The sequence below is a fragment of the Amblyomma maculatum genome, chromosome 3 (genome assembly GCF_055883805.1).
Source record: "Amblyomma maculatum isolate TAMU_Amacu chromosome 3, ASM5588380v1, whole genome shotgun sequence".
In the NCBI taxonomy this organism is placed as follows: Eukaryota; Metazoa; Arthropoda; class Arachnida; order Ixodida; family Ixodidae; genus Amblyomma; species Amblyomma maculatum.
The window spans coordinates 128,544,081-128,688,259 of NC_139346.1; the positions used below are offsets into that span (position 1 = coordinate 128,544,081).

Genomic DNA, 144,179 nt, shown 5'->3' on the forward strand with positions numbered 1-144,179 from the left:
ATTCCAGCACGTTCACATACCTGGCCTAATATCAGGCGCATATCTTGTTTCTCTTCGTTAGTTCTGTTATCCTCTTACACACTAGTGAACGTGCATTAAGAGGACGATAACTGCAATAAGAGCATTAGGTATTGCACAAATATACAACCACAAGTGCGCGCACGCACACGCACACGCACACGCACGCACGCACACACACACACACACACACACACACACGCACGCACACACACACACACACACACACACACACACAAACGCAAGCACACAATACTGGTTCGCGAGTCGCTTCAATTCCTTTTACAAAACCGCAAGTGTGCGCTATGCTATACTATTGAGAAGAGAAAATAGTGTAGTACTGCAATATACTTGTTCATGTAAGTAACGTACCTACAGAATATTGTGTGAAAACAGCGCAAAAACTATTTAGCATGGGCTAAATATTTTTATGGGGTAGTTCAGCTTGGGATTGCAGAGAGCGGACACGGAAAACAAGGCTTTCAAGAAATAGGCGTTTCCTGCCGGCACCAACCGTCTCTGCTCGAACATCGTCTTCTCCAAAACACACGATTCTTCTTGTTCCTTCCGTACGCGCATATCGGTGCATGCACCGCCTAATGTAACATTACCTCGCCGGCTGAAAAGCACCGTCCCGGTGCGTACTAGTGTCCAAATCGGGGCCCGTGTAGTACGGCTTCAGGAGTGCAACTTGGACCGTCTCGGTGCGTGGTGTAGAAGTATGGCGTGCAGGATTTAGGGACACAATTTCATATGACAAAGGGTCACTTGTCGTAAAATGCGGTAGGGTCCTGTGTAACGGGGCAAAAGGTTTTTCCGAGAGGCCACAGTGGCGAGCTGGGGTCCAAAGCAGCACGGGAGAGAAACAAGAACACTGGGTGTGGCGATGACAGGAATCATAGCGACGTTTCGGAGAGTGCTGGGAGGCTGCGAGTCGGTTGCGAGCAACAGCGCGGGCAGCGCCACCTCGGGCTATGGCGTCACGATCATATGAGCTAGCAGTGGCCACAGAAGGGAGCAGGCTGTGAAAAGGAAGCAGAGGTTCACGGCCGTATAGAAGATAGAAGGAGGAGTAGCTGGTAGTATTGTGACGTGACGAATTGTATGCAGATGTCACAACTGGCAGCGTTGTGTTCCAGTCGCGATGGTCATCAGAAACGTATATAGACAGCATGTCAGTTAGTGTCCAGTTAAGAAGTTTGGTAATCACGTTCGTCTGTGGATGGTAGGCAGTCGTGAAAGAATAACGAAAGTTGCACAACCGTAGGATCTCGTCGACTATACGCGCAAGAAAGAAGGGCCACGGTCGGTGAGCTGTTTGCGGGGAGATCCATGGACGAGTATAACGTCGTTGAGGAGGAAAGCAGCGAAGACAGTTGCCCAACTGGTTGATATTGCTCGTGTGACCGCGTAGCATGTGGTGTAATCAGTGGCCATCGCAATCTATTTGTTCCCCGATACGGACAGTGGAAAATGCCCTAGAAGATCCAGACCTACTCCAGAAAATGGGTCTATGGAGATGTCGATCGGCTGCAGAAGTCCAGCTGGCAAAACTGATGGCTTTTTCTACTTATACCGCAAAGCTTCGGCATCTCTACTTTGTTTTTAACATATCCCGTTTAATATTTGTTTAACAGTTTCGGTCTTCCTTTTTCTGACCTTCTTTTACTATTTCCTATGTTTTCCTTCCCTTCCCGCACCCAGTTTTTTTTACTGCTGCCTTCGGTGAAAATGTGGTGGGCCGCCTGAAGGAGACAAACAAACACTACGCTGCAGGAAACCTGTACTTTCTTTTCGAAGTGCGCACACTCATGCGGAATGAGAGTTTAACCCAGCCATTTGATTCATGTGGATGCTCTCAAGAGAACAGAATTGTGTTAGTCAAGTAGCTGCGCGACTGCAGCCCGTTGAGTAACGATGTTTCTGCGTTTTTGAAGTAGAAGACCAGAGAAGCTCCAGAAGCTCCAGAAGCACCAATACATATGTATCCGCCGCGGTCTGACTGTGCTTGCTTGCGTTGCGCAGTCGTCCATACTAAGGTCGATGACAGTAGAATTTCAAACTTTCATAACACGCAGTTGGTTTCAAACTACCTTCGAGCCTTTATTTATATCTACACATTATATGTGCTACGTTTTTGTTGGGTGCAAAAGGAGTGCAGAAAATTATTGCGAAACTCTATGCCCTAAACGCGTGCAAAAGGTTAAACAGCAAATGTTTTCTGCCTCAACCTGCATTATTAGCTAGGAGCCCCATCAGGGGCCACCATGTATACGAGCCCATTATTCAACGTAATAAATAACGAAGACCTTGTCACCGTTCAGTACTGTCTAGAGAACTCATCCACTTTGACGAAAACATAACCCCCTGGAACAAACCATTAGCAGACATGCTTAGCGCTGGTTAATTTCAATGGACTATAGTGGCTCCATGGCCCCGACCGCCGCCGTTTCCGCAAAGATACTTGAATTCCGTCGCAAAATCGCGAGACACAAGCGCAAAAGAATTAGATTCGAGTCGTCCGGATCGGCTCTGGGCGTCAGTATTTTTTTCAATTTAGCTTATAAGGATAAAAGGAATGCAGAAGCCAACAATTAAAAATCAATTTATGATTGCACGCTATCGAGGGATAGGAAATATATATAGTTTTCATGCGGGGCATGCGTCACGTCTCCAGGTTTCTGACGGTTAGAGTTGGGCAACCCTTCAAAATCAAACTGCAAAATGTGGGGAACAAGAAATCTAAAAAAGAATTGCAACTCGAGTCAGAATTTGATGGCGCATGCCCACCCACTCATGACAGCGTTTGAAATGCCTGAGCTGTGCAGACGACACGTCAAGCGGATCATGGTCAGATTGTTGCACCACTGCCACGTTTTTATTGGTAACCTATAATTGAAGCTGAACTTGAACAATTCTGTGAACAAGGTTTTATACACGAACAAAATCTAAACGAAAAGATTCTGGCAACAACAATTTTTAAGCGCAAAGTTGTTTATAAAAGTAGTTTCACGAAAGTGCAATGAGGGTGGACATATATCCTCACAGCACCCCTCGGGATGCTGTGAAAATGTTCTGTATTTGTTGTAAAAGCATGTCCTCTAGTTTTTTCATGCAATATTTGCTAGTCGACGCCAGCGCTCCATTAAACCTTATAAGAAACAGTTTCTTTCAGCTGGAATATTTGGAAATAACCTCATTTCTTATTGATAGCAATATCTTACAGCATTTCAACGTTGTCTAAAATCTGGAAGGTCGTGGAAAGATATATTACTTAGTGGAGTAGCGGCTTCGTGCAACTGCTCAAAATCAGCGCATAAATTAGACTTGCGAAAATGAGCGTTGAAACACCGTGTAATTAAAAAAGCTTACGGTACCGCCTAAGTGGAAACAACCCCCGTAGACAAAAAGTGGCAGCGCGGCCTTTTCTCTGGATACCAGGAAGGTGTCCATGATGGAAGGGTAGAAGAGGGCTGCGTTGCGCAACAGGGCACTGCTCAAGAAGTTGATGGTGAAGCAGGCCCCCAGAACTATCCACTTGCGGCTGCTGTGCGCCGCGGTTTTCTCGCCATTCTTCGAAATGCTGGCTGGCGTTGGGACTGCCATTGCCTCTCTAGCCGGCAGAGAGGTTCCTAGAAGAGAGCAGTTTGAGAAAACGGTTATGGTAAACAATTGTCCAAATATGGCAACGATTTCTTAGTTACACGCATATTGTGGTTGGTGCAGACCGTAACAGCAACGAAGCAGTAAAAGCTTTCATCGTAGCACTAGAAGAGTGCATGACACACCATGAGCTACGAGGGTCGCCGAATTTCAAGCCATTTATCTTTCTCAGGCTTTGAACAAAAGCGCGTAAACCATTTGTTTTAAAATTGTCAAACATTTATTGTCCGTGCAGTCATAAAGTTATCGTGGGGGCCGTACATGTACGGGGGTTGAAAAGCTCAATTTACTCAATTACTAAAGTTAGCATCCTCGTTATGCCTTTCTATAAAATGAGGCTTTTCTGCCACAATATTACAATACCAATATTTTATCACACTGTTATACATGAGAAGGCATGCTTATAAGAAAGCGTTTTCTACCACACCAATTGTTTTACTAGTTACTCCAGGTGCACACACACTCATTCTAGTGTTATTCGTCGTTACGAAATGCCAAAGGCATTAACTAACGCAATTGCACAAGTACTGATAAGCAGGAACTGCACTTGAAAGTTTCTTTCTGTGATCCAGTCTTTAAGAAGCTGTGCACCTTTGTTTCTAACTACAGAAATGCGGCACTGCAGCAAGCGAGCGCCCGGATGTCTTATGTTGACGATGATACCAAGATGACAACGATCCTTGTTTGGATATCCAGCCAATTTGCATTACTGCCGACAGACTACGACATATTCACTTCCAATTTCCTTCCACCATGCCCCCGTGATTTAGTTATGAATATTCGTCATAGTTCTGAGGAAGTAGCGACAATGATGAAAAATGAATACATTCTAAAAGTAACTTTTTTAATCAATTTACCATATTGCAGTTCGCCTTCATTAGATCACAAACTGACTAAAAAGCTTTATCCAGAGATAAGGGAGGGGTATGCAGGTAGGGTCCCTAGAGTCAGCGGCTTTCGCGGCAATCCGTGCAGGCCTCACAAAGTCCCTTGTGACCTAGATTCCGGAGTTGCATTGGGCAGTCTCGCAGCCCTCAATATTTTACGTTGTGTTTGGGTCATCAGGTGGATTGTTTGGGCAGCTTTATATCATTTGGTGTTGGCCAGCAGGCCTTCGCTCAGCGACATTTGCATTTGGAGTCACAGGACTCAGGGTATATTGTGTTAACGGATGGTGACTTGTGTGCGCAGTACCTGTCTGTAGGCGTCGCTATCTAACTTCCTCCGTTTTGGGCGTATCCTTGTGCGACATAGTCTGCAGCGTTCGAGCCTCTCCGCTACGTCCGTCAGGGGGCCAGGGTAGGGTAGCGGGAGAGAGGAAAGAAATAAATTGTTGCTTAAAATTCCTCTATCGTACTTTAACAAAGAAATACTATGATCTGCCACCAAGTCTTGTTAGTGCTGTACTGATTGTTCTTCATTTTATTATGATCTCACGTTTCTTCCTGAGAACAATGGTGTTCAGGGTTAAAAAGATGTAAGGTACCAAGGATGCTATCCGCTCATATATATATATATATATATATATATATATATATATATATATATATATATATATATATATATATATATATATATATATATAATGCAAAATGAAAGATTAGTATTAGAGAATAAAAACCGTTAATAAGGCTGCACGATGCAGAATTAACGCATTAATTTGAGGGATAGCATAGATTACTGCTCGTCTCAGCAACATATATCAAACGCTTAAAAATTGAGATGGCAGCCAGTAAGAATGAAGGGATGGTAGCATATACTGTAAAAAAGGAGCCATGCAATATGCTAGCAGGGATAATGTAGCAGGGATAAATACCTAAACAAATTATATTACATGTACCCCAGAACATGCCGCGCTTCTTTAAGGCCCACTGGCAAATATCATGTATAATAAACTTTCGAACGTGCCACATAAATATCTGACTTCTGCTTCTAACTTTCACAGACTGCAGATGGTGTATGTTAAAAGGTTGCGTGTCCTCGATTTATCAATAACGACCTGGAATGAACATAAGTCGTCGGTCTGTTCGGTCGTCTCTATTTCTCGGTATTCTAAAGTTCAACCGTTTTTTTCTTTTTTGCGCACAAAATGCGCTTGCAACCTCTTCATTCCCACATCTTCTGTACCAATAAGTTCACTGTTGCAAGTCGGCCCAGGGCTCAACTGCCTCCGCCCTCGCCCCCCCCCCCCCCCATCTTGTTGTTTATTTGCTTTGCTTATTGCTTGCCGAGAATAACGTTTTATTCAAAAATGCTTAGCGGATCATTGTGTTTTCATTTTTGATCAACACATATAGATGTAAAAACGCACGAAATAGACCTTGAAAAGAAAACGGCAACAAGCAAAATACAATGCACATATTCGTCATGCCGAAAAAAATTCTATGCTGTGTCACTTCGCTCTGGCACACAGTCCTGGTCACGCCGCCCATTTGAAAACCGAGCGCTTTATTATTGCGTTGAACTGACACAAAACTTTCTGGCTTCGTTTATAGTCTTTCAAACGTCGTGTAAGGGTTCATTTTCAGGATCTCCGTTCTGGCCGTAGTAAGGAGGTGTCACCTTGAGGATGAAAATTAAATACTGCAGTTTTCCATCTATTTAAAAGCGCCGTTCCGCTGTTAATCTTTCAACCCTCCCATAATGGTTTCAATTTGCTCTGTTTGATCTGCATATAAAACAATTATTATACGTATATACTCTGTTAAAACAATGTACGTATAATGTTTTTGCCCTCTTTTTAAATATCTGCAGTTCATTGCTGTATATATGTTCTGATTCTGCACCACAATTTCATGACTATAGTGAGATAATCATGCTTACAATATGCAAGGATTATCCAAATTACTCATTTTTTGCTGCACTCAATGCGATACCGTAGAACCTCTAGACAAACTAAAATGCGGATAAATCCCTTTATGGGTTATCACCACTCAGACAGGAGAGAAACAAAATGATACGTACGCTTCGAATGAGGTTCGAGAGCATACCGGCCACAACGAATCGTTTTCCACTGCGTGACAGCATTCGGCAATCAACGTACTGTCGTTTTCTTTACTGCATGGAGAATAACACAACTCACTCGATTCATGCCATACTCAACCAGGCTGCATCCGGCTAGCCCGCTATACACACTGTCGCACCTGTATCCTGCCATCGTTCTTCGCTCCCAAAAATTTCGCGAGGCGCATGATTGCGTCAACTGGTGGTAGCCGGTAAGGACGTCCATCTCTCTCAGTATACAGTGTGTCCAAGCTCAGATAAGGCAAATGTTAAATATACAACGTTTGCGGTAGACCGGAGAAACCACTTGTATCAGCTGCGAGCCATCTGGCACACCACGGAATTTTTTTGCTTTGTAATGAACTAATTATTACCTAAGACAATTTTTCTAATTTACTAAAAATTTCCTTCGGACAATAAGGATTTGCAACTTTGGAGAGTACCTTCTAAAGCCCTCATCCTATATATTTCAGGTAAAGAAAACCTCACGCGTAATATTTTTTCAAGCTCTAAAGAAATCCCGCGAGACAAAAAATATCACGTGACTGGCACATCTGTGCACCACGATTATGCTGCTCTCAGTCTAGATTTTAGCGAACATATTCAATTTTGGCCTTGTTTCCATGACCCCGTTGCAGCTGCAGGCCGATATGACTGTGACGGCTTTTTTGTCCACATCAGGAAGTCGGCGCACGTGACGGGGCAAATCAGCAAGCACATGACGCTGGCTGCAACCCTCGCCAAAATATCAACCTGCCACTAGGTCTGGTCTGTCGAGTCATGACCGCTGCTGATGTCGTTCACTCAAGCGACGATTAAGAGCACCGCAAACAAGGCGCATAAATGCGTTAGTTACTTGACATAATTGCATTTTTGTCTAATAGAAATACTTAATAAATTAGAAACATTATTTTATTCAAAAATAAGTTTTTTCAAATTTAAAAATTGCCTGCTGTGCTCCAGATGGCTGGCATCTGTAATACGAGAGGTTTCTCTGGCCTACCTCAAATGTTCTATGTTTTAACCCTTGGCTTAATAAACTTGGACACCCGGTATATCTCCCGCACAAACCACTCCGTCGTCTCAACGGACAGTGTTAAACGGAGGAACTTTGAGTGTCGATTCATCACGCTGCCCATCCACAGTTTATGCAGCGTTACTGACACATCACGATCGCATGGAACGCGAGAGCCCTTGAGGTAGTTTGAAATCTTATTTTTATGAAGTGAGCAAACTATACCTTTTAGCATCCTCTGAAGTATATGCCAAGAAGTAGGCGCCTTTACAAAACACACATCACTGCTGAATAGCAGATTGTTGCTCACCCAAACGGCAGCTCACTAAGCATGGTACTACAAAGGTCCTCTCAGCACAAAGCCGCGTTTAAACACGTAAGTCATGCATGAGGGTAAAACAATAAACAATTTTCTACCTTTTGAACATATGTCAACTCCATCCGCTGTATTCCATTGAAAAAGTTTTCAATGAAGGTATGTCAGATTTACAGGAAGTAAGGTCTCAGTAAATGAACGGAATGACACACATGAAAGATACTGACATGAAAACAATGACCCTGCTCACAGACGGCAACCTCACTAAGCCTGCTCAAAGCGTTAGTGGAGGTTTTCGTCCGTGAGCAAGGCACACGAGCGGAATAGCCAAATGGGCGCCGATTTCTTGGTTAAAGGGGTCCTGTATCATAATTTGAGCACATTGCGTTTCTGCTTTGTTGCCACTGTTGAGTTATGGCGATAGTATTACGACTAGCCGTAACACGCATATTTCAGTCTTTAATATATTAGTTTTGCACGAGAACCAAAATTACGGTAGTGATGGTGTCGGCGCAATGTGGTGGTTCTTTGCAGCGAATATGACGTCAACTGGCGACTCTGGGGCCTTTGTGTAAATAAAAAATGGACATTAATGTGTGTCCCTTGGTAAAAAATGTGGCGTCGAGTTGTATTTTATGTTCAGTCCGCGAATCCAACATGATTGCTTTAAGCAAACGCACTGCAAAGCAATTGACACAAAAAGCACCAATAGAGGCGCTGATTATTGCTGCGTATCAAAGATTTCTCGACCAATACAGAAAAGGTTAAGTAGAAAACAATGACCTCGTCAGTCTCTACTCGCTATTATAGGATGCTACGCGATACAGATAAAAAGGCAGTCAAGGAGCGGACTCACAAGAAAGGCACAAAGGTTTGTTGTATATGGTGACAAAGGGAACGTCGTCTTCGCTTGCCTGCTCCTGGTCTCTTTGTGCCTCTTTCTACGAGACGCAATGAAAGAGATCTTGTCAACTTGAGCAAAACTGTGTTACAGCGATCGGGAAACCATAAGAAGCCATGTTCCGCGACGTTGTAGTGACGTGCTCATGTGGACTCTTTCGACTGGTTCCGAACATGTCGTCGTTAGGTGAGTGAAACAGGAAAGCGAAAGGCCTGGAAAGTTTACTTGAGGACAATTTTCGTGTGCTTCTATTTTGACAATTCTTGCCGTAATAACTCGAATTCTAGTGAACTCATTCCTGTAATAATTCTTCTTGATACGGTATCTGTGTGGCGTTAAAAATAATTATCTAAAGCGTAGAACATTATAATTCAGTGCCCCTTAAGGCACCAATACAAGATGTTGTTCTTTTCATAAAGAAGAGACAACTTTGAAAGGATTTGGCAGAGAAACATCTGCTTAAGATCAGGTACAGCAATATACAAGAACAAGATAAATTATTCAGACTTAATTGCTACCGCTTAGAGCGCCCCATCGAGGCCTGAAACGTTGTTAGCATCATCTTGATTTTGTATCAGCTTATCGCTTCTGTTTCCCAGAACATGCTGCGTTAGCGCTGTAGGAAAAAACTTCTCACCATCCCTCTGGCTAGTGCAGCTTCTCGGGTGAGAAAGCCTGGCACTGGTTGATAGGCGAATTTTGTGAACTGAAGAGATGCTACAACATGGCTGAGATGGAATCTGCTCAGCATCTGCTCAGCAAGGAGATAGCGGTCGAACCCTTTCAGAACCTTTATTTCCAAGTCGGGCATGATGCTTGTAGGAAACGTGCAATATTTCCTACGGTTCATTTAAAGTGAGGCTTCGTAGCTGTATCCTGTTGTCTTTCATTAGCACGACTCTCTGGTTTTCTGTGTGCGTGATATAACAGTGGTAAAACTTACGAGGATTATTCTTGGAACGAGGGGAAAATGTTGAGGTACTTAACCAAGTACGTACGCAAACGTGTATCTACAAGGGGAACCGCAAACGAGAAGTAACTGGCGCTGTCACGGCATGCCTTTAAATGCGGAGCTCATGCGTTTGCATATTTTACCGCAACAAGTTTAATGACCCCAAGAAGAGCCGGTGTCAGTTTCGCCGAAGTTGTCATTGCGAGCCAAACATTACGAGCATCATGACTCTAGCGGACGGTAGCTGAGCTACCTGACGTTGCTTTGCATTCACTCGCTGTCATTGGGAGTAAGGTTTTGCGATGTCGTGAGCCTACGTGAAATAGAACGGTTTTCTCAGAGTATCACTCAGGACTTCTCTATTGAGTTTGGATTGTGAGGGGGAATAAAGCCTTCCAAGACCTTTCTATTTCGATTCACACATCTTGCCTTAGGCCGACAAAATATATACAAGGCTGATAGCTTTTCAGATTATGTATCTATAATGGTATCATAAATAATAGGTGTGACAGAATACGGGCAGGAATTAGGGGATTAGTGATGCGAAACATAATTCCTAAGGGAAGCCGTAGACAGGAGTTGCTAACGACGTCGCGTCGCGCCTTTCACGTGGGACCTTCAGCAAACCATTTAATTTATTTATCTTCGGTCAAAACCAACACATTGCGAACTTTGGCAAACGTAAGCAGATACATCTCAGTACCCATTCTTTGCAAGCCTCATCAGCTATCAGACGAGGCCTGAGAACCACTTCGAAGTTCCCCACAATGATAAAGGTCAGCGCCTGCGAACTTTAGCCATTTGGTGTTCTAACTGATGTCCCCCCAAACACTACGTGTGTACCCCAGTGATCTAGCTAGACCGAATTAAATTGCTCAAGGAATAACTAGCAGCTAAGAGCTCACAAATGTTTCCGTAATATGCGAACCTCCTTCTCCACGGTCACCAAATAAAAAAACCCTTATTCCGCATTTTGAGTAGCATGCGGCTGCCAGTTGCTATCCTGTTATAACTGAGCCATAGGGGCTTTAGATATAAAATTAAGAAAAAAAAATGCGATAGCAAGTAACGCGATAAAACGGATGATTTAAGCGAAATACATTTGGCTACCGTTTGATTGAGAATAAGTTCTTTATTGGGGGCTACGTAAGGCAGTCCAATATCTTCGGACTCTTCATTAGTTATGATCAAAATTAGAACGATAACATAACTCGTCTTATATGAGGCTTCTTCTGCACTTGTGTTGAAAAGAGCAACTTGGCTGGCCTTAATAGATGCTGTGTGAACCCCTAATGCGCGATGTAAAGTCTACGTCACCCTTGTGTAGAACGCTCGATAGGCGCATTTCCCTGCATACAATTGATACCGCGTCGCAGTTTCTACTTTTTACAAGCAATTCTTGTACGAACGTAGATCCACACAAACCTGTGAAGAAGATGAGCATGAGCATTTTGTCCCCAAATCGTGAGCTGATTTTTAATTTCAGTTGTTATTGCGGGATAAGCACTGCCCGAGTGCCCTACACAATGGTGACGCCGACTGTAGGTATGTGTTTGTATGCTACAGCCTCCGGTTTATTGTGCGGTCCTAATATAACGCAACAAGCTGTGGAAGAAAATGTACTTTCAACAAGTATCCCCCAATTCTTGTTGCATAACCATAACGAACGATACCTTTCAAAGTTTTCAATCGATCTGCGTTTATGCCTTTCCGTCCGGAATACAACGTGCGAGTTCAGATGTTCACAGCATAAGCAGCATTCAATACTTCATCAAGGCAGATGCTAGGCTAAGCAAGACAAGCTTATGGAATTTACTATATAATTGATACCGGCGACGACAATTCACACCTCGTAGAGCACAAATACAGATAAAGTATGCGTATCCTCAGTGAGTGCATCCTGCCCCTTATTCAAGTGACAGGCACGCTTGTTTGAAGTGAACGAAATCAAATCCTCAAATAGAGTTACTGCAACCCTAAAGAGAATAATGGAATATCGTAGGAAGCATCAATAGCACTTCACATGTCACTTCATGTATCCCTCAAGGATAGAATCTATAAAATCTCCTTGGCAAGATCTGACTTCTGATCATCGCTAAATGGCGGCGAGGATGACTCTTTGTTAGCGAGCCTAATATTTTCGTTATAACATGCTGGGGCTGTGTTTCACCCTATGACTTAAACACACAAAAGGGAGAGGAAGGGGGGCAAATATTTTTGCCGCTCATGCGAATAATTAGGTGCACTCCTATTCAGAAGTTGGAGCGCGCTTCACAAATGTGATTCGTAATGATGTTCAGTAACTAAATTCTTAGAATCCTGCGGAAATATATCGCATCTTTCAATGGCTTTTAGATATGTACCTGTCCAAGTTAAAAAAACTTCACCTGGAAGGAGAGAATTATTTCATTACCATAACTTCTAACCTTGCTGGAGTAGACACCATGGGTTCCTGCCTATTTAAAAGCCATTCATGTTCCTGTGCAATATCTGCCTCAACAAACATTAATACACATTGAATAATGTGCCAATAGTCATGTCAATTCTGTCATGTCAGTGAAATATGGGTCATTGTAAGTCTGTCGACTATATAAACAAGGTTCGTAGCCGGTCAACGTCCTCCAGGGGGTTTTCTTTAAGCAAATCTGTGAGAGCAGTTGAGCAGGCTTATATGCCGCAGTTTATTGTTCGATCCTCATTTTTATAAACACAAAACGTTGTAACATTGAAATGTCCCAATTTGTTAGAAGGATCTTAACCAATCGAGTAAAGAAAACTTTTTTTATCTCGTTGTATTGAAACTGCATAAACAAAGATACCGCGCCACATCTAATTCTCAATCGTAATGTCAATACATATGATACGCTACTCACGATCAACAAAATTGGAAGGTCTGACAGGCGCAGTAATATTGCAATGTTATCAGGTACCCATTCGATACCAATTCGAATGGCTGACGGAATATTTAAAGTCTGGCGTAGATAGATCAAAAGCAGGTTCCGTTCCTTAAGCATTTGCTTGTTTAGTTTCTTAAACTGCGCCTACATTCAAGCTACATCATTCATATAGGGTCATTCCAAGTGAAACGTCCCAGGCCCTAAAAGCAGTCATCACCGATTCTCTGAAACACAAATGGGGTAATTCTCGATCCTGTGCATACAGTTTAGGTAAAGTAATTTGGAGGAGCAAAATCATTGTTTTCACGTAAGCAACTTTTGAAGTTTCCTAAAACGCGCAGAAGCTACTTGCAGCAAATATTTTTACATCAGATGGAAAAGATAATACAATAGTAAATTCTATTTTATATCATCGCATATGTAGTGTTCTTCAATGTAGCTTAACTGCCACATATAAGGCTTTTCTTCGTTTTCTTGGTTCAATAAAGAAGGAAAAAAGTGTTCATTTTCAGTAATTTTTATCTCGAAATGCACGTTTCAGTCATAATAAATTTTACATCGTTCACCATTTCCTAAAGGTAATCTTAAAAAGAATTTAAGCTTTCTTTAAGAAATACTTTTGCAACATCAGTCCCAAAATTGGTAAAAAGCGATACTTTTCCTAACTAAAAATTAAATTGAACGTAAGGGCCCTCAAGGTATATATACGTGGCATAGTGCATTAAACACACAAGCATCTCAGCTTACAATAACAACGTTTTGCTCGAGCAAATTTTGTCCGACGCGAAAAATTAATTAAGTTCACAATTATGTCACTGCTCCGCAATGCCGAACTGTGTTTCACTCCATAATACCTACGCATCACAGCTCAATTTCGAAGTGCATATGAACTCTCGATCTGATATATGTGGTTGGATGACATTTTCTGAGCGAAAACCTGGCCGTAAAATCACCATCTGCGCTATTGCTGTGTTTTAAACACTGCAATAGCATTTTAACAATATACGTTTGATGTAAGAAAGCAAACCGTGAACAATTTCGGGTCTTCGTCTAGACGGGAGAATTATCAGACACTAGATATATTCTCCACGGCGGTGATTAGTGGTTTCGTGCATGAAACAGCTGACTTGTTACGTACGAGTAACGCAAGAGCCTGATTCTCGCCACTAGACGCCCAACCGTAGCATATTCTTCTAAAAGCGAATTATGCTAAAGTCATGCTTCATCAGTGCGCAGCGTCAGCATTACTCTGTCACGCATATCCTCACTCTAAGCGCTTGCCAGCTTGAAGCAGTTTTCGCAAGTAATAACGAAAGGAAAAATTCGAATGTTGAGCACATGTGGGGCTGTGAAAAAAGACAGAAAAGACGAATCTTGACGAATGTTATTGTTTACCCTCTTTCATACCTGTCCGTGGGCTCGCTCAAGCCATCACTGCACTGTGGTCTAAGATATGATGAAAACAAAATTATCACATAATACTTCTGCCTCAGCAAAGTTGACTAATTGTCACACATTAGGCATCACATCGATGCTTTCTTCGCATGCCTTACTGCGCAGAGGCCAAAAATGAGTTTAAAAGTTTGGAAAGTCCTTCGTTCAAGATGGAGTTTTATTGGAATCAACTGATTGAGAATGTGTTAGCTTGATAAAGAGCTGAAGTAACTATGCGTCCAAAGAAACGATCGGCGCCGCACATATGTTATGCCGCGATAGCACAGTGCTGAAGGTCCAACCAGTGACATCGGTTGTGAAATTCAAAAGTATATTTTTCGACAAAGACAAGATGTGCTCAGGCAAAAAATTATGGATTGCAGGTTAAGAAGTGTATGTGCTTAATGAGCTATCTCACAGATTTTTATTCTGCGGGCGTTTATGTTTGTTTAGGTCTCAATCTAACAAAATCATCACTTTGTGAACTCTGGGATTGATTTTCCTAAAACGTTCTTTTGGCAGAAAGCTTAAATCATTTTTGGCATAATGTTTCCTGACTGGTGAACGGTGAAAATATTTATTGTGATTGAACCGTGGTGACGTTTATGAGAAAGAAAAAGAAACGCCCAGTTTTTTGCTTCTTTACTGAACCGAGAAAATGCAGAAAAAGCTTATACGGGGGCACTAATTAAGGTAAATGAAAGGAAACTCATTTGCGATAATATAAAATAGAATCTTTTATTTTGTCTGCTTTCGAATCAGATTTATAAACATTTCATTGCAATTCCATCTTCATGAAAACATTGAAAGGGGCTTGCGTGAAAACAAATGGGGAAACATTGTTTTGCACAAACATAATTTGGCAAAGCAATATTCAAGCAATCGGCAATTACACCAGTGTTTTTTTTTCCGAGGAAACCAGCGATGGTCGCTTTAAGGCCTGGGACGTTTCGCGTGCACTCTATAAGCACCTATAATGGTACTGTCGCCATTGGTGATGTGACCGTCTAAATTTTGAAGAAAGTGACTTCCAAACCTGCGATCTTCCAATTTTGTTTTTGTACTTTATCTCTCCATTCCCTAAAAGGAAGACCGCCTGGAATTTTTTTTTTTTCAATTGTCGTTGAGTGCTTTTCGGAAGTCATCCTTGTTTTTTAGTCCACACCTGATATCTTTCTCACATCTCCGGTGGTACCTTGCTATGGAGACACTCGTACATTCAGATTATAAGAAGGTCCACATTCATTAGGCCTAGACACTAATATTATTCACAGCTCGAAGTCGGTGAACTACACCTTGCAGACGCTGGTGTTTAAATCTGACGTGACACACTATACCAACGTGACGAATCACCCAAAGGGCTACCTGGACATGCATAAACTGAGGCTTTGGCCTACTATTCCCGCTCATTATACGATATTTCCACGAACGAATAGCTCTGTGGCGCCAACTGTGCTTCTTAATTAGTTAGGCCGGAATATGGATTCTTCGGTTTACCAGATTCACAATGTTGTGTCTTCATATCTTGTATTTAAGAACAATATTCTTTTAGATCTCATCGTCGCCGACCATCAGGTCCCGTGAACCGAAATATGGCAACCAATACCTGGCAGCGATTTGCCTCCATCCAAGCACTGATTTCCCTTCGTCCGGATCTCGAAATAGGAACATACGGTCACCGAACGAGATTTAACAAGACGAATTCTCCTTTCTCTAAAGCTTCTGTGCATTCTCCAAGAGATAGCGCCATGTTGCCACACCCTGGATCACGGAGAACGCCGCCCGACGCTAGCAGTTCAGGGAGGAGCAGTTAGAAACGCTTTCAATCATTTTTTATCAAGGCTCCCACTGTGCTGTAACCTCAACCTATGGCGTTTTCTCATTTGTACGTTGATATATACTCGCTCGAGGAGCACTTTTTTAAGCCATGTCTCTTCGTTGTAGCATACCCTTTCGCACCCTTCTGCATTCCAATTCCCTCAGTGTCACAACTCTTTAAGCTGAGCAATTGAACCTGATGAAAGTTGAGGTAGGAAGAGTGTTGAGAAAAGCGATCGCGAGGCTTCACCGCAGAATATGGTTCACCCCAGTCCGAGAAATTGATTTGCCCGCAATCATTCCATGTTTATGTATACACGTCATCAGAGTCTGTTTTAGTCGATCTTGTATCGTATGAGTTCAACCCCGCTCGGTGGTACTAACCTCGAGGCCAGCATTGCGCAATGTACTAATGTTCGACAGAAATTGAGAAAGAATGAAGAACACGCTACGGCAACGGGCCTTCTGTGCGCAAGATGCATGCTGCCAGATGTCGTGTCCAGCTGGTTTATCTGGCCATCATAAGGTATCCATGTATAGGAGTGGCCTTACATGGCAACAAGGACGGTGTAATGCTTTCTGTAGAATAATGCGTTGCTGACTAACGTGTGCGAGAAAGGACGCCAAACAATCATGGTGGTTGTACCTTCGTATCTCCCCAACAGGTGCATGCAATTAAGTCGCGCTTGCATGACATTCTGCCATCGTTCATATGGTCCCTCTCATTTGCGCACTATTGTGGCGAAGAACGGTTTGATGTGATGACGCATCATCGCTAGCGACAACTAGGAAAAAGTGTCTGACCATGTGAAAAGGTCCAAAACCAGATAAGCGCATAGGCATCCCTCATGACGCCAGAAATGTGGTGACTCATTCTTATTAATGTTAGAGAGCTGGGGTATATTATTGAGGCGCTTCCAAATAATCGCGCACATTTATTTTATATTGCGGGGAACTATTTAATAATTTAATAATGCGCAACCATTATATCTCATATTAACATAAAATACGTGGTGGTAGCACTAAAATACATACCATAGGAATCACAAGCATTCTTCTGGGAGGTGTTAGCATGTTGGTCAAATCACCGGGTTATGATTCATCGCCACTACGTGAGTCGTAGCGACATCACATACCATGGACGAATGTGCAGAAGCTGCACTCTTGGACAATATATTTGATAGTTGAATCAAACCCACCAAGACCAATGGCTTCCGAGTAAGACACTGCAGTTCTATGCATACGCACACAGTCTTGGTCAAAAGTCCTGAAGCCAAAGAAGCTTCGTCTCAGCCGAAAAATGAAGCCGTCACGGCGTCATCAAAGGGTCGTGAAATGTTATGAGACAGTTTCTTTATGTGATAGAAAATCATTTACTAGCATTTTATTTGCCTTTGGAATTTATTAATGGGGGAATGGCTTCATTTTGCGGATTAGTCGAAAATTATTTGGATTCAGGACTTTGGCCAAGACTGTACGTACGGCTCGGTTAAAGTAGGCTTTTGCATTTTTGCCGCTCCTGGCAACATGGGCAACACGTCATTGCTGTCTTCACCTGCCCATCGACGTTTGCGACAACTGTAACTTCACATACTCGATTTTAAATCTCACTTATTTGTTTAGCCACCCCTCATGTAATAACAAAATCAACAAAATTAACAAATTAACAAACAGGTAACAAAATCAAATGACATGAAATTGACAGCATGCACTCTTCTGGACGAGCATACCTGTCGTAGGTAGTACACCTTAAATTACAGCTACGACAGATTCGCCTATACAATCTTGACGTGTAACGTTTCACAGGGGCGCACGAATCCGTGCCCGCCCAAGTCACCTGTCAATGTGGATTGTATAGGTGAGATTCGAATAGAAGTCACTGGAAAGTTTGGGTTTCGAGTCTAACAGTGGGCCCGTAGGTCAAGCAGGCCGCTTCGTAAGGCTCTATTGAAGCACGGCTTTTTGTCTATGTCACTTCTTCAAGCTTGCGCTGCATACATCACGGCTTTCGCTCTAGCACGCGCCTGGCAAAGTGTGATTATTAGGTACGCGGCAATAAATAAGTGTTCGGCTGCGTCATAATTTAACACGCTCGATATTAACGCAGCATAATGTTTAGAATATATTAAATTAATGTATAGTAATGACTCATAGTCCTTGTCCAAAGTATCATAGCTCAGAACTTCATTCATGATGCAACAGGACATAACGCAATACTTCCATATTCAGAAATATAAACGTTCCTCGTTCACATCCAGAATAAATTTGTACTGAGACTACTCAAGTGTGCTGCGATCGTCAGATATGTTTGTCCTAGTCTTCGTCGCGTTTCACGGTATTATTTTAGTCTACCTTTAAGGTGCAGAGTCTGGCCATAATTTTTGTGGTTCATCATTCTCGTAGCAGTTAGCTGCTATGCTGCTGTGCGGCTGCTCTACCTTTAACGGCACCTTCCTCCCCTGCGCGCACACGCACACTAACTGACAAACAGACAGAGGTACACACACTAGCCGTAAAATTTGCCCTTGAAATGGATATATTGGCTTCGCTCGCTGGATTGTATAGTGAGTTTCCAGGGAATCGGCCAGCTTTTCGATCCACAGCACAACCTCATTTTTCATGTTACTGGCAACCAGCAGATATGCCTATATACCCTAAATGATTACGGGGTCATTATTGATAACTGAAAAAAAAATGGAAGCATCTTGAGGTAAGATCCATACATTTATTTTTTTCGAGCATAAATCTTATTTCACGTCCTGTCAGAATATATCGTGCCTTCAAACTCTCTACTTAAAACCTGAGCTTGTCGAGAATTACTGTACAGAGCTATTATCGTCGTTATATACTTCTCGGAAACGTAAAAAATATTCGCAGAAATTTCTCCTTAACTTTTAAATCAAACTGCCTAAATTTATCTGTCAGGATCAAGTAAGTGCCGGTTCACAGATTTTATCAGTGTGGATAATATCAAGAACTACTGAGCTGCAGGGCGCAACCACCGGATGGGTATTATGACGAGGAAACCGTACATGCACAACACAAATATACGGAAAAACTACTGGTTAATTTCTGACAGCGCTTTATTTATTTCAAGTTCTTTCTGCACTACTTTCACTGCAAGTTTCCAGCTGGCAATATCAGGTAACCAATAGAAACCCGAACAAGCATCAGTCCCACTGAACGTGTATGTGCCAGTCACAAGCGGCACCCACCAATGTACGAAGCACCATGTGTATGCTCACCTATATGAATGGCGTCCTCTGGGGAACCTACGGACAGCGCAGCGAAAGTGGACGCCTGTTACACAGACGCCGGAGGCCGTCACGTATGCCTGTTGTGTTGAGTTCAGACGTTTCCAGTTCTGACGCGACATACACGTACGCTGCCCTGCTGAGCTAGCAGCGTCAATGAGTACATCTGCTCCCGCTCCTCTGGGCCCGCGTTTTCAAGATGTCCGATACAAACGTCGGGCAGCACTTTTTAATGTCAAGCGCAGGTGTTCGGGCTAACAGGGCCGCAAGGGAAGGGGCGACGCGCTAGCTCCTCACGCTCCCCTCAATTTAAAGGCATATGTTTTAGAAAAAATTATTCTGGATCGCCACGAGCCACTTAGAGTGAAAGATTTAACACGATCCCACGACAGACTCGTCAGGACAAAACGAATAACACGATGATGCACTAATCACGTGTGCCTGCTATCTTCATTTTTTGTTAACGAGGGCTCCCGGAGGTTAAATTCGCCACAGTGTGCTCTCCTTAGTGTGCGGTTTGCTCATTACACTGATAGTGATTCTCTTGCCGCTAGCGAACTATCAGTAGATACCTCGGAATGACATTCGGCTATTGCTACGCCAAATATCTGGTTTCCCGGGCACGAACGGGCTATTATTGGATTGGTTACCCGCTGCGTATGCCGTGTTGTTCAGCTTATGCATATATTTTTGTTTGCCCGCTACAGCTGTCCTAGTAGTTAGTCTGCCCTAGAAATTTGATTTCACCAAAACAAAGATATCGCACATAACGGAAGAAATCATTGCGCCTCGCAGCGCCGCGCAGGCTGCTCAATGCAGAATATTATTCTTCTCGGATGCTGCAAATAACTTAACGACCATTTACGAAAAACGACCACTATACTTATCTACTGAACAATTAGGCAGAATCTGTTCTTGTGTAAATCCTGAAAGAGCTGTATTTGAGAAGTATGTGTTAATGTTGAATATATATAATGAGTACCAAATAAGGATTTATGTTGGCTCTATAAAATGAGTAATGTGGAAGGAAGTTATGCTTGCCAATATGAAATGAGAAAAAGACAAAAAAATTCAAACACACCAATCCTTCATTTTCTGATTTCTAGATTTATTCATGGGAACCAAATTCCTGTTATTCTATAAACAATGAAACAAGAATACGCAGCGCCCCTTGTAAATTGCGCCCAAAAATTTAATTGGTATCACACGGTTTTCACACAATGTTACAAAAGGAAAACGGCAAATGCTCTAAAAGGCCATCTCCATGCTCGCTAAAGGTGAAGCAAGCACGGTGTACTTCTTGAAGCAATTGTTATTCAGAAAGAAAGAGAAATTAGTTAAGGATATCATTGTACCACATTAAAAAAATAGAGGCTAACATTCTATAAACATCCAATCGTTGGGGCTGAGAAATACAAAGTTTAGATATCAATCTGCTATATATGCACACGCAATGGCTATACTCTCGTCAGTTACTAATTAAAAGCTTTTACAATTCTCCCTGCACTTCAAAGTTGTTCCTGTCTTGCAACTCCAGCAAGAAGATCCGACCTGTGTGCAATAAACATCAGTTACATTAACGCCCACTGCCCTTTGTTTCTTGCGCTGTTTCGTATGATTTGCATCAGTGATTCCTTTGCATATTTTACAAATAATAAAAGCTTCTTGTGTAACGCTAATAGGCGCTCGCTCGTCCTGCACTTTTGTAGCCAGAGCTCTCACTGCTTTGGTTTAAGGAAACGGACAAGCATTTTTCTGTGGAAGCTGCATAACCCGCCGTAGAGCTTTCATGAGTTATAGCAGTTTAAAATTAGGTTACAAGAGCTTTGAATAAAAGAAATGCAACTTTCGAAAAAAATTACAACGTGTTACATTTCGATGACTGAAAATGCCGTTAGTGTGAATAAAATCATCCTTATCCTGCACCAGACTTAATACATGAATCTAAAATGTCAATTAAGTCAATTATTAGGTCAATAAGAATACATACAACTCTACATATGCTAAACACGTAACTCATCTTTAAGCCGTAAGCTACGCGAATAACGTTTCTATGTTCCCAAGAGCAGGTTATGGGACTTTGAAAAACTTTTCGCTCCTAACTTGTCGACGCGGTCCTAGGTTGACTTTATAAGCAAGATTATCTTATGTATTGAAACATTATACCAAATCCGTCGATACGTTCATAACAGTGTCTTACAGTATCCCCCCACAAATTTCGTTTTGTGACAGTTGGAGATTGCCGATATGAGCGAAGGACAAATTTCAAAGAGGAACTGTTTTCTTATGCATGAAAAGGTTGGACTACTCAATAAATTCATAACAGTATTTCACAATAATCTACAGTTCCGCCGTAAATACATGCGTGGTCGAAGAAAGCTAGACTTCAGTACTTGAGTAGCACTTATCGGAATTAAATGCACTATTGTTGTTCTCAGGCCGCTAGGGTGTCGTCTCCTAAGGGTGCTTTCTCTTGTTTCACGCCACCGTCGGCAGCAGCCATGCTACCTGCTTTGGTAACCACCTGTTAGCCCTGCCTGCAGCTGTCGGTTTGGCTGCGCACCTGCCTAGGTTGACAGATGGCAAAGTGAAAAGAAGCAGATTTCCTTCCTAGCTTATGTGGGTGATGAGGAGGAAAAACAAAGTAAAATAAGGCCGAGGTAGAACGGTTGGGAGGCCTTGTGGCTTAAGCTTTGGCCTGGGCTGCAGGAGCTGCTTGATTCGAAGCGAAGCGTCTCACACGAAAAAAGTCAGCTCCGAACCCTACACCCCATCTCCCGCATAAAGAGACGGTACCTGCTATCGTTGTGACGTCGGAGCGCAATTTGAACTTCGTGCGCTCTAATCAGTGTGTCTGAGTACATAGACAATGTCGATCAACTGTCGCAGTTGAGAGTTCTTTCGTAAGTTCGCTTCCGAGTGTCACTGCAGACTTGTGAAATCCTTGATTCACTTTTGCTGTCTGATTCGACGAGAAAAAAAAAGCATACTTCTGAAACTTTTTCAATTTAAAATACAGCTGGGGATCAAATAATAGCCTTACAGTTTCGAAACTGACCTCACAAATAAATGCATTAAATAAGTTTCTGAGCCACTCTCCCGAAGCCCTTCTCGAACACATAAAAGACACTCAGCGCTTTTAAATCTCGCCTAAGATTATTTTCCTACAGTGAAGAATTTGTCACCTTCTTTCACTTTAGCTACTTCTGAAAGGTTTCTTTTGCTATTTTGATTGGATATTTTCTCTCGGCAAAAAATTTGTGCAAACCTAATAGGCCATAAGCTGCCCAAACGGCTATGCCCTGCATTTCTACTTCAGACGCTGTATTATCGAAGCTATAAAAAAATATGAATCAGAATAGATATTTTATCGCATAGTTATCACGCATATCTTCGAGAGAGCTGTAAACTGAGGGTAGATGGATTTTATCTCCTGTTGTCATGCCTTGTCAATGCCCCCACCCATATAATTGTACTTGACGTTTTAAAAGCATCCACATGTTTTCCTTAACATATAAGAGTGAATACATTTTTTTGCATTCGAGTCCCTGAAATGTCCTGGAAAGATCAGTTTGAATTTATTGCATTATATATTATCGTCAAATCTTTCTCGGTGCATGAGGATGAAAGGAAATCTGAAGATATGCGAAACACTTCATTTCAGAATCTTCACTAAAAAATACAGCCCGAAATGATGACAGGTTTGCATCGAGCTATAAACGTCACCAAACACATGTTATCCTCACATATTGTGAACGTTTTTAATAAATGCTGTCTTTACATCTGCACAGCACTCAATCTGTAAATCGTGTTCAAGTGCTATTCGGGTCGTCATCTTTACGAATTATATATGCATGTTCATTAGGGGTCTGCGTTTTGACTAGAATCACATTTCTTGTTATAATAAAAGTATTTGACAGGGCAAACAGCGTACTGCTTGTTCACGTGTTAATCGTTCAAACCTTTGGCATGTATTGAATAAAAGCATCAACTCTTTTTCCACGTCTCGTGAGCAAGAGGCTCATTTGTTGAGCTCTGATGATCCTAACTCGCTCTAACGCCAGTTTATATCCGTGTCCCACAAAGGTCGCTGATTCAACAGTTCGTGCTTTAAATGATAGTTTGCCCTCGCTTGTGTCTTTCATAATTGGTGTACTTGTAGTTAAGTATTATATTATGGCATAGCATTACACTTTTATACTAGTATTGAATTATGACATAACAGTATTATAATATATATAGGTATTATACTAAGACATTACAAATCGGTATGATGTACTGTTTGCACTGAATATAATGACTTTAATAAGTAGATATGTAAAAGTCACTTATAACTGAAGGCAGACAAAAGTGAATTATATATGCAAAACGTAAAATTTTACATTCGCTTGTTTTAGTCAAGTGACCAGCCAAATGCATGGGTAAGTACAAAAGCAAAGACTTCGATAAAAGCATACAATGTGGGCCAGTGTGCACCTGAAGAATCGAATATCCATTTTTAAATTTTCTTATATATCTTATAACCTGTATCAGTCATCACGGGTTCTAGGATATTTATTGCTTATTTAGGCAGTACGGACACGAGTCGGACATGACTGAACGATTAACTGAACTGAGGCAGTACGGAATGCTTAATGCGAAAATATTTACTCACTCGCTTCAGAATTTCAACACCGCATGACAATGTTAAAAACCAAGAGAATAAATCATTACTAGCAGTAAGCGAAAACCTATGACCTGTTATGAAACACACGAGCTCGGTACGTGAGCTTACGCCAGTAGAGGGAAGTGAAGCCATGTATTTGATATCTTCCCTGCCGCATAATTTTGCTACAGTATCCACTGGTACAGAGGCAGTAGGAGTGGTCTCATACTTCTATTTGCCGCCGATAGGTTCCCGGCGCTTTTGCTGCCTCAATTCTAGGAATTATAGTTTTTCTGGTAAGGTTTTTATAGACTGAAATTTACGCAGCTTACACGTATATGCAGTATGTACTATAATACAGCGGCAGACTTTTGACCGAAGGCTGTTGACTGAAGTCGGAAACCCGTGATGCAAGTATTCAAGTTAAGCGGAAATAGGGCTCACAGTACAAAGAAAAAGTGTGATGTCAGTCAAATTCCCTATCAAACAGAGGTTTTCACACCGGGCGTACAGGGTGATGCCTTTAGCAGTTGCTTCGTTCGACAGCCTGTCACTGACACCGGCAGGGCCCCGACGAAGAAGAAATAAACTCCATCCTCACACATTCGGTTTTTCTGAATGTACTTTGCTTCCATACTCAGAACACGCTAGAGTTTATTAGAGTGCAGAAGATTTACTGCGAGATGGTAGAGCCTAGGTCTAAACAGGCGGCCGGCTGCCATCCGGTCTGAGTACTTAGTTTCAAAGGTGAAAGGGCAAGAATGACTGTGCTTCAGATTTAACGCTGAGTGCCGCTGTACATTTAAGCCTGTAATATATACACTGGTGGCATATCAAGGCATGTTTTTAGCCCAACGGCGAGATACTATTTCCTTCTGGTCATATATCAGCCGTCGAAATACCACTGCATGAAATAAATAAATTGGCTTGGTTTGGTTTGATTTGGCTTTTCGAGTTGAATGTCCCAAAACGACTCAGGCTAGACAGACACCGTAGTCGAGAACGCCGGAACTTTCGACCACTTGGGGTTCGTTCACGTGCACTGGCATCGCAAAATAAACAAATTTTATGCAAAGGGAGACTGTTGTGAGGTTGCGCAAAGAACACGATTACTCTTACACGATTACGAGTCAGGTGACCGGATTTTATTAAGTATACTACGACAGTAGGGTTACCTTAGCAGCGTACGATGAATAATAACTTTCAGTATAAGTGGTCTGTGATTTATATTTGACGCCCGTGTACTCATGAAAAAGTGATGACCGCATGTTCCTAAAGTATCTGGAGTCTATCGCATATGATCAGTGGGAATTCCGCGACGTAATGCCGGCCGTTTATTTACCTAGAGGCGTAATACCTTCCCACATCATGCATTAACTTTGCTCAGAAGTCAGGAGCTCCAAACTGTCCATTGGCCTACTGGCTGTTACTCCAGTTGTGCTTAATGATGATGCTCTTCTCGCTAGACATAAATCTACCTCCGGTTTTCACTACGTTTCGCTTCTCTTCCCTGTGGCTCTCTTGGTGACGACGCTGTTCACATAACGACATCCAATAATCTCCTGCACTGGGAAGCTCTTTCGTAGCACAATGCCTTACTCAAAACAGCTGTTTTGTACCGCGACCGAACTCAACTGATTCCTCAGTATTGTTTGTTGCTGCTTGTTTTAAACATAAAGCTTCATTAGCTTTTTTAAGGCGATAGCCTCTAATGGCTCATGCTGTCGTGGACAAAGTGTGTCCCGCTTTGAGGTGTTCTGATTGGCCGAGGTGGGATGCGCCCCTGCTATCTTCAATGCCTCACTTGATGGTGCGCTCTGTGAAAGGTGGCTGTTGCTGGCCCTACGGGGCTGGGAGTAGTAGATCAACGTCGTTTGTGGCGGGCGCTAGCCTGCCATCGAATTTTGCGGCGGCTGTCGCGTAGCGCTCCTTGGCACGCGTTCAAACATGGGTTTGCAGATGGCGCGAACTCTAAGCAGGAAGAGATTTCTGGAGGAAAGGAGCAGTATCTGTCACACTTTCTCCGACAAGTGTGCGTTCTGATGGCACTCCATCGCTCCTGTCGCGTGGCGGTCCTTGGCGCGCGTTCAAGTGAGGGATTGCAGATGGCAGGAACGCTAGGCAGGAAGAGACCTCAGGCTTTCGCCTTTCACTACTTTAGTCGCTAAAGTCCCTCGTAATGTTTTTTTTTTTTTTTTAAAATATCCGTTTGTATTTTTTGTCCCTAAATTAACATTGTGTAGTGACCAAGAGTAGCGTGCTTGCCTAAATATCCTTTTTTCATAGGTTGTTTCATCTCTCCAGTTCCAAATTATTTTCTTTTAGCGTATGGCTCTATCTTCTGGCTACGTCATGACATTCTACTCAAATCGACTTCAAATGAATAGCGTTAAAGGCTCCTTTAGTAAAAAAATCCGGCGTCGGGGTTGTCAGCGTTTTACGCGAAATATCCCAAGTGTGGTGCCAACAGGTGGTCTCTGGCAGCTGACATGGCGCGTATTGATTGGACGTATGGCCACCGGACGTTACCCTTAGCTGGAGTTGCCAACTGAGACCTCTCCTTTCATATAGAAGTGTGATATCAGAATAAGTGTGCCAAAACCTTTGCATTCTGAGACAGACATTTTCCCCTAGGTCACAGAGGTGCGCATGACCTGTGTTCGCATGTCGGGTGGTAGCATACTCTGCCGATTCATAGCCTTAATAAGTTACCTCCATAATGTTCGCAACCAACAACGCTCGCTTTCTTTGCACTGTACTGGCAGCTCTGCGACAATGACCACAAATGAGAGCCGTCTTTAGAGAATGGAGCAAGTTAAATGAAATTGCGGCATGTTTTCACTGCAGGGCAAAATAACAGTTAAATAGTAATTTACACTATTTTCTCCGTCAGCCTATAAACCACTAGAGTAATCGGAGCCCTGCATACTGTTACTTTTATTTCCGCATCATCGCGCTTTTTTTTAATTTATTTTATTGTTCTTCGCCGAGGAACGAAAACCAAACATAGCTTGCACTATATTGACCATTTCTCGAGACGAACCTGCAGACGCCTAAATAGGCAAGATATACCATCGTCGACACCTCCCCACAACCCGCTGTGAATGTTGAAGACAGTGTTTAGCGTTATATTCACTCAACTCCGCCGTCAGTTTTCAAACAGTTAGGACACATTGTGCGTCTTTTATCTTCATTTTAATGCCGCTTGACGAAGATAGCTTGCGAAATTGACCTCGCGCCAAGAATACAGCTCGGCTAAGCATTGGCAAGACATATCTCGAAAGACGACCTCGCTGCAATGATAAGACGAGAGAAAGAAGCTGTGCTCCCGGTCCAATTTTGTAACGAGCGCGGAGCTTGGCGAACGGGGAGTCGCCGGTTTCACTGGTTCTGAAGAGCAATGAGCGGTGGTGCCGAGGTGAGTGGGGCAATTGTCACTTTCTTTTTACTAAGGAAACCTGTTAATGAGGCAAAAATGACATCTACTAGGTCACTGTTGCAACCTGCCACCTCTAAGAAGGGCCACATCAACACTATTAACCCTTCCCAGATCAACGCGCTTGAACTTACCTCCTAATATTTTTCCAGTGATGCTCACCAAAGGGCCGTTATACTATGCAACAGGTTAATTTCGATTAAGTGCTGAAAATTTTTATTTATAAACGAGAACAATTGTCTTCGCTTTAAATGAATTACTCGTTTCTTTTAGGACAAAGTAGAACCTTCGATTATGAATTGAAAAAGTCAGTGAATTGAGTTTTGATCAGAAATTAACACTATCAGCAACTTGGACATAATTTCGATTGAATACCAAGAGAAAAAGAACGCAACCTGTACTTCCGTGGTCCGTAAATGGTGCGTGTTTTTTTATTTCACTGCATGTTTACAGTGAGTTAGCACTAATAATATTATTTGTTCAATTAAATCTTCAAACAAAATGTGCAAGTGATCACTGCTTGGAATGGTGTACATTCGAATAAATTCGTTGGAGCGATATCTAATGGTAATGTTCTCAGAACATTTGTGTAAGTCAAAGTTATCTCTTAGTTTAGCACTTCATAAGTGTATCTGTACTTAGGGACTTGATAACTTTAGACCAACCGAATGCCAAAATTTTCATAGTGATGATTTGCCACGATGCACATTTATTGGTTTGATTCCGGATCTACGAAGGTTGGTTTGGTTTGTTGGGTTTAACATCCCAAATGAACTCCGGCTATGAGAGACGCCCTAGTGGAGGGCTCCGAAACTTTCGGCCACCTGGGGTTCTTTAACGCGCACTGACATCGCACAGCATATGGGCGCCTTGCTTTTCGCCTCCATCGAAAAGCTGCCGTCGAGGGCGGGATTCGATCCCGCGTCCTTGAGAAAAGTAGTCGAGCGCCGTAACCACTGCGCCACCCCGGCAGGGTGGATCCATGAAGGTAGTATGCTATGAAGGTAGCCGGCATTTTATGATACACTATTGCACACTCGTCCTCCCAAAGAGCTTCGTGCGTGGTTGCACAGATGAGCAGGTAAGCGTGCGGGTAGGCAGGCTCGTTCTCCTACTGGGTTTTCCGACGAAAGCTCGCGCATAAGAAACCGCGGCAAAAAGCACGCACGCATTTACCAATCAATGATGAAAATAATTGCATTGTGCTTGCGAGAGCGACAAGGGTCAAATAGAAAAAACACGACACCTTCGCACATACGCCTAAATGTAAGAAAAGGTAATTACTTTAAACGCGAATAATGAGTATTTTGCCAGACATACGCCACCACGAGCCTTAGCTGAGCAGCCTGCGTTTAACCTACGCTTTTTTTAATTGCTAAGCGAAATGATTTAACCAATAAGTAATGCTCAAGCATGGACAAAATAAATGTTAATTACCCTTGAATATATGACAGGCATAAGATTAAGAAGCCGGAAAGACAGATCAAGTCTGAGAATAAATTCCGGCTGAAAAAATAGTATCGGAACCAGGCTGTGGACATAGCCGGACAATTTCATGTAAAAGCAAAAGAGTAGCGGGCTGGTGTCCAAGTAGTGGAAAGATTATTAGAACCCGGCAGAAAACAAGTGCGCGGATGAGATATGGGTGCTTTCAGGGGCCGCCTGTCGGAGCTGGCGCACAAGGAATCATTTGAAGGTCATAGAAGAGTTGTTTTTCCAACAATTTGAACAAGCTGATGGTCATAAAACACATTGCCATGTTTTATATCCATAAAAATATATAACGATAAATTTTACTGTTCACTCTTATTCAAACCCCAGAGTAATATCATTCCATAACCTGAATAAACTGTGGGGTTAGCGCTGCTATTTTTGCAACGAAATTAATTTTAGTGTATGCTCTATCCGAGCTGATTTCCACCTGTCTCCGCTTAATGTAACCACAAGAGTAAAAACAACGAAGGTCCTCGCTATTTGGAACTAGCTAAAAGCTGTTGTGAGTCGCATGCCCTTGGGCCCATCTGGAAGCTTTTTAGTTTGCTCTCCGAAGTTGATAATTAGGCGGAATAAATACTATATCTTCTTCGACTCCAGGATCAAACTTCTACTAGCAAAGCTGTAAGTAAGCTGTCCAGCCATTTTCTATAAACTTAGTTGCCATTGGACTGCGGCACCTAATATAAAAGGCGATTCCTGAGGACATGATAGAAGCTTTTTTTTATAATGAATCAGTACCAGTGCATAGAAGATATTAATTCTTGTCATGGTAAACATATTGTTAGCGAAATGCTAATTATCACTGCAGAAGGTTGAAAACGTGCCCTTTTCGTTGTATTATTTAAGTGTTATGTACATCACCATAGCCTTTTTATTTGCAGGCGTTTATAGAAAGTCCGAAACAGTGTTGTTTTGTACAAAGTTTTAATTACAGTTTATTTTTATTCATGGAGAAAAGTTCCATTGAAGAACGTGTTTAGAACTTCCAACCTAGAGTTAGTCATTAAGCCGTCGGTTGAAAACATTCAATCAAATCTACTATGGTAGTTTCTCAATATGCGTGCAAATGCTAAGGGTTATGAAATTTCAAAACATATTTTTCATGCTTTATTTAAAATAATGTGTCTCTCGCTACCTGCTCTTGGAGGAAAGGCTTACAGTCGAATGCACAGCATATATTTATATGTGACAGTACAAGTGATAATGTAGAGTGGGTGTTAAAACGACGTTAAAGTATTGCGATGAATAGGTTAGCTTGTTTCATATTCAAATAAGAGGCGCTTATATCTCATGTGCCAAATAAAACAATACAGAGGATATCTGCAGGAAAAAGTATCTTTAAAATATGCCAGTGCGTGTGAGGTGGCAAACATTTTCTTGAACAGATAGGCAATATTATAAGCCCACTACTATTTCTCCATGCGTAAGCAAAGTCCAACGTACACAATTTTCTCGAACGTTTCTAAGCTACGCGATTTGATTCAGATGTTTGAAAATTAGGTTCTCTCGAACAATTGAAATAACCAATTTTGTCAACTTTGTACATTGTAGCAGCAATTCCAGTAGACGCTTGCGAGTCACGAAGGGCACGCGACCGGCTTTGGTATCCGACCCGGGAGCCGCTCTGCTCGAGTGATGTTGCAAAGGCGACTCGCAGGACTCCTTCCCGAATTGGTCTAATTCGGAACCATATTTGTCGAAGAGTTCACCAGCCACGAGAAGCTGGTTGTAAAACTAACTGCATTTCACTTCAGCAGTGCCGCTGATTGGCTACAGGTTTGAAACCAGCAGTCGTAAGGCTGCAATATCGATCAGTGGTCGAAGGCCAAGCACTGTCTCTTTTCGGCCAATGCGACCATTTATGACCGATGTTTCTCTACTAAAATGGCCACACAACCTCTGCGAGTAATATTTGGCGCATGGTTGTCTTAGGTTATTGCGTGCTGTTAACAATTAAATAACATGTTTCTGTCTTCTTTATGTGATTGAAATAGACATAGGGCATTTCGACCAAATACAAGAATAAGTAGGAGTGGTGTCATCTGGAAATGTTGACCATTCGGAGTTCCTTAATTGTGCACTGGTATCGCCTAGTATAAACCGGCTCTTTGCATTCTGCTCGATGCAAAAAGGCCCTTCCTGCCAGGATTCCAGCAGCTTCCTTGGGTTCAGCAGTCAAATGCGAAACATAGAACTGACTGCAGAAACTACATTGTAGTATGCGAAAGCATTGGCGCTACCGCGACGTTGTTGGCTCTTAATCGACAATTAGTCCGTTCTTCTTCTACCTTCGATGCTACTACCCGACCATTCATAATATTTTTGCAGTCAAACGTCGATGTCTCGCGGCATTCAGGGTAGTTTGAAGAAACTTTCTGATTACTAGGATGTATAACATCATCAAATCGCTGAACTCTCTCGTGGCGACTTCAAATACCTTATGACTTCGTAGGCTTATGATTTCACATTACTCATAACCTTTGAAAATGAGTGAGTCATCAAACCACTGACGGCATGGCAGCACCTACCTTATGACGTAACTGACCTATGGAGGCACATGACTCATGACATCACTTATGACAATGACTCAGCACTTTTTAACCTCTCATGAATTGCATGACCCGTGGTAATGTATAGGCGATGATATCACGAGATACCAGACACATCCTACGGACACGATGTCGGGAACATAGCCATCTATTTGTTTTTGGGCCAAGCATTACTGAGTCATTTCATCGGGACACAACCCTGAATATGATGTCACGGGATATATAAAACGAGCGTTTCGCCAAAAAAGTTACATGATTTCGTTTTCTAGGTATTAGAGCATGGTATGCACCCTTAATTGCAGAATATCTTCCTTGAAGTTTTCATAGAGTGGGGCCCTAGCAATAATGTGGGACAGTCCTATTAGATTATTGCGTCTATAGTTTGAACCATGTCTGTGCATACTCAGTGCAACGCTGTGCATTGCAAGAGGGACTAATGTCGACATGATAGAGTCACCATAAAGATAATGGTTGTAAAGCCTGCACCATAAAACAGCCCACAGCTGCCAACGAGAAAGTAGGCTTGTAGAACACTTCACTGGCTCACATTCAGTCAACTCAACTTGATCTGCACGAGAGAGTGAGACAGGTGTCGTAATTCACATTTCTAGATCATCCCTTTCAATTGGGAACCAACTGTGAATAATTGTACTCTACACTGCAAGCAACGTTGCACCCTTAAAGGCCCCAAGGTTTTTCGTGAATATGGTGTTCTTATTGGTTGACACACATTTTACCTAGGTATTGAAATTATCGGGATTTGAACGGGTTGATTTTGTAAAACGTAGCATCACCGATATGTTGGAAGAGTGTTCTTGGTTTTTAATCAACAAAAGCAAAACTTCCAGGCGTAATGATCAGCGATGATTTGTTTGCATAAGGCATATGATAATGATGAGCATTCTCGTAGTTGCCGTTAATCTTTCTTCTCTGCCAATAAAGGGCATTTAAAGCAAATTAGTCGAAAAATAGCATACACATATGAGAGATTGGGCGTGTTCGTTGCTGTGTGAATGTGTATGTGAATGTGTGTGTGAATGCCACTTCGAGAACGCCTCAATTTTAAAGTACCAGATAATTTGCTGGAAACATATGTTACATTTTCATCAAATCAACATTGAGTAGATATATACTATTATCGACTATTTTGCGGCTATCTGAACAGCTCCCACCTGTACCCCCTCCTCCTTCTCGTCCTTCCTCTCCCGCTCTGATCGCCCCTCTCGTGTTCGTCCGGCGGGACACCCCACGCTGTCAGAATGGCCGTCGTTGAAGTGTCATGCGTTGGTGTGTGCGTCACGATAACTGTCAGGAAAAGACAATTAGCCGGCCGCGCGACCCTTTCGGATTCTGAAAAGGGTATGGTTGATGGCTATTCGAAGATGTGCCGCGCGCAGATGCGCAGAAAGAGCGGGAATGGGAACCGCGCCTCCTACTTCATGTGCGGTTCCTTCTGCGCGCTGGCATTGTGCATCAAACTACTTTTTCGTGTCAGTCCGAGAAGCTCCGCCTTCCTCTGAACCATTTAACGGCTTCGGGAAATGTGCTCGTTGCTTGAAAGTAAAACCACCCTGTTAATATCGGCGCGCCATTAGACTACTAAATTGCACTAAATTCCTCCAATTGGTTTTAATGGGCTGTATACGACGGGCCTGCAAATTGTGCTCCAGAATCTTTGGAAAAGTGGTTTGAGGGGATATTGTGGTGAGAATGAGGAAGGGCGTGCCGACCCTAGGCCGACCCTGATCTGCCTTTTTTCCAACTGACCTGTGCCCTGCCTTGCCGTTAATAACTCACATTTATCACGAAGTCCGCTTACAACCTGCAAAATGTCTCCGGATGAGCGCGCGAAGGAGCTTAGCGCCCTTCTACTGACGCCTTCTACGATCACCGATGCTCACACCATCCCGCCCTGACCATATACCGTTCCTAATGTACCTGCGGTGGTGATCACTCTTTTTAAACATGCAAGGTATGAATTTGAACTGCTTAATAAGCAAAATAGGCTTAGTTCCTATTATAGACCGTGCAGGGTCAGAGTTACAAGGCCTCTCGTCGGAATCCGGTTACTAAAATTGACCTTCGCTCCACAAAGGCTACCAGCAGCTTTATTGCGTGTATTGCTTTTATGATAATATTCATCAACACTGCAGCCGGGTACAGTAAAACGTTTGTATTTCTGTTTACCATCGACGTCTGCATGAATTAGTCTGCAACATGCATGGAACATGTGGCGAGTCAAATGTCAAGGCAAAAATACTTCTGCCACCAGAAAACGATAGCCATCGTTCTAGGCTAAATGACCATGCGCTCTGCGTTCAAGCTAAACATGTCGCTCAACCCTGGCCTTAGTATGAGCGACGTAAGCATTTGGCATGCGCTCTACGTGAAACAAGCCATCGATGAGATCGGCATGACGTACGCCGACACGTTTGCTGCGTTGGCAAATGTTATTAGGATGTAAACAATGTCCTGGTGTTGTTCAGTATGAACAACTCTTATGTGAGGACCAGCGCTTGCTATTTTGAGTTCTGAGTATTTGGTGGGGCCAGCACCCGGAATGGAAGGGAGGTGGGATAGACGCGAAGTTCCCGCGGTACGAGTAGCGGAATGAAAGTGAATACATGCTTCTAGAAAGAAAGCTCCCTTTACACAATGTAGCATTGAATAAAACAGCCACAAATTTCTGTTGATCATCGGATAGCAACATTAAAGCAAGCAGAGTAGTAGCAAAGCACGTAATGCAGTATCCGAGTCAACAAGAGAGACCAAACGTTTATACGCGGAGCACCAACGGTTGCTTTATACAAACGAGCCAGCATATCTACATGATCTCTTAATCGTGTACATATTATATAGGCGCGATCTCTGGAGCAGCGTCACCTTTATTTTTTTCTAGCGATACAGTTTTTGAGCATTTGTGTGTACTGTATGCTGTCGGCAAAATATGCAGCTGAAACGAAGCCATTAAAACAGAAAATGCAAAATGGGACAGCCAAGGGAAGCTCAAAGCAGAGGAGGTTAATTTTGATGCAAGGCGCGAAGACTTAGAATTGTGAATCACATTTGACTTTATCATCTCGAGGAGCTACATGTTTGTGTTTTCTGTTCCCACTAAAGTTATTTTCATGGCGTTTTGTTTCTTTCTTATAGTACACAGCCGGATCCAAAAGCTCGGCAGCCGTTCAAAAGTGTATCCTTTAAAGCGCTGCCCTTCGCTCTGCTTTTTTTTTCTTCCTAATTGAACTTGCTCTGAACCCCTCTGAAGTATGCAACGAAGCTTGAGGGAACTCGCGCATTTCACCTGGCCACCGCCAATGCGGGGATTTATTTGAATGTTTCCTTTGGCCGGGCATTAACTTCACTCTGAGGCTTCTGTCTCCCCGAAAAAAAAAAAAAAAAAAAAAGAACCCTGAGTTAATGCTGCCTAGCTGCTCCGTTGTTTTTATTATTCGCTGTTCAGTGAAGACAACATTCGAAGGCAGAAGCCTAGATTTTACATCTCCGTCGCTGTTTTCTTTCACAATCGGTTTATTTGTCATTCACATGTAAAATTTTTACACCGCTAATTTTTTCATTCAACAGCAGCGCAAATAAAAACCTGAAAACATTCTGCTTTGCTTTCCTCGGCTTCTATGACTTTTGGCGACTGACAAGCCGCTCGGTATAACCTGAACCACCATGGGAAATGTTTAATTACTGAATTCTTAATTTGCTTGACTGTCGAGGTAATCCTTCGGCTTACCGGCCAATACCACAGGCTCTGCGATGCCGATATCTACACTGATTACGTCGGCGGGAGCGCAGTAGTCCTTATGCACACGAACAAAGGCCATACTGATGAACAGGTAAGCTGAAGGCAACACTAAAACTAATTGGCGATCTGAAATTGCAGCCGCGATGGTGAAGGAAACTACCACGATGATGACATTCGCGTGTTTTATGAAATGTCTTCGTTACAAAGCTTCTTCTCCCCCTACTTAATTTCTCCGCGATATGTGCTTTCATTCTGGTTGCTCTCTGTTCATATTTTAAATAATGTAATAAGGAAAGCGCTAAGGCTTGTTGGTGCGAATTTACACCATTTTGTAGCTCTCCAGCTCCTATCAAAGGACTTCTGCGCACGTTGTGCAGAGTAATCAAAAACATTAACTGTAAAATACGCCACCTGCAAACTCTGCCTTACGTTAAAGATGCAGGGCAATAAGGTATGATTTATCTGCTCTTATATATTACTCTGCAACACTGGGATTTCTTCTTTTTTTTTCGAAACATTTTAACGTACCTTATACATAAACGGAATGAGGAAAGCTATTGGGTAGAAATGACAGACGCACCACTACAATATTATACATTTGGCTCAGAGCGGTGATAAAAGACGTTCGATGAGGCGAAACACAACTTTATTGAAATACAGTTATTGGACCAGACAATCAGTTAAAATAGCAGTGAATGACGGCCTTAGCTCTAAAAGGTTATGTTTTGCTGCAGAGCAGTGATGGAACGCTTTTTACTAGTCGCGCGCTATATTTACATACAATGATTGTAAAGAAAAATTATTTAAATTCCACTGTATGACCACCTTATCACTTCCACCTCGGTTGAAACAGAACTTGAGCTAGTTGCGATCCAAAAACGTCGGATCGGGTTAGCCCCAGCAACGACGCAACCATTTTAAACCGAAATGCGAGGACGCACTCCTCTTGGTTGCCGTCCGCCTGCTTCCGGCAGAGCAAGTTTTAGGATTTCGATGCTCTTATTCGCGGATTCTGCGTGGTTGCTTGGTGACAGTAGGCAAGAGGGTTGCTATACGGAGTCAATGGGGTGACTGACTACGAGGGCGCTTTAAGAAAATCTTCCAATATTGGGGGATGCTACCACATCCGCTGGACTAGAGAAACAATTATGCCAAACGAATGGTGCCAGAAAACTGTTTTATCATAAATTTTTCCACTGAAAACGTTTAGTCATTTACACGTTAGAGTCGATAAGCTTATATTCCATGCAATGAGCTTGAGCAGTTGCTTTATTTACATCAGTACCTTACATATTAAAAGCCATTGATGAGCATTTTTGCTATTGTAGTTCGAGCTGGTATATTATGAGTGTACATTTCTCTAAACATTAATACAAATATGTGTTTAGCTTTAACGGTACATATATACCTAGAGTACTCGTCACAAAAAATGCGGTGCACTTGACGCAAGCTAGTCTGTAAACGATTGAGGCAACTTTGAATTTTTAATCGTAAGGGGAGGAGAAACAAACAAATCCTTACAGCGAGGCACCACTCCCTTACAAAGACCGCTCCCTCCAGTAAATCCCCGACTCTGCAAAATCAACGCCATCTTGATGAGCAAAAAACTACGAGCATGCTCCCTGAAGGTGCCACTTGGTTGATGACAGTAGCTGACGCTGATTGGTTGGCGCGTTGCTTGATATATCACTATACATTATATGATGGAGTTGAAAGGAGCTATCAATAGGGGTGTCTGCTTTTGGATGGGAAGATTACATGAGAACTTGAAATATTCAGGTCCGTTTCCGCTTCACGGTTTGAGGGGGACCCTAAATCAATGTCAATTGGTCTTACACATATTGTGCTCACTGAGGACATTGCCTCAATAACTGTATGCGAGCAAAAATTTGGGCATTAGTGATAACCATGCAGCTAAGTAGACCAACGGTAAGGAACATCTACAAAAGGAGGAAGCCTCAGGTGTAACCCATGAAGAGTGTCGCGTAAATTCCTCAAATGCAAAGCTTAAGTAGCCCCCAATTTTTCACTGGACAAAATAGAGTAGAAAAGGTAAAAATTCTATTTCTGTTATTATTTTTGTATGTCATAGAAGTATGGGTATGTGCGCAGGAACCTGGCATCAGCGTGAAGCACCATAGAAGAGCATCAACTCTATTAACCTTGAGAATATTGCAGCATGCGAATGCCAAAATCCCTACTGACTTCTACACCTTGTTTAGGTGTCTTGACAAAGGCAAATTCGGACGTCATGCTCGTAAGTACAGAATTTGTGGGCCTAATTATTTTCATTCTTATGCACGTAACGAAGACTTGAGGTCTGTGCGAATTATCGTTCTGCTTTCATACCTGCCTCTGTAAGAAACGAACCTTGTTATTCCATCTACTTCGGACGATATTTCCTGTCCTGATACCAGGCGCCCTCACAATGCCTCGAGACTCCTGAAATGGGGGCGGCATGCTCGGATGGACGATAACAGCCCCCGTCTACGTTCTGGAGGCTTCTCAAACTGAAGCGATTCCTACTACCTAGAGGAGTTCCCAGTTTTAAAACTCGAGCAATCTGTCCGCTTTACGAATGTATGTGAATGGCTGTATAAAGGTCGTAACTTATACGCCGTCTGGAACAAGTCATCATTTTGCGCGTGAGACTTGCAGAGAGCTTTGCGCTGTTATCTGCAGCTATGACGAGGCAAGGCCGTGACCCATTTTAGTGACTGGGAGATCAGGTGTCTCGTTAAGGTTGCATTTGCAATCCCTTCACTTTTGTTTTAAAGAACATTCCTGTCACTGATCCGGTATGCTTTCCGAATATGTGAAGCAGCTAGTTATTTCGGATGTGTATGAACCATTCCATCGCAGTTCAATCAGTATTCACAGTTTGAATAAAATCTTCCATTGCAGAAATTATTGGCTTTTCTAAAGCTACAAGAGCTGCTCCGATTGCAATTCAGCCCTTACTTCTTTCACAACGTCCTTGCGATTACAGTTTTTTTCGCTGCTCAAATGCACGGGATATTTTCAGTCATGTGAACAATCGGCCCCATTTAAAGGATAGGACTTACATAAAATGCATCGAACTGTTCTTCTTGTACATAAATATTTGTACAAGAAGCCAAATTGTGACGTGCATTTGGAGGTCACAGACATATCTAGGTTCGCAGATACGCGTGTCGATCAGCTACGTGCATTTACAGGCTGTATTCTCGAATACCGATAGCTAATATAATTAGCGCAACCTTCAGACATGCGTCCCTTTGTGCTGTTGCAAAAAATAACGGGAAAAAACATTACGTAAAAGAATAAGCAGGTCGCCGTATCATGTGAAATCGTAGAATATGCAGATAGTTTAAAGGAATCCGGCTTTTGCACCCACCGGCAACCAGCTGATGACGGCAGAAGTATACCGCAAGTTATTACCGAAAACAATAATTTGTCCCAAACGGTGTTCACCGTCCCTTACGCGACATAATTGCCTGTCGCCTCCTTGCCCAGCTACAGTTCGGGACCCTGGTGTTTAACAATTGTGACCTGCGCAGCGCTATACTAGGTTGACTACGGAACGAAGAATGTCCGTTAGGGAGGCCGGATCAGTGTAGACAGTGGCTGCATTCAACCGGCATTCTCCGCCTCAAAGCGGTCTCCAGGCTGTCGCTCCAAATCACATTGTGGAAACAAGTATGCATAAACTGACCTTGTAGCTTGTCGAGGTGCGCTTGGCGGCCAAATAACTGTACTTGTGAAGTATTATTAGTTTTATTGCGGTTTTTTTTTTTTGCCCGGTCTTTGGACTGGCCGGATGCGCCGGATGCGCGGATTTTTCACTTGCACGGTGAGTTCACGTGCTTCTTGACTTCTTACAGCTTACTCCTCCGACCACAGGTTTAACGGCTTAATGTTAAACGTCCCGTTACTCAGAAAATGTTGCCTAGATGTTAGTGTCAGCGTTGTGAGAGAAGAATCCCAGACGTGACCCAAGCAGGTCGTAGCTGACATATTCGGGCACTGGAAATGAGGTGGTTTATGTGACTTAACACGACGACATTATATCATTATATGATAATGCTAGCGACGAGCTACCAACTCGGGAAGCTCATTTGACTTATAGAGTTAGAACAAGAATCAACCATTCAGTGCCCCTCAGTGCAAAGGCAGGCATACTACTTCTAGGATGCGTAGGTATACTCACATTGATTGATTAAAGCGATTCTTTACATTTCGGATGGTCGCCAACGCTAGCGCATTACCCCCGAAAAAACACTGTTTAAATGTACCTCGTAATTTCGCCTTATCCTTCAGTACAGACCGATGCCCTAGTACCTATTTGGACATCATCTACACTGTGGCCTAAAATTTAGTAGCTTTGCTCAGTAAATGCATGCGGTTACGATTAACGCATGCATTCGGGAGCAGATGATTTACAGGCTGTAATCCCTATCGATCACAAAGCATGTCTCCAACGTCACTAACAAAGGGATGAAAAATAGAAAGGGAAGCATGCGAGACCACCATGAACGGGCAAGAATCAACGGTTACATAATTGTTCATATTAATTAACGCTCTTTACCGGTTATGCTCTCTGAATTCAGTGCTAAAGCAACTTTGACGCCGTTTCAGTCAAACTAGCCGTATACAAAAAACGCTTCCTTTTTATCACATACAACTTATTCTCCTACATTACAAATTATTTTGACAACAGATATCAAGCAGCTTGTTTGTTTTTCTGAGGATTAAATTGTCTCCTTACATGAACCGGAAAAACATATTTCAGTATCTGAGAAAACGCCTCCCTTACTATTGCACTTAGAGAAGAAATGACAAAATCAAAAAGTGAAAAAAAAAAAAAAAACATTCTTTATTTCTCTTTAAGCAAACCAGCTTGAAAATTCTAAAGCTGCTGAGTGCGAATCCATATTTTCTCGAAAGTTATCGGCGTGCTTTAATGAGCGCCGACATTCATCTGCATCGAAGGCAATGTGCATGCCACAGCCTACGGAGACGATTGTACACTTTCGTTAGCTTCTTCAGGCCAATATTCAAAGGCTGAAGTTTATCGGTTCTTTCGTGGTTTATTTGTTCCTTCCTCCGACCTGAGGCTTACAAGGGCTGAAACATTGCCCAGGCAGTGGACTTGTTGCGCGAAAGATGCTCCTCCGTTAGTGATGGATATCCTGAAGGAGACAGAAGTGTCTATACATATGAACTTATGATTGTTAAAAAAAAAATAACGATGCATATTTACTCACGATTCCAAAAGCAATTGTAAACATTTAAATTGCTGGACAATATTTCCGAGAAAGATTCCCATCGGTTGGCAGCACTCTTTCGCGCTGAAAACAAAACACAGATAAACAAGCTACATGGAACAGATCAAGGCAATACTGTAAACATTGGTGACGCACTCGTCCTTTTCTACAGATGGCAAGATCAGCGGAATACGCTTCTTAAAACACCTCAGTACACAGTGGAGGCCATAAATGCTATAAATGTCCGCAAAGTAAGCCGCGTGCGCACGCGGCCCGGCAGATGCTTTCCTACGCTGGAAAAGCAGCCCCTCCGCCGGCTAACCGACAGTCGGTCTAAAATCGTCCCAATGAAGGTGTATTTTCTCGTGCTCCCTGTGTCTGGCGAACTGCAGCCAGAGCATTTACGGGGCCCGATAAGACTAAGACCGCATATTCCACTTTCGGACGGCTGGTGTGCACCTAGGTTCCTGCCAGGAAAAACAAGAAAAACTGCTTTTCGCAATAGCGACACGCCTGTGTCACGCGGAGCGGTAGCCGCCCGCACCGACCCGATTCTGATATCATTAGCGGCTTCACAGCAAAGTGGAGGTAGAGGAGGGAATGAGAGACGCGCAAGGAGGCGTAATTCCGTCTCCTCAACGGTAGGGTCCCGCAACTTCTTTCTCCTCACTGGTTGCCTCTGAGCGGGTTAAACGGCGATTGTTACCGAGAAGTGCCTCTGAACGCAACCTAAAGGTAACACTGACTCACTGAAGGCAGGAAATGATAACGGTGCAGCTAATTCAATATTGTTAACATTGTCATGCCGTGACCTCGTGGTTTTGTTCACGGATGGTTTTGCGGCTATTAAGAATTAAAAGTAGGAACAGCCGCCCTGAAAGGTCTTGGTAGGGGATTTTGAAGTTGAGCTTTAAAAAACATTCCGGAAAACGTTACTCTTACAGAACTCGAACAGATGTTTTATTCGCTGAGTGCTCCGTTAAATAGTGTCAATAGATTACGCCATTGAAGCAACGAGTACGGCAGGCTTTGAATGCGCTCTTATTTATTTTTACAATATTTCCGCTATCTGTCGTCAGATGACGCTGCTCAGAGGACCCTATCATTGAGAGAACGGAACCTCGCCGCAAGGGGCGATCTCTCTAGTGCGAACAAAATTAGCCGCGGGAGCCAAAGCCTCCTCCATCTATCGCGCTACAACCACCGATACCACAGGGCCAAACAAATGTGTGAAATTACACGTATATTTAAGCAAAAATTTTGTTCCCGCACAAAGAATATTTTCATATACCATTGACCAAATATGTCCACAAAAAAGTAATTTTCTATTTTCTACCCGAGACCTTGATTGGAAGGCAAAACATTGGAGGCACACATATCATCTGCTACGTTTCCTATCACAAAATGAGTTCTGCTGCGATAGTAGGTGCATACGAAAAATATAACTAGTGGCGCCGCATTGATGCCTGTTATTAGTAGCTATGATCATACAGTGAACCGAAGAAGAAGAAATATTGATTCCCTGCTGAAGTGGCATCTGTTATGCATGCCATTGTTCCACTCCCTGTTTCGATGGCTAGACAATGGCTGTGGCTAGACTAACGTAACTGATCTTATTGGGTACTGCCGGCGCTGACACAGATATTCTTGTCATGGGGTTAGCAAGGTTTTCGTCCTAAAAATACTGTTTGTCAAAGCAACAGGAGCTTTGCGCAATTTTCCTTTTACAGCAAGAAAAAGATGAGAATTAGGGGAATAATGAAAAAAATATACATGCATCATTCTGTTACCTGCAGAAAGAAACCTGTGAAGTGACAGAAAAGTAAAAAAGAAAATGTAGCACTATAGATAATTTCTGTCAATTTGAAGAAAATATCTGTCCTAAATAAACAAAAAACACAAAATCACAGAAACGTTGGAACAGACAACATAGCAGAAGAGAAAATATCTGGCAGTACACCTGCCTGGAAATTTATGTATCAAAAGAGGCCTCACTTTGACTTGGTTAAAAGAAATATTAGGCGCCTTGGCCTCCCTCCTTGTCAACAGGCGACTGATGCTCGGTATTTCGGCTAGCGAGTTGTGGTTCGCATTTACAAAATGTCATCGGGTTTTAAGAGCTTTTCTAAGCCCATTGTTGTTGTGCGCATGTGCAATGCTAGATGGATGATGCGATTAGGTCTTATGGCACTATGCCTATGCCTACAGTGATCACTGTAGGCATACGATTCTTTTTCTCAGAATGACTTGGAGCGGATTGAACACTATAACCTGCCCAAATCGCCGTGATTTACTAGGAAAGAGAAGCGCAGACTCCCTTACGTTCCTGTTAACAAAAGTGTCTGTTTTTATGACAGTCTGAAAAGGTCAATAGATGAAATTTCACTTCATATATTCTAGCCGGCCCCCGTGTTCTAACGAGAGGGAGAAGCATGGCGCTACCACCGCCACAAATGTGACATAGTTATGGAATTTTAAATGTATAATTATGCCCAAATTACGAATCATGCCTTCGGAACTGCCTTTAGTAGATGACATCTAGGCCCACAGTTTCATATTCAACTTTAATAGAAGCTTGTCCCTTTAATATACGAGGAGTCAGCAAGATAGTTGCGGAGATTGTTTCCCTTGGGAACTCCATTTATAGATTAGCATTATAGTGGTGGTATGCTATAACCCAGATTCAGCAAATTCCATGGTCTCTGTCATGAAGCTTAGCGGGAAGGCGCCACCAACTTGGAGGCGACTTTTACGTGGAAGCCTGATATGGCTCATCCGCAGCATCCGTGTGTTTCCTTCATTACTTTGTTTTTTGAGTGTTTTCATCACTTTGTTCGTCGCGCAGTTGCCCCCTTTAGATGCATGTTTTTCATTCCGCATTATCACTTGTGTCCTGTTATTTTCTTTTATGTATTTTTATCACTGGCGTTCCCAGCAAGATTACTTGTCATCTCTCCCCCTGCAATAATGCCTTCGGGCGCTGCAGGAACTTGTAATAAATAAATAAATAAATAAATATCAGGTTTTGTGTGACGGAACTGGTCCAAAAAGCTCAGACCGCCCTATTGCAAACCCAGCGTCTCCCAGCGCCTTCCAGTCCGAAACAAGTAGAATTTTGCACTGAGTCTTCTGGGCACGCTGGAGGTCTGCGATATTCACTAGAGCAGTAACGGGAAGACACTGGTTGCACTGGCACGACAGGAGAAAAACGCTGGGATTAGATTTTTGACGCTGGCTGTTTTGCTAGCACTCGCGATGCACTGGGACAAGAGCTATATGTGCGCTGGGGCCACACTTGTCCTAGTATAGTTAGTGCGGCCCGTGGCGTTGACCGGTTACAATCCCTCAGGGGCCAACATGGCAACAGCGCACTCGCAATGGATCGTCAGGGCGCGTATGAAAAATATGGTTCAAGTAAGCGCTTTTTACTTCGTAGTAGTGGCGCACATGTAAGAAAACAAAGACGGTATTTTTTAGAATTTGTATGTTTCGATAGGTCGTTTCTAGCGTTTCGAGGAGCTACCACAATCACCGCGCGTCTGATATCTCATGACACACTATTTCGTACAACTAAAACTGGAATAGAATAATGGGGAATACCATGCATATCAAACTTCACAGCTGATCTTCAGGGCACTCTAACACAATGATTATTGCCAAAATGTTCAATGCGGGCTCAGTCGCAGGCTCTAAACAGGGCCTACGCATTAGCGAGCGTAGACTGCACCGTGTCCCAGTATAAACAGCAGAAAAAAAGTAAAACAAGGAAGAGAGTACTATAACGAGCGATGTGCCCATGAGAGAAAAAACAACATTCAGAGCTTGTAATGCATAATATAATACGTGTTTCTCATGATTTTTAGCTCCTTCTTTATTTGTGTATAAAGGTCTATTCACACATGCGACTCGCGAAAGACGCGAGACCGGCAGTCGCATGCAACCAGAGAGCAACCGATGTTCACACTTGCGAATGCCACTTGCGGGTTGCTTTCCACATCGCGTATACCTTGCCTGTTCACCACATAGGGTGAAACTAAAATTAATTTACGTTCACGTCAGCTGAGCCGCTGATTGGCTTATTGGTTTGCGACCAGCGGTCGCGCGGCTGGAAATCGAGCAGCGCCCAAACGTCCCGCGGCAGTCGCTTTTCGGTCGATGCGACCATTTGCGACTGTCGCTTTTCGACCAAAACGGTCGCGCGACCGCTGCGAGTCGCAAGTGTGAACGGGCCTTAAGCAGCCAAGCCCTCGGTCATCGCAATGCTTCCAGAAATGTTTACATCCAAATAAAGTTTAGTTACACGAAATATAGTGTCGTCGCTGATACGCTTGCCGGTATTGAAGCTTGGTCGCACTTTTGACCTTGAAGGTTTGTAATAAAATTCCGTGTTCAGCGAAAAATACGCACACGGTAGAAGAGCACCACCGGAGAGTCGGCGTTGGTAAATTTGCCAGCGATGTCAAACTCCACATGTTAAAATGATTCCAGTGCGCAAAATAGTGCGCATAGGCATCCAGAACATTAGATGCAATTCGTGAGAGCAGGCAGGAAGCTCCCATGATCAAGAAGTTTTAATTGTTAGAGTTGCAGCAATGGCCTGTAGACTGCGAAACATGAAGTCCCAATGTTATAAATGCGGTAATGACATAAAATGGAAAAATGTTTCAATGGTTTCCTGAATAATTGTGTATGTTACCTGAATGATCGTGCTGGGCCTAGTGTACACAGAGACAGAAGTGGTGAAGTGTTGTCGCGTGTTATAGATGACTCAGGACTCATTGATACAGGGGCCTCATGTCACTACACTATTCACGCATATCCAGAGGAGGTCCCACGAACGCCTAGACAGGATTTATGTTTCTTCCACCTGATTTCCTGTGATTTATTGTGTGAAACTGTACCGGTTTCCCTTTCAGATCATTGTATGGTGGTTGCTCGGCTCGGGAGCACTTACTGTTCAAACTTTAGGCCGCATTGGGAGCTTTGGAAGTTAAATTCTTCACTTGCAAATGATCAGGAGTTTGCCTTTCGGATACGCTCCCAGCTACAAGTGTGTTTAACAGGTGCCATGTGAATATTTGCTACATGGGAGCTGTTTAAACAGGAGGTGCGAGCGATAGCTATTGAAATTGGGTCTGTTAGGTCATTTTACAGGAAATTTCAAGAGAGGACATTGCATAAGAGTTTGTATAACCTCTATGAGTTAGAATGTGAGGCACCTGCGGTATATTTAGACGAAATTGCTAGGGTAAAGTGTGACCTACAAATACAGGACGCTGAAAGATACAGGGGTGCCCGAGTTCGATCTCGTACAAATTGTGCTTTGCACTCTGAAACCCCTACGCGACAAGCTCTACTTGATGAGCACCGTAATGCTACGTCCAAATTGATACCGGGAATGATCTTCAATGGCACCCTAGTAACGAAAACGTGTGACATCATCTCTGTGTTAGTGAGCTATTACACGACACTAATCAGTGACGCTTCTGCTGCTTCTAATTAGGATCTACTAGCTAACTCTAAAGCTATTATAACGCCTTTATCAGATGAAGACTGTGTTGTTAGCAATGGTCATTTCCCGTTGGAAGAAATAGAACACACAATTGACCAGTTACCCCTCTCTAAAACACCTAGCCCTGATGGCATATCGTGCAAGTTTTACAAAACTTTTGAACCTTTGCTGAGCCCTGTCTTGCTGCAGATCTTCGCTTTAAGTTTTGATGTGGTGGTTCTTCCTCAGTCTTTTACTAGGAATCACACAGTCCTAATTCCAAAGAGTACGGATAACGAAAAATTGCTCTCAGTGAATGGCTACAGGCCAATTACGTTGGCAAATGTAGACTACAAATTTTTGCGAAAGTACTATCAAATCGTTTACAGTATGCCATGACTGTTCTTATTGGCCCTCATCAGATATGTGGCTTGAGGGGACGCTCCATACAAAATAACATACATATTACACGTCCAATTCTCGAATCTTTCTCTGGCTCTTATGAGCAGCTTGCTCTACTCCAGATTGACCTTGCGAAGGCATTTGATCACGTCCGGAATACGTTTCTATTTTCTCTTCTCGAGCGTGCAAATGCTGGATCAACTGTACTGAAAGGGGTGCAACTTTCTTACAACTGTTCCATTCGCTTGATTGTTAACGGTCACCTATCAGAGCCTGTGGCAATTCGATCATCCTTGAAGCAGGGCTGTCCTATGTCACCGCTACTCTTTGCCCTCTACCTGGAGCCACTTTGTTTGAGTGTACTGCAAAACCACAGTATCCGTGGTTATGTTGCCTTCAGTAATGACGTCAAAGTGCTTGCGTACGCCGACGACTTGGCGTTTTTCTGCACAAACAAACCCAGCATTGACAACATTATAACCACCATTGAGCAGTTTGGATTGTATCTGGCGCTCAAATGAACAAGTCTAAAAGTTCGGGTCTGTGGTTCGGTTCATGGCGAGCAATGCCGACTCATTATGCTGGAATTGAATGGTCTCGTGTTCCAAATACCTTAGAGTTTCCCTTCATGCATTCAAGTTTAGGGGGCGTTACTGGAAAGAGCGGGTCACGGAACTCAAAAGCTATGCTCAGACTTTTGTTCCGCACCGCCTATCAATTTTTGGCCAAGCACAGGCTTGTAACATGTTTCTGGCTACAAAACTTTATTATGTTTACAGGTACTCCATTGCGCGAGGAGTTACATCCACAGTTTTCACGGAACGTTTGCGACGTTCATATGGTCGTCCAGTTTTGAGCCTATGCGGCGCGATAACTTATTCAGGCCTGTTTCAGCTGGCGGACGGGGTTTGACACATCTCTATGTCAGACAGTTAGTTGCTCGTTTCTTTTTTTCCGTAATAGCCCCCATCCAATTACCAGAGCATCCCTGCAAACTAACCTAGTGAACCTTCTGCAAAACTTAGTGGTCTCTTCCAATTTTACCGATTGGCCCTTATTATTCGGTTTTATGAAAGAAGTTTACGATTCAGTGTGTTTTCTGACAGTTCGCTTCTCTTATGAGTACTTATTCTCTTTTTCACGGAAACATTTATACCAAGATTTGATATCTATGTTGTTCCCGCCTCCCTTATATCATTCACTCTATTCCAATTATTTGGGGCACCATGTGTTAAAAAGGGTGCGCAAAAATGCCGATCTCGCCTTCTACTAAAACGTTTTTCTTTAAACTTCATGCTGATGTTTTACCTGTTAAAGTTTGGCTTCAGAAAAAAAAATATTTTCGTTTCTTCTGTTAATTGCCCGTTATGTGATACACCTGAAACTATCGAACACTGTTTTATTGCCTGCAAAATGCAATATTATTTTGGGACGTTCTGCAAAGGACATTGAAGAAAGACTTTATTTTAAATTCCTACAGTGTGCGTTACTTGATAACCACCGAACATGACCACGAACCCTATGACGTGATTTTCCTCCTTGGACTGCACAGCCTGTGGAAAACGCGTATGTTGGACCGGAATGCTGAACCTCTAGTCTCCCCCGCTACTCATTTCAGCCAGATGGTACACCAGCTCAGAGCCGCTTATGAAGATAATGACTATCAACCGGACTGGCTGCCATTGTTGATGTGTTGTCTTTCCTTTCCACCGTTTTAGTGAAGTTGTGCTAAGTCGTATTCTAGTTGTGTGGTGTTGTGTTGTATGTACCAATTGGACTTTTCGTCTACAGGCTGATTACTTTGTAAATAATGTTTATAACTCTATGCTGAATTTAAAAGCATGTAACAAATATCATGCTGAAAAAGCAATTATCGGCGTGGCCAAGTGAAGACCGGGAAAGCGTTTCGGAAGCTTTGAAAGTGACACAAAGGTATTGCAGGCAAACTGGTAGTGCTGTTAATTTAAAGAAAAGTCTCGGAGTCTGGCACGGGGAATGGGAAGAGGAACCGGAGACTTTCTGTGGAGTAAGATGGGCTACAAAGCCCGGAGTTTATTTGGGAGTCCCATTGGACAAATACGGAGAAAATACGAATTACTGGAATGAAAAAGCGGAAGAAATACGGGAAAGGACGAAAGGATGGATGGGACGTAACCTCTCTATTTTCGCCCGTGCGACTGTATGCAATACCTTTTTGGTAGCAAGAATAATGTATTTACTTCAACTATTGTATTGTGCTCGAAGCAATATACAACGGTTCCATCGTGTACTTGCGGTCTTCATTTGGTCGTCCAACTGGGAACGAATTAGCAGAGATAATATCTTTCGGCGAGTTAAAGACGGAGGGTTGTCTCTAATGCATCTATATATGTGCGGCAGATGATTTTAAGGTTTTGTTTCCTACGTGACCAAAAAGATGCAATCCTGAGAACCTTTATGCAAATCATGCTATCCAGTGCAATTCCAGAGTTTATAGTCTCTTCATGTTCTGCTCGGGGATACACTGTGTACGCTTCCTGCGAGAAGTAGTGTGGTTCAAGCTTTTGTCGTTCACGTTTTGGCGCGTGAGGTACTCTGTAGAGTATTTAGCGACGGTACCACCTAAGCGACTGTACAAGTATCTTATTTCACAATTGTTTCCAGCTTCATTGTACAGAACCTTATACTGTGAAAGCCCAGGGAAATATGTGCTCAAACGAGTTAAAAACATGACTGTTGCACCGGGCGTAAAAACATTCTTTCTTAAATTGCATACAGGAACCCTCCCAGTCAAAACATGGATGGAAGAAAAGGGCCTTTTTGTACCTTGGGGCTCAAACTGTCTCCTATGTAGGAAGCCTGAAACAGTTGAGCATGTGTTCCTGGATTGTTGGGATGCGGTGTTTTACTGGTATGTGTTACAAAGGGCACTTAAAAAAGACCTGCCATTGACGCCACGTGGAATTCGGTACTTTACAACTGTTAATGATGATTTTCAGTATGACCTCATCATGCTATTAGGCCTTCACAGTATATGGAGGAGTAGGATGGCTTATAGACACTGTGATGTCGATTTACGATCTGTATGTGATTATTTTGTTGAACAAGTGTATAAATTAAAAGAAATTTTGAAGCAGCAAGACACTGCGGAGGAGGTCTTGAGTCTGATGGGCGAACTTGCGGTAATGAAAGTCCATTAGACACGGTTGTCAGCCAAGGGGCATGGCAACCACGATCTTTAACTGATGTATATGTATATGTACTAATTCATGCAATAAAGAAAAAAAAAGTCGGCGTGGCCAAGTGGTTAGCATAGAGAGCTACAGATTAAGAGGTAGAGAGTTCGAAGAGTGGTAAGCGCCGCTCCTTTTAAAGATCTTTATCTACTTGATGCCCTTCGTTACTTTTTAGCTTTTAAGTTTTATCCTAGGCCGTTTTCTTTTTCTCCGGGCGACCAGTGTCGCCTGCGCGAAGCGTGCCAGTATTCCGCGCCCCAGTACGCCCTCTGTCCAGCCTCATACTGATCCCATAGTAAAATATGGCGCTGGGGCGCTTGGACCCAGTGGCACTAATTTTTGCAATAGGGCGGCCCAGCAAATTTGTGACGTCATCACCCTAGCTACTGGACCGCAACCAATGTCAAATTAGAAAGCACCGCTTCGCTTTATTGGGAGCAACGTCATAATAGCGAACAATTAGAATCACGATACTTTGCAGTATATTCTTGAACATTAATTTGAACTACAAAAGGCACCCCGCCGGGGTGGCGCAGTGGTTACGGCGCTCGCCTGCTGTTCCCAAGAACGCGGGACCGAATCCCGGCCTCGGCGGCAGCTTTTCGATGAAGGCGATAAGCAAGGCGCCCGTGTGCTGTGCGATGTCAATGCACACTAATTAGCTCCAGGTGGTCGAAATTTCTGAAGTCCTCCGCTACGGCATCTCTCATAGTCTGAGTTGCTTCGGCACGGTAACCCCACAAAGCAAACCAAACCAAACTATGAAAGGCAAAGGGATGTATTTGGTGAATTGCGGTTTTGTTACGGTAGAACACATTAGATTACGTGTAGCAAGGTGGAGCGATTTGTATTGGTGTAGCAGTTCCTGTATTGATGTACCGTTTACCAGTTGCTCTGAACGTTTTGCAGCAACTAGCACGAAGACGTCCTGAAAATCTTCCGTTTCATGAGCGCTTCCTTAAACGAGAACATTTTATGCCTTGTTCGGCACATCATTTGAAAACTCGGAATAAGGCTATTCAGTTCGAGCACACCGCAGCGGCTGATGAGCGAACACATGAGCTTTTACCTTGCAAGAGTTTGGCACAAAGTTTTGCGTAGCGCACCTCCGCCCCTATGTTTGAGGTTCGGTGTAGTCCTGGCACAATAAAGACGGCAATAATCACAGCCTGCACTAACTGTTTTCATAGTGTAAGCATGTGTCGCTTATGGGAACAAGGAAAGATGTCCACGTAGGTTGCAGGCTAGCAGAATTCGAAAAGATGAACTTGCTTTGACACAGCACGTACAGGAAGTTCAGTCACAATCCTTTAAATGTCGCTAAGTTCTGTTTCGTCCGCTTCATTTTCGTAGCGTTAATTTCTCGACGTTAAAATTATACCTGCACCAAAGGGGATTCACAAGTAGTGCCTCCCCGAGCGGAGAAAAGGACTCTTTTTTCCGATTTAAAGAACCCGCGGACTTCAAAAATTTTCATCTAGAAGATCATTGTTGCAGCGCACGACCCCTAACGCGGCAGCCCAGAAGAACCTAGCTGCCCTAGCTTCCGGTGATGATGGTGCGAAACAATGTTCTACTTTTTGCAGAAAGGTGAGCTGGAAGGTATTCAAGAAGCTTCCTCGCAAGAAGATGCCAGCCAAAAGCTGACGCCACAGTTTCATGGGACCACCATGAAACCCGTGGCAAGTGTCCCGGCTCCTGACGGGCCGAAGAGTTGGTTCATGGCAGCGGTCTGCTTCTTGGTGAACCTGCTCTTTTCGTCATTCTTCCGGTGCGGCGGACTGTTCTTCACAAAAATGATGTCCGTGTTCGGCGTAACAAGGGCCCAGGCATCGTTACCACTGAGCGTCTACTGTGGCTTCGTCAACCTCTCCGGTGATAATAGCAGCCAAGATTTTTGGATACGTACGCGTTAAGGAATTCGCAGCGGTAGCTTGTTAGCTGGGGAAGTTTGCTACTCAGCCAGAGGACGTGAGAAGGAATTCTGCCTATGGTGGCGCAATAAGCTGGAATCAAAATTTTTGAAACGCGCGAGCGCTGTGCGGTGTAAGCGGAAGGTAAAAGACTTAAGTATTCAATTTTAATCCCAAGACATTCACTATGGTATCTGTAATATCCGTTTAAGGCTTGCAAAGCTCCAATAACGCCCTTCGAAAATTTTTTGCTTGGCTGTTTTAGTATCTTGCGACCGTTGAAAAGTGGTCGCCTTGGTCAGAAATGACAGAGGATCGTACAATCGATAGTTTATTGCTTGGGGTGCGAATATTGTCGTTACCTACATTTGGTGAAGTAATTTAAATAAGCTTGGTCGTTTAAAGACCAAGATTCTTCGAGTCAACTGCTGATATTTTTTTAAACTTCGGTGTACGTCTGTTGACAAATTTACACGGAAGTGGCACATGTTCTCTCAAAAAACGTCTGCTCTTCGAATACATGTTAAGGAGGCGAGAATCACTGCACCTCTCCGCAAGCTGTGAGAGGTATAGTTCATGCATAAAATCCTAAAGCAAAAGACAGTTATGTAGATGTCCGCTGAGTTGACATCCAAACCAACTTCTGCATGGGAGAAAAATCCAACTTTTGCTTGAAGAAACCACTCCTAGTGCAGAGGTTATACTCCCCAATCAAAGCGACAGCCACGCCGTTGATGGCGCAGTTGACAGCAAACGGGAAAGCGGAGCCGGCCGCTTCGTCTACTAGCCGTGTGTTCTTATACAGTACTCGCGTCATGAATTCGTCCTTCTTCGGCTGTTTGAGACCGGTCTCTAATTTTCGGCGTTCTTTAGAAGTTTTGGAGTATTCAGTGTTTCTGTGGTTTGTGTCCTCAACGTGTGATTATCTGGGGGTCTCTGGCCACCGGCGGAACCCCATCAAGCGACCTGCCAGGCGCTCAGTGCCATGTGCACTCAAACAAGAAACACCACCATCAGCCGCAATCCATGCAGCACTGATGGCAGCAGAGCCATCGGCTAGTGAAGCGGCCCCTGTAGTGGTGGCAACAGATCAAGGCCCTACGTACAAGAGACTACACGAAGAACAAGCCAACGATGTGCCTTTGGGTGACCACGCAGAGGACATGAACCAGGTATTCTTCACGGTTGTGTCCTAGAGTTGCTGTGTTCCGGTTGCCTTCAAGCCCTCTGAGGTAGCAGGCAATCTATGGAAAGCCAACCCTTACATCGTGGCTTCGGCAGTTGTACCATCGGCTCAAGAAAAAGTTATCAGCCATCGTCTTAATAGGGATGAGAGCGTAATGGATACAGTATCGACGTTGCGAGCTGCCAACCGTTCGGTCACAGTAACTAAGCTGTCTGGACTGGTTGTAGATGTCCGGGTACCATATTCTCACACAGCCAGCTACTGAAAATTTCAAGGAGTGCCTGTCACCTACTCAAATGAAGATCTGCAGGAGTATCTATGTGACCAAGGCATCCTATCAGCAAGGAGATAAACAACATACATTCCTGAGGACGGTGGCAAGTTCAATGAAGTATGCCGTCATTCCGTATATTAGAATTCTCAAAAGATGCACCACTGCCTAAGAGTCACGCTTGGGTTCTGTAGATACCCTGCAATGTGTATGTCGGAGCAGCGACACATTGCTGCGGATTCCGGAGCCATGGCCACATATCAAGACATTTTACCAGCCCTATGCGATGCAAAGTGTGTGCTGGCCTCCATTCGCGCAAAGAGTGCACCTCCAGAGCGCAACTTAAATGCGCAAACTGCGATGGCCCACACCCTGCTTCATACGGAGGGTGTGTTAAAAGGAATGCCGCTACACTTGCACGCTCAGTGGAGCAAGCACAAGAGAAACCGCCCAAGCGTCATGATCCACCACCTAACATTAACGTGGTTTTTACAAATACGTTAGATCTGTCCCAAAATCAGTAACCACAACGTGACAAATCACATGATAGAAAAACGTGCGATGAGGCACACATGGATGCAGCCAAAAAGAAGCGTGGGAAGTCCGCTGGTTTTTCTCCACCATCAAAGCAGCACGACACTCCGCACAAGACCCGGCAAACAACCTCTCTAAGTCCTAGTCTATAGGCAATGCAATGTAGCAAGAAGATCAGCGAAAGGCAGCAAAGCGGAAGCACCGAACTAGAAATCACATGCCTACTTATTCCGATGCTGGTCGCCGCTATCAATGGCACTTGTCCGCGCTAACCCTTCGTCACGAGGTCTCCCAGAAGTAGAAGCTGTTCTAGCAATGAAGCCGTTGCTGTCGGTTTCTTACGCTCCACAGGGCAGTAATATCACACATCTGAAATCATGGATTCGACAGGAGAAGCTTCGCCACAGCTGACCATCCATAACGTCTTCGCCACTTGCACCATTTTTATAGTGAAGCGCTCGTGGTTTACGCTCGAAAATTTTTTATCTTCGGCAGCTTGTGCGAGCGTACCACTTCCCTTTCATAGCCATCTCTGAATCGCGCGTGCAGGAAACTTTCAGACTGCTAATATACACTTTTCATCATTCACAATGACTAGATGACGTTAGCTGATAGGCTTACGCAAAGATATCCCGGCCTCCTTGGTTGACGTTCCGCCTCACACTGACAATGAATATGTGTGAGCCGTACCAGTAATTGGGAGACAAGGATACTCTTTTATTAGTGTATATCTTGAGCCCGGCAGGCCATTCGATGCTTCGAGGCTTGAAAATTTGATAACAAGTACGCCTACTCCACATATTATTTCTGAAGGGAAGCTCACACACATGTGCCCGAGGTACCAAGCTTGTAGAACGTTTTGCAAAGCATCCAATTGAACTGCTAAATGATGCAGCATAACCTATATCCGAGGACGGACGACTGCCAGCAGCATTGGCATGACCTTTGTGACAGGTTTACACGGAAAACTAAGATAAAATAAAAACTTAAAATTTCAACTTCAAGTTCAGCTGCCCACAACTTTGGCTAGCGTACCGATCTGGAAAGACGTGGAAGTGACCATTACCTACTCCTCATATGACCTGTCCGTGCGCAGATGGCACCAAATAAATATCTTATGAAATCTATTGACTGGCATATATACAAAGGCGCTGCAAGCAGACGAATTTCTGCAGCAACCCGAGATGAGGAACTAATATCGTCAATGGCTTTTTGCCGAGAGTAAGCACGCGAATCACAGATAAAAGCGATAGCTTACCCTCAAATGATGAGACATTTGAAAGGCTGTGCGCTATTCGCAGACGAGCTGAAAGGAAAGCTTTGCTCACAAAAAACATTGAAGGCCTTCGTGCCTGCTGACGCACACAACGTCACATTCGACGCTACCTTGTTAAGCTTAGTCGGCAAAGATGGCGTGACTTTTGTTCTACGTTGAATATGCGATAATCAGTGGCCAAAATTTGGCGCATATTTCGCGGTATGCGCACGCCCCTCCATGAGCTTCACCCTTTCACAGCACTATCTCTGCATCAACAATAATTCATTAAAGACGTCTTAGAAGAATGCTGCAGACTACTGTCCGCGAGGTCAGGGACTTCCGCACACTCCACAGATGGGCTATCAACCATCCCCCAAGTGGCAGTGGCAGCGATGCGCCTACCTTTCAGTATTCAAGTGTTATCCACAGATATCGCGCAATTAAACAGACGGACGTCTTCTGGTCAGGATGAGGTGATTTATGACGCAATCGCAAAGCTGCCTCACTATTGCCGCCTTCGATTCCTGGAATACTACAATTTTTCCCTGATGTCTTGTTATGTCCCAACGAAATGGAAGTTTGCAAAAATTGTGCCTTTTTTAGGACCTTTTAAACAGACAACAAATTAGGCATCTTTCCGACCCATCGCTTTACTGAGCTGCGTAGGCAAGCTTATGGAGCGAATGATCTCCAAACGCGTCACCTGGTTCCTCAAGAAATAAACTGGTTTCGCCAAAATAGTTCGGTGACTAATAATGTTATTATCCCTGTCTCCTCACTTGAAAAGCACCTTCACGCTGGTTACATCCCGACAGCCGTTTTCCTTGCAATCAAGGCTGGTTTTAACTGTGTGGTTCATCATGTAATTCTCGCAGCCTTGGCCAGCCTTGGCCTCGGAGGAAAGCTTACACAATTGGATTGGACACTATATACAAAAGCGGCAAATTTTTATGAGCACTCCACATGGTCCAGCTCTCTTTCATGCAGTGAAGAGGGGCGTACCTCAGGAAGCTGTACTCAACCCTCTGCTGGTAAATATTGCCATTATACATATAACAATAAACCTTCTACGAAGAGTAAGCATAACAATTTTTGCAAATGGTATCTGCTTCTGGAGTGCATCACGTTCGCGGTATACAACGCAGCAACGAATTCAGAGAGCGCAAATGCCCAGGTTAATGCACCTGGCTCCCCTAGGGCATTCGCCTCTCACCAGAAAAAAGTGTTGCTATGGCTTTTACAAGGAAAAGAATGACTCGATACCCGCTACTTCTGTGTGGACGTTACCGTCCTATGTACGATCACACCGATTCCTACGTGTTATAATTGGCAGTAACCTCTCTTGGGCCCCTACGTATAAAAAACTCCACAAGAAAGAGAGAGGAATAACAGAATCACTGCAGGATCGCAGGTTTTCAGATTGATGGCGGTAACACGATGGGGCAGCAACTGCCGGTCGATAGTTCTGCTTAAAAAAGCCTACGTTGAAGGAGCGTTACGCTACCATTTACCGGTGCTTCAAAGATTATCTTCAATAAGCAAGACGATTATTGAAGCTGCACGTAACAACTGTGTGCGGATGTGCCTTGGACTCCCAAAGGGATCCTCTGCATCAGGAAAACTTGCAGAAGCCGGATGTCTCCCGCTAGATGTGATTGCCGTTCAAGAAACTATGCGCGCCCATTTCCGACATGTCCTCCAAGGAAAGGAGCATTTCTTGCACTGTGTCCACCAAACTCACTGCGACTCTGGCTTTGGTCAAGCTGTACAGTTTCTGCCCTTCGCTACTATTATTCAGCTACGTAGTCTACTACAACTTAACTTTCCTCCATGGACACAATCCTCTGTAAAGGTGATTATATCTGTTACTTGCGTGGATGTGAAGAGCCGCATGCCACAAGAAGCACTTCTGCAGGCCGCTCTTGCCAACTTAGTCAAGGAATATACGCAATACACCCACATATTCACCGACGGTTTAACTGCTCAAGACACTTCATCTTGTTGCCTTTATGTACACTCAAAAAACATGTCCTGTCTTACCGGCTGCAGCGGAAGTCATCATCTACGACAGCTGAGCTCCATGTCATTAAAGAAGCTCTTTCCTACATCCTGTGCCAAATTCCCGGACGATGGGTTATCTTCTCTGATTCCAAAGCATCTATGCAAATCGTGAATAACCTTCTGAAGAAAAGCAATCATCATCCTGTTTCCCTTGACATCGGATATCTACATCATTTTATTACATCATTGGCCGGCCTCTGCATAACATTTCAATGGATACCACCTTACCGTGGCAATAAAGCCAATGAAAAAGCAGATGAAGCGGCTCCTAAAGGCCATCAACATGAATGATACATTCGGACCTTCTTCACGAAATCTGATGCATCCCAACTGGCTAACAAAATTGCTTCCGAAACAAAGTATCAACAGCGGAGCTTTCCGACTGATCACTACCAATTGCTTGAATCAATTGACCCACATCTAAGACCAAGACTCCCTCTGAAGTTTCCTCGCCAACAAGAAACTGTTGTTTGAAGCCATTCATAAGTATTGATTGCAAAATAGAGAAAAATCACGATGGACTTAGCGGCTAAAGTAGTGAAAGGCGAAAAGCCTGAGTGCCACATTCTGCTACGGAACTGTCACTGATTAGTAATTATTTCTTATTCAAGTATTTACTAATTAGGTAGGTAAATAATTTATTAGTAAATATGGATTTACTTATTTAGCCATCAATTGTTATCTAAACAATTTATTCGTTAATTAGTAAATGATCATTGCTTGACATATGGCCACATTAGGCACGCACTCGCACATACTGTGGTGGTGCTTTTGGATTTGTCGGGACCTGTATAACATCATCACGCCTCGGCAAGTCAGAACACTGCAAGAGGGGACATATTTTGTCCACGACATCATGAGCCCTTAAAGACTTTCGCCGTTATATAATGAGCGTCAGGTACGAAATTTAGTGAATGAAACATGGTGCTCCAAGGGCATGGCACATGCATATCAGGCCTATAAGCCGTGCTTGTCCTTTTACCTTAGCGCACATGCTCTACGAAGCGTAGAAGTTATCGAAGGTTGCAAGAACTAGCTTTTTCATGTTTCGCCCATTTCTAATTCTACATGCTTTATGAAACGTGTTATCGCCGCAATTCAATCCATCTTCACGGCTGTTCCCGTGGGGAAAGGTTTAAACATGGGTCGCTTACTTAGGCATCGCCTGTAAAGATCAGAATGCGACTGCTCAATTGTCGGAACCCTTTCGCATGGCGCATTCTGTACGCCCATCTTTATTCAACATGAGTCAGATAGCCGTCACGACCTATGAGCGTTGACTGCGTTTTCATTTCCGCTATTTCTGTTCCTTTCGTGTCGGAGCTTCATTGTGAAATTTAGTGAATTTTAAGAACTGCTCCTGAATTTTCCATCAGCTTTTATGTTCAAAAGCAACGGTAACGACGACGACGCCGAATTGTCTGCCACACGGGCCCCTTAGCGACATTGCAATAGTGTGTTGTGATTTTGTCCGAAGCAGCGATATACCTATAAAAGAGCGGTGCTGGTACGATGCAACGGCGGGGGGCGCAGAATGTCTTATACATTGGGTCGGGGCGTACTATGAGCACATATGAAAAGAGTTTACAAAGCAAAGCAAGGCAAAGCAATTGACAACGCCCTCGGTTATTTACAAGGTGTCCAATTTTGCTCCAGCCTTGACTTAAGGTCCGGCTACTGGCAGATTTCTATGCATCAAAATTATAAAGAGAAGACCGCGTTTGGAACACCGGACGGTTCATAGGAATTCAATGTAATGCTATTTGGACTCTGCAACGCTCCTGCTACATTCGAGCGCATGATTGACACAGTTCTCCGCGGCCTCAAAGGAGAAACATGTCGGTGCTACTTAGATGATATCGTGATTTTTTTTCACCAATTTTTGATCCCCCTACTCGTCTCGATAAGGTTTTGACAGTACTTTCCAGTGCTGGCCTTCAGCTAAACACGACGGAATGCCATTCTTCATAAAAATCTATTAAAATCCTTGGCTATCTCGTAAGCAGCGAAGGAATTAAGCTTGACCAGTAAAACATCACCTCTACGCACACTTTCCCCGTGCGACTCTGGTCAAAGATCTCCGTGCATCATACTTCCGCAGATTCATCTGCAATTTCGCCTCTATTGCCTCACCTTTACATGCGCTTCTTCACACCGAGACGCCTTTCGTCTGGTATCCTGCTTGCAAAAAAGCATTTGAAACTCTGAAGTGTGCTCTCACTTCGGGTCCCGTCCTCTGCCGTTTTAGTGAGAAAGCTCCAACTATTTTGCACACCGACGCCAGTAGCCGTGGCATTGGAGCTATTCTTCTGCTATGCCAAAACACCTCTACAGAAAATGGTGTTGCCTAGGCAAGCCGAACTCTGAATCCTGCAGAACAAAACTACACTATTACTAAGCAAGAATGTCTCGCCGTCATCTGGGCTGTTCAGAAGTTTCATCCTTACCTGTACGGCCGTCACTCCACAGTCGTCACTGACCACGATGCCCTCTGCTGGTTATCCTATTTGAAAAATTTGCCCGATCGTACCGGGCGGTAGACTCTCCGCATTCAAGAGTACGACTTCACTGTCACTTACAAATCGAGCAAGAGGCACAAGGACGCCGATGCTGTCTCTTGTTACCCCATTGCTTCGCCGTCGCAACACATGTCCTCGCATTCCTCTCCTGTCTCAACGGAGTCACGCCATTTAAACCCTACAGTTATCTAGTATTTGTGCGCCGCTTCTATTGCTCCCACGCCAGATATAGACTGCAATCTTGCTCACCACCAGAGTGCTGACCCTTACTGTCGAAACCTGATTGATAGTCTCACAGGTGTTATTAGACCTCCAAATGCTCGTCTCCGTCGTCGGCTCAACAATTTCAAGTTACAGGATGGCACATTATTTTGGCACAGCTACAGCTCACTGCGCCACACCTGGGTTGCCGTAATTCCTTCTTCCCTGCGTCCTCAGATTCTACGAGGCTTTCACGACGGCCCCACCGCAGGTCACCTTGGATACCACAAAAGCTACGATAGCATCAAACGTTGTTCCTTCTGGCCTGGCCTTTCAACCTCAGTATTGAAATATGTAGCGTCTTGCATTCCTTCTCAATGACGCATGCGCTCTAGTTGGCCTCCTGCCGGTATCTTGCAACCTCTCCTATGTCCTTTCACGCCTTTCGAAGTCATCGGAATCGACTTGTATGGACCCCTGCCCTTGACTCCCGCTGGCAATCGCTGTCGTTACTGCTGTTGACCTCCTCACTCGGTACGTTGGAAGCGCAGCACTTCCTTCCGGCTCAGCTTCCGAAATCACCAACCTATTCCTCCACACCATACTTCTTCGCCACGGCGCCCCTCGCCTCCTCTTTAGCGATCGTGCCAAGTTGTTCCTCTCCACAGTCGTCGTCGCAGTGCTTCATCATTCAGGCACGGTGCACAAAACTACATATCGTTACCACCCTTAGATGAATGGCCCCACAGAACGCTTTCATCGCTACCCTTCCTGATATGCTATCCACCTGCATTCACCCTCAGCTCAACAACTGGGACTCTTTACTCCCCTTTGTTACGTTCGCCTACAACACTGCCGTTCAGCAAACCAACACCTACTCTCGGTTTTTTCTTGTTTATGGGCACCAGCCTACGTTCTCCCTCGAAGCATCTTTCTTCTCAGCTTCCACTCCTTCTGTGCTCCTTCCTACGAACAGCTCGGTTCTCGTATCGCCCACTGCTGTGATCGTGCGCTCCTTCAAACTGAAGCAACTCAAGCTTCCAGGAAAAACACGTATGATACAACCCATCGCTTTCTCTTTCCGCCCTGGAGATGAAGTGCTACTCTGGACACCTGCTCGCGTCTCCTGTTTGCGTGAAAAGTTTCTGAGCCGTTTTAAAACCGTGTACATGGTTCGAAAACAAACTTCTCCTGTGAACTATCGCATCGCACCTGCATCACCTGTTCGCGATCGTCGGTGTCGCGGCACCGAGATTGTGCACGTGTCGCCTTTGAAACACTTTAACAGCCGACCTTGAGATATAATTGGTCCCTTTCGTTCGGGAGGGGAAAGATTGTAAGCACTGTTAGCGAACGTCTTCAAATGATCGTAATCATCATCGGTCATCGTGTCGTGGGAAGAAGACGAAGTGTAATGAGCTGTAGCTAGTCAGCAGCTGCTGGTTCTGCCGATATGAAATAGAAAAGGTGAATTTATTGGTGCGTCCTTTTGCCTTCGCCACATCTGATCTGTGCCCTGCCAATGCGATATCTGACGTTTTCACAAGTTTAGCACTCTTTCATGTGCTTAGCACCACATGTTCAATCACTGAGCTACATACCCATAGAAAATCATTTTACAGCAGTGCGGTGAACTTGCGTTCCACTTTGCAATAGGTCAGGAAATGGTTTTTCTATAATATTCAGCTTGAAAGGCATACTGTCATTACTTCCAAAATGACAGCAGTGATACACTTTTATAGTAACTAATTTTTTTAATAAATAGGTATAATGGTAAGAACACCGTGCATGCTTGCATTGCTATAAATCACGCACCAAACCTCATGCAAAATTTGACATTGAAGCAAGCTTTCAGAGATTTAACTAATACCAACTTTTACAGCGTAGCAGAGTTTGTAAATACTTCATAATTTTATATCATAATGTGCACTTTTGTTATATGTACCAAAAACCTTGACAAAAGGTAATTCTTTTTCTCATTGCAGGTTTCGTTGCTGGACCTCTCATACATATATTAGGACTGCGGGTATGCGTTTTTCTTGGTGGACTTCTTATGTCTGCTGGGTGCATGGCCTCAGGATTTGCTGATGGAATTTCTTTCCTCGTCGTTTCCATTGGTGTCGTAACAGGTTTGCTCAAATTGCTTGTTGACGGTATCGCTTGAATATCATATTAAAAAGGCGCATCACCACCCAAATGAATGGCATTATCACGACAATGAACTTGCGAATTTTCTGCGCGAGCGTAACGACAGGCCGAGTCATCAGTAGTGTCATAAGCAAAACTTTATTATATCAGGGTGAACGTTATCAGTGGGGGATGTTCCTCAAGGTCAGTGCCCAATTACTGAAAAAGTTCCTTCTTGGCCCTTTATAATTGATGTGTTAGAAAGTCATGCCAGGCATCAAAACTAACATATCAAGTGAATCCGCGGGTAGCGCATTTGAACGTCAGATTTTAAACCCTTATTGTGATTTCTGCACTGAAGAAATTCATAAATCCGCGTGCCAGGGCCCGGAAAATAAGAGAAAAAAAAGGCTCATTTGTAGTGACCATTTCTATTTACTCGAGTCAAGTGTGCACAGCTTGGAATATTTAAATAAAAGAATTATAATTCGCCGTGAGCACCGGTTTAATTTAGTTGCTCAATTAACCCTTCGAATCAAGCATCCTGCTGGCTTCACGTTTGACAATACCTAGCAGCGACAGGTGTAGTAACATCTCTGATTAAGTCTCTTGCGAAGATTCATTTTAAGGGCATTAGCTCATACTACATACACTGGCCTGTTTCTCGTTCATTTCTCTGCCGCTCTCAGATGCGAAATGGCGGCCAAGTCATATGATCACAGCTATAGAATTGCAGATAAGGAAGACCCAGGACCCATTATAATGGCGCCCGCTACAAATTTTTGTTGATTGATAGCACGCTTGAAGACCGGCAGCAGCAGATAAAAGGGGGTGTATAAACGGCATGTAAACAGAATAAAACAGAAATAGAATCTACAGTGCCAGCTGGACGATATGTCTGTGAGGATATCCCAGAGAACTGTGTCCTAGAGAACTGTGTCGTAAATGCGACCAAATAATCGGCAGTTCTGTCGTAAACATAATTTTCTGTAGTTTTATATTACTTTCCTGTAGTTCTGCTGTTCATTTTGTACTTTTATGTAGTCTGTAGTTTTGTAGTATTGTTCTTTTGTAATTACAAAAAATTGTGGCGTTACCACAAACATTTCTCTTGTCACAACTTTCATGTGGGCTGGCCAGAACTTTTGTTGTGTCAGCGAAAATTCTGCACTTTTTTCCGACTACAACGTCGTATATCAAATCATTAAGTACTATGTATAGCCAGAAATATCAGAAGAGTGTCTACGGAATAGCTTAGCGCGAAAGCTGTCTCTTTTGTAGGTTCTGGACACGGAATCCTTCTGGCCTGTGTCATCGTGGCCATCAACGAGTACTTTGACGCGAGACGCGGTACAGCGCTCGGCATCAACATGACCGGTGCGACGGCAGCATCGTTCTTTTTCCCAAAAGTCTTTGAGCTCTGCCTGGAAAAGTACGGTTTGCAAGCGACATACGCTCTTGTTGGAGCGTTTTTGCTCAACATCGTGCCCATAAGCTTGCTATTTCATAGACCGCCGTGGATGTACGTCAACAATTCAAAGATTGCCGAAGCAAGAGACATACCTACAAAAAAGCAGCAGCGAAAAGAACATGTACCAAATGCTTTCTCATGCATTGAAGAACAGTACGCTATGCCATCTAGCAACAGTCACACTCCTCAGATCTTCCCTGTACCACACATTGTCCAATATTTCTGTAACCCGCTCTCTTTAAGCTACAGCTTAACAAAAGAGCTAATTTCAAAAAATATCCAAACTGAAAAGCGTTATGGCTACGTATATACTCTTGGCAAATCAATTTCTTGCGATATTATTAACAAAAACGATGAAGACAGTGCAGTGCGGTTCACAGGGTTGAGCGCAATAGACGCGCCTTCAAGTGCGCCTGTGTGGGCATTTGGCGTACAATACGAGCGGTACTATTGCTTGCCAGCCTGTCGACGCTGTGAAGAAGGCCCAGCATCTCGAGAGCCTTGCCACATCTCTGTGGACTTCACACAAAAGCGTCGTGCGTCAAGTCTTGAAGATCTTTCTGGGAGAATTCACGGTGGTGTTAGCATTGCGCCCCAAAGCAAAGCCGGTGGCGCCATAGAAGCGAACATAAAAAGAAGCACAATAGGTATTTTGAACGGTCTTCTTCTCCCTAAAAACCACCATTACGAAAGTGTAAACGAAAGAATGCTTGTCACAGAGGCTTCTGTCGGCGGTAACGAAACTCGGGCAAAGGATCCACTGAAAGCTCCACATTTAGTAGAAAAGGATCTTCCAACAACCGTGGCTGGTAGTACCAAAATAGTGCTCGCTATGCCGCGATTCTACGCCCAAATGTTGAGCTATTTCTCCTTCTGTTTTTATTTGGACACGTTTCTAGCTGTCGCGGTGGACTGCGCCTCTGACGCTGGGATCAGCCAAGCCGAGGCTGCGCATGTTCTCACATTTTTCTCCATCACCGACACAGCTGGAAGGCTCGCGATTCCTCTCAAAACCGATTATGACCTTGCCTCTCCCCTCAGTGCCATGACGGCTTCCTATTTCATCATGGCAGTCATTGGAACATCACTCCCGCACTCCCAAAGCAGCACCTCATTCTGGGCACTTGTTGTTACGCTTGGGCTTCCAGTGGGCTACGTCATGGTTGCCACGTCGCAAACTATCGCAGCTGAAGTAGGAGTCCGGAACCTCCCTGTGGCGTACGGCCTTGTAGCAGGTCTCACCGCAGTTGGAGCCTTCTTGAGACCTCTTATTATAGGTGAGCATTTAAAGTGACACTATTTTATCATTTCTACATATGCGTGTAAAGATTGGAAGCACTATCAGGCAGTAACATATTCAACTTTTAACCAACCACGCTACGCACCCCTATGAGGGGCGTTTTGGATAGTAAGTGCCCTGTGCATTGTTATGGTGGATACAGATCAGCACTGTTCCTATTCAGCGCACTTGTTCTTGCTGCAAGGCATGTGATCACTTATGTTATCCAGATCTACGTGTCATAGCGGCCAATGTATTGCTATCAAGCATACAGATCAGTACACATTGTGTTCACTGCACTTGTCCTTATTGCTGCCATGAAGTGCTGGGTAAGGGGTCAGTCATGTACTACCCGCATTTGGCACTATTTAAATTTACATGTCGCGGTCTATGCAAGTTTCGTGTTCGAAATACCCCAAATTAAAGACCTGTCCTTTAATTTAGGCGGCTTCCCACTCTTCTGCATTAATTCAGTGCTAAAGGTCTGACCGTAAACTCCTTTATGTTTTGCAATGGTGCAAATGTTCCGCATAATAATCTTCATCTCAACTACAATTGTCTTTTTATGTACGATATTCTACGGGCATCAGAAAGTTACGTAAAAAAGGACTGATGAAGTGAATACATTAATGGGCCATAATCCTGTGTCATCTAAGTAACATATACATCGTTTTTTTTTTAGTAAACTGCTATGCACTATTTGTTCTGCTGTGCCCTTGGATAATGTCTTATGCACGCGAGAGCGATTGCCCCCCCCCCCCCCCCATTCAAGCTTAATTGAAAAATAGGTATAAAATTTTAAAAAAAACTTTCTGGCACATTCTTCATTATTATTGCAGCGCATTTCTTCCTGTCTTAGAATGCATCCTGCCTTCCTCTCCTCAATTTCATTTTTTATCACTCCGTCCTACCTATATACTTGAAGCAACCCTTTTGTTCTGCTCTTTGACAGAAGCGATGATTTTTGTGGTAGAGCATCTTCCTCGAATAAGGGAGGTACCAGTTTTGATCCCTGGTGCCGCCGGGTGCCAACCGGTTTTCAAAGCGTATAAGCTTTCCCGGCCTGGTGCTCAGCCTTTTGGGTCATAGGTCCCGAATAGCTGCAACGATGGGACAGTGATCGGTTCCGCCATCGGACAACAGCATGGCCGCCTCGTGCGGCAAGAGCCCATTGTGTGAATCCTATTTATTGATGTTTTCAAGCCGTGGCAAAGCAGTTTAACCATTTAAGGGATGATGGGACATTAAATACCACTTCACGGCAGAGTGGGATGTAGCTCGCTCATCAAGGATTTTAATAGAGCATTCTATGGAGGTATCCCAACTTATCAAAATTTGGGGCCGAAATCACATCGGTTACGCTTTATCCAATTTTTCTCCCAATTCTCTTTTTTTCTTTTTGTGTGCTTTAGAACCGGCGGGAACGGCAATGAGATGCCTCGTAGATAAGTTAACCAATTTCTTGCGCTAAGATGACGTTCACAAAAAAAGAAGGAGGTATAAGTTATCACTTTCTAAATAACGTGTCATGTAAGCATCCTGCTGCAGTGGTGCGTGAAGTCGATTATAGGCTTATCGTTAGCAGTCAAAAAGCGAGCATGTACCTGACATTTATGCCGAATGCACAATTAATTTTTCTACAAAAGAATGAAACACCTAGTCCTCCAACAAGCCTGATGATTTTATTTTAGTTCATTGTTTCGCCATACGACAGCACTAATGAATACTGTAGTAGTCGTGAGGAGAGGGACTTTGTGCGATGGTGCAGCTTACGAGGAGGTGGTCTTATCCCCACTACTATTCTCATTGTAAGCAAGCCCTAAAGAATTGCATGCAAGTCGTGCACAGGAAAAGGGAAAAACTAGCTTGGGCTTAGCTTTAGTTAAGCCCCGCAGGTTGCGAAAGCAATAATCGCATGGCTAATACTCGACAAAAGGTCTTCACTTTTCGAAGAATCCATTACATTCCTTTCGGAGTCCTCATCGGTTGAGGACGTTAAAAGAGGAGCGCAACGCGCTCTTCTAGCTGCATCGTGAGCGCGGCGTCGAGCGAGACGCTGTTCCCGTTCTTCATCTGTCTCTGTAGCCCACTGTGGTTTCCTGTCTTCGTCGTGACGGCGCAACTTTTCATTCTGTTTATCAGGGTGCATAGGGAGTGCCTCAGCTGAACAAACGCGAGCATTTATATACCCATTGTTTTCCGCCTCCTCCTCTCAACTGCGAGAGGGGAGGTGACAGCAGCGCCTCCACTCGGCAGCAGCGTGGCTCCAGCTTCAGCGCGCCGTGCCTACCGACCGCCGGCACCCGATGACTCGACTTAGTAGCCCATCTCTCGCAGCGGGTATGACGTCAAAGGGACGTCATCATCTCATCCGCGGCTCGTCATGTATACCGACCGCCGCTTCCCGACAACTCGACTTAGTAGCTCATCTGGATCACTAAAGGTCAAACGTGCCTACCGACCGTGGCTACGCAAATGGCTGAAAATGGGAGTAGTATGCTTTCGCAATAAAAACATGAAAGGGGCAAATCAACCACCGACATCTCTAGATAATATTACAGTCATTCAGCAGGCATATATAGAAATTCATTGACACAATGTTGACACATCATAACGCATTCGGTTGGTAAGCTATCTTGAAATGAAGCACTGCGGCTGGATACACCTGGATACACTGCAGCTGGATACTCAGGATACACCGCTAGAAAGACGATGGTTACACAGTAAGAAATAACACTGAAGACGAATGGGGAGCCTCAGTCCGCAAGCCGAGCCAACGTTTAGACAAGGGGATTTATCTTTGTCTGGGCAGCGTGATTACGGCTGTCCGAGTTGAAATACAATTTTGCTTCCGAAGACGAAACGCCAGGAACGGGGGAAAAGGGTGGTGTAGAAAGAAGAATGGCAAGGACTGAAAACTTTTTCTTTCGGTATGAATTTCTGAATATTGAACAGGCGATCTCGTGGCCTGAAAAAGAAAATGAAGGACTACAAAAAACTACGAAAAAATGAAGAAAAAAAAACTACAAAGCAGGGTGGATGACGAATCAGCACCTAAAAGAAATTCGATGCTGATCACCTTTCTTAAAAGGAGAAATGCGTCTTAGAAGGTCCTGATAAAGAATACCTCTGCAGAGAATAGTTATTATACGCTTTCCGCAAGAAAAACAGGACAAACAAACCGAATAATACGACATGAAGTGAACCATGCCAACCTGCTTTAGGTTATCTGACTACAATGATTGAAGGAAGACCTGTTCGAGGCTCAGAATTGCATACCGAATGAAGTATTCTTTCAATTCTTTTCCTGAAGGACGAACACGTGCTTTGTCATTCTTCTAAAAGAACCATGACCTTAAATCAAGAATACTATTAGACCAACCCAGCATTATCATCATCATCATCATCACCATCATCATCAGCTGGACTGTACCCACTACAGCGCGAAAGCTTCTTCCATTTTCTTCCAATTAATGCGGTCCTATGTTAGCTGCATCCACTTGACCTCTACAAATTTCCTAATCTCATCCACCTACCTAATTTTCTGCCGCCCCCTCCTACTTTTACCTTTCCTTGCAATCCAATTGGTTACTCTTGGAGACAACCGGTTATCTTCTCTTCGAAACGCATGTCCATTGTTTCTTCCTAATTTCGACTAGAATATCAGTAACTTGAGTTATTTCTCACACCCACTCTAAACGGATCTATCTCTTAAAGTTACACCTACCATGTTCCGTTCCATAGCCATCTGCGTTGTGCTCAACTTCAGCAGAAACGTTTTCGTTAACCTCTACGTTTCAGCCCCATAGGTAAGTACAGGTAATGGTACTGCTACACACGCTTTCCGCGTTAGCGATACCGACAACCTGCTAGTCATAACGTTTAAATACTTTCCAAATGCGCTCCCTCCTCAATCTTATTCTAGTTATTTCCCTTGCGTGGTCCGGATCTCCGGTCACTGCCTGTCCTAAGCAGACATATTCGACTACCAATTCCAATCCTTCCTGTTTTAAACTGCTGTTTCTTTCCTAGGCTGTTGAACATTATCTGAGTCTTCTGCAAATTAATATTTAGGCCTACCAGTCTGCTTCTCCTGTCTAGATCATTTATAATTAAATGCACTTGGTCCCCTGACTTACTTCACATGGCAATGTCATCAGCTAATCGCAGATTACTTAGATATTCTCCGTCACACCTGATTCCTAACTGGTCTAATTTCATGCCTTTGAATACACTGCCTTTGAATACACTGCCTTTGAACACACTCTCTAAGCTGTAAATAGCACTGGGGAGATCCTGTTTTCTTGTCTCACACCTTTTCCTTAAATGGAATTTTAACACTTTATTTATGCATAACTATGGTTGCTGTTCAGCCACTCTAGATATATTGCAGTACTTTCACATATGGCTCACTTACACAATTCTCTCACACTGCCTGCATGACCGCGGAAGTTTCGGCCGAATGAAATGCTTTCTCGTAGAGAATGAATGCTATGTGTAGGGGCTGGTTGTATTTTGGGCATTTTTCTATCTTTTGTTTTGAAGTGGGGATATAACCGATGGTAGAGCACCCTTTCCAAATTCCTGCTTGATCCTTTGATTAATTACAGTCTAAGGTTGTCCTGATCCTATTAGCGACTACCTTGGTAAATACCTGATATTTTTTGCCTTGAGGCAATAACTATTGATAAAAAAAAGAAAAAAAATTGATAGTAAGCTGATTGGTCTGTCATATTCAAGTCCTTAGTATCCCCTGTGTTATGAATTAAGGCAATGTTAGCGTTATTCCATGATTCCTGTACTTTCGATGTCGTCAGGCACTGCGTATACTGGGTAGCCAGTATTTCTAGCACAAAACCTTCTCCGCCCTTCAATAATACTCTGGTTACCTGATCCTCCTCAGCTGCTTCCCCCTCTTCATAGCTTTTAAGGCTTTTATAACCTCATCCTTCGTTAGTGGCGGAATGTCTGATTGTTCTTCATTACAGCCAATTTCATTATTGTCCTGAATAAAATGGCTGCTGTAGAGGTCAGTACAGAACTCCTCGGCTGCCTTCATTATTTTCTCAGTGTTAGTAATGGCACTGCCCGCCTTGCCCCTTAGTCCATACATCTGATTTTTGCATATATTTAATTTCCTCTTTACCGCTTTCAGGCTACGACCATTCTTGAGAGCAACCTCAATTTTCACCATGGTATACTCTCATATGTCGTCCACCTTTTACCCATTGATCTGCTTTGATACCTCTGCCAGTTTCATCCGGTCTATTGAGTTAGAGGCTTTCACAGCTTGGCGTTTTCTAATCAAGTCTTTCGTCTCCTTAGACAGTTTACCGATATCATGCCTAAAAATTATACCGCCTACTTCTACTGTGCACTCAGAAGGATATCTCTGAAATTTTTATTTATTGCTTCTCTCCCAAGGTTGGCTTCCTCGGTTAGCACCGAGTTCTATACTGCAGTGAGAGCCTGAATTCTTCTTCCTTTCCCCTTACCGTTTATTCGTTAATGGACATAATCCTCACTGATCTGTTCCGCTCCCTCTTCAAATCCAGCTTAAATCGGGAACTTACCATCCTGTAGTCACTGCATCGCATATTTCCGATTACCTCTACATCCTGCTTAAAGCCGGGGTTAGAACACAGTATGAAATGAATTTCATTTTCAGACTCCTTCTTAGGGCTTTTCCATGTCCACTTCAGGTTATTCTGTTTGGTGAAGAAGGTATTCATGCTTCGTATGTTAATGCGCCTAGCAAACTCTACTAGCAACTCCCCCTGGTATTTCGTAATCCAATGCCATAGTTGCCTACGGCGTGGTCTCCAAGTTTCTTATACCTACCCTGGCAATGAAATCGCCCATCTTTACAGTATAACGTATTTTTACTTTCCCCATTGCCAATTCTACATCTTTTGCAAGTTTTCTACTGCCTGGTCATCATACCTACAAGTAGGTGCATATGCTTGTACGACCTTCAGCTTATGCTCCTTATTTAGCTTAATTACGATGCCGGCTACCCTCTCAATAATGCTACAGAACTCATCTATTTTACCAGCTTAACAACTAAGCCTATAAAACTGTGTTTCAACCCCCCCCCCCCCTCGCCATTGCTGATCGCGTTGCCAGTCTCTATTGCCAGCCTAACTAAGTCTATAAAAATGCGTTTCAACGCCCCCCATTGATGATCGTTCTGCCCAAACGAAGACAACAACTCTTCATTTGTCGAAACTTTTGGCTCGGATTGCGAACTGAGGCTCGTCCTGAACCCTTGTTTAGTGTCTCGTGCCAATAATTAGAACCTCATGAACGCCCCTCTAAAGGACAGGTACCAAAACAATGTATCCACATCTAATTCACAGTTCCTTAGATACCTTCACTTATTCCAGTTCGACACCTTTTTGTATCCTAGTTAAAAAGGTTGTTTTTATTGCTAGAAATACGATGACGACGACGCTAGTCGGGGCTCCAGACGGGTCTCTCGCACCAGAGCCGCTGGTCATTAAAACATATCTCATCATGTCATCCTATTTCTTTCACGTCCCCGTGTTCTGTTGCGAGCCACAATATAAAAATGTTTGTCAAGGGGTGTCAAACTAGTGAGCGTGCATGAGGCAATCACCAAAATTACTGTTTTAATGATTAAGTAGTAGTAGTAGCAGCAGCAGCATTTATTTGGCCATATTTTACAATATGCCACCGAAGTGCCGATAAAGGAGGAAGGCAAAGCAAGCCTTCTAACGCGGCCTACGCCCCGCATTGCACGCCGTGGCAGCAGGTGGCAAACAGACAAGACCAATTTACCACAAATGTGGTTACAAAAATAGGTGAGCGCGTGTATACGAACGAGAATCCACTAGAGCGTGTACATAGTCGGGAGCCATTGAAGATATTTTGCCGTACTCTTGAAGATGCAGCTCCAGCGTACTCTGCTCCTGTTGTGACCAGATTTGTTTGGCCAAATGTCTTCTTCGTTCCTTCAACGGCTCTCCGGCGACAATCCGCAGGAATCGTTTCGGATTGCGCACCATTTTTGGTCCTTATTTTCTCTTAGAGTCAGACATTTTCTGTCAGTCTCCTAGAGACTGGTATCGGCGAGCAGGGTGCTTAACGCATTAGACAGGAGACAGACTTATAGTTTTTATTTGAACCCATATCCGTTCCAACCGAAACACCGCAGCAATTCCAGGCGTGCCAATATGAAGCACAGCAATGCGTTTGCAGTTACGTGATGCCTGGAAATGTTTGCCTATCGGCCTCTCGTCTACACGATTAGTTTATGCTGATTGGGTTCTTCCTACTTATAGATTTTAACCAAGACCGCTAAGCCTAAGCATGAGAAACCTCTCTTTTAAAGGTGCGATGGTTCCATAACGGGAAGCCACATTTTAATCTCGTGTATGAGGCTTGAAGAAATAAAAAAAGTGTTTTCAGGGCGTTTTTGTCACACCCTATTACATCATACGTTGCTTTTAGTGAAACGCACTTCCTGATTGATCCCCAAATCTTTACGTTTCTGAAAGAAGTTGGGATTTTAATTACACTCTAGGCTTAAATACGGTTATTTTTACGGCTAGTCACTGATTTGTGATGTTACTGTTCCTTCAAACTATCCTTGTTGACCGAATGCACTGTTGCTCCTCTTGTACTTTTTTAAATTCATTATTCCTTTGTCTACCCCCCCCCTCCCCTTTTTTTGTTCTTTCTCTCGTGTGATTTTCTTTTGCTTATTTGCTCGACACTTTAATGTTGTACCCACTCCCCTGATATAATGTTTCGGCGCTGCTGGGTGTACTGAAAATAAATAAAATAGGAAATCCGTCCGCGACGTCACGTTAAAACCGTTTTTTTGGCGCACCGCAGCCATTGTCGCATTTGCGCCATAAACTTCATTATAATTAATAATTCAAGGGCGCACTAATATAGGTATTTGTGGCTTAGAAGAAACACACAGCAGTGTGTTGTGTCTACAAATATATTTTGCCAGGCCCGCTTAACCAGGTGAAACGAATCTTTGTACAGCTGGAGTTCCACCTTTGAAAACACCCAATATGGCCACCACGCGTGAGCTGGCGCTTGTCGCTTTCTTCGCCCGGACCATCGTCGCACGTGACAAAACGCTACAGAGGGAATAGAACGCTCGCCTGAAAATTTGTTTTATCTCGTTAATGAGGGCGATAACAATTTTTGCTGACTTAATTTTGTTCACATTTCCATGCTTGTCGATACAAATGCGGCATGCCTCAAGACAAATTTTCGCTCCCAGCTTCAAGCACAATCTTACAAGCAATCGTTCTCCTTGCTCACCGTTTATATGTTGCTGAATAAATGTAGCGTTCGAAAGTAATGTGCAATTGAGGTTTCATAAAACGGAAAGGGGCGGGTATTATGACATACAATTTGTATTCTTTTTTTTTTTCCCCAGGGGTGTTCCGAGACACAAGCGGATCATACAGTGGACTCTTCCATCTCATGGGTGGCATGGTTTTCTTGTCCTTTCTCTTGACTGGATGGCTCTGGTGGACTCATACACCAAAACCCTAGCAACAGTGTAGCTACACAATTCCAGTCAAGGGCCTAAATCTCTAAATTTATACAAAAGTTTTAACACATGTAATAAGTTTGAGAATAACGCCTTTTTTGCTGCTAAAGGATGAAATATTTTCAATTTTATGAAAAACGAACAGCCACGCAGACGGCACATATATCATCTCAAATAAACAAAGTGGGACTTCACGCTTTCCTAAATTGATGTATAAACCTGCAGTGGCTCCTAAACACGTTTCAGTCGAATGTAGATATTACTTTCGTTTTTTTAAAGAAAAAATTCCAGGCAAATACTCTACGTTCACTACAATTTATTAAAGACGAAATTAGCGCTAACACTCCGACGAAGACAGAAGCGAACACACACGACTATTGAAACGCGTTTGTCAGTCGTTCTGTGTGTTCTCTTCTGTATTCGTGCAAGTATTAGCGCTAATTTCTTCTTTAACATGCAAAAACAACTAGACCGACAATAAGCGTTGCTGAACAATTTGTCTATCACACATGTTTCATATGAGCAACTATCACCCGCTTCGACGCAGTGAATTATGCATTGCAGGTAGTAGGTTTGTGTTGCTTATGCTATGGTCGAAGAAGTCCTGACAAGGCAGGTCAAAACGTGTAGATAAATGGGCGCAGTAAGGAGCTAACCCAATGAGGTGACAATTTTTCTCACTACTCATATACGAGTCGGCACCGCAAGGCGTAACATTTAGGCGTTTAGGAGAGGTCCCATTATCGGGCATTGTACAGCTTGAACAGAAGCACAGCTCATCCTACATAGGATAGACGCAGGAGGGAAGGTGTGGGGGTGTGCAGGGATCTTCGTCCGAGAGTGTCTTGTGATTTCGCGCCATATAGAGTCGTCATGTATATCTTGGATGACGTCGAGGCTAGCCTCAGTCATGGTTAATGTTCTGGACGTTTCAGAGTGGAGAGTCTTAGGCTGTCTATTGCAACCTAATAAAGTGGGACATTAATAAACCTATACTATTAATTGAACACTTTAAATGAGTTTGCGAGCCCAGGGCATGTGCTTTATTTGGCCCAGCAAAGATGCGTACAGTATCTATAAACTCATGCATAAAAAAAAAGTCATGGATGCCGAAGATAAACATTACTGAAATGAAAGAGTATACGCATATAAGATGAAGGGAAGCCATGGGGTTTCATTAGTTGTAGGATGGGTGTAGTATACCAAATACCATTGTCCTGTGGCCGTACGTATATTGGGCAGACAGGCCGTTGCATCAACATTAGGCTGATGGAGCATGCGCAGTCCTTAAAAAAGAATGAAACAAACTTAGCAAAACATTGTAACGCGTGTGAGTGTGTACCTTTCTTTGTTGATACTAATATATTGTTTCTTCATAAAGACCAGACTACTCGAGAAATCGCCGAGGCGTTCCATATTAACCGAAAGCAAAATGTTTGTGTTAGTAAAACGTCCGTCGCATTGACAGAAAAAGAGATGACCATGCTGCACAATCGATAGTGCGTCGGCAGTTTTCACCACGTGCGTGTGATGGGGGGAGTTTTACTGTGTTGATATACATTTTTATGCATTTTTTGACTATGCGCATGTGGGTACAACAAGTGTGTGTACTTATATACTCTTTCGCTCTTCGAATAAATTCAGTTGTCAGTAAAACCATCATGGTTCACCAACTCGCCCAATCAGCCGTTCTTCTACAGTCCATGGGGTCAGTCGCACTGTTGCCACTTTGCGATCTATGTACCTGTCTGCGGACAGTCTGACCTAGGCTAAACGGGCACGCAGAGAAACCACATTTCTGTCGCATATACCCAAGTAAAGTACAAGGAACTGATCGCACCTTCAGTGAATTTTGCATGGGCATCCCCATTTAGTCTTAACAACTTTTTTACCGCATATACCGCACATTCCATGTCGCGCTTCCCCTCAAATACTCTACAAGGAAACCGTGGGGAAAACATGAGAGGACGCCAGTTTCCAAGCCCTAACGTGGTCAATATGGGGCCTCAAGCAGTCTCATATGAGTTAACAGTGCTGTCTTTAGCATAGATCCCTCCTTTGCGATCCGTAACTCTCATGTAGCCAAAAAAGGAGCCGAGAAGGGCTGTATGTGGATGCGTCTGCTTTCCAGCACCATTAGGCTTCAGGTGGTTTTCAGGCAGAGACCCCATATTGTCTTGCACCTGCCCTTACATATCATGCAAAGCACCAATAGCGGCAATACGTGAGCACGCCCGTCTTCCAACCCCACTAATGTATTTGTAGTACATGCATAGAAATTTCTTGGACAGCTTCAAATTAGTTTTGTTTGTTTTTAAAGTTCTTTTATTGCTCCACACAGCTCCTCCGTGCAGGGCCAGAGGTGCAGGCAAAATGCCTGAGAGAACCAGGGTTGCCACAAAGTTTAAGGCAACATATATCTTTCAATTGAGATACAAAACTGAAGTCAAAAATAAAAACTCTAGCCGCTTAAAAACGCGCATACATTCGTGAGACATAGCTAATTTTATGCAATGATTTTATTTTTCGAGATATATTTCCAAAAAAAGTAAATACACATAAACATATGGGTAATAAGAAACACTGGCACAGGTTAAATATGAACACGAAATGGACAGAGTAATTCGATTGAAGTTTAAGAAACATTTTGTAGCATGATAATTAAGCACTGGAAGTAGCAGGCGCATATGTCTACTTAGAACAGGTAGTAACCGCAGATCCAGGCCATGAAAGGGAAATAACAAGGAATACAACCTTGGTATGAAGCGCATTTCGCAAGCACTCGCAGTATATGACTGGCAGTTTAAAGGTATCGCTCAAGAGGAAAGTATGTACAGCAGTTGCATCTTACCTGTACTCACCTATGGGGCTGAAACGTGGAGGCCGACCAAGAGGGTTCTACTTAAGTTGTGCACAACGCAGAGGGCTATGGAACAAAAAATAGTTGGGGTAACGTAAAGAGATAGGTATAGCGTGCAGAGTGGATCAGAGAAATAATTCATGTTCCTGACATTCTAGTCGAAATGAAGAAAAAGAAATGAGCATAATGGGCATGGGCGAAGTGAAAATAACCGATGGTCGCTTAGCGTAACAAACTGTATTCCAAGGCAAGGAAGCCTAGCAAGTCAGGTGGGCGGATGAGGGTGAGAAGTACGCTGGGGTCAAGAGGATACAGCTAGCACAGGACCAGGTTAATAGGAGGAATAGGGGAGAGGCCTTCGCCCTGCAGTGGGTATAGTCAGGCTGATGATGATTAACTAAGAGCCTATCAGAAAGATAAACTAAGCGGCTCAGTGACTTAGAATGAAAACGCGAAAAAAAAAGAAAAAGCCAAAATGATGTTATAGGCTGAAATAGTATGGTTCCTTCAGGAGGGAAGAGTTTTTCGACCTATTCGGGAAATAAGAAAGAAGGTTTGAGAACAACACCAAGCCTAACCGCGATCGTGAAGAAAAAGCATTTTAAGTCTACGATAAATTCTCAATTCTGGCCGCCTTTTCGCCTAGGACGACTCCAGCGGTATCATAGAATATGAAAAAAAAACCAAGACCACATCAGCATGCCGAAGCGCAGCACACAAGACCGCAGTCAGCAACAATCCGCATATAAACGCGCACACCTCGCTAACAAATGTTACAAACTGATAGCCGTTCTACTCGCGTATCAGTTTGACATCGCTGTCATAAAGAGCCATGCCTGCACTCCGATGTTTTAAAATCAGAAAAGTGGGCCTCCAGAAAATGCGATTGTGCGCAAGGATAGGGGAACGAGTGATGGGGGCTTTGCTGTGAAGTTTAAACGAGGAATATATTTCAATTTAATGCCCGAGGCTGCAGAGATTGAAGCCATTTGGTGTGCCGTCCGTCTAAGAAATGATTTCTTCCATACCGATGCCGATTATCGGCCACCAGACAAGCAGCAAATATTTTTATGATTGCCCTCAGAATATAAAAAAAACACATATCATGTGAGAGCAAACTTTTAGTGGCGCGAGACTATAATGTTCCGGATAAAAAATGGAACTTACTGAACCGAAGAACTGTTACGCACAACATATTAGATATCATGCTCTCATACAACCTGACGAAGATTGTCAATTTCCTGACCAGGATAGTCGTTTACTCAAGTTCTGTATTGAACGCCATATTCCTTAGCAACCCCTTCCTTGAAAACACAGCTCAGATAGAACTTCTCGAAGGCTTATCGGATTACAAAATAATCTTCCTTTCGTTACAACTAAGAAATCCAGTTCAAACAATAGGTCTTGCAAGGTGTGTGCTATCGTTGAACAGCGCAGATAATGCTGCTAGTAGGACGTACCTAGTTTTCAAATTTGACAGTATTTTAGAACTCGCTTTCAAGGAACCTTTATCTGTAGACGCAGTGTGGAACGGCTTCAAATTTACTGATGTGTACGCGCCGAGATGGCGCAGTGATCAGGGCGCTCGGCCGCTTTTCGATGGAAGCGAAAAGATAGACGCTCGCGAGCTATGCGCTGTCAGTGCACTCTAAAGAACCCCAGGAGGTCGAAATCTTCGGAGCCCTCCACCACGGTGTCCCTCATAGCCTGAGTCGCTTTGAGACATTAAACCCCACAAACCAAACCAAATTCATTCTGATGCACTCTACAAGCACCTTCGTTTCCCAACTACAGAGAAGTAGAAAGCAGTCTTAAATACCATGAGACATAATCTGGGCAAAGTTCAAAATTTAGAGACTATCGAAGACAAAAATTCTGCCCAGTGTAGAAACGTAGACTGAGCATTAACCCTGCTAACAAGATGACTAAAAAGCAAAGTACACATTGCCAAACAATAATTTTCTCAGTTATTCACAGCACAGTTTTATCGAGAACTCACAAACAATTCTGGCGCTTCTTCAGCGCCAAATGCCACAATGTGTCTTCATTGATTTCTCAGGAAAGTAATGAGAAAGCTAGCGTTTCATTAGGCATTTCCAATTCATTTTCACCGCTGATAACGGTTTTCTGAACTAATTACTAAATTTCCACCACCAGAACTGTGTTTTAGGCACACGTTAAATATCGCAAAATGGAATGTAATTTTTTTTCTATAGACGAAATGAAAAACAGTGGCCCAATCGAATTCAGAACATTTTTTTGAGAACGTATGCAGAACCAGTAAGCAAGTTTATTCCTAAAATTGATCCACGAAAGTCGCCTTCCTGTTGAATTGAAGACACCCAAAATAAGCCCAGTGCCGTACTCTGGTGACTCTTGTCTGTAAAATCACCGCCCAATTTCTCTAGCATGCCCGAAGTTTCAAAATACCAAAACACATAAATTTAAAACATATTTGAAAGAATTTACAGAATCAAATTGTCCAGTTCATCGAAATAATGTTTCGACACTGTCTATCAACAGTGACCGAACTCGTAAAAACCGTTCCTGACTCAATTAAAAATATTCATAACCAGCTATCAGTACACAATACATATATTAAGTTTTCGAAAGTGTTCAATCGGGTCGCCCATGTTAAACTGCTGCACGAGCTAATCAGCCTACTCAGGGGCGGCCCCTTGTTCGCAGGATCAAAGATCTTATTTTAGCCACTTCAAGTACGTGGTATTCATTGATCAATTCTTTTATAGTGTTTCTCTTTTGTCCGGAGTTCGACAGGGCTCTGCTCTGGCCCCACTTTTATTTTTTATTGTTAATATGTAGTTTAAATAACCAATTCAATGTCTCTATTCCCCTTTTCGTATATGACTTCATGCTTTATCATACCATAAGAAACAACAAGGACCAAGTAACGCCTAATATTTTTCTAAATAAAGTAGTCCAGTGGTGCGCATATTGGCCAATGGCGATACTTTTTGTTAACTGTTTATACGTCGGTATAGAAACAATCAAGTCTGCAGTTTACGTACGGTTGTAATGGCACTGCTCTTCAAAATGTTACTCGGTATAAATACTTGGACGCGATCATCTGATTCGATCCTACTTGAAATGCACACAGACAGGACATAGCAAAATAAGTCCGAAATAAATTTTTCATATCAAACGCACCCTGTCGCATTCGACAAGCCAAACGAGACAACCCGTTTATGTCAGCCTCATGGGGCCGCCGTTCAAATATACCAACATAGTATCGTTTCCACACAACAAACACCATGGTCACATGTTTGAAACATTGTAAAAAAGAGGTCCATTTTGTCCGTAACAGTTATAAGTGCACAGATTCCCCTACCAAACTCCTTCACGCGCGGGCCTCGCAACCCTCTGGGTTTGAGAAAAACATGGTCCAAAATTCTTGTACGGAGTATTACATAACGCGCTACAGCTGAATCCCACCGTTTACGTGAGATGCAAAAACACAAAGCTGACACGACACCACCACGCCATTACACCGGAAATCTTTTCTAACCATGATACTTTTCACCTTTCTCATTTTCAAAGAGTTGTCCGTAAATGGAGTTCGTCAAACTCTGCTTTTACTGCCCAGCATACGATAAAAAAGTTTTACAATGCTTTTGAAAGAAGCAGCGTGGCGAAAACATGCTTTTCTTACAAATAACATCCGAGAAGGACTGCTGTGAAAACCAGTGTATTCTACCATGTAGTGTAACCACCTGTGTTTAATACACGTTTGGTTCTTTTATGCTCTCTGCCCTGTATTGTATTTGTTTGTGATTAACCTGTTCCCACTCCTGTAATAATCATCAGGATTGAGTTTGTTCTGAAAAAAAATAATTAAAATAAATAAACTATGTTAAAAAGCGTAAATACTGACAAAATATCCGACAAACATGAAAACTTTGAATAAGTCCTGGAATACAACATGTCATACAAACGAAAATGTGATGCCAGTGCCGTCCAACAAAACTTGGCATTTTACAATATTTTATTCACTTGAAAATCTATTTTTCCCGCCCATAATTAGTCCCGATAACAAAACTCTGGGATGTGGTTTACCCATTGCGTACAAAGTGCAGCTGTTGACAGGTGTCGTGCGCAACCTAATAACGCAAATCGAGTGGAGCAATTAGAAGTTATAAACTTAATCGTCTCTAAGCATGTTGTATATGTGAAAAGCTTTTTTATTCAAAGCGGTCGTTATCACCGACATGGTTTTCACGCATTCTCAATATCCCCTACCCAGAACACACATTCATGTTGTATCTGCCTTGAAATACTCTACAAAGGACCCTTGCGGAACAACGTGACGACGACCGATTTTCATCCCAACCACAGCAGACGCAAAACCTCGCGCGATTTCATTTGTGTGGGCCCACTTGGCTACCGTGTTTTCTATGCACGGAGCCTACTTTTTAAATCAGTCGTTGAGAAGGCAGTGAAGGGGACAGAAGGTGGGCGCGGCCGCCCTCCAGACCCGCCGTACACAATGTGAAACCTCCTCATTTAGGCTTGAGGTGGTGTTTTCTACAAAGGACCCACATTTATATGTTACACCTGACCTGAAGTAACCTACAAGCACCGGTGCGGGCAGCATGCGGGCATGCCATTTTTCTAGCCTAGCCAAGCATTACGTCTGACCTACAACGGTATTTGTAGAAATCATAGGTTGGGTTTGATGAAGTATTTCCCTCGTAGAGCTCACATTCATGTAGGATCTGCACTCAAATATTCTACAAGTGTCCACTGCGGAAAGCTGTGTGCGCGACAAATTTACAGCCCGCCACAGCCGACATGGGACCACAAGCGGCTTTGTGTGGACAGCCCCGGTTGGACGGAAAAAGCTTTTTAACAATGGCCACATTTTAACGCTTCATCTGCCCTTAAGTATCTGACGAGCAACCTATTTTGGCTAGATTTAGAAATATTGTCAACCCTAGCCCAAGCGAAGCCTATATACGGGACCCTGGTAAGGTCAACAGGGGAAGACTCAACTTTATTCCGCTGCTAATGGCCCACGGCGGGCCTACATAGCAATCATAAGGTTTGTACAATCTTGGACCAGCAGGGGACCAGATTTTGCGCTACTTGGGACTGAGCTGTTACATTGCTTCCTCTTGAGCCTATAAATCACGATAATAGAATACTATTGAAAAGTGCTTCAATTCATTTTTTCTTCTAGTTATTTCACTTATAGAATCCGGACCTGCGGTCACTATTTTATACGCAATTATCCACTTCTCGTACTTAAAAGGTTAACGTGGACCCATTTGCCAAGTCCTGCATTACTGCGCCCCGATAACCAAACCATATAAACAAACAAACCTTTACGATTCCTTGCGTCTCGACTTTTTTTGCGAATGGCGGTTGCCATCGAAGGCTATAATAGCATTGGGTAGGTTTACAATTTTAGACCTACCATTCTGTTTTCACAGTCTAGGTCAATAAGCACCATTTTCCGTTCGTCCCTTGAGTTTATTAGCAAGAGAATGCCATCAGCGCATAACGCAGGTATTCGCCATTAACCATTATCCCTATCTATGCTCAAACCAGGTCTTAGAAAATTTTCCCTAAATAATGATTCCTAACGGCGATATCGAGTCCCTCTGCCCAGCAACCCTTCTTGTAATGCTTGAATTGCTCTCTTTATGGATAATAGGCCTCTAAATCTATAGCCACACTCTCACATGTGGTGATCTACACTCTGGTTCCAAATGGTGTCATTACTGGAGGCGCTTACACGAAATGAAATTATTTCTTGTATTATAATTATCTTTTACTTTTGTTGACTGATGTCTAAGGTTTTCTTAAATCAGTTAGTGATTAACTTCGTAAATACCTAGTAGGCAATGGCTAATATGCTTAACATTCTTTACCTTTCAGGTCTTTATATCCTCATCCTTATGGCTTACTACTAGCCTTTTTTGCCGAATGAAGTAGTCGCCAGGTTAAGAATCAATGCGCGTATTGGGCGCCCTATATTTCAACACCCCTCCTAACCGTTCATCAACAAAACTGCCTTTATCATACCCGCCTCATCTGCTTCCCCATTTTCGCCGTTTATAAATATTTTATTCATTCTTCTTTACCGGAAGAACATCTGGTTTCTCTACTCTGCTGCTACTTTCTCTACCATTCAGATTGTTGCAACTGCTCTGAATTCTAGTCTAGTGCATGAAATACTTTGCCTGCCTTAACACTATTAATAATGAGATTGCCTGCAGTTTCTCTTACCGCATATATCTGATATACTATAGTTATTTTTCTCTGCATCAATTTAGGCTACAACCAGTCTGTTTTTTGAGCATGCTCCCGTTTTCATACAATCATGATTATGTGGCCTCTTTACGTTCATTGATTAGCTTTGATAGCTCTGAAAGTTTTATCTAATTGGGCTGTTTGGAGGCTTTAGGGCTTTACAGGTCATACGTATCGTTACAAACTTGACCGGCAAACTTTATATCCTATCATTACTTCCACTGCCTCTTTAGGAGCGATACCTGCTCGCTTCTTCTACACTAAGGTTGGATTCCTCATTTAAACATCGGATGTTCAGTCTTGGCACTAATACTTTGATGGGCTTCTTGTCTAATACTTTCATCTTTTCTTTGTTCAAATGTAGGCTAACAGGACACCTTTAATGCTATGGTCACTGCATCACAGCCTTCCGACGACCTCCACACCCTGCACATGGCTAGACATAGGGGAGTATATGAAATCTATGTCAGTTTTGCTGTACTTATTCGTGCTTTATAAGTCCACTCAAGGTTCGTCCACTTGTGGAAGGAGGTATTTATGACACCAAAAATATTTCGTCCTCCGAATTCTAATGACACCTTCCTCTACTATATCCAATGGCATCATTTCCCAATGCTTGGTCTCCAGCCTGCTTCTTGGCTACTTTAGGACTGCGTTCGTGCATGAGTGGCGAACTTATTTTTCTTCTCAGCGTATGAATAGTATTTAGTGGCCGAAGTTGCCGTTGGAGCTGATTGAGGATCAGATTTATGGCCCAGGGCTTTAGCGTAGTCTCCTGATTTCTTTGCGCTAGCGAGTATTGCCTCCATGTGTTCTATGGAGATGCTGGTAAGCTTAATGTCCCACTGCTAGAAGGTCCGCTAGGAAGGCTTAAAGTATTTGATTTTTGGGATCATGTGCACATGATAAGTAGGGAAGGAGGTGTACCTTGGCACAAATGACGTGCATATGCGTTTAGTTTTGGCTGGAGGCGCCTTCTACTTGCCGTAGAAGGCCGGAATCTTCGGAAGATTTGGGTTATTGGATTTCAGGGCTATAGGCGCATTGTGACATATTGGGCGGATAGGGAATAGATCACGGGGTGAGGAGGTCCAGCTTGAGCAATATTTTTGCAACCTTGGGTTTTAACCTCGTTTTTTAGAGGCTTAAGTGATATATTCAGGCGTGGACCTGATCTTGTTGGAAGATATGAGAACTGATATATAAAGCTTGCCTTAGGAGGCCAACGCTTATATAAGAATCGCAGGTGGCCCGTGAGTCAATGACGGTGTTGGCGCTAGAAGAATCGGACTATATAATCGGAATATCTAATTTAGTGTTGAGGGCGATATTTATCGCTTCGGTATCGATGGGTTGTGGTGCCTTGAAGGAAGTGGCGAGATATGAAATAATATTTGTGGTGGACATAGAAAGCCATGTCCAAATAAAATCATCTGGTATGCAGCCCATAGCGGTTGCAAATATGTAAATATGTCAAGGGCGACCCTGTATACTCGTCATCTAAAGTTAGAATTGCGTGTGGTTGGGAATAGAATTGCTCTGGAGGTACTGCTGACAAAGCATGTCCCGCAGGGAAAAGGGCTTGCATAGCAAGGGGCTGCCTGTGTAGTTTGGAGAAGGAGTTTGGAAGTCAAGACTGCAAACCGGGTCTTTTCAAAGGGTTGCGAATGCCCAGTGTTATCATGTGGGTTATGAATGTTCACTCAGTATGCCCGAGGGTAGCCTTGTAGAGAGTGAATACAAGGAGCCCCGTGCTGATTCAGGGTAGTGCACGTGAGGGTATGATGTTTTAGGGGATATTGACTGCAGTTGGTGGCGACGGCCATCACCAAATGAAGTAGCATGTTACGCAAGCTCTTAAAGTGAAGTTCAAAAATAGCATGCATTGCGATATTTGTCTAGTGTTTGGGTCGGTTCTGACAAACTAATCATATTGTTAAAGAAATGTTGTGAGTCGACATCAATAAGTATACGGCTGTCAGCCCTAAAACTAATTTTACCTGCTTTGATGCTGCCTATTGCGAAAACATAAATATTGTGGAAGAAGGGCATGTGGAGAGGGCAAGGACAAATGACAATTGGCAAAGGTTGCTGTGTCTGGCGTTTATTTCATCTTATAAATAAACCGCAAACTTCAACGCGCCCACTGGGCGGTCCATATTCATCTGACTTGCCATGGTGGTTAGGTCCCGGCAACCCTCGTTGGGATGTTCAACCAGATACTTAGGGCAGCGACCACAGCCCTGTCTTAATCTTCATTACACTTTCTCGTCTGCGGAAAATACGCTGCTCTCTCTATACTTTTGGCTGTTTTCACAGCTCATACAATCTCCACTAATGGAAATGAGAATGATCACAACCAGGACATGCACCTTTTAAATCTCTTATCTCTTAGTCGCCAGGTAGATCGTTACGCTTCTCGTAACACCGATGACCCTTCAGCTATTGCTGCTCTTCATCGGGCTACTGCACGCGCGCAGCGGTACTCAAAGTTAGTTAGCATGGAGCACTAGGCTCCATGGTGTGAACACCTCTCTTGTACACAGGGCAATCGGCATCTTTGGCGGGAATTTCACGCCAGAACACCCTTCTCAGGTAGCTGATTACAAAGAAAGCATTCGCCTGGCCCTGAATGTGGATGAACCTTCATTTGCAGAACAAGCAGCCCGCGAGTTGTCCCCAATCAATGCTTGTATTCCTATATACTCCTCCTTCGGTGTTATCAATGATTGAGCCCACTGATGACATTAATACAGACTTCACTATGGCAGAATTGCTGGCCTTCATAGGCCGCCTCAAGACAAACACTGCTCCCGGACACGATGGCATACTTAATTCTTTGCTTTGCAAATTGGAAGGCTCGGCTTTACAGTCTCTGCTTGGTACATTCCATAAAGTGTGGCATTCTGGAGAAATTTCGGGTGAGTGGAAACATTCTATTGTTGTATCAATACCATAATCAGGTCAATCGCCAGTTTCTCTAACGGCCGTCCGCCCTATTTCTCTTACACCTACTATATAGAAGCTTTACGAACACATGCTAGCAGCTCGCTTGTCATGGTGGTTGGAATCAAATTCTTGTTTTCAAGAATCTCAAATTGGGCTCCGTTCTCAGGTTGTAAAGAAAGACGGCCTTTCAGTTTTCGCTGCTGACGTATTTAACCATTCTCCCCAGAGTCATTTGGTTAGTACTGCTATTGCTACAGACTTCGCAAAAGCATATGATAACATCCTTTACTCCACACGTCTTGGCATCCTAAAGGACCTCGGTCTTCGCAATCGCTTCCTTCTCTCAATTCACTCCTTTTTAACAACCAGAACCTTTAGTATGCGCGTGCGTGGGAAGCCTTTTGGTCACTTTACCTCCAACCGTGGGGTGCCCCAATGCTCCGTCCTCGCCTCCACATTATTTTGATGCAGATTTTATTACTTTTCTCCGAGCCCTAGATAACAATACGTTCTGTACGCTTTCTTGCGTATGTCGACGACGTGATCTTGTTGTCCTGGCATCCAGATGCGTCCGTACAACAGTCGGCGCTTCAGCACGCGCTTGATGTTATAACATCTGAAATCCGCGCTTTCCGGTTGTCCCTATCGTGTAATAAATCCTGTTTCATCCACATAAAGAAATCTGCCTTACTGAAAGCAGCCCCTTTCACTTTTACAGTAGATACCTCTCCAATTCATCAAGTGGAGACTGTTCGTGTGCTAGGTCGTCTTCTTCATACCTCTGGGAGGGGAATACCTTGGCTAAACGCTACCCGTAAATCGGCTCATGCTACACTTGGTCTGATTCATAGCATAGCTATGCGCTCAGGCGGAGCGTGTTCTGATACCGACCGGCAGCTCGCGTGCTACATCCTTCAACCGCGGATAGTGTACCAGACACAATTTCAGCGCCTCACTCGTTGTCAATGGGACTCCACTGAAGCCATCAATCGTGAGGCTATGCGAGCCTTAACCTATCTCCCTCGTCGTTACTCCCATACCCGTTGTCCAAGAGTAGGTTCATTTTAATACACTAGCTGAACTCATCGACCAGCGTGAGACAAACAGAGAACGGAAAATCGTCGCTTACACTATCTCCCTTCATTGCTTCGCCTCCGATATCAGCGGCGCATTTCCCTCCAGGGTGCCAAATGTACATCGATGCATCACTCATAACTCTGCAGGGCGATAGCGCTGTGTACAATCCCTCCCATCCTCATCCTGACTCTGCGCAACGTATGGCTTGGATCTTCAGGCGATACACAACGCAATTATTTCCCTCCCACCTGACCCCACATTGATATTGTTTATGTTTACACTGACTCCCTAGCCGCCCTTCAGCAGCTCAACGCTGCTTGGCGCACATTCAAAATTACGCAACCCATTCACCAGCTGTGCAGAAAAGTACCCCTGTCCTTTGCGTATACGCTGGATGCGCGGCCATGCTCATGATCTACATATTATCCATGTGAATAAAAAGACACACCTTGAGACATGAGACCTCCCGTCACCTTCTCCGCTTCCCCTATATCGGTTCCTGTCCCATGTTTCCGAGAAAGAATCTTTGCGCCAGCCCACACGCGCTCTAATTCCTCCGTCTTGGTATCCTCTCCCCCGTAATCTAATTCGGGAGCAGGAGGTATCTGTGCGCCTGATTCGGGCAGCAGAGGCTTTGACCCCGTCTGTGCGTCATCGGTGGTGTTACGAACGCTGTCAAGTGACCGAAAAGTGCCCGCATTGTGGTACTTCACTGTGCAATATGAGGCATCTATTGTGTACTTGCCCAGCTACGACATACGTGAGACAGTGCTACCTACGGAAAGTAGGCCTGCGGTGGGACCTTGACTGTGACTACCGCAAGTGGACGCTAACCAGTAAGTTTATCGGCAACGTATACGATTATTTAAGGGAGACATGTTTACACTCCTTCTTCTAGCTTCATCCTACTCACCGCTTCCTTTTCACTGTGCCTGATGGCAAACTTCTCGAATAAAAAAACAATTCGACGACACTTTGGCGAATAAACTGATGAAAGGCGATAGCCTGAGTGCTTCATTCTGCTACGCGATTGTTGCGCATGTAGCGATGAGTGCTGCTACGAGTAAGGCGGGCGACTACTCTCACATTCTGCGAGTGAATTTATTTAGTGAATTTTGTTTGGCAGCGACCAGATCGAGCTCCTTGTAGCTTCGCAGTTGTTCTACGTTTACTGTTGTGTGGTTGGCTTTACCGGGTGCGCGGCGTTAATTAGTAAGTAATTATAATTATAATTTGTAATTTCCTTTTTAAACCAGTTAAGTAGGAATTCGTTATTAATAAATATTTAGCCCTTAGTTTGTAATTGATTATTGGTTGACATATGGCAATATAAGGCACGCATTTGCGCTTAATGTGGTGTTGCTCTGTGATTGGTCGAGACCTCCATGATGTCATCCCGTGTCATTCAGTCAGAGCCGTCAGAAAAGCGCGACACTTTTGCTGACGACAGGGATGAGGAAAAAGGCTTTCACCTTAAAACTTCCGATGGTCAACCGAGGCGCGTGCCACAGAGCGCGCCGCGGGATGATGACGATGGTATACAAGAAGAAGATCCATGGGCGGCTGACAACAACAACTTCAATGCGTCATCCCACTCACCTAAATTCTCTCGAAGATGTGCTTGTAACCTGCATGCACGTAACGTACCTTTGACAATAACTAGTCACCCAAAGGAATCTATTCTTCCTAAGTTCTATCCATAAAAATTGTATCATCTCCAGTCTCGTACGATATGATGTAACGAAAATCGCGCACATTACCAGGCAGTCTGGAACATAATCATGCGGCACAGTTACGCTTGCAAACTGTCTGCTCATTTTCATAGTTTAGGCGAGAGCGAGTATAGAAAACACGCAATATTTACAATTCTGTAAAAGTGCTTAGAATACTCTGTGAACCATCAGTAGCAGGAACTTAGGAAGTGGAAATTGACCATTTTCTTAAATGAAGCACGTATATCTCGTATTTCCAGCATACCACTTCGCTTCAGCTCTGCGCATTCACTTTATGAGATCCAGCGGCTCGACTGAGGAGCGCCGGGAGCAGCCAGTCGCACGCAATATCGCCTTGACTTCGTGCATGTTGTGTATCGAAGCACAGCAAGCACAACGCTCGTACATCGTTGTGAGATGGCTTTCTCTTAACGCCGTTAATATTCCCTATTGAATTATGTGCTACGTATAGTTTGTGAAACAAAGTACTGGCCACAAAATATCGGCCACTGCTGCGCGCTGAACTGGCGCAAAAGTTATGAGAGCCTGTTGGAGCACAAGAGGGACCCAGGTTTAGGGAGAAGGGCTGTATGTTTTCGAACTGTCAACTTTACATCGCTAGAAAGTTTCATCGCCGCTTTATTAAACAAAGCAATGTAGTGTTCTGTACCACTTAGTCGCAAAGGTATCCTGATTCACTTATACGTCACTTGATTTTTTTTGCCTTGATTGTTTGTTTCTCTTGATAGTTGTCAGTGGTTGCCGTCACTATATATATTTTTTCTTTTTGCTGCATGTTCAACCATACGACCTACTCCTCCTTGTTTAGCGTTTTAATAATGAATACACAGTGTATATGTATCGCTTTGGTTGATTTTGTGTACCTTGTCCGCGCCGATTTGAACTTTGCTGGTTTCAATGTATATTGTACACCTTTCCTGCAATGGCCTCAAATAAGAGGCTAGCAGTATGTTTCTGTCGAGCTGATCGTAAAGGCGCAGGTGTTTCTAGTTCGCGGAAGCGATACTTAGCTAATTCGTACTTATGCACGGTGCAACTTAAACAGCCAAGTACTGATTTCTGTTTTTTCTCGTTAAGAGCCAGTCGACGTTATAAAAGAAGTGTACCTATTTTCTAGAACGGCTTTGACTGAGTCCAGCCCCTTGAAACCCACTGACGCATTGCGCCGAGAGCCATGTTTACTAGATTTCGCGCTGAATCAGTCGCCGAGAACTCCACAATGAACACATTTTGATGGATGCAGTAATGTGGGCTCAGTCAGCCTTTACATTGTGAATATGAAACAAATACGGGTCGCGCCGCCGGGTACTGTAATTAGACGCGCGGCTGCTGTGCCGAAGGATGCGCGATCGAATCTCGCCTATGTCACTAAACCCTAAGAACCACAGGTAGTCGAAAGTTCCGCAGCCCTCCGATAATGCGTCTCTTTATTGCGTAGGAAAATTCATATCTGCTCAGAGAAGGAAAGATCACAAGCATACGCCCTGGATGGCACGCGACGTATTTCATGCTAAACGAAAGTTAGAAAGGTTAAACAAACCTCATACAAATCCAAATAAAATAAAAGAATCCCAAGACACGTTTGAACAGAAGGTTAACGCCAAAGATTATTATAATATTTCACTGCCTGACTTCGTATAAAATGATTCGGATAAATATTTGGAGCATATGAAAGAAAACAGTAGATGGCACGCCGGTAACTGATGACAGAGACAAAGCAAAGAGCTGTAATGAATTTTTTCAGTGTGTTTTCAGCATCGAATGTTATTATTGGTGGTCCCAAAAACGTGTATTTGATGCTAATTTTGTTTGCCATGCATGCATTGTCATTATGCTAGTAGATCTCAAAGCCAATAATTCATATGGTCCTGACGAAATCCCTAACATCTTCCCAAAGCGGTATCTCGAACATGATCAAATTTTTTTTTTCTATTTCGCTTTCGTCAGGAGAGCTGCCGGATGGTCTGAGTTGTTGCGGTATTCAAAAGGGTAGGTCGAAAAACACTAAAATTATCGCCGCATTTTGTTAACATAATGAAACTGCAAGCTCTTATAGCACATAGTGGCAAACTGCACCAAATCATTCTTGGCTGCAAATATGTGCTCACAGTCTTTTAGCATGGTTTCAAAAAGGGTTTCCACTGTTACACAACGTTTATCAGTAACTGTTTGCTGATGAGTGTATTTTATATAGGAGATGTGACTACTCCTTATGATCATATAGGTATTCAGATTTAAACAGCATATTGAAGTGGTGCAGTGAATGGGGCATGCTGATAAACGCTGAGAGACTTCTATACAGGACTTCTGTGCGAGTAATAAGGAGGAATACTGAACTCCCGGTTGTTTTTTCTTAGTCTCTAGGCACTTCAAAGCTGCGCGGTACTAAGAGCTACGAATATACTTCTGTGTTACCTTAACTTTTACTTTTTCCTCGAACTTGCATATTGACACAATCGGCTCCGCTGCCTTACGCAAACTCTCGTTTCTTAGACACACACTCAAAAACACTCCTTCTTCGGTAGAATATATTTTTCTTATTTGTTAGACCAAAGTTAGAGTATGCATACATGGTATGGGATCCTAGCACTAAGTCAAAAGTCAACTGCCTTGAAGAAATACAAAGAAAGGCAGTTTTGTTTATATTTAATAAATTCACTACGTATGAGTTGCCCTCTCCACCAATGTTTAAAATTCTGTTGCAACATTTATTTCCACAAAAAGCAGCTGAAGCTTTAATTCATTTCTCTCCAGAATATCCAGAATAGTAACAGGCTTGCAATAAACATAAAAGCATGAAGTATATCTCCTGAATCACACGCCACACAAGACATCATCCTGACTGACTGACACCCGATTATGCTCGAACTGACATGTTTAAGGTTTCCTTTTTGCCTCGGACAATGTCAGACTGGAACGATATTTTATAGATGGCTACACAGTGTAGCTAAACGTGTATAAAATTTCATCACTTTGGTGTTTGCTCTTGTTTGCATGCACCTATGCCTCCCTGCTTGGACCAAAGGTTCTGCAGTATGTAATAAATATAGGTTTGACTGTTTTGGGATGTTAAGCTGCATAAACAGTCAAGCCAAACTTAGGATGAAACGTGGCAGCCGCGATTTAAAGTGGCAGGTATTTTTTTGACACAGTTCTCAATCAGGTAATTAGCACTTAAAACACCGTAGTTCTCATGAAAGCCCACGAGTCACAACATTAACACAAGAGACCTCGATGTGTTTACATAAAACTACCACAACACTTGTCTGCTCCAAAATTATGCCTTTGATATACTCCACAAGAATGACGCACTCTTGCAAGGCCAAACTTCCTCTCATTACGTCGACATCATTCATTTTGGCATTGGTCTCATATTAAACTGGCTGATTGCCACTTTATATCCGAAAACGTCCCCCCTAAAGATAAATGAGAAATTTTTTAACTACCCATCCCACAGCGAAACTTCCATTTGAATGGTAGAGTTGTTGCATTCACTAGTTTACTAGCAGTTATTCTTTAAAAGGCAAAACAAGTGACAGCTTCTTAACTGAGCTAAGCCAGCTAGTATATCTAAAGCGAAAGCAGTATCAGCCGCACTTTCTCCGCCGCCTTGTGTCATCGCTTTGCAGGTCTCTTCTTGCCCTTAGCGAGAATCCAACATTATATCTCAGCTCTATTTTTCCCCGTGCCGATTTTCAAGTCGAGCAATGTTGGCAGGATAAGCACATTTGGCTTTTAGGCGAGCGTAACAATAGTTCGCACTAAGCCTTGTTGCCACATACATAAACACTAGACTCCCCTAAATTCTTATCGTATACATATAAGCCTTCGAAAACTGGGGCGCAGCAGCTAGAGCTCCGCGCCTACTATTGAGGCGCATAGTTAAGTGATGACGTCAAGCGCGGCGCTCCTCGGTGACCGGTGATGTGTACAGGCACGAAAGAAGTTGTATGTAGAGCCAGTAGGTGTGCGATGTTCAAACATAATGGATCTCCGTCCGGTCCGTGTACCACACGTGCAAAGAAAAACGGGCGGTGCGCAGGCCGCGCACTGCTAGGCACATGACTGAAGGTCAAACTCCGTCGTACGCAAAACGTGTCAGAGCTTGTGAAATGAAGCTTTCAGTTCAAAATACCGGATGGAACATGTTATTCTCTTCTTGCTAGAGCACTGCACCTAGTGATCTGCTGTATGCATCGGAGGAAGAAACAAATGATTTGTCCGAGTTCTGAGCAAGCAAAACCGGTGACTGCTGTATGCTCTTTGAAGTAATTACGAGTTTTCGTTATTATGATGCAAAATTCAGCTTATTTCTGGCAGCCTTCATAGTGACTTCGACAAGTGGACAGACTATGCAGCGTATTCAGGATTAAATATTAAGTGATTAAGCGATTGTACCGCTCTCTTGGTCCATGGAAGTGTGCGTTTGTATTTGGACAAATGTATCGTCTTTCGTCGCAATGCGAACCATCCCTAATCTAGCGTAATTACGTGCTCTTCAAAACTATTTTTCGCTACAAGGATGTAATCAGTCTAGTGCGTCACATTGTAAGCCCCATCCAAAAACCTTCATCAGCTTTATAAAAATTGTAAGCACTGTCCTGAAACCAAAATGCGTAAACGTATACTGAAATAAAGCCGCTGCACAGGAAAGAGCAGCAGTTTCTTTGGAAGATTCCGCCATCGCAATTTTCTAATGCCCCTTAGCTAAATATTGTTCGAAAAATACTTTTTATGGGCCCGTCACAAACACCACTTCCGCCCTTTAAATAGGTTAACAGCGGGCACCAAGATATCATTGAGCAGAAGGAAATCCAAGTACAATCTCTTCCTGCCATCTGACTTTTTGGCCACCACGGGAGGAACGTTGAATGCTGCCCATGACCTCTCAATTATAGCAAGCTCTACCATCACCAGCAGGCCGATTCCTGCACCACTGATGGTAGTTTGTATTGCTTGACATTGATTGGTCTCTCTGAACAGGCATCTAATGTGCAGCATTTTCCATCAGTCATTCCTGGCATATCACAAAAACCTCACTTTGTAGTAAAGCCTTTTTCTTGGATGTTATGTCTTCACTCAAACTTTGCTTTATTATAACCTTTTCCCATCCCGTACTCTTCTTGTAACTAATTGGAAACCTTGGCAACACTATTTCTTCTGTGACTGAAGAGCATGCCACCTCGAGACCGTCCTGTACTGGAATTCTTCAAACTTAACTTTTCAATATATTTCCAAGAAATACTTTCTTGGTGTTATAATTCCTAATCTATAACATTTTTTCTTCTACATCACAAGGAAAAGTCGTTGACAACTATTTTTTCAATGTGAGTGGCAGCGGATCAAAATAACCATTGGCATAAGTCTGCCTTTTCCTAAATATGCTTTTAATACAGCCACACATACGTCAGGCTATAGGCCTTCCTTCCGTTTGTACACCTGTCCACCACACTACACCCTAGACACCATCTTGAATTTCAGTAGGTGACGATCTCTACATCACCGATACTCTATCTCGCAGAAAAAGCGCTGTCAATGGCGCACCTGTGGACTATTGCTTCGCTCCGATGCGTCCCGTCGGCACTTTATCTTCACTCCCGGCGATGTCTGGCTTTGACGACCGCTGCGACTGTTGGGTCACAACGATGGCCCTTACGTAATTATTACAAGTATTAGTAAAGTGACCTACGAGATTGCAGGCCTCACTGCGAGCGATCATCTGCTGTTGCCTTTCGGCAACAGCAGATCCCACGTTGCGCGCATAAAACCCTGAAGCTCTCGTGAGACATCATCACTCGCCCAGCGGTCTGTGGCTACGCGGGGGAAAATGTAACAGGGCTAAATACGAGAAGGCGCAATTGCACTACGGAAGAAGTAAAAGTATGTGGTGTGGGCACGTAGAGCCGGAGACGACCGACTGCTGACACGGTTCCTCTGCCATCCCATTTTTCGCGACGTCCGTCAGTGCAGCAATTTTTATTAGTCAAAATGCACTACACGGCTGATATCTCGCAGTTTTTTAATTGCCTTGCGTCCGCTTCTCATTTCAAGACGAACACATATGCTAATAAAACGTTGTGCTTATCTGTGCTCTTCAGTGAACTAAAATTCCGAAATGCAGAAAGAAGCACTGTAAAACGGGGACATGACAGCTCTTGTATTGGCACTCTAAGTGGCAACTCTTGTATTGAGCACAGCTTCGTAAATCTGTTCTACTGATTTTCCAACAGCGCTTGAAAGAGAAGAGACAGTCTTCACTCTTTCGTGAATAGCGTTCATGAGCTCGTAGCAGTGCCTTCCATATCAATAGGCAGAATTTAAAGGCGAAAGCCCATTTTCCGCTTTTTTATGAATGCGTCTTTCCAGCACCCAGTGAGGTCATACTTTATTGAAGGATGACCCTCTTGGCATTGCGCCAGCTCTCGACGGTCCATAGTGCTTCATCTTGCTGGACCATCTCCGGAAAGAGGAAAGTAGGACAGTCGGGCTGATGCAGGGGTCGCTTACGGTTGCATAGCATGCTGTCCCCTAACAGCTTGCTGTGTAGAAGCAATTTCACCCTGCAAGAAATTCAGAATAAGTCTCATCATTCCTGGAATAAATTGCATGCGGAAGGACACACTGCTCGATATGTCACGAAACACGGCTGTCAGGTGACAACATCAGGGAACAACATAATAACTCGCCTAATAAATACCCTTTTGGCACCGTATTAGCTGTGTCAACAGAGGACTATGCAGTAGTGTGTTTCAATGCGATGGGGTATAATTTGCAATTTTACTCTGTCTCCTTCACTCTAAAAATGAAGGTGTAAAAGAAGGTAACCGCAAGGTTTATACTAAGTAATGTAGCATAGGATAACTGCACACTTGATCATCTCGTCCATGGAAGCGCTTAGTCTAGCTCGCAAACGTACTTTTATTCTTTGTATTGCTTCAGCGTGGAGCAAAAAGATAGAAGAGAAGCACATTTTTTTGTTTGTTTTTTGTTATTTACGCTTTTCTTATGGTGGGGATCGTTTCGGACTAGGGTAAGGCTCTCCGTTTCTTCTTTCCGTCTTTGCGCACTCGCTGCCCCCACTAAAGACAAACCAAAAGTGGCATCCATTTGTTCTGCGGCGGCGAGGGCCAGTTATCCCCGTCGCCATTCGACAAGCGCTCCAAGCGCCCGACGAGTGGTGTCTTTTGTTGAAAGCGTTTGTACATTGCCTCCACCTGACTCGAGACTTTCCTGCTAGCTTAACCTTGGAGATACTTAGGCAGCGCCCACGCACGCGCAGTCCCGAAAAGCGATGGAGGTGGCGCGAATGGAGGGTATGAATGGCTGTTCGTATTTTTCAGCATGTATCTTCTCTCTAGACACAATTTTCGCGTCACAGCAGTCTGCTTTTCGCGAGCGACCAGTCGAAGTCAATGTCATGCGTTCTTCTCGCGCCCAATGGGTGAGGTAGTACTCAATATTTTGATACACATTTCATCGATGTGCACAACAAGCATAAAGATTTTCCAGAAGAAAAATCACAACTGCGGGCAGCAAAAAAAGGGCGTGGAGACCAAAGGCACTGCTGCGAATCGCTCAGTCAAACTGTACACTGTTCTAGAATCGGACAACTGCGATAATAGGAACAAAAGGAGAAATCAAATGCGTACGTAGCGGAATGAAAACCATCACACACGGAGACAGGGGAAGGTGTGAAAACAAAACAAAGATAGCAGCTGAAGCAAATGAGTGGAGAAACAAAAAACTAGGGGTATGAAACACTGATTGAGGTGGTGGTTCGTTCAATCGTACTATATCTCACCGTCTTGGCCTTGTTGGTAAGTTCCTATCCTATCAACATGTTTTGCTTTCATTTCTCGATATGACCGCGCTGGTAGTCTTGCATCTGTGGTCCACATGGTATAGCCCTACTTCTGACTAGGATATCTCTCATGATTTATCATTGACTCTAGTGTGAAGATTTCCTAAGATGGCAGCCCGCTTCTTAACATTTTACATATGTGAGTGACATAAGCAGCTGTGACTTGGAGTGCTTTTGTTCCTTTATTTTAAAGACTGCAGACTGCACATTGAACGCGTTGAAGACAGCAATCGCGTGTTATTTCTTACGTGATTGCTGTTCCCTATATACATGTGACTTAATGCCCTGTAAGCATTTTATACAGAGCCTTTCTGTTTGGAAATGAATAGTGTGTTTCTGACTGATTGCATGAACAGATTGTCGATTTTATTAACATAGGCATAGTATGAGGCAAAACAAATAGCACGGTATTTTTTCATAAACGAGTCATGGCAAATAATATTGGAGCTTATTATTCTACTTCCGGAATTAGTGCGCCCTAGTTGTATTACTTATATTGATATGAGTGGCTGAAGGCGGCAGCGCGAATCTCGCCGACAGCGATCGCCATGTTGAAATGCTTGGTGACGTCACAGAGCGACACCGGCCACCGCTTTGTCTGCTGCTATGCCGGCGCCGATAAGCTGCCGATAAACTACTATTCTCTTTTCTAACATGCTCCCAATACATGTGCTCAACCTGTTTCTGAAAGCAGAACACAGGATAGTGAAGTGCGATTTAGTTCTTGAATAAGCATCCACCTTCAACGCGACCATAGCTCCCCCGCCCCCCCCCCCCCCCCCCTTAGCCGTAAACACCACCGCGCCGGCCGTGCCATCACGAAAGCCCTCCACGCTAGCGATAAGGCGGATCCTTTGAGCCAGTGTCAGAAAAGCATGCTCAAATTTGTTTTTCTCGTAATAGCAGGCCATCGATAAATGAATTTAGGAAATCAGCGTTTCTTTCACAGTGTCGACCCCGGCTATATGGTGAAAGTATTTGCTCACAGCCGATGCGTTGCCCTTGTTCTTGTAAACTAGCTCCGCTACTAAGGCGTCACCGAAAATAATCGTTTCCTCTTCTACGAAATAGTGGGGTTAAGAGTGTAAGTAGTTTCATGATCCAGTTGTCAATTTATAAAACGCCCCGCTGATCTACTGCGAATTGCCGTCCACTGTGACTTCGATGCGAAGTAATTTAGACCTAGCGACGATTACGGAGAAGCCGACAGCCAGAGCGCTGTAATACTTCGTGTCCTTCGCGCTCGCGGACGCCGTTTCTGTAAGCTTGCGGCATCCGGTGCTGTAAACCTCATGAGCTTATTGTCTATTTTCATGATGTAGCTGGGACTAGACTTGGGCCTTACAATGAGCAGCGTAAACGATGGTGCTAAGACGGGAAAGCCGGGGTATTGGGTGTCTCGAGGTAGTACGCCACGGCCTATGCACTACGCTGCTGCGATGTCCGGCGGTACCCGAAGATTGTGAAAACGCGCCGTCGGATGCCACTATATACATTGCGAATTTTATGTGTTGCTTTTAATACGTGTTTCAGTGTACAATAAGTAGGCTGTTCGAGCGGGTCAGCTCGTGCACCTTTCGTCCTTGAGTGCCGACGTCCACCAAATCCCTCCCACAAATACCGCTATTCCATAGGTTGAAAGTGCTAACGGAGGATACTGCATTAATACCGTCTCTTGGGCTAGTTGGTTCATATTCGTACTGTGAAAAACTGCGCCGAACTAAACACACCACAAGAAAGAAGACGGGACAAAGGCGCTCTTCTTTTTTTTTTTTACTTCGAGAAGAAGGCGAAACACAAAAGAAATGGCCCACTGTGGAAGAAAGATACTGCATTAATACCGTTTCTTGGGCTAGTTGGTTCATATTTGTACTGTGAAAAATTGCGCCGAACTAAACACACCACAAGAAAGAAGACGGGACAAAGGCGCTTCTTCTCTAACTAAAAAGCGCAAGCTTTGTCCCGTCTTCTTTCTTGTGGTGTGTTTAGTTCGGCGCAGTTTTTCACAGTGCTAACGGAGATCGACGGAACGCTCAGTTTGCGGTAACCTCGATAAGCTGAATGACTGCTGTTTGGCTGTTTTGCAGAGATGACCGCTGCTTCGTGTAACCGCTGTTGGCGCTGCTCTTGAACAGAACATCCAGCAAACGACGCGGTGGTAGCATATGTTGCCACCGGCTGCGCTGCTTGCCAGATAAGCAAGCTGTTCACGAAGAAACTAAATAGTGTTTTTAAAAATATCTGCGGCTACGATGCAGCTCACATTTTGAGGTTTTGTTGCTTGGCACATCAGGAATAAAATGAAATAAGCAGCTTATATTCCAAAATTGCTGTCATAACCCCTTTAACTCATTGTTCGATGAATCTGTCGCACGAAGGAGAATTCCACAGTAGGCATGGTGGAACATCTTCATCGTCAACTGTAGGCTTCCCTTACCACCTAAGCAGCTGAGGGAACGAACGCTGGTCTTATCACCTTCCTCTCGTACTTACGGGAAATCCCTCAGCACTGACGGGTGACCTAGGCAGCTCCTCTGCTGAACTAGTATATGCTGTTTCCCTGGCCTACCTGTCGACTTTCTTCCTTCGTCCTCAACGCTCCTACACGATGCTTCTCCTACCTATGGGACCTGCGCAACACAATTCGAAATGTTACTCGATCATCATTGCTTCTCGTCACCCTCAGTTTGTATTTCAGCCAGGAAATGGACGCCTGCAGCCATATTTTCGTTTGCCGTGACCACGTCCGTCACCCCATAACTTCAGCTTATGATAGGCAATTCCGTGTGCTCCATCTTGACCAAAAAACCTTCCCGATCGAGAAGGTGTTCGATAGTTGTGAAGACGTTGTCTCTGTGGAGAGTCTCAAACCTGCCTATAATAACGCTCCTTCTTCCACTGTGCCTAGAGGCACTCTGGTTCCGACTGAGCCACGTTTCAGTGCGGTGTCATCCAAACATGTCGGCTGGAATTATCCTGTGGGTTTTCTCTACGGTGAGTAGCCCTGTAGTGCCCATCGCGCCGTGCTCGGTCACAAGTGATGTCATAGCGGTCGCCAAATACGAAGTGCAGCAGCGCGAGTACCTCAAATAAAACGTGTCAGCTGTAACCTTAACGCTGGCGGAGCTGGTCTCTGCTCGCTGTAGCTCCGAGAAATTATTTGTGTTCATTCTGCAGCACAGCGTACTGCTCGAACGCAAGTTGACAACGCTTATCTCACTGAAATATCGTTCACTGTCACATATCAGAGGGCACAGAAAAATGTCTGCAATTCACCGTTACCCACCCTCCCAAAAAGTATACGACTTGCATATTATTGGTTATCTATAGTTCTGCATTCAGTTGGCCTCGTTATGGCGCAGAGGAATAAAATAATCTCGAACGGACAACATATGTATAGCACTAGGTGGTGCACAGATCTCATATGCAGCAGGGTGTTAGTACAGACCACTAGGAGGGCAATAATATTCTTCTGATGATTTAAGCTTGCACCACGAGTGCGCAAACTTTGCTATGGCAAACCAAAGTTTAGTACCTGTCATGGCAGCTACACCTTTACTTATAAGATACCTTTAGTGGCTTGAAGTGCAACCTTTGCACCTTTCATAGAAAAATGAATGTATACTGTCTAAAGGGTAAATCTTAGCTCTCCTAGAAAGGTGTAAAATATACCTAGGTGACTTAGAGTTACACTTTTTGTGATAGTGTAAAGTTAAGTCTCACAGAGCATGATATTACACTACACGTAAGGGCATATCTGTTAACCCAAAAAAGGTGTCTGGTCAGTTACGTGTCCTTTAACCCCCCGAAAAGACAAAATCACACATATTTTAGAGCGCTTCGCACACCTCATGCCTACCGCGATATTTTTCATGCGATGTGCTCAAGGAAGAAGCTATGTCGCCTTACAAGCATGTTCGTTGACACTGCTGAGCGTGTATTTTATTGTGCTAATAGTTGCGTCCATGAGGATGGCGAAGCGAAAGCCGTGGATAGAAGACTAAAGAAAGCAGATAACATGTATTAGGTGAGGAATGGTAGATTAAAGCACCATAGCTGGTGCATACCGCGCCGTGACGGAGTGAATGATCTCTATCTTAGGGACACAATTACTCATGCAAAATCCTCGGTCTACAGCAGTATTTTCAAAATCCTGTAATTTATATTGAAATCAAAAAATCAAGCTGCAACTACTGACAAAAATTCCTCATTCGGCGAAGTTGTTCCATATGGCGTTTTTGTTTTACAGTATAAAAATAAGTCGCCGCACCGCGCTGGTTATGTGGTTATGGCGCTCTATTGATGATTAATCCTGGCCTCGGCGGCCCTTTCGGCCACGGTGGTATTGGGACGTTAACCCCTATAATTCAAAGAGAATCGACGTAGAACATACATAACAGAACTGTTTTGAGCTCACCGCAAACTGGAAGCATGTCTGCGAGGATCGCCATCGCATTCAGTATGTGATCACTTGGATTGTATTGAGTGTATCTGTAGCATTAAGAGCAGGACTGCAATGGCACTAAATATATTTCCTGGTTGCGAGCAGAAAGCACTTCTGGGATTGGAAATGGCGGCGCGTACTAAAGACATAGCTTCTAGACTGTCAAAACACGTTTTCTGTGACTAGGTCTGTCCCAGTGATCTTGAAGGCAAGAAAATAAGGCAGTGACTGGTGCTTCGATCCCGCGGCAGCTCGAACAGATGCGTTTCGCTGGAGACTGCACGACAACACCATGCTTTGCTGCAATCAGTTGCAGCAAAGCATGGTGTTGTCTTTAGCTTTATTTGTCACTCTTTCTCGGGGCCCTTTTGATGTTGCCGCCCAATTTATCTGTGTGCAGGAGATACAGAGCTCACCGCTTTCGCCTTGCCTTGCAATGATGCGTTAAGCTGTTGCAGAATTTTACAGAACGCACCAACTACGTTAAACAGTCATCTACTTCACCCATCTTTCCTTGCAGCCTTACATAAAAATGCTCGCGCTCGCCTCGGAGCGACAGTAAAATGAACTGCGATATCCTAGTGCACATAGGTCGTATCTGACCAACTAAGCTTAATGGGCAGTGTATTTGCGTTACAACCTTTTTTTCTTCATTTCAGGTGCAAACATACAACACATCAATCACTACACACTCTGCAATGCTTATTGAAATAAAAAGAAAGTTACCTTTTAGGAGCCTGTTCTAAGTCTTTCTTGGAAGCTCTCTTGGGGTTCGCTGTCTGGCAGAAAGCCTGGAATACAAACTTTGTACAGTCAAATCATTCGAAAATAGAGAGAGCCGAATGAAAAGAACAAACATGTTATACGGTGATACGAGAATAAAGTTTCGGCTGAATACCGCAGTTTTGCTAAACACACAAGCATATCTATGGAATAGATCAATTGACTATCAATAGCCATTAACGACTATTTATATATCGACATTTCCATGCAAGGTAACATGCGCTAAAATTACGTAATGTTTTACGACAATAACAAAATCTTTCGTCTCGAGTGAACCGGATAGAGCCCCGTACAGAGTAAGGCGATTTCGGTCAATACTTACTCGCATGGGTATGTCTGACACACGTATGCGTTAATTTAATATTTTTTTTTAAGCAGTAAAACTACAAATGAAAAATATTAAGTCAGGTGTCTTTCCGCCATTCTGTGCACTAAAATTTCATTCTTGCACTTTTGTCCGCGAAAACCGTATATCAAGTGTCTTTGCGCCATTTTGACGAAGCTATTGCTTCCAAAGAAAAACTTCAAACAGTGCACTTATAGAAGTAAGGGCTTGTTTACGAATTAGTTTTTCCGTGACTAGAAACCGCCCCTTTTTCGAATTTGCCGACGAAATATGCAGTGGTGCGTTAATCGAGCTCACCAACTTTAATTCTTATATATCAAGAGGAAGCATGTGAAATCTTATACCAGATATTGCATTTTTTGACTCTATGAGTTTATTCATAAATAAATTATATAAACCCTAAGTCCTATTTTGCTCAAACTTCTTCAAACAATCCTCAAGACGTAGGCAAGAAAGGATATGAAAAGGCTTGTTGCATTATTTTGTTGCTTATCGAGTTACGAGAGATCAAACCTGTCACTTCTCCAGCAATAGCCAAAAACCTCAGTGGCAGTCGTGAAGCAACGGATACTCCATCCCTTGTTTTAGATTTCCCGCAATTGCCATGACCAACATTTTTCCTCAGTGCGCGGCATAAATTTTATAAGGACCCTCTGTATGGCTGTGTGTTGCTCCGAATCGGATTAGTCTCTCGTGTATTCATACATGCTGCTTCCTGCTCTGGCTTTGGTCGTACGTATATTCACATAAACTCGACAGCCTAGACAACTTCAGTCGAAGGCAGTTCCTAACCGGCTTCATTGGCTAACGTCACATCCTAGCGGACCACGTCACCAGTGCTTCCGGCTAATTCCGGTGATCGCGAACTCCACCTGTAGATATTTTAACCGGTGACTAACGCACATAGCCACTCTCCAGATCAAAACATTTTATCTGCTGTGATTTCAGCGTTATAAGACCATAGATGCCAAATATTTGCCTCAAAAGCACTCGTTGTGTCTGACTCATGACGCGGCACATGCCTGCTTCGCACTAGGCAAAACTAACGATAGTGCCAAAATAAAGATGTGACATGCATGAGCTAAATGGCTGTAAGGCATTTCAAATGAAAAATCGATTGCACGAAGAGTGGCAAAACAGCTAGGCGTCCATAAAGTGCTGCTCTATGCAACAGGAGATGGGAAAAACTGCAATAGCATTTGCCCATAAGCAAAAACTAGGATTACCTCAACAACCAGGGAACATTCAGCCCGAATGTGATAAAATCAGCACCTGAAACGGTCTTTTGTCAGTAAGTCTGAAGAACATGTAAGTACACCTTGAGCTTGGGAGAAAATTCGACAATTACTTGACCAGAAAAAAAATGTGAATGTAAAGACTTGCAACCGGTTGCATGGATACGTTCATGCTTATGAAGTTATGAACACAAGGCACCATAGATGCCAAGAAGGATCTATCTTTGACCCAAAAAGGAAATAAAGTAATTTTGAAATAGTTTTGAGCTTCCGCCTTCGTTTGTGCAATCCCAATAATCTTTACACATCTCAGCTCACATTTTTTTAACAGTTACTTTATTTTCCAGAAAAGCATGTTCCATTTCAGACCTGCTCAAGGAATAACAGCTGCTACGAGCAGATTGACAGGGACCCAAGAACACCGGAAACTGACAGTCATTGACAGAACGCATATCGACTGGTTTACAAAAGTAAACAAAAAGAGCCTACACAAATTATCAACGGATGTCTGGAGTACAAATACAGATCCAAAGCAAAGGTGATACATTCAATTACAAGAATAAAAAACAGGAAGAATCACCATCACATATCGTGGTGAGCCTCTAACGTCAAAAGGAGATGAAACCCTACATTTAGAAAGCATTGACTAATACATATCCTCGAACATTTATGATATCAGTTAAAATTAATAGCAAAATTCAATCACGAGAATGTCTGCATTCTCTTATTTGAAACGTTTTGTGCTTAAGCTTTCATATCATGTAATTTCTTTTTAGACGTCAAAATTATGAGTACGCACAGCGCAAATAAAAACACATTTCGGTTATCTACGCAGAGGCTCGACTATTTCTCTAGCATATCATTCCGCGAATTCATTAAATCTGCGGACGGAACAGCAGCTTCTTCACGACCTCCATTGAGGTGCTTTAGCCAATGCTAGAGAAGTGACAACTTGGAATTCCGGTAAATTGATAAGAAACAAAATAATACATGTATTTTCTCATCCCTACTTGCCATTAAAGAATGGCGAGCAAAATTAGGAAGGGGTTTTTTTTATTCTTGATTTTCGAAAACAAAGTATATAGTCAAAAATTGCATAATTGACGTATGATTTCATATGCTTCCTCTTAGTTTATAAGAATTAAAGTTAGTGCGATTGATTACTACACCAGTGCCTATTATTTCGGAAAAGTTGAAGAGTATGTGTACTGTGTGATTTTTTCCTCGGCAGCAAAAACTTCCTCAAAATTGCGAAAAGACACCTGACTTACTCTTTTCCACCTGTACCTTTAGTGTATATTAACCATAAGTTGAATGACTCAACTTGTTTACATAAGTGCAAAATCCCGACACAGCGATGTGTACGAAAAGTATGCCTGTAGCGTGAAATCGTTCGTACGTTTTTCTCCCTTAATTTTAACGGTAAAAAAACAATAATTGCGCTGTTGACATATTGAATTACTACGAGCACCCCCAACATATTCAAAAACAAAATAAATTAAGAACATCAAATAACTAGGCAGTTCGATCTCTAACGATATCACCCAGCTTAGCTTCGTCTCTACTTTTTTTGTTGAGTCCTGTTGAAACCGTCGGAACGAACTTTTTAGGCAATCTTGCGTAGACAAAACATAACAGTGCGCTGATGTTTTTTCGATATTTTTTCACGAATTATGTAGTATTGCCATCTAACAAAAGCTTGAAACCCATTTCTGCTCGCACGCATTGAACTGCTAGGCTATACAAGCTAAACCAAGAAGCAGCTGACCACTTGAAGCTAGCATGAATACATGCTTTTTATGCGAGTGGTATACTTTGAATGCTAGTGTTTGCATGACAGGCAGATACGAATTCATTGACTAAAATTACACGTTATATCTAAGCAAATTGAATGTAATAACAATCAAAGCACTCTATTCATATGTGTTGTATCTTTGGCGAAAAGCATAGGATGCTTACGTTTCCAGAATAAGCGCTCAAAAACGTTTTTTGACAAGAGCAGATTAACTGCGATACGGATGAGAAAGTGTGAGAAACGTTTCATTGTTTTCACCTTTATAGTTTTAAAAAAACAATTCCTCTTTCTTTCGGGCAGAGGGTTCTTTTGTGATTATAATTCAATACCCTTTCAATTAAGGCAACTACATGCGCAACCTTCGGCGTTCCTTAGTATCGTACAAACTCTTTCATTCTGGTTTAAGCTGCCCTTTGAGTCTCTACCAAAGGTAGCAACAAGCTTAGTGTATTCACATAAGGAAATAATTAGAAAGCAGTACTGACAACGGTCATCCTTCCGCCATGTAATATCTATTTGTTATCATCATTTCTTATCATTTGTTTAGGTAAATGATATTCCTTCAAACATCATTTACCCAAACAAAGCAAGTATTGTGAAGCGTTGCATTGGCTTCGAAAGTAAATTGTCATCGGCCTTCAAACGCCCGTGCTAATTGTTGATCCAGAAACGTTCAACTGTATCTCATCTTCATTTGTTGGAGTTTTTGGTGTCAGACTGCCGCCAACAACGCTGGCGAAACGAGACCTATGCACTAAACTTACGTTGGCGGCCGTGATGAAGAAGATCATCTCCTCGCTGATGAACTTGATGTATCCAAGCCTGAGCTGCGTGTCCTTGTTTACGCTTGCGTGGTTGTAAGCTACTCTGTAAACCTATGATCGCGCGCAGAGAAATCCCAGTTATTTACAATAGGCGCGCAACAAGTGCAGATGAAGCATTACTTGAGGCAGTTTTGTACAGCTCACTGCACTTGCAGGTAACCTGTTCCAGCAGTAGCTTTCGTGTACTCACCTGGTAGGAAAGCTGCACTGCAGCCTTTTCGAAATAGAGATCCCACATTAACTCAGGTCCGTACTGGAACGCAAGAAAAACCAAATTTACGGACTAAGCATTTCAACAACTTTGGAGACAAGAAATGTTCAAGCTGCTTTTCTAGGTTGCACAGAATAAAATAAAAAAACTCCAGATCTTTTTAGCGTGTCTACCAATATTAAATTGCCGAGAAGGATGAAGCAAATCTGCGCATTTGTTTTTATATGACTGGTACCACGTGGCTGCTGGTGCGGGAGTGAAGGGTCAAGTATGAATCCGAAGTAAAGTTTAAAGGAATCGCTAGCAGCATTACTTTTTTGCCACTTTTTCGCCTTGTGTTCTTCCTTATGGTACTGCGTTTGCTTCAAATAATAAGTAACCAAGTACTTCAATTTCTAAATTATTTAGCTCCGCATTAAATAAGCATATCACTTTGATTATTAACGAACAATGCAGCTTTATGCGTAACCAACATGTGCTTGTGCCCCTGCTGCTCGAGGTAATAGCTCGGGGAAGCACTCACCACAAATGGATGTGTGTAAATACTGTCGCTGTTGTTGTCGGCCTTGTTTCACAGTATACGTATGAGATACTCGCTGCGTTAACAAGCCCTGTGCACAATAGATCATGTAGTGCCTCCCTCAGCCGATGCCGAAATGGCCTGCCATCAAAATGAGGAACTGTAGAGTGCCACTGCAAAGCCGACTTATTTTAAAAACATTATTTATCAGCCGACCTAATCCCCTTTCCCATCAGTGACCGATGCATGGGATTAGAATGCAACCTAATATTTCATTTGTAAAATTAGCTTCAAACTATTATTCCGCTTTGGCTCTGCATTGCTATTAGGTTACTAACAAGGGACCAATTCGTTTCAGAAAATTTCGTAAACGTATGCAACGTCATTAAGGCGCTGGTTCCTAGCGAGAGAACGTTAATATCAAGTACCGAAATAAAATTGTCCCGTGGCGTAATATTATCATAATAAATAAACCTATGTTTTGATGGCTAAAAAACCCTCCAGCGTCACTTACTACTCAACGGATACTTCTTTCAGTCGCACATGCTTCTTGTGTAGTGTAGTGCAAAGGATTTTACTCAGTGTAGTATAGCACAGGGAAGCGACATGGTGAGTAATGCGCACGCGCTCTTTATAATACGTCAAGATAGAAGACTTCTTAACGCGACGAGACAGGAAACGCGCCCAATAGCAGGCAAAGAGGTAGACAATACCTCTGACCTTGCCCTGTGTCCGCATAGGCGCGGTCATGGCTTTGATTGCTTACAGAAGTAATGGACGTCATTTTCATATACATTGGACCTCTGACCTGACTGACTTATGGAAGTGACTGTGACTCATGACTAAACTACAGTGACATGACATGACTAAGCATGACAATAACATTATACATCGCTTGATATCACATACATTCATGCCTACCAGGCTGAAGTTATTATGACGTCCTATCGCAACTACATTTTGCTTGCAAGTTTTATTCCCGCATTCGCACACATGTTTCCTCCAACTAGCCATGTAAGGCTTTTACCTCAACAATATGGTTTACAAAGAAAGGAGCAGTATCTGTCAAACTCATTCTCTAGATACCTTAACTTATTCTCTCGACACCTTAACCTTGACATAAGTGAAGGGAGAAGGGAGAAATGTTGGACGGAAATCGAAAAAAGAAAGATGTGCTACAGTGGTAGGCTACAAGTAATAGTGGCCATCAGGGGATCTTTACCATGCACTGACATCGCACAGCACACGAAAGCCTTGACGTTTCCCCACCGTCGACAAGCGGTGGCTGTCGGTCGGGATCGAACCCTGGTATTCTGCACAGTACTCGGGCGGCTTAGCCACTGCTCCACCACGGCGAGGCAATCTGACCCTCGCTATCACTCTGGGTCCGAAAAGTTACCCAGTTATTCGGCCCCACTAGGTACGACATATCGTTCACAAACATCACGAGCACTTGACACCTCGAAATCCTGAACACCACTCTCTACGACCACCCTTTAGGTCACACGCAATCTATTGTCACCACTTCCCCAACGCCCCGCACCAAGTGTCCTATGGCGGCAGTGCTCTGTGCTGCTACATCTTCAACAACAAGATCGAAGCCTGTCTTAACTGTCGCAAAACCAGACACCAAGAGGATGTTTGCCCGACTCACAAGTTCTCGACGTGTCCTATCTGCGCGGTCCCAACACTAACCAGGACCACGAAGGCACCCGCAGTTGTGTAGTTTGTTGTGATTCTCGTCAGACTGATTCCCTCAAAATGCAATCAACACTACAAAACAGCTCCTGCTGAACTGCAGCGCAAGCTCCAGGTGGCGAATTCAAACAGTTCGTCTACCACCCATCGCCTTCGATCTCGGACTCGCTACCAAAAGGCTGACAACACCATGACCAAATTAACTGCTCCCGCTTCTCCTCCGATCAGTGGTCCAGACGGCACTGCTCCGATTCCTTCCCACCCCTGGCCTCCTACTCACAACTGCCTCCTCACTAGTCAGGATTCAGAGCTGCAAGCCTTCCGCGGTCACATTACAGCTCATAAAGCTAGTACCCACTCACTTCGACAAGAAAAGGATTCCTTAAACCGTCCACCTCCTCCATCCGCTCGGCCACTCACAAAACTCCTACCCCAGACTTCGAATATCCCGCCACCTCGTCTAAGGCACAGACATCCACTCCCTGCAATTCCAATATCCTACCTCCAGACATTATGCAAAGCGCAAAGCTGGCTCCCGCTTCGGTCGCTATAATACTTTGGCTTCTAGGAGTTTGAGGCTCCACTGGACGAAACATTACAGGCAGAAATTGATGCTAAGCCAGAAGCAAAACTTGCTCCTTTCAACAAATACCCGAGAAACTGCATAGGCTGTTCCAACAAATGGGCCAACAATTAAAAGAACAGTGGAACATCCTCATGCAACAAATTCAAACACGCGTCACAGGCCTAGACGTTAGAGGCGATGCTACGGCAGCCCTCCCCTTCACCATAGTTAAAGCATATCATCGCTTGTCTCCGTAACCTCCAAACCAATCATAGCTCAACCCATACTTCGCCATGGGGCCCTACTTAGTTGTATGGCAATGAAACCACAGGCGGTTGCGCCGTAAGCAAAGCCACCTGCAGCAGTATGTCCGCGATTTGGACATCCCCCGATATATATCACCCTCCAGTAAAGAAGTTATACAGTTATACCACCCGGCTGTAAGCCATACTGCCTCCTGTTTGTTTCCTCCCTCGACACCGCTATCAACGCAATCTGCTCGACGTCCAACATTCCCTTATCAAGTTCTGCGTACTGTATCTTGCTAGCGCTCATCCCTTGTTAACCAAAGCCTTCTTCATATTAAAGATTACAAACTTTTTCTTGACTGCTCTTTTTCCTTCTATGTGTCAAGAACCTGGCGCCCCATTTGGGTCTCCTCATTCCGGGAGATTTCCATACCCACCACCCCGCTTGGGTCTACCGAATCGCCAACCCAAAGTGTAACAATCTGTAGCTGGAGCAAAGGAACTGGGTGGGCCCACCCTTATTCCCGACTCTCGCACTCCAACCCGTGTAGGAAACAGCGTGTCTGTTCACACCTCGTCTGATATAGCATTCTGGAAAAATGTGCCTGTCGATCAGAGGCTGAACACTGGGAATATTCTCGGCACCTCCATGTACCGTTGAGAAGGGCACCCGATACTAATCGTGGATTGAGACTAATATTGTGAGCCATGTTCTCACAATGCAACTACCTGGACTAATAACAAGGACGAGTGGGTTTCCACACTCCAGGCAGACATCTATGCTGCTTCTACGAAGTCCCCGACAATGCCTGTTCACCCTAATACAGACAGCTATCTGCCCCATATATGGCAGGCATAAGTGCTGCAGGGAGCAACGCCACAATAAAACACTTCGGTTTGGAATAGCGCATATAGGTAAACAGACCGAAGCTCACACGCTTGCCTTGGCTGCACAATACCGGGGAGAATTTTCTGATACCATGCATGGCTAGCTCAGAGTAACACACCTGGCAAGTTCTGTACTATCTTTCAGACGCGAACGGTTGCAAAACACCCCAACAGAACAGCATTTCTCGCATAGTTCATTAACACCCCAACTCCTACCAAGACCTCCTCGGTGAACTTCGTGTCCTGTATTTCTGTGCAGCTAACAGCAGCCCTCTAACCCCCTATATGAGTGATGCCATCACCCTCATCCATGCGGAGATTTCGAAGGATGTGGGGAGATTTGCTTTCAATCAACATCTCCCTGCTCTGCTCTGGGACTGGACGTCCTTTTCCAACAAAACTAATTTGTATGACCCATCTATTGAGGCCTCACTACCTTCATGAACGACTGCTGGACTGAAGGTGAAATCCACGCAGCATGGCACATGCACGGGGGACTTTCATACCGAAGCACGCCAAACGACTAGTTCTCGAGCATCTCCTGTCCCCCTCACTTCCTGCGCTGTTAGAACACGTCATTCTTAGCCGGCTTATCTATTATTGTAGTCAATCGTCTACTACCTCCAACTATAATTGGCGTTCGCTAAACTCTCTCCACTCAAGACATGCTCCAGATCTTAGAGATATTAGAGATCTTATAGAGCGGGTACAAGCGATATCCTCGGACTTGACATAACCAGGCATTTTTTAATATCGCCAGCACAGCACTCCCTACTAAATCCCGGCTACCGTACCTACCAGTATAAATGCTCGTTTCTCTTCGGCCGTACAGCTGAAGTGAGCTTTGGCACTTTAGTGAGGCCAAATTACTCCCGGTATCAATGACACGCTTTAAGGCTCTGTCCTTTTCCCCTTCCTTTTCAATCTCGCCTTGCTCACTACCCTAAAACTTTGATGCTATCTGCGCTTAACGCACACCTTGTACGCTTACGATATCACCTTCTGGGTTTCGACCAGCAAAGATGCCGAAATTAAATCCACAATTACAAGTGGTGGCTGTCACTGAACGCCACGTCACACAAGCAAATCTCTCATGCTCCCTGCAGATGTCCAGGCGCCTCCTCATTCGAAGTCCACTTGGTTTTTGTTATTATCCTTCCATCACCATTACTGTTAACGGTCAGCCTCTACGAGAAGCATCCATCCAGGGCAATCAAAAACCCCTCAAACTCTAGCTAAACTCACAGCCTGTCTTGCATATCATTCGGAACATTCGGAACATTTCTTACAATAAGGCATGCGCGAAGCTGCCTTGGAAGCTGCCTTACGATGTCTGGTCAACGCATTTGGTTATCAATCGCCTACCCTATACCCTCCATTACCTCTACTTTAGTACCTTAGCTGCTAGGAACGAGATGTGTTGACTGCCTTACCAGGCCGGCATACCAGGTGGTCCTTCGCCTCCCTAACCGGACCCTTATATACAAACACTCGGCATAAGGGATCTATAACACTGTAACAGAGCTCGTGGCAGCTCGTGGCAGCTCGTTTCACTTCTCAGCATAAGCGCCATACCCACACCTCCACAGGATGTCATACAGTCGGCAAGGAAGGAATGGGCATCAAGGTGACCAGCACTCACAAGGCCGAGCTTCCACTTAGCCTCCACAGTAACCTCATCATAACAACTCTTCCTAAAAACACTCACCCAATGTACCGTATCGGTCGCTGTAAAGGCATTGCTATGTTCCTTTACAAAAAATATTTGACAGATCGGACAGCACCCTGTCGACACTGCCGGATACTCCGTTCACGATGCTTTTTCGCTGGCGGTAGTAAGCCAGTATGGAAGGCCCTTGGTTGCATGCTCCATCAACATGAGACCAACTGAAGAGGCATAGGAGACGTCCATAGTATTGGCGATGGCCTCAGCCTCTGAAAAACCCATCTCCAGTGACTAATTCTGCAATTCGTGAATTAGCAGTAGACCAAGTTTCCTACGCCATCCTATCCTTCCTCCATTGCACCTATCTCCAACTCCGACGGATCCACTTGATCAGGGTCCCTGCGAACTCATCCTGTTCAGGGAACGAGGCGGCCCAAAAACGGCTGATGATTAGCCAACAAGTGTGTGGTGCAACCCATGCTGCGGACGTTTCATGATGGTTACGTTTTATGATATCATCTTGCACTATCGCTTAGCTGGACTTCTCTATGGTATACCCTGCACATATTTCCTCTATGAAACTCAAAGGGATTGTGTAGAGGAAATGTCAAACGAACACGTTCCCAAACTCCATGATATATCACTCATATATATCCAGGGGTATATTCACGTAAACTATGTGATCTAAATACAATCCTCTCACCCATACTCATGTACCATTGTTTCTTTTGATACACTGTAACCCCTCCCCTTCACACAATGTTCTATGTTTGAAACCTCTGAGGTATTTGTATAAATAAATATAAATTTCCATCGGGGCCCCCCTCATGCTGGTTTGAAGCTCTCGAATCAAGACCTGTGGACGGCCGCTTTGACGGCTCCTGCAGATGCACGAGGCCACGGACGCCTGTCAGGGACTCACGGACATTGCTGATCGCGCCTTACTGGCGTCGATTGGAGAGACTCTAGGCATGTCCCCATTTGGTATCACGGGACGAAAATCGACAAACATGGACAGCTACCGACTACTCCTGACCTCCTGACCTGTAAAATCGCGAAAGGGCAATATATGTGGGAAAGCTAAAAAAAGGCAGCCGGCGTCCGCTGAAACCCGTCAACCTGTCAAAAGGAAGCACTACAATAGAGCGAAATGTCTTTAAAACAGGAGGTGAACGGGAGAGCGGGGACAGGATTGCAGGCAGCGGACGACACTGTCGAACAGAAGACGAGCAGGGCAGAAGACTGGGACTGCGACACGACCTGCGAACCCGGGGTATAGCCGCCGTTCAAGTTCGGTCCCTGTCATCCTGCCTCAATGCCTGGAAGCCCATGCCCCCGCCAGCTGGAAACCAGTAAGCAGCGGCAGCCCTCGGCATTCCACCACCTGGCCGTGACAAACACCCATCCCTTCTTGAGGGCTCGCGCAGCAGCAAGCAACGACACAGCCCAGTGACGGCGTGCTGCAGCATTCGGCATTCCAGCCCTTCTTTGTAACCTGTACAGCACCACGCCAACGCAGCCACGCAACACAGTTGCGGCAAGCCGTAACTGAGCCAGCTGTTTTATTTAAATGTGTTTAAAATTATATCCAGAGTCTGTGCCTCTATCGCCTCATTCATGCCCAGTGTTGGCGATAATCATTTTAAGTAACTCGAGTCCTCACACCGCGTTGCTCAGCTCCGACTCGACACAGATCCGTGTCATGTCAAGAAAAGTCGCCAAGTGCCACGAGCTCATGGCCACTTGAAGGGGGCTGTACCCATCACTATTTTACTACTTCCTGTCAAGGAAAACCATGTTTATCCTCCTCTTTCTATGAACGAGAAGAAATGAAGAGGCGTACGTATGTGTGCAATGTCAGCGCACATTGAAGATCCGAAATGACCAAAATTGCTCTGAATTCCACCCTTATGGCTCCTCATTGTCTCTCTTACCTTTTACTCCCACTAACGTTCCTTCTCTTAAGGCGCAGGTCAGGAGTCCGTATAAAAGTGTGACAGATACTGCACCTTTACTTTTCTGCAAACAAATTTATTTTTAAAGCAAACCCTGAAAAAATGCCAATTGAAAAGGCGGTGTTACAGAGGCTATAGCTGCAGCACTCACAGCTTCCACTCTATCCCTGAATTCCATTCCTGTTAAGCATTCCCCCTCCCAATTTTTGTATTTTGTTTGTTTTCTCACTTTAGGGCTCGAGAACTGAGAGATGCAACATGCTCATCACTGCTGAAGAAGCCTGCTACACCTGCTGTGTTTTCTTTGTGGTGTCCTTTGCGAATAGCGTGTGATTAATGGATACATTCCTTTTTTCTTTTTTATTGCTCGGCATGCTAGAACGAGAATTGCTAGTATCGCTCGATCGTGTTTTGTTTCTTCCATAAGTCCAGTTCCGTGCGCAATTTTAGCGTTTATGAACAAAACCAACCAGGCCAACTTCATGTCATGTCACCAGCGTTAATTGATCCTATGGTTACCTGGATGTCTGTTAGAATTTCTCATTGGTTGAGGTGCCTGAAAATTGAACGTCATGGACTCAATTTCTGTCGAATATTTAAGGCTGCTAAGAGCAATATGAAAATGTTTTTTGAAATTTAGAGGGACAGCGAATGCTACATTTGGAAAGTTGTACAACCAAGTTTGGTTTCTCTGACTGCTGAGTGCTGCTTCCAAAAACACGATGAGCCATTTGCTGGACATTAATAAATGACGTAAACATACCGCATAAAAGCTAAGGTGCGGCGGGGAAATAGGCAGCGTGTTGAGAAAATGTGAATTGCGTGGAAAAGTTTGAGGAGGAGCGGCGGAATTGTAAAGTGATTAAAGCGTTACATAAAGTGATTAAAACAGCACGATGCTATGCACTCATTGTAATAGATAACTGTATGAAGTAAGGAAAATGCGCTTAAAATGAAATTAGAGTAACTAGATCCGACATAGTAACGAGGGGTTAAGATGCTCAAGAATTCACCCTAAGCACCTGGGTTCAAACCCCACCGTGGCGATGCGTTTCGATGGAGGCGAAACAGAGTGGCATCCGTGTGCTGTGCGACTTTAATGCACGTTCGAGATCACTAGGTGGCCGAAATTGTTCCGTAGCCGTCAACATTGACACGTCTTTCTGCATTCCTTCTTTCCCTCACATTTTCTCCGGTTACGGCTTGGTTAAAGTACCCACGGAGAACAATGGCAATTCATATGCCCTACCATCCCTGTGAATCAATCTACGTTTATTTATACAGGATCGAATGCCGAACCATTGGGATGCGAGTCAGGCATCCTCGTCCGGTGAGCTCTAAGCCAGGTTTTCTATGTATCGCTTGGAAACTTTCACGTATAGCCATGCTGATGAGCATCATAAGAATAAACAAGTCATACTTGAAGGACTATCATTATTATTTCTGACGCTAAATATTCCGCAAGGCATAAAAAGGGTGACATTACAAAAAAAGAGCACAGGCCAGTCATCTGCAAAAAAATCACAAAATGTGAGCTTAAATGTTTTTCACTAATTATAAGTACCAATAGGACTCAGTAGGTCACATTTCCTGCCTTTTTAAGAATAGCATTGCGCAAAAGCGAAGTTGTGGGAGAAGGATAAATGAGAGCACGAGTAGGCTGAAGACGTCGAGTGCGTCACAAGTAGATCTAGTAGCAAAGACGCATGGCGAGCTTGTGACATCTGTTGCATGAGAAAGCACCTCATTTGCGACGTTCATTACATTTGTGATGGCCTGGACGCAGTGAATGAATGTAGGGACTGAGTGTAGGTACTCTGCTAATTTATGAGTGACAAGTAGCATGCATGGCCGGTGCAACACAAAACGTACCGCGGAGTTTCTATAGATGCTTCAGGGCTTCTTGAGAGAAAGCCATTATGTGAGCCTGTTTATAAAGAGGTGTCGGACCGTCTGTGACATATGACCGTTTGCACTTCGGCAGCAAGATATGATTTCGTCTCAGTTAATTAAGTGAGTTCAAATGTGCATTCTGTGCATGTTGGCGCCGGTATGGATGGCAGCCATTAAGGCTCTCCTTTAACGGCGCTCTTCAAGGTGTCTTAAAGTACACTGTGCAAATCTCCAATACCCTAATGGTGAATTCAGACAGGCTATTCGGCATCCGCAAAGAAACATAATTGCTCGATTAGCTTAGAATTTTTATCGTAATGAAGGCGGAAAGAACGAGGTTGAAGGAAAAATGTGCAATGTTTTTTCATTGTGCAGTAGGCACGCCTTGGTTTTGCAGCGTGAGTTCCGCGAGTACAACGGGCGGAATGGCTACATTATTTTGTGCTAGATTAACTGCACTTTGAATGTCGGGTCTCCAAATGAGAACTCACTATAACCTATACAATAAGAAAGTTTGCCGCAGCAGCTCCCAAAGCAGCTGTGCGCCATTGGACATGCAACAGTGAGTTTCACTTACATTCTTCTTAAAGCATTGAACAGCCTTTAAGGCGCTGGCTACGATGGAATCATAGTTCTTGGAACCCAGATTCTGCACGGCTTGCTCTGGATCTCGCGTTCCTTTAACATTTTTGAACAGCTTGCTGCCGCCCAAAACTGCGCACAGAATGAGGTAACAGACAACACAATGAAAAGAGTTAAATTTATGTGCCTATAACGAAATCAAACTGTACCGCAACACATCGTTACCATTGTAATTCTTGGCTACTATGGCACCACCGCGACACTGGTACATCCAGGGTCTTTATTCCGAATTTATTGAAAGTGTCACTACAGCCCTGACATCGAATCGTCTGATCGGTTTGAAACGCCCAAACATGATATCGCCACCACTTCCGACTTTGTAGTGGCAACAACCGGTTCCGGCGTTTCGACCAATCAGAAGACTGGAGGTCGCGTGAGATAACGATATTTCGATAACCGTTTTTGGTGATCGTTTCTATTGGTTTCTGGTTCGAGTCATATCAGTGCAACGGCACTTCTTTATGGATAAACCAAGCGCAATATATCAGAGAAAGGTCCTTCTTTGATGTTCCCAGAAAACAAAAATCCATGGGAGGAGATTTAAATCGAGGAGTTTTATGTGGGGAGCGAGTACGGCAGCAAGCATTGTCGCAGCCAGTAACCTTTGTGTTTAACTGCCACTCTCTCGGGTTATGAATTGCCTGTCGTATTCATAAACTGCAATTCAAGCAAAACGGTTTGGTTTCGTTTCTGGTGTTTAACGCATGCAAACACACGGCTATATCATCGCCTCTTAAGTTGCACTAAGCGGTATCCAAATAGTATAGAGCGTTACAAGTAAGGTGTCTAGTCTCCTATTTCGCCGATCTTTGCCTGATACCTGACCTTGACACCCTGCCCTCGAATCGAAAGTGAAGTGAAAGCTGTCGAGCTTTTGCACATACTTGGCCGTGTCGCCAGATCGGCTATATCGACTGCAAGTTTCTTCACCGCTACGTCGCAGAGGATTTTTGCAGCTACAAGCGTATAACAAGCAGATATACTGTATGCGCACACGAGAAAGAAGTGAGTGGTTCCCTAACAAGCTATTCAGCGCTACAAGCAATATGATTATGTAGCATTTATGTATATGTATGTTTATGCAGCGCTGAATAGATTGTTATAAAACCATGCTTCACAAAGTAGCTGCGCAACCTGTTTTGCCGTTCCAAACAGAGTATTTCTGCAACTGCATGCAATTAAGTTGCACACATGCGCACAGGAGAAAGTACGGAATATATCTCACAGCCTTTGATGAAGCGTTCCAATAAACCCTTGAGGATCTTCGGCAAGTAACCAGGGACGGCGTGTTTTCTGCAAAAATGGAAAATACACACTCACGAAACTTATATAATTAGGGTCGGGCTTTCCGGATCAGGTTTATTGCAGACCTGAAACCCTGGTCGCACACTGAAGCGAACCACAGTCAGATATGACGATGGGTATCTACAAGAGAGAGGGGATGAAGATGAAGCACCACGTTCACCCATGTGAAAGATGAAGCGCCGTACAGTGCTCACACTATATGCACTAGAAAACATCACGAGCATCAACTTCTGTTTTCAAATTTCTAGTCGCACGTTCTTTTCACTGAATGTGGAGAGAAAGTGGTTGGCGAACCTGAGTAATCGGCTTCGAAGCCGACTGCTGGCCGCTCCGTTTAGATGGAGGCGTAATGGCAAGTCGTCCGTGTGCTGTGCGATGCCAGTGCACCCTTAAAAAAGTGGTCGAAATTGCTCCCTTATAGGTATAACACACTTTTATTCCCTAAGCACGGCCGCTTGATGTAAGCCCGCTAGGTAGGACCAGCCGCCGGGATCGTGGGCTCTATGCGCGCGGCTTGCCTCCTCTCTGGACGCGTTCGCCTCGTATCTGCGTGGTCAACTCACGGTGAATAGAAGGGCGTAGTGTGACGTACAGGAACCAGCGGAGCACACAGGGGACGATGAAAGCTGTAGATGGCGCTACTTGCAACTGGTGTGCAGCAGTCACGGTTGTTGAAGGCGGTGACGCAAGGCACCAAGCATGCCGTCGCGTGAAGTTTGCGCCGCGTCGGGAAGGTGTATTGCCAAACCATATCCAGTAGGAGCACTCGAGCAGACGTTCGCAGCGAGTTAAACGGCCATTGTTGCTGAAAGCTGTCTCTGAACGCAACCTAAAGGTAGCAGACACTCACTGTACACGGCTATTGTTGCGGAAAGATTTCTCTGAATGCAACCTACGGGTAATATGCACTCACTGAAGGCAGGAAAATGATTACTGTTAAAGTAATTGCTTAGTGTAACCGTTGTCATACCGATTGTTACTGAAAGGTGTCTGTGAATGCACCCTAAAGGTAACATACATTCACTGAAGGCAGGAAATAACTACGGTGAAGGCAACTGCAAAAAAAAGTTATTCAGAAAAAATATTACAACACAGGATTCGAACACGTTTAAGTGGCATCAGTGCTGAGATGAGTAGTGGTAATCAATTGTGAACACCTGAACCGCGCCGTAAGGGAAGGGAGGAAGGTGGAAGTGAAAGTGGATAGAGAGAAAGGGGAGCCGTAGTGGAGGGCTACGGAGTAATTTCGACCCGCTGAGGATCTTCAACGTGCGCTGACATCGCACAGCACACGAACGCCACTTCGTTTCGTCTCCATCGAAACGCAGCCGCCGTGGTCATGTTCGAACCCGGGAACTCCGGAACAGTAGTTGGGCGTCTTACCACTGCACCTCCCCGGCGGGGCGGCGACGCTCCTTCGAGAGATGTCTGGGTGCAGTCAAGTGATTGAGACGATTGGCGCCGAAGCGGCCTAGTGACTATGAGGCAAGCGATGCGGAGGAGCGGCGACGGACGCCTGATTCCCCCAATATGAAACGCGAAAATACGTATCAATTTGGTTACCACTATTTGCGGCTCCAGCGTTTCCCCCAGTCTGAAGACTCGAGGCCAGGGAGACTGCGACACTTTTAATAACGACGCAAACTCCGAATACGGACCCAGAGGCAGACGCTGTACAGCAGGAATCAGAGGCGCTTCAAGCAAACGCTTTCACCTCATTGCCCTTTAGTTCTCCAGTGTGCCGCACACATTTTTTTATTGTGATACGCGATGCAAACAACGCCAAGTCTGCAGATCGCAGATGAAAAGATACATTATTTGCTTCATCGAAGCGCGCTATAGGAGCTTAGCGATGTGATTTAAGAAAAGAAAGATCTCAATTTATATTTGAACGCACTTCAGAATATTCACTCTGTACGGATGTAGTTTTTGCTGAAGGCTTGGTGTAGGTTGACAAGTGTACGTTCATAGCTAATACCGACAATTAAGAACAATGACGTTTTAAACTCTCTCGTTCCTCTGCAGCCGCCAGAAATCACAGAAAAAAACGTACTACCAAAGCCTCGTGCGGCAACTTGGGGCAACGACACCGCGTTTTCATAGCTCGGCTTCCTGCCCACGTCTGCATGCGCCGGCGATATGTTGTTTATGGCAACGTCATTTGGAAGTCATAGGTTAAAAAAAAGAAAAGTGCATGTGTTTATGTTCTGGCTAACCTCATCATGCACCAAATATTTTCCATCGCTGCTTTTGTTGTGTAAGTCCATAAGACCAACGGGCACACTTCATTCCACAGAAAAGCAGTCATATGCACAATCTGTCCCCAGAAAATAAATCATTTGTTTTATTAGAACAGTAATTCAGATGCAGCATTCATTGATTACAATAAAGCATTTGACTCAGTAGAAACCACGGTAGTACTACAGACATTGTAAAATCGGGGTGTAGACGAGCCGTATGTGGCATTACTGGAAGATATCTATAGTGGCCGCACTGCAACAATAGCTCTGCTTAAAGTAAACAAAATTGCCATAAAGAAAGGCGTTATTTAAAGAGATATGATCTTCCCAGTGTAATTCACAGCTTGCTTAGAAGACGTGTTTAGAGGCTTGGAATGGAAGCAGTTAGGGAGGAGGTCCGAAGGAGGATGCCTCAGTAATCTGCTATTCGCTAATGACATTGCCTTGCTCAGGCGATGAACTGCGAAGAATGATTGATGACCGAGAGGGGAAGAGCAGGAAGGTAGACTTGAAAATTCATATGCTGATGACTAAGGTATGTTCAACAGCCTCGGGAAAGAACAGCTGTCCACAATAGGAACCGAAGCGCTGGAAGTTGTAGGCGAACATGTCTACTTAAGACAGGTAGTTAGCCCAGATAGAGACTATGAAGGGGAATAACTATGAGAATAAAATGGGGTGGAGCGGATTTGGCAAGCACTCACAGATTAAATTATAACTAGCAGCTTACCGGTATCGTTCAAGAGGAAATTGTAGCCCACTTTTGCCATCTGCTCTGAGATCAATCTAGCTGGAATCGATTGTACTCTCCCCTTGAGAGGCACTGGCTGCATCATAACTTTACTGACCTATGGTGCTGAAACGTAAAGGCTAACAAACAGTGTTCTACTTAAGTTGACGACAGCGCACAGGGCTATGGAACAACAAATGGTGCTTTTAATTTAAGAGATCGGAGGCCCGCGAGGAGGTTCAGATAAATAACTCGCGTTAGTGACATTCTGCTAGGAAATGAGAAGAAATTGGCATGGGCAAGGCATGTAGTGCGTAGAGAGGACAATAGCGTGTCGCGTAGGGTAACAAATCGGATTCCAAGGGGAGGTAAACATCACAGGAGGCGGCAGAACTTTAGGTGGGCAGATAAAGTTAAGACGTTCACGGATGTCAGGTGGATGGGGCTAGCACAGGACCGGGTTAAGTTGAGGAGTATGGGGGAGGCATACTCCCTGCAGTGGGTATAGTCCGGCTGATGATGAGGATAAATTCACATGCACACAAAAGATCAAGGAATCGAAACAACACCTCGACTCTACTTCTAATTCCCTGTTTTCGTAAAAGCGTGAAGCTAGCTATAGTTAGCAACATAAGTTGTACATTTTTTGCAGTAAGCTCTTTTAGAGGCAGCGCGTGTACTCCCATTTGGTGTAGTGTTAGACTGCTGAGAAACACATTTCATTCTCCTTATAATTTCCCGACTGCACAAGAGATTCCGCGAACTAGCGTCCCGCAAACGTTTGTACCTTAAATGAAGTCCTCCCCTGTCAAATTGTGTAGTAAATACGGATCTGAACTGCATTTCGCTGATGCTCGGGTGACTGAAACGAGAAGCAGATTTCTGCTATCGTCTTGTCGCACATCCTACCACGTAAATGATAAGGCGGCTATCACTCGCCTCTGCCACATTATTGCGACCTGAACGGAGGTAGAGCTGGATCAAAGAGCCAACATACCACTGTGTTCTCAACAGGTTGTCAAATATAAATATGTCCTGTGTATTAAAATTAATTTGCAGCATTTGACTAGCAAAGATATAGATAACAGCTTAGTTGGGCTTACATTTTTCCCTGTTTGGGCGGACAGGCGAGGTTACACAAACTAGGGCAGTAGACAGTTGCGAGAAACTGTGCAGGGCGTCGAACAAGTTCTCCTATACTTAGCCTGCTTTCACAAACGACACACTCGCCCTACTTTCGCAAACGACATAGTAGGTCGTCAGCTCCTTATCAAAAAATTTCATATTTCGCAACCACTGTTCGCGTTGAGCTGGATCTTCAGGCGGTCGGGGCTTTGGCTTTCCAGATTCTGTACCCGATTCTGCACCTGGGTACAAACATGTTCTCGCTTTCGACGCCACGAGTGCATGCAGCGTTATCTACTACGTAACTCTTGCAGGAACATCACAACATCCACTTAACACCTCAAAAGCCTCACTGTGGAACATTTTAAAGCTTCCCAGCTTCGAAGTATTTGTGATCCACTTGCAAACAAGCGCAATTCCCCAGATACACAAAGTGGGATATGAAGAGGGGCCCCTGGTGGGTCGGATGTAGGCAATGCAGGACAGCCCCAGAGGGCTCAATGTGCAAAAGGGGTCGATGTAGGCCTGAAGGTGGCTGTCGACAAAGCCCCGATGGGCCCCACTAGGGACCGATGCAGGCAGCCCTTGCGGTTGTGCCCACATTTTTCCCACATCGCCAAAAGGTCAGATCCCTCCAACTCCCCCGATGGTCCTCCTTTGGACAGATTCGGGCAGCCGCTCTGAATGAACATTTATTTTTTTTTTATTTCGGTTAGCCCCTCAGATAATGACATAGAACCGATGCGGGGTTCTATAGCCCAAGCCGCAATTGGGCTTGCCCACATTATTCTCATAGGGGTCCGACGCATGAAATTGAAGGGAGGCCTCTGTCCAAGTTTTCAAAATCATTATTATGCACATAATTAATTAATTATTGTACGCATGTCTGCCCTTTCTAAACAGCCACAATGTTAGATTTTACAATAATTATTAACATTAATGTAGCCTTAATGACTTCGTGTGCATATTGTTCAGGCTAGGGAGATGTGTGTTGTGAATAGTAATATTGTGCCGAGTGTTGCAAGCTATCCACAGCAACCACAATAGGAGCAACAGTTAGCAGTGAGTATGTTTTAATATTTTTAGCGCAATTTATATGAGCGCGAGAACTAAAACCACGTAATATTTCTAACCGACTAAACATAGCAACAACTGTTATACAAATCATCTATAATAGTAATTAGGGCAACATCTAATACAAATCAAGGTTGCAAAGAATCATTACACAATTGCACGCACGCCTTCTAGCCCCATTTCGGCCGATGTGGGACCTAAAGCGGTTTTGTGTGGGCAGCGCCAAATGGGCTGGGTGTTGTTTTTTAACCTAAAGCCCACTTGCTGTTGCACCTGTCTTCAAGTTCCCCACAAGCGACCGATTTTCATATCATGCGGGCCGGCCCGCCTTCCAGCCCCATTACGGTCCATGTGGGATATAAAGCAGTTTTGTGCAAACAGCCCCTGTTGGGCTGGGAGTTCTTTTGAACATGGAGCCCACCTGTGGTTGCACGTGCCTTCAAATTTCCCACAAGAGACCAATTTTGGTACCTTGCGGGCGCGCCCGCCTTCCAGCCCCATTACAACCTAGGTGGGACCTACAGCTGTTTAACTAAGGTTGCCTCATTTGGGCTTTACGAGGGCTTGCACAAATTCAGCGCTGATTCATATTTCACCTGCCCTGAAGTAACCTACAAGGGGCCGATTGGGGCAGCATGTAGGCATGTCCGTTTTCTTTTGCCCCACTATGGCCGATGTAGGTTCCATATAGATTTTATGAGGGCGGTCTCATTTCGGATCTATGAGGGCTTTCCCATAAAGATAGGATTGAAATCGTAATAAACAGAAGTGGATTGTGACAAGTTACCTTCAGCGACTTGTTAAAGATGTCCGAGGACGTATTGTTCTCAAGTTTAGGAGCGGGGGGGGGGGGGGATTGTATATATTTACGATGTGTACGTGTCAACAAGAACAAGGCACTGGAGGCCTGCCATCATCATGTACGAATAGAATACATTAAGCCCCAGATTGACCTCCTGCGCAGTAAAGCCAATGTACGCAAGAGGACAGGTGGACGGATCCCGTTGGAATATATTTTAACCCGGCAGCGTCGCCGCAGCTCCCGGTTACCGGAGTGCAACTAATGACAGGTGCACAAGTGTCGAAGTATAACCATAAGTTAGCTCTTTTTTACGGTGTTTAAAATCGGAGCAGTTCCACTGCGTGAGGGAAAACGCATGATATTTTGAGGGAAGGGGGGGGAGGATGATGGCTCAGCACCCACCACCATGTTGAATGTGGGGTTATGCGGGGCTAGACTGAACAGCTACCGCTTCCAGGCCGTGAACTGGGAGGGGCTCCGCAGAATCTTCGTCGATTTCATTCAGGTAAAATTGCGCATAAATGTTGACGGACGCTTAACTTGCTTCGGTGACCTAAGCTTGCGGCCAAGGCGCGGCCGCAGGCCCTCGCCGCAGCATCTTGACAGGAAGTAAGCGCCTCCCTCCGGTTTCGGGCGGCGCAGCGGCCGCACCTACTACAGCCAAAGCTACAGTACAAATGAGGCATGCCTTAGGCACGCAGTTCGCATTAAGGTGCAGTTCTGTGATACAATGTTTCGAGATTTCTCGCAGCAAGTTATGAAATCTAGGTGCAGTGTTCTGATCAGGATCAGCACAGTTCACAGTGGAAGAGAAAGTAACTTCCTTCAATCTTATTCCTTTATTGCTTGATATGGTGCTTCTTTATAACAAAGCACTGTCATCAAATCACAAAGCTGATTACATAATGAAAGCTTCAGTTCTCGTTTTAATAGACAAGACAGCGTTTATAAAAGCTGCATGCTAGCGAAAAGGGCTCCACAAGCAACGAGTATTGCGTTTAACCATGCAAACTCAAGCCGACATCATTAACATCCTGACCACAGTTGTGCTGCCCCTGTCAGCTAATGGTGTCAGGTGATACGTGTAATGTGTGAGAATGAGGTGTCGTCACTTCATTAACATACTTCCAATACGAAGGACAGAAAGGTGCCCTCAGGCTTCTCCAATTTCCTCAAGCACACGCCGAAAGGCTAGCTACTTAAATGTCTTACCTTTGCGCAAGTCTGACACCTTTTTCTTCAAACCTCATAATCAATTTAAAGATTATGTTTTACAAATCATAAAAAGAACTGGGAATGCAAAACATGAAGATATGAATTATTAGGTCCATACCACGGCACATCAAACCGAACGTCATGGAATGCCATAGCCGTAGTGGTAACAACGCAACCTCCTTTCATTGAAACTGCATGGCTTACGAATTCAGACGCCGCTAAACTTAGAGGAGCATTACGAAGCTTGTTTAGACATATTTGTCGTCTATAGGAATGAATAATTATGTAATAAGAACCATTTACCAAAATATTATTCATTGAAGCTATTGTTTACAGCGGTAGAATAGGCATAACTAAATAAAAATAACCTATAGAAGGGCCTACCTTTCCGAACACGACTTTTTTAAGTGAGAAATTACTCTTTTCCACACACTATTAGAAGATCTATTCAGCGCTAAGTAATTTCCAAACAATAAAAGTCAACAGTCGTTCCTTTATGCATGGCCCGTCATCAAGGCCCATATTCCAGCGCTGTGTTTAAGTTTATTTCTACTATAACCAAGCTTTTACAATCTACTAAAGTGTAATAAAGTAGCCATGACGGCGTCTCTTTTGAAGACGCTTTCGCTCGCAATGCCACTTACATTTTAGCAGTGTCATTGTGAAAATAAGGAGGCATCGCCAAGCCAAGGGGAATATCTGAAAAGTAAAGATACCCATTTTTCTTTTTATCCATTTGTTGTAGACCGTAATGGCTTTTACAATACAGCTCACGCTGCTACTTTCTGCTTTCGAACCTCCAGCTAGTAAGGAAAGCACAGCAGTTAGAACAGTACCAAAACGTAGTGTATTTTTCCCTTTAATATCTAAACGGAAAACCATTAAGAACACTGCAGAGAAAGCTTGTTTTAAAAAAAAAACTGATAGTTTGGATGTCTTCCAAGGGCAATAAACTTGATTCGCATGATATTACAATGAACATACTATAGTTGGTTTATAAAATCACCTTACAACAATCACAAACGTTTTTATGCCTACTTACAGATACGGTCCTTCAGAGCATCGTAAGTGACGTCAGCACGAAACGTAGGTCCCAGCCAACTGCAAACAGAAGAAAGATGATGACCGCTTTCTGAACCTGGTTCCTTACTGACGGCTGTTTTAAACGATTTATTGCCCCAACTCTCCTTGAACAACGCGAAAAACTTTGTACGGGAAAAAAGGCGCGTATATTTAGGTTTGTGGCCACTGAACACTAGCTGTGATTCGTTGATAACTTTTGAGAAGAAGTCGTTATGTGCAGGCACTGGCAATTTTATTTCCTCTCAGTTTCCTTCTGTTCTCTCATCCGCTGCTGCCTATGTGTTGGCCCCTAAAGAAAACAGGACGATCCGCTTTGCTTAAGAAGGTAGCATTTAGTGGCATGAATGAAGCCCTGGAAACATTGCTGGTCATCTTTGAAGTTTTGCTTCAAACTGTCTTCTGTACATGTCCGAGTATCACCTCCACCACTTGCTTTTTAGTGTTAGACCAAAGCTAATGGCTTAAAGAGGCGATGACAGGGTCGGCCGATGTATTGCCGTTTCTGACTTGTGTGAATAAAACACAGGTCGGCGATTCTATACGCACAGATTTAGTGCCTACCAAACCGCGCATATTACAAAAAAAGAACGCGTTAGAAATTGGAATCACGAAGCTCCTCCCACCGAGAGCAACCGCCATTTTGAGATGCACGTGTGACGTCACAGAGGATACGCGGTGGAGCGGCATCTGCAATGAAGGCCGCGATATTAAAGGTATAGTTATCTAGAAGATTGGGCAGTGTGATGACCAGCACCGGAGAGCGGGCCTCTTTTACGATGACAGACACCGACTTCAACGAGACGAGCGAGGTGCAACAGGGGTGCTATGTTCCACGCTCGACGCGTCGCGGCTGCGGGGAGAGCAGGGCTACAGATGACAGGCGCGGTTCTCTTTGGAGCTATTTTCGCACGCTACACAATTGGTGCAATATTTAATAAAGAGGCTTCTTATTCCAGGCGATTAAACTGATCCCTGCAATGTATTTACGTCTCTCCGGAGACGTCGTGCGCTATTCCTTCGGAGCACCGCGCGATGTTTGAATCGCTATTTGAAACTCTTTCAACGTTCCTTATTCCTGCGGACAGCCCGAAATCATCCAGATGAGATATTTGTACGCATTGTTTCTAGCGAAGCGTAGTGTTTTATATTGCTTCTCATAAGGAGCGCTATTAACATGCGGGTAAAAAAGTATACATGCGAACCAAAGCTTGTGCTTTGTGAAGGCTCCTTACGGATCTTATTTACGAACACCTGATTATATTTTGCAGCTAGCGCTTCCCAATACGCGACTGAACGTTTATCTCAAATCATCAGTAATCTGTAATTTATCGCCTTAATCGGTGTTCTTTCTGTGTTCTAATCACAGCCTATACAAATGACAAATACAGTGTTCGAGCAAAACATATTTATTCATAACTGCATAACTTGAAGCACTACGCTGGTTACCGAAATCAAAATGGGCTTGTACGCCACCCCCGGATTTATTCTTTGTTAGTGAATAACAAATATCTATGTCACGGACATTTCTTTACGTGCCGCTCACCGAAGGATGAATCAGCTGTACACATACAAAGAAAAAAAAGTCAAGTTCAGCTAAGGCAATGCTTCAGATAAAATACTAAAAATTAAGCAATCAAATACGAGGAAATACGTTCATAGTAGACACTTGAGTGCGGACGCTCTACTAGTATATAAAGTGATAGTTGTGCAGAGCAAAAAAAGTGCACTTATAATTCTGCGCCGTTTTTGCAAGTATGATGCTGTACTTCGTGCACACCAAAAGAAAACGGAAATAAGCGAAAAGGGTGACGAGCACATAAAACGCGAGGAATTAATATAAGGCCGAATTCAAATGCGGACACTAACGCGTGCTTATTCTTCGAGTGTGCAGTACGCAATAGGAGTAATCAAGTAGATATATACTTGCCGACTACTGCTTACGGGACAATAATCGGGTTACTTGCCGCAAAAGGCGAAGCCGTAAAAGTGCATTAAATTTCATTAATTAAGGTGTGACCTTTCTAGCGCTCCAAGCAGATAACATTTTGGAACCTCAACACTTTACAGGAATGTTGCAAAATCTGAAGTGCAAAGGCGTCCAGAAGGACCACCCAAGCCAAATCATTGGGTTATTTGTCACCTAGCTTCGAGCCTATTGCGCAGTCTCCTTTCGTGGTGAGAAACCGAGCGCTGGCCTCACAGCCTCTCTCTTGTAGCCCGTTAAGAGCTGATCGAATACCCCGCCATAAAGTATACTAAGCATTTGGCGTTATAATGATGTTCTAGCTGAAGCGAATTATGCGCATGCTATAGCGTCCGTGCTCTCGGTCTTTCCGCCAATCTTTTTTTTCAAAACTATTCTGTTGGTTTGTTTTTTCCATTTTATGTGCACCAAAACAGGACTAGAACGATTTTCTGGGGGCAAGAATGACTTACATATCACCGGTCGCTTGATCATGCAGAATGAAAAAATTGCTTAGAATGAAAATCTACTCAGGAACCATCAAGTTACCGTCAAGCTATAATTCATTAGGCACGCATCTCTGGGTAATTAAAGTTATCCATTACAGGAACTTCTAGCATACTGAAAGAAAAAAAAAATGCTTGTCCATAGATTAATGTATAGTTTTACTATGATGTTGGCTATTAAATTTCGACAGTTATATCTCTATGCGCGTTCGATTGCATGCCCGCTTGTAGCCTGCTTGTGTACAGCTTTCCTCCTTCCCAGGCCTTCATTTGGTTCTTAAGCTCGGCTGGTTCCGTTTTTTTATTGCCTTTCATATATATCCCTTTTTTTTCGTTTTTAATTACCCGCTTTCTTCGTACATCTGCCGAGCCGCCCAAAAATTTCAACCCTCATGCTCACCTTCGTGGTCGCTTTTTTCATGGTGCCACGTGCCTCCCACAAACCCGTTTCTCCCTCCCTGTTAGACGAAACTTTCCTTGTTTTGCAGTCTTTACCTCCTACTTTTCCCACGTTTCCAGAACCACTATGTTTTGTTATTCAATAGCCACTTTATCTGGGGTGTCGTTCGTTTTTCATGTCTTTGCTATCTCTACATCTAGAGGGGTAGTCTACATTTAATTAAATTGAACTTGACTGCCGACTTTTCTCGTGGCTTCAGGCGACGCACTGTAGTAGGCATGGTTTGCGTGTGAAACAACGGAATATACCATTCTGAACTGTTTTAATAATGGGTTACTGATGACCAGCTTTATTCAGCGCTCGAACGTACGTGTTGCACGTTTGGACTTCATACATCCTGTCTCCCCACTGCCCTCTTTTCAAAACGAGTACATTACCCAAAGAGAATTAGATGTTTTACGAATGCTAACGCTGTACGGCAATGGAAGCGTGCTGTGCGAGCCTAAATTCGTACGCCCCTCTCCAAGCTGTTTTCTTCGGAGCCCAACTCCTGGCAGGTTGCTTCCCCGAGGTGTTGCCGACGGCCAAAATGTAAAATAAATTAGATGATTGCTAACTTAACTGGCCCCCTTAACCGGCATATTTGTAAAATGTTGACGCTAGCAGATCGAGACCAGGCACAAGCGAAAAAGAACGCTCAGTGCGCGCGGTACAGTGCGGTGCAGTGCGCGCAGGGCCGTGACCTCAACAACCTTTTTGTCCTATAGTGCGGTTGTCCGCAGCACAATTGTGTATAGCGCGAAAGCGCTAAAAGTTTAGCAAGACGAATTTATTCTAGTCTAAGTTATGCCGAGGTGAGAATACTTTCCAGAAAAAACTTTGGAATTAATTCAAATTCAGTAGTTTGTCGTACGTAGGAGGTCCTCAAACAACTGCTCATGCAACTGGTGCTCCTGCGCCTGCTCACCAATACAATGTTGTGCCCGGCTATTCTAAAACATTTTGATCCGCAATTCGACGGGCTGTGCTCGCACTGTGGGGAGGTGTCTGACATCTACCACATGGTGTGGGCCTGCCAAAAAACCCCATCTTTGCCCCCTATCCCCAACCCCACCCGAGAGAACTGGGAGGCGACCCTGTCCGGCTGCTGCACCCTAGAGGCCCAAAAGGTCTTAACGCAGCGCGCCCGGGCTGCGGCAAACGCCAATGGAGTGCCTGTCTAGGCATCCCACCTAGTGTACATACCTATATGTATTATAATAATAAATGTTTTCACCACCACCACCACCACCTGCCGTTTAGCCCTCACTATTCCGAGCTGTGCTTAAGTGTCGTCGTCTTCATCGACGTACACCCGTTGGCAATACATACAAACACACCACGGTCGCTTTGCCATCCTACGTTGCGCTATGCGGTCAAACATATTTACAGCACGCTACCGTTAAGTTCCAGTTTCGCAGAAAATTCCCTGAAGCCTTACCTTTCGCACATGCCTCGCATTTTGCCAACTTCACTGCATCAGCTACCATTTTCGTTTTCAAAGAATTTCAAGGTTTTCGGTTTGCAGTCATGCCAAGAAAGTGAACTTGCATCACCCAGCACCTCGATTTGATGAACCAGTTGCAGGATGCTTAGATACATTGAAGCTTCGGCGCCGCGGATAATTGCCACAGCAATGAAGACTGCAGTAATACAGTACGTAAGCACAAATATCGTCTTCGTTAAAAGTAACCACCTTGCACGGTTTGCTCCTTACAAGTACAGCGGAACCCTTTTGCCTTCCTCAAAGGTCAAAATATGTGGAAAGGTGATGAGTGTCCCCAGAGGCAGCCAGGCGGCGACCTCTGCCGCAGGGAGCATCATATTTTCGGCGATCGGAACAGCCAACAACAAGTAACGCGCCGAGCCGCAGAGCGCATGGGCCCTGCCGCCTTCCTCGAAGGTCTCACATAAACACGAAACAGATGATTCAAGTTAGATGCCGTCTCATCACGGGATGCTACGCAGGAAAGCCATTTCTTTGTTCCTCAAAACCGCATCTAAGCAACCTAGATTGCAATAAAATCCCATACATTCCCACATATAGGGGTCATATGACATCAATTTTGGATTATAAAGTGTTTATTTATTCCCGATGTGTCAAGCAACTGAACATCGAAGTTCGAGCACCATCGTAGCTGCAGATATTTTACAATATAGTATTTCCATTTCTTATAAAACAGCTTGCTGATCTGGCCACCGGCGTAGGAGGTAACGACATAAAACGACGCCACGTCGTCTGCTACATGTTCTGTGCACGAGCCGCGCGAACCGCGGTTACGCTATTCTAGGCACTGCAGTTGCGGGATGCCTATGTGGGGAACAAAACAGCAGTCATGGTACCAACCGCGGTTACTGTAAGTTGCATTTCGATCGCTGTTAGCGCAGACAGTAGCGACGCCTGTGGGCGGGATTCAGGACAACGTCGCCCCCGAGTACGAAAGCCGTATGAGCTGGCCGGTTCGAATAACGCACACACTGTACACTGAAACACCTCTTGAAAGCAACACACAAAACGCACACAGAATGCCGTCCGGTAGCGTTTTTGTACAATCGGAGTACTACGCGACAGCGAAGCAGCGTAGCGTATAGGCGCGGCGCGCTACATCGAGGCTCCCAATACCCCGCCTAGTCCGTACGTCGCATCGTTTACGCTATTCATTTTCAGGTCCACGTCTGCTTCCCGCCGCATCATGAAAGGAAAGTATAGACTATCAGCTCATGATGCTTATAGTGGAGGATGCCGCAAGCTTACAGCAATGGTGCCACCCGCGAGCGCGGCTAATGACCTAAGGATATGTCGCCTGGCCATCTGCTTCTCCCTAATCATCGCTAGGCCTACATGGCTTAGCATCGAAGCCACAGCGGACGGCGCTTTGTAAGTTTCCAGTGAGGCGTTTTAGTAAAAGGGCTAATTGATCATAAGATTCCCTTTAAATCCCACTGTTCTTTAGTGAAGGAAATAATTTTCGCAGACGCCTCTGCAGCGGGGCTCACCTACGTGAACACGGGCACCGCACCGGCGGAAACTGCTATGTGGCTGTAAGCAAAAAGTACATTGTATGCGTCAAAATTTCTCAAAAAGCTATTAATTTTTATATTCCCTTTTCCGGGGCCAAAAATTATTACGAGAAAAATAAATTTTAGGGCGCCTTTCTGACACAGGCGCAAGGGCTCTGCCGTATCGCTGACGTGGACGCTTGGGCAAGGCTCGAAAGGCAGGGGCGGTGCGGCGGCGGTGTTTACGGCGGTGGGGGCAGTGCTGCCACGGACGATGGCGGCAGTCGCACTACAGTCTTTGTTCTGATTTCAGAAACACTCTTAGCATACTCATTCTTAGTCATGCTACTCTATCAGCAAGCGCGAACAAAGTAGTAATATCGGCAGCTTATCGGCGCCGGCACAGCAGCAGATGACGCGGTGTAAGTCAGTGACATCACCAATTGTCTCAACATGGCGATCGCTGTCGGTAGGAGGGAGGAGCTTCGCGGTCTCAACTTCAGTCACTTATTTGGAAATAAAGCATGCGTCTAGGGCACTCTAATTTCGGAAATAAAATAAGGTCCAGCATTATCTGCCAGACTCCAAAACTTCCATATATTGGATGACCTTAACATGACCTCTCTAAGAGTAGCCCTCAGCCCTAAAGGGAAGCTGGAACGGATTCCGCAAAAACATGAGTTATTTGCAGCATTTTATACCCAGTCGGAAAAACTACAGAAAAATTTCTGTTGTTACGACAGAATTTCTGTGCAGTTTTTTGGCGGGAAACCAGTTGTGACAACAGAATTTTCTGGGGTAACATCAGAAATTTCTGTAAGTACAACAGAAAAGTGCTACAAAACTACAGACAACAAAATTATACTACAGAAAAACTACACAACTACAGAAACATTTGACGTTTCAGACAGAACTACAGAATATTTTGTCGTATTTTTGACAGGGTTCTGTTGTTTTTTTCGACTGGGTAGTTTTTTTGTCCGCTGAACAAGACTATCGTACTTAAAAAAGAAAGGCACAAAGGAGCGCAAACGGCTGTTTTTACAAGAAAACGAGCCCCAGCGGGACTGCCTCAAAGAAAACGCCGCTGTTGTCTGTAATTGACCGACCCATAATTGACGTCAAATTTGGGTATGCGAGGCCGGCGTCGGCGGTGTTGCTGCGTGCGCGTCGCTTCAGGGGACTTGAGAGCTTGATCTAAAATGTTATTGATTATTCGAACAATGTACAAAATCTCTAACATTTACCGTACGCGTTCGAGCAGCCAGCAGTTCAAGGAAAAAAACGGCGCTACGAAAGACGCAAAGTCTAAGCAAAGTCAGCACATTTGCGCGAGTCGAGAAGTGCGAGAGCTGGCCCGCTTTAACAACTGTCCTTTACACATTAAAGCTCGTCTTAGTAGCTACAAAGGAAACGAAAAATTAATACAGAAATACGTCTACCGGGAACCTAACCACTATCCCTCCGATACACTGTCCAGCGCAGCGACCACTATGTCACGCCGAGCTCGCGACTTTGTAATTCTTGTCTAGGGTGCGATTGATTGTAGTTTGACAATGAGGATGCAGTTAGTGATAATAACAACGATGGTATTAGCGATGATAATAATGACGCTGCATGACGGTATATAGTATCAATGATAATGAAATGCATTTAGTTTATAGACCAACACCGTATTTAGAAACAAAGGGGGCGCTCGCGGCGCCACAGCCGACTGGGGGTGAAAAATAGGGTCAGCGTCCATAGGAATACATGGAATCGAAATATTCCAAAGCAGTTTGCTCATTTCACGGGGCACCTGTGATATTGTTATTCGGTACGAAGCAACTATGAACATCCTAGAACAAATCATCAAAATATGAAATCTCATTACCGGGGCGAAATATTTTTAAAATACTGCGAAACATGTTGGGGTGCGAGTTGGGGGGGCGGCCCGTAGAAATACATGTAAACACAACTTACCGGAACATTTTCCTCATTTCGCAGAGCATCAGAAGTGCTGGCCGTTCGTAAAACGTTGACCAGCGCTTTGAAGAAGTGTGTGATAAAGTATGGTGCGTCATTGCGGAGGCAGTCTACTTTTAAAACTCCCGAAATACCCTGTGTTATGAATCCAGACACCGCCAGCGAATCGCGCAGTTTTACTTACAGTCTGATATCCTGCCGCATAGGGTAAAAAAGCTTGATAATACTGTCGCTCCAGTGATACGTCCTAGCCAGAATTACATTTAAAAAGCACTTGTCAAACGCCATACGACAATATGGACCGAACGAGGTTCGCGCATTGCAGCAGACGACAGCGCAGCTGGCGATATCCACCACGGCCGTCTCCAACGCCGGAGCGTCTGCTAGCGACAGCGTAGGTGATGCATGGCCGTCTGCAACTGTGCGCGGTCAGTTTATCGTGCTGTGAGCGGTCTCGCAAGTCGTCAGACTTGCATTATACTTGCAAGAGAATATAGTGTGTCATGCAATATGACTTCGGGGCGTCGTACAAGACGTTCACCAAAAAATGAGAAGAGTTCAACGCTGCTGAACCGAGCAAAATGTTGCGGTAAGTTGTGTTTACATGTATTTCTATGGGTCGCCCTCTCAACTAGCACCCCCATACGTTTCACGGTGTTTTAAATATACTTCGCATCGGTAATGAGATTTCACACTTCCACGATCTATTCCAGGGCGTTCATGGTTGCTCTGTACCGAATAATGACATCACGGATGACCCGTGAAATTAGAAAACTGTTTTGGAATATTTCGCTTCCATGTATTCCTACGGGCGCTAAGCCTATTTTTTACCCCCAGTCGGCCCACGCTGGCGATAGAAGCGCCACCGCATTGTGCTTACGTCACAGATCGGTGTTGGTCTATAATGATGGTACTAACGCTATAGGTATGATGACAGTAGGAATGAATGTGACGATGCAGTTAGTGAAAAGTTCAGTAGAGTGGCTTTCGTTGTTTGCGCTCGCAAGATAAGTACGGTCGTGTATTTTTTATCGTCCCTCCAAACCCGGTTGACTCCAACGGCACGTTCAAAAAACAGAACATGCACCTTGACTGCCACCCCCCTCCAAGCAGCACAGTGACAACCTGTCTCGCCAACTCCGGACACACCAGTATTTTAAAAATGACAACACAATCTTTTCAGTACTTTTGGTACATTATTCGGGATGCATGACTAGTGTGTAATCTGGCTCAAACAGTACGCGCATCCAAAACACTCACTTTGGCTTTCCAAGCGCTCTGTCCGCCTGCAGTGCTTCTATCTGATTTTTAAGTATCGCTGTTACATCGTCTGCATCTGTAATCTGGAAAAAAAAAATATTGAACAGTGATTACGCACTCTCTTTTCCAAAAACAAATTGAGTCATTCCAATCTCACTTCGTTTCTAAACATGGTTTACTTCGCCTACTTGAGCCATATTGACGTTCAATATTTAGGCAATTTCAGCCCCTGCAGCATTATCATATTAAGATCAATGTATACCATCTAAAGCCCAGGACGCTTCAACTACTTTGATGCGGGTTCCCTCAGAGGGCTTTCTTGGGGAAATAAAGGACGATTTGAATTTAGAACTTTTGTATTAGCCTGCGTAACACCGCAGTAAAAGCACCTGAAATTGCTTGTAATCTTTGACGCATCACTCGTAGGAATCAGCTGTGTCGCAAAGAGCTTCAGCACTGGGCAAATTCGCATGTTTTAAGGCGCAGTCTAGTCAATTCCTCTTAACGTCTAGAAATAGTATCGCATTCATTTTGTGCATCAGGTAATACTGCTGGCACTGTAAAGAAAACTGAATTCTCAACCAGTTTCTTTACACAACCGAAAGACGTCAGAAAGATTAAAAGGGATTTATTTTGCACAGTGGAAATATTCCCCCATCTAACGCGTTCGATTTTATAGCGATTATCCCGTAGAAACATTTTACTGAGAGTTTTTCAATCGCTGCATCCGCCATTTTTATGTAGTCGGATGCTTAAAATCGTGAGAAGTAACTGCGTTGATGGTTTAGTGTCGTGAAAAAAAAAGTTGCGCCGAAAACATCTAATCCGCCGAACAGTAATTAAGCAGTTTTATTGTAGAGTCACACTAAGGGCTATAACGGCACCGGAACGCACGACTCGTCCGAAAGCTTTAGTGAGCCGTGGTCACCGCTTCATACAAGAAATCGAAAACATTGTGGCGTCATCTAGTGACAAACGTTAAAAGCATAGCTTTGGGGATGTGAAAACAGGGGCGAAAAACAGGAAACCCCGACCACTCCTAGAAGAAAAACGAACAGTGCGCCCTATGAAAAATCAGAGCTTTTTTCTGACATATGGTCACGTGTGCTACTACAGCGATAGTAACAGCGTTTTTCCGCCAGACTTCCTTTTAAATTTTTTTTCTGTGCGTTTTTCAATGGCAATTCAAAACTCTAAATTCTTGCTTCCTTGATATTTCACGGCTCGATCTGTAATATGTCAGGAAACTTCTACTCGTTTCCGCCATAACCTTATGACGCATTATTACGAGTGCTCCAACCCTTTATGAGTGCATTCTGACGTTACTTTCGACCGGCTATGTGATGAGGTGGTCATGGAGGTTCAGTATATAGGCAGGTCAATGAGAAAAAGCTTAAAAAACGTTTCGATACAGCTCAGCTGCGGCGATAGCAAAAAGCAGACTACGCACATATTGAAAAACAGAATCACCAGCGTCTTTGGCTGCGCTCAATTTGAATGTACTGAGAGATCACGTTCCAAAACAACGAAGATCTTCAACCTGCTTGAAGCAGTTGAAAGGTGTTGTAATTATTGAGAGTAAAGATGATTGCATTTCGCTCAACGATGTGATAATACCGTGTACCGGTGCATTTAGGTATCGAAAACATTGCAATAATTTGTGGCATTGTATATGATACATGAGACATTCACATGACGCTCTAGAGTAAACAGAAATATAATAAAATTCCTAAGCGGTCAATGCGAAAAAACGCCCGTTTACATGTATAAAGGTGCTTGAGCAGGACACCATGAAGTAGGTGTGTGTTTGGGTAGCGACGCTCCAATGCGGTCGCTGCGACCGAGCCTAAAGGTCTCCATGCCGCCGAATAGCCCTGTATGGTTAAAATTAGCAACCCAAAATAATTTGATTCGATCTCCGGAGCAGGTATGTGGGCAAACCCTGACATGGTCACCTGGCTTCCTTTCCCAATGGCTGCATCGTTGATGGCACTGTCGGACGTAGGTTCACTTTTTGCCATTAACGCATACCTGCAACAATCAACGAGCTTTAACGCACTGCAGGCAGACCATCATGTCGCCGATGCGTTCGCCGGTGACGTCCGGCAAGATAGCGTCTGCCGTTGGTGTCTCGCGCTTGCTTAATTGTCTAATGGAAGGCTAATGTTACGAAGGCAAGGAGTAGAGAAAAAAATATATATATATATATAAAGCAAGAGCTACCGTTAGCAAAACAACTAGGGGGGAGGGGGGAGGGTAACAAATGTTTCATTATGACCAGCAAAGCTGTTAGTTACAGAGAATGCCAAACATACAATGACTGCTTATTGTTCTTCAGCATTGTGGTGCCCGTTCGTTAGGCAAGCACCTTATAGTCAAGGCTCCAATGCGATGATATTCACCATAAGTTCGCGGATAAAAGCTCCCGCTTTCAATGTTGAGAATACTGCGTTACTACCACCAGTGGACCACAACAAGCTGTTGAATGAGGCATGTGTTAAGTTTTGCCATTATTCGGCGATAGTATACTTCTTTACGGTTCGTGCCTCCTAGTGCCACTGCTGTTACCGCCTGAGGCCCTTGCCCTTGTAACATCTACTTCAAAGCTGCAATTCCACGCGCGCTCTTCCATGTTTGACAAAATTGTCTGTTGCTCCGTAAAAGAGTTGATTTTCCCCAGCTCACATTCCAAATTTCTCTTAGCTTATTGCACTATTGTGCTTTCGGTTACGCCGCGATGGACATATGCTAGGCTTTCAAATATAACATAGGCAGAGCATAGGCTTTCAAATATATTTTAGTGTAGAAAGCAAAGGCATGGTTTCCTTTGTTGGGTTTAAAACGTCACAAAACTCCTCAGTGTATCAGGCGCACATGTAGGAGAGCTATTTAAATTATGTCCGCCTGGGGTGTTTTGACGTGCCTGTCGTCGAACGCAGATACTATTGTAGGCTAAAGGGTGTACCCCTCATATTGTATTTTGAAGTGTGGCATTGTTACCAGCATCCGCTTTGTAATAAAATTCACCTTTGCGCAAATTCCTAACCTGATTCGCGGCTCTCCCTTATTATAGGCTTCAATGTAACGAAATGATCAGCTGAAACATCACTAACAAACTTCAAAACGCTCTCTTGGTAAGCGCTGCAGTTTCTCCAATGTCCGAGACTGCAGTCCTGCAAGCTCAATGTCATCTCGAAATGTTGCGAAAAGCGGCAAACAATTCCTTTTGTACTGGCAAAACACGCGTTGGTAGTCTCGCTTTCAGTATTAAACTTATATTTATTTTCCCACGAACTGCCACAAACGCTTATCACAAGCCACGTAATGTACAGGTGTTACCGAATGTATTTATACTGCCGCTTTCGAAACCTGCTGTGCAAATAGAGCGAAACTTTTCTATGTCTTCATCTCGGAGAACATGTCATCCCTGTTACGATGCCGTTGCTTTAGGCTACTCTTCATTTGAAAACTCAAACTGCCATCCAGACACCAGATAATTTGCTTCTCTTTCGTATTCAAAATATTAGAAAGTTGTGAGTAATGGTCGAGTATCAACCTGTTATGTTGGCTGAACGAATTAAATTGTGCTCGTGTAAATTGACTGGAAAGAAATGCAATGAAATAGTCTGTCTAGGAATTAGCGCAGTGGTCAATAGGACTACAAAGTAGAGGCTGAAAATTAGTCTTTGATGCCAAGGCTTAAGAAGGGAGCCAAAACTTTGGCTTGGGCTAGTTGGTTCACAGCTAAATAGCGAAAGAACCGCGCGAAGCAAGCAAGGACGAAGAAACGCGCAAACACACAGGACTTGTGCTGACTACTAACTGTTTATTTTCTAAAATCAAGCTCCCCAAAATAACATAAGGTAAAGGGCGATAACAGATGCATACCTAAGGTCGCCATTTGAACCGCTGCGAAAGGAATGTACATTGCCTCGTGATCACTCCAACCAAAGAAGACATGATGGATGAAAAAAGAGGTAGGAAGTAAAACCAGAAAGTGAAAAGGGAAAAGACAAAATAAAGCATGAAGACATTGGAAGAAATGGGAATTTAAAACCATGGTAGCAAAAGGCCGTGCCAAAAAAGTGAATCATCCTAAAATCATCGCAGCAAAAAGGCGTACTCAGTGAACTTAAACAGATAAAAAGAAACACGTCGAAAAACAAAACAAAGCAGGAGTCCAACAGCTAACATAGCAAAACAACGAAAAACAAACAAGAAAACGGCGCGGAATGTTAAAAAATAAACCAAGCAAAAATGAAAAAAAAAAAATAATGGAAACACTGAAGAAGAAACTAAAGGAAAAAACAGCAAAAAAAAACTGAAGACGGCACAGGTTTCAATTCCTGACTGTAACTAAAACATCGGGCACCTTCAGAGAACATCCGCTCCTTGTTTTTAGAAGGTGCCCGATCTTTGGATGTAGCACTAATGGGCACCTGTGCCGTGCGCAGTTTTTATGTTCTTTTTTTTTTGTTTCTTCTCTGTTTCTCCCTTTGGTTTCTTCTTCGATGTTGATATTTTTTATTTTCATTTTTTTGCATTTTTTTTTTCGAACCTTCTGCGCAGTTTTTGTTTGTTTTTCGTTATTTTACCATGGTTAGCTGTTGGCCGCCTGCTTTTTGTTTGTGTGTTTTTTTTCGCCGTGTTTCTCTTTGGCTGTTTTTAGTTCATTGACTACGTCTTTCTGCTGCGATGTTTTTAAGTTCCTATTTCTTTCAATTATTTCATGTTTTATTTTGCCTTTTTCCTTTTCACTTTATGGCTTTCCTTCCTACCCCTTTTTCGCCCATCATGTCTTTTTTGGTTCTAGTGACCACGAGCTAATGTACATTTCTTTCGCAGCCGTTCAAATGAATACCTTGCTTTGCATATTATCGGCCTTTCTCTTTTGTGGTCCACTTCTTGGTCCAGTGCATGGTACTTATTGTGCTTGATTTTAGAAAATAAACAGCTGGTAGTCAGCGCCCCTCCTGTGTGTTTGCATGTTTCTTTGTCCTCGTTTGTTTCGCGCTGTTCTTTCGACATTTAGCTAAGAAGGAAGGGTGTCGCTTAGGCTACATAGCTGTAGAATAAGAGTTCTATACTGCTATGCTTATATGTGTTTACAATGAAAACAGGAGCGTTTTGACTGATTTTCGAAGAAAGCACACCCTGAATTTGCTCACTAAGCAGCCGCTAACGCTATGCCTGAGATAGAGGTTACGGGCCCAAGTGACGCATTCGTTTGGGGACGTCGATTGATCTCAAAGTTTAACGGAGCAACATCCAAGAAGGCTTAGTCACTCTTTTTGAGATTTGTTGTTTAATCGATATCACCATCAGTTGCAAATTTTTATTGCCTTTAGGTGGCCTATATTGCCGCGTGCCTCTCGGAACCGAGCAAAAAGAGGACGAAGCTGAGTGTAGTGTGTGGAACTGATTTGTTCAGTGTTCGCTGCCTTATAATCGTTACAATAAATACGCTGTCGTTGCTTTAGTGCCGGTTATGACTCATCGAAAACTGTAGCAATAACTATTGGTTACTGTACCATACACCGCCTTTAGTAACTTCGGAAATCAATCCCTATGGAAAAAATGCTCGCGCAAGTAGCTAGCAGTCGTATATATGTTCGATTGCTGTTCCATGCGGTGTCTGCTTGCTTCACTTGAGTTCAATTCGGGAAAAAGCCACTCCATCCAGTTTTCAATTGGTTATTATAAGAATGGTATTCACAATTCTTGTTATCCTGCACCCAGGCTCAGTTGAGATGCCAGCGGCATTCCAGGTGCTATTTCAATTCGCTGCTTGCATTGTAAAGAGCTTTCGAGTAATGAAAACACACTCACTGTCAGCTGCTTTGGCTCCGGGGGGTAGAAGTACATGGTGCGGTTGATGCCTGCTTTGAACTGCAAATAGAATTTCAATTTTAATGTGGGAGAAGTTGAGCGCCAATGTTATTCTTGTGCCAAGAAACAATATCCGGTATTTAAAAACAATAGGCTGTCCAGACACAGCAGAAATACGTAAGCCTGAGTACGAGTTCGTTATCTAGGCTTGATAGGAAAGAAAATCGTTGTGTATAGTATACTACAAGTGAAATTTGACTTACTATATTACGGTTTTTACACATAATGTGAACAATGTGCATTAAAGACGCATAAATAAAGAGACTGACATAAGAAAAGTTGACGCGGTGCAACGCGCCATATACAAGGTATAGCTGCGCTTTCATTAAGAATAACTGTGCTTAAGATCTGCCTCCATAATAGATATACGTTCCGCTAGCTTTAAATAAAATAGGAGCTGTTGTTGCAAAAAAAGCCTTCAGTGTTCGCATACTTATGACCCACGGGTGATAGAATAGTGCGCGAATGCGCAATAAAAAAACCCTTCGCAGCTATGGAAGGTGAAGGCTATAGCAGCCTTTATTGATCTCAAGTAACGAAATGAATGACTTCTAGCGCTGCCCTTATTTTTCGTACAGACCAGAAAATCTTTGCAGTTAGTAATTATGGGAATCCTCTCATCGGAACCAAAAAAAGACACGTGTAACTCAGGGAACATTTAAGAAAGTTTGTTAGTACTCTTCGATAGGCCTGCTCACTTAAAAGGGCTAATGACTGCTAACGTTTGAGCATTAACAGATTATTTCATTTCACTCAACACACGTGAAATTATAATTCGCCGAAATGTGAGATCATGCAGTGCAGTAGATATTTTTAATGTGTATTGTTTAATTTTTCTAAAGCTCCTTGATGGTCTGGCAACCACTGGCCGCTGACGCGCCTACGGCAAATAATCCCTATTCGCAAGATATTCGCGGTCTCGGCGGCTGCACTATTGCATGCATGAAATCGACGATGACCACTGCAATTTTTTTCTTGAACAGAAATGTTTTACCCCATATTCAATTTTTCTTTGAGAAGCCTTCATTATAAAATGCGATCTTAGAGATTGCCCGAGAACTGGACTTGTTTTGGGCTTCCATCCAGAGATTGCTGAGAAGGCTGAAATTAATGAACTCATGCTTTATTTTTAAGCATACAATCAGAAGCATATTGTTACAGGCCATATGAATAAGGAACTCGGGTGTAGTTGGACGAAGACGGGAGTGGGAGTGGAAGTGTCACCTGTTTCGTGTGCACCATTTCTTGGGCTCAGAAAGGTTGTGTTGCATAGAGACAAGTGTTACACTTTTGGTAGAGAGTGCGGTTTAGATCCCATGTCATTTCGCCATCGACGCACCACTGGAGCCTCGTTGTAGCCGCCTTGCTGGACTCCCGCCACTGATCATTACAATGCCGCCACCGACTGAGCCCAGCGCAGTGCTTTTTGCAACTTCGGATCAGGCGAGTTCCCGCCCTTATCAACCTTACCGAGAGCCTCGTCCGTTCGCTAGAGGAGCGGGAGAAGACGTTGACGACTGACTCCGCCACTACACACGGGTAAGCCGTTACAACCGCTGGGACTTCGCCACTAAGCTCGACAACGTCAATTTCTTCCTGGCCGACACCGCCCTTGTCTGGTTTGAAAACCATGAGGACACACTGACGACATGGGACCGCTTTTTAACCGAATTTGAACAGTGTTTTGGCGATTCGTCAGCGCGTAAGAAACAGGCCGAGCAGACACTCGCCCATTGTGCCCAACTACCTGGCGAGACCTGCATTACCTATACCGAAGCGGTCCTCAAATTGTGCAGGACCATCGATTCTCGCATGTCCGAGGAGGACAAAGTTGAACATCTTTTGAAGGGCAACACAGCTGATGTATACAACTTCCTCATCGCCAAAGATATCTGACTGTCTCCGCGGTACTCCGTCACATCTGCACATTCGAAGCACTAAAGACCTGCCGAGTAACTCCTAAGTGGGGAAGGCTTGCCAATGTAACAGCCGTCGCCAGCGTTGACAAATCATTTTCCTCCGGACCTTACTTCAACTATCCGGCAGATCATTCGTAAAGAGTTACTCCGGCTCAATTCCTGCTGCCGGCACACGTCACTAGTGTCCTACCACCCATCTTTTCCGGTGCGAACCCGCCGGCAATCTGCAATCGTAGCCCGAGTTGTCTTCTGTTCACGCAGCCCACCCTGCCCCATTCGAAGAAGGCTCGCAGCCACATTTAGCAAGCCCTGTTTCTTCTAGACATCTTGATCAGCGTAACGACCTTCGACCGCGAAGATCTAGGCGAACACTCCGGTTCACAGATAAGCCTGATCCTGGCTTTCATCGACAGCATGTCATCGAATCCTTCCAGGACCAACCCCTTCTTCGCCCTACTCCTGTCTATTGCCGGTGTGGCATCCTGGGCCATATTTCAAGGCAATGCCACCGTCGTCAACCATCGCGGTATGAGCGGCCAATGTATCCAGACCCAACCAGTGATCACCCAGTTGAATCCCGTCGGTACTGGTCGTCTCCTCCACACGGCCAGTTTCAGCCCGGTGGTGTACGCAACCACTCCCCGGCTTCTGACCGGAGCCTGACTCCACCGCCTGTTTTTCGTGCCCGCCGCTCGCCTACCCCGCGGCGCCGTTCCCAGTCCCCTCATCCGGAAAACGAGGCGCCGCGGCCGATGGAGGAGATGACGCCGGTGAAAGCTCACTATTCGCAGAAATACCTCCTTCCTTGACTATGCTCAAAAATAGGATATGCAGTCTGCTGCTGATATTTCTACAAAGGCATTAGTGGACACTGGTGCGACAATATAGATTATGAGTTTAACATTTAAAATTTGCAGGGACCAAAAGTGAAGTTTCCATGGGACAGAAGTGCAAATTTTCATAGCGTTAGTGGCGATTTGTTGTATCCCGTTGGAGTGTGCAGTGCCAAGGTGTGTCTTGGAGGAATCGTGTTTTCTGCGGAATTCGGTGTGCTACCCCACTCCACACATGATGTAATTCTTGGTATAGATTTTCGGCACATGTGTTGCGCAACCGTAGACTGCCGCATGGGTAAGATCAGTTTTGACGGTTGCCTACCGCCTGAGTTCTTCGAGGAACCTTTTTTTTTGTGAAGATGGGCTGTGCGTATTCGACGATACTGTAGTGCCGCCAATGTCAATGCAGTATATTCCAGTTTCGTGTTCTCATCGTACGATCGAAACATTTGATGCGACCGTGACACCTTTCTATTCGAACTGCGCGAAGAAGACTCTTCTGGTTCCTAATTGTTTGGTGTCTGTAACCAAAGGCTTCACGCGATTGTGGACTATTAATTTCTGCATGCAGCCAGTTCTTTTAGCAGCTCGAATGAGCTTGCCTCTTACAGTTCAGAAATGCCAATATCAGTGGCTTTGGTTACGGCACCTCAGCGGAATGTCGCACCATCCCAAGTTAATGCTCAACTGCGTGGTATGATTAGTAATTCTCTAAACGGCACAGAACGTGATGCCTTGAAAAATCTGCTGTCGAAGTATTCATCCGTTTTTTACTTCTCGAAGCCCATCAGTTCACGCTCCTTTCCCGGGTCTCTCACCAATCGTCGAATTGAAACCGGTTGTGCACATCCAATTCGCCAAAAAGTGAAGTGTCGCCAATTCCGACACTTCATCCCCCCTTTTTTTAGAGCATTTCATACAAAAGTGGCCGACGGCACGCAGATGCGGACTGTCTCTTCCGGTTGCCACTTGCCAAGACGGAATGCGACGCTGACAACTTCGACCACTACGTCACTGCTTTATGTCTGAGATTTCCCGATACTCACACCTTTCGAACAGAGCAACACAACGACAAGAACCTGGAGCCGTTCCTAAATGCTGCTCAGGACCCAGCCTCGAACCTCAAATTTTGCCTCCGTGATGGGCTGCTATACAAGAACGTTTCTCTGACACTGGCCATCGGTTCCTTCTACCACGTGTCATGCATGATGATCCAGCCTCGGGATTCCTGGGATCTTCGAGAACTTAGAACCTCACTCAGGAGCGATTCTACTGGCCACGGATGCGGCACGCGATTGACCAGTATGTTGTCAGCTGTCCTCAGTACCAGAGTCACAAAGGTCCTACTGATATTACACCCGGAATGCTTCACCCTATATGCGCCGCCCAAGGTTCCATTTGAGAAAGTCGAAGTCGACCTTTTGGATCCTTTTCCAAAGTCTCAAGGGGGGCAATCGTTGGATTGTTGTATGTGTGGACCATCTTATTTACTAC

General features: G+C 44.0%; 3 protein-coding genes across 8 annotated transcripts in view; 1 reads left to right on the plus strand and 2 right to left on the minus strand.

Moving 5' to 3' along the window:
- The window catches only part of LOC146195991 (monocarboxylate transporter 9-like), a 24,988-nt gene extending 21,364 nt beyond the window's left edge, over positions 1-3,624 (minus strand). Inside the window, exon 1 of the mRNA XM_084596895.1 lies at positions 3,396-3,624. Within this exon, the coding sequence (XP_084453021.1) occupies positions 3,396-3,624 (229 nt within the window). The remainder of the gene's footprint in view (positions 1-3,395) is intronic.
- Positions 3,625-27,204: 23,580 nt separating this feature from the next.
- On the plus strand, positions 27,205-74,464 carry LOC146195992 (monocarboxylate transporter 12-like). Of its 6 annotated transcripts, none has more exons than XM_084597998.1 (6): positions 27,205-27,334; positions 51,096-51,384; positions 61,438-61,581; positions 62,861-63,011; positions 64,092-64,327; positions 72,752-74,464. In XM_084597998.1, exons 1-6 carry the CDS (start codon positions 27,317-27,319, stop codon positions 72,868-72,870), a joined length of 957 nt encoding a protein of 318 aa, XP_084454124.1. In that variant the 5' UTR covers positions 27,205-27,316; the 3' UTR covers positions 72,871-74,464. The 6 variants fall into 6 exon arrangements, with proteins under 6 accessions (XP_084454124.1, XP_084454123.1, XP_084454119.1 ...); XM_084597997.1 differs by having other exon boundaries at positions 62,861-62,956; positions 63,950-64,327; XM_084597993.1 differs by having other exon boundaries at positions 62,861-64,327.
- A 19,681-nt stretch (positions 74,465-94,145) lies between these two features.
- The window catches only part of LOC146195993 (uncharacterized), a 152,666-nt gene continuing 102,632 nt past the window's right edge, over positions 94,146-144,179 (minus strand). Inside the window, exons 12-22 of the mRNA XM_084596896.1 lie at positions 139,871-139,930; positions 134,042-134,124; positions 132,966-132,976; positions 124,868-124,981; positions 124,470-124,524; positions 116,560-116,627; positions 115,270-115,406; positions 105,239-105,301; positions 104,989-105,099; positions 100,792-100,856; positions 94,146-94,320 (exon numbers count right to left, since the gene is read on the minus strand). Of these exons, the coding sequence (XP_084453022.1) occupies positions 94,146-94,320; positions 100,792-100,856; positions 104,989-105,099; positions 105,239-105,301; positions 115,270-115,406; positions 116,560-116,627; positions 124,470-124,524; positions 124,868-124,981; positions 132,966-132,976; positions 134,042-134,124; positions 139,871-139,930 (942 nt within the window). The remainder of the gene's footprint in view (positions 94,321-100,791; positions 100,857-104,988; positions 105,100-105,238; positions 105,302-115,269; positions 115,407-116,559; positions 116,628-124,469; positions 124,525-124,867; positions 124,982-132,965; positions 132,977-134,041; positions 134,125-139,870; positions 139,931-144,179) is intronic.

Excerpts from the sequence above, each read along its gene's own strand:
- LOC146195992 (XM_084597993.1), top strand. Across the intron at positions 51,385-61,437 it reads TGGCTTCGTCAACCTCTCCG|GTTTCGTTGCTGGACCTCTC; the intron begins GTGATAATAGCA and ends TTCTCATTGCAG. Across the intron at positions 64,328-72,751 it reads CTTGAGACCTCTTATTATAG|GGGTGTTCCGAGACACAAGC; the intron begins GTGAGCATTTAA and ends TTTTTTCCCCAG.